At 32.8% G+C, this 141768-nt stretch overlaps 7 protein-coding genes and 2 long non-coding RNA genes across 12 annotated transcripts; 5 read left to right on the top strand and 4 right to left on the bottom strand.

Annotated features, from left to right (window-relative positions):
- Positions 1–1208: 1208 nt before the first annotated feature.
- LOC111422792 (piggyBac transposable element-derived protein 4-like) lies at positions 1209–8044 on the bottom strand. Of its 2 annotated transcripts, none has more exons than XM_023056031.2 (2): positions 7959–8044; positions 1209–3083 (listed from the first exon to the last, which is right to left on the bottom strand). In XM_023056031.2, the coding sequence occupies exons 1-2, from the start codon at positions 7982–7984 to the stop codon at positions 1298–1300; spliced, it is 1812 nt and encodes a 603-aa protein (XP_022911799.2). In that variant the 5' UTR covers positions 7985–8044; the 3' UTR covers positions 1209–1297. The 2 variants fall into 2 exon arrangements, with proteins under 2 accessions (XP_022911799.2, XP_071054104.1); XM_071198003.1 differs by having other exon boundaries at positions 7472–8011.
- A 110-nt stretch (positions 8045–8154) lies between these two features.
- LOC111422829 (deformed epidermal autoregulatory factor 1) lies at positions 8155–17098 on the top strand. Its single transcript, XM_023056076.2, has 3 exons — positions 8155–8431; positions 15573–16393; positions 16449–17098. Exons 1-3 carry the CDS (start codon positions 8155–8157, stop codon positions 16632–16634), a joined length of 1284 nt encoding a protein of 427 aa, XP_022911844.1. The 3' UTR covers positions 16635–17098.
- A 5301-nt stretch (positions 17099–22399) lies between these two features.
- LOC111422778 (chitin deacetylase 7-like) lies at positions 22400–23908 on the bottom strand. The gene is made up of 5 exons (XM_023056007.2): positions 23683–23908; positions 23250–23592; positions 22952–23186; positions 22719–22899; positions 22400–22665 (listed from the first exon to the last, which is right to left on the bottom strand). The coding sequence occupies exons 1-5, from the start codon at positions 23860–23862 to the stop codon at positions 22453–22455; spliced, it is 1152 nt and encodes a 383-aa protein (XP_022911775.2). The 5' UTR covers positions 23863–23908; the 3' UTR covers positions 22400–22452.
- Positions 23909–32803: 8895 nt separating this feature from the next.
- Positions 32804–35232, bottom strand: LOC139430754 (uncharacterized). Its single transcript, XR_011641134.1, has 2 exons — positions 33906–35232; positions 32804–33299 (listed from the first exon to the last, which is right to left on the bottom strand). It is a non-coding gene; the product is annotated as an uncharacterized lncRNA (long non-coding RNA).
- A 720-nt stretch (positions 35233–35952) lies between these two features.
- LOC139430874 (uncharacterized) lies at positions 35953–37461 on the top strand. The gene has a single exon (XM_071198324.1). It carries the CDS (start codon positions 35953–35955, stop codon positions 37459–37461), a length of 1509 nt encoding a protein of 502 aa, XP_071054425.1.
- A 3695-nt stretch (positions 37462–41156) lies between these two features.
- On the top strand, positions 41157–82704 carry LOC111422764 (ankyrin repeat domain-containing protein 11). 2 transcript variants are annotated; one of them, XM_023055987.2, is made up of 6 exons: positions 41157–41432; positions 41586–41906; positions 41973–42242; positions 72171–72946; positions 81652–81888; positions 81943–82704. In XM_023055987.2, exons 2-6 carry the CDS (start codon positions 41615–41617, stop codon positions 82576–82578), a joined length of 2211 nt encoding a protein of 736 aa, XP_022911755.2. In that variant the 5' UTR covers positions 41157–41432; positions 41586–41614; the 3' UTR covers positions 82579–82704. The 2 variants fall into 2 exon arrangements, with proteins under 2 accessions (XP_022911755.2, XP_022911764.2); XM_023055996.2 differs by having other exon boundaries at positions 41212–41361.
- A 4565-nt stretch (positions 82705–87269) lies between these two features.
- On the bottom strand, positions 87270–89485 carry LOC111423034 (heat shock protein 68-like). Its single transcript, XM_023056291.2, has one exon. The coding sequence runs from the start codon at positions 89351–89353 to the stop codon at positions 87419–87421; it is 1935 nt and encodes a 644-aa protein (XP_022912059.2). The 5' UTR covers positions 89354–89485; the 3' UTR covers positions 87270–87418.
- Positions 89486–93251: 3766 nt separating this feature from the next.
- On the top strand, positions 93252–131509 carry LOC111422851 (breast cancer type 2 susceptibility protein homolog). Of its 2 annotated transcripts, XM_023056108.2 has the most exons (11): positions 93252–93380; positions 93472–94024; positions 98706–100294; positions 109298–111186; positions 111242–111394; positions 111453–111825; positions 111886–112053; positions 112106–112313; positions 130075–130313; positions 130372–131076; positions 131130–131509. In XM_023056108.2, the coding sequence occupies exons 2-11, from the start codon at positions 93484–93486 to the stop codon at positions 131343–131345; spliced, it is 6081 nt and encodes a 2026-aa protein (XP_022911876.2). In that variant the 5' UTR covers positions 93252–93380; positions 93472–93483; the 3' UTR covers positions 131346–131509. The 2 variants fall into 2 exon arrangements, with proteins under 2 accessions (XP_022911876.2, XP_071054132.1); XM_071198031.1 differs by lacking the exons at positions 130075–130313; positions 130372–131076; positions 131130–131509 and adding an exon at positions 114884–115146.
- LOC139430760 (uncharacterized) lies at positions 117214–127382 on the top strand. Its single transcript, XR_011641143.1, has 2 exons — positions 117214–125125; positions 125185–127382. It is a non-coding gene; the product is annotated as an uncharacterized lncRNA (long non-coding RNA).
- Positions 131510–141768: the final 10259 nt, after the last annotated feature.

A 141768-nucleotide genomic window follows, 5' to 3' on the forward strand; every position in this document is an offset into this window, starting at 1 on the left:
AATGGTATTAAGTTTGCGCAAATACCTATTTCAACACGACGCGACGTGATCAATGTTTCTTTTTTGTTTTCTGCAAAATCAAGTAAATGTTGTTTACGTCGTTTTGCCTTGACAAGGTCGATACGTAATTGGACCTCCTAAATAAAACTTGCTTGTTTTTTGATATGTTGTTTTTCAAAACAAATATGTTCCTCCATGATTTCAAGGACAAAATATATTATTTTTTAACAATTTTTATGCCATATGATGCGAGAGTGTAAATTCATGTAAATTCACAGCAAAAATTAAGAAAAATGAAATGACAGTTAAATTTATGGTACCGTGGACCCAGACTACTACCCTTAATAGGAGCCGCCCGTTTATTGCCGGTGGGGTAATAAATCAACCATGGGTGGTGGGCTTAATATTGAACTTATTTTAAAATGAACATATCTTTAATTTAATATTTTCAAATTGATGGCCTTCTCCGTTAATGTTCATTTCTAACCGGTATCTAAATGAATTTTGGATATTATCTCTTTGGTACCGTCGATTAACATTTTAATAAAATCTATTTGTTAAAAAGATTAAAAGATATGTTTGTTAAAATTATTTTAAAAAATAATAAAAGTAAGAAAAGTTTTAGAATTAAATTCCACATGAAATGAAGTAGTAATGTATTAAATCCGCCAAAAGGTTAAAAAAATCTGTGAAAATTTAGGGTACCATCACCCTTAATCTACCCTTTGAAATGTCTCAATTGAGTTCAATGAGCTACCAATTAATAGCCTTGGTACACTCATAACGTATACCAAATTTCGTTTTTCTAGCTTAACGTATTACGAAGATATTGAACTTTTAAAAATTTAAGAGCCAACTTTGAAGGCCTATAACTCCTCAGGTGTAAAACTTAGCATAGAGGTAAGTTACGTTAAATCATCTTAATTTATTGTCTTCTACATGTCCCTGCTCTGTGTCGGTTCTTCTGTGAATCACCTTAACTCTAGATCGTAACATATTAGCATGCAATTATGGGTGTTTACATTTTTCGTTAAAGTTAAAATAATTCAATAGATTGAATTGTTATGATACAATTTAGAAATTTACAACTATTTCAAACAAATTTCATTATTTTTAACGTTTCGGCAGGCGCGTCTATTTTTATTACACATAGGAAAATTTCTTCTTTTCGGGGAAATTTACATCCTATTTCAGAAAAACAAAAAGAATACAGAGAATACACGACACTTTATTGTTATATTTTGTGTTTACAATAAAAAAAAATAGAGTATAAAATAATGGACAACTAATAAATCAGTTATGAGTCAGAGCCCGAATGCACTTCGCAATTCGAGCAAATTATCATTGTTTTTGAATGTTTTTTACAGATGAATTGCTTACATTTACAGCATTTTTGTGTAGTATTTGTATTTGTACACAATTTACACCTCCCTCGTTTTCTAGATTCAGTTGGTTGTGTTTCGGACGTTCCGCAATCAGTGTCCATGTACGACATTTGCAAAAACGCGCGAATATCCTTTGGCAGCGTAATTATTTGAGCTCTCATAATCAGTTGCTCTTTCATTAAAGCAATTGCTAAATTACTTAAGAAAATTCTTCGTGGACACTGATTTCCCGCAGAATGTTTCGTGAAATACAATATTTGCGAGTTTATTCCCGCTATATTTAGGAGCGTAAAAAACAGGGCTAATGGCCATCGTCTAGTGACCCTCGAAATAGAGTAGGCAGCGCACATCTTATCAACCGTATCTACTGCTCCTTTTGTTTGGTTATAACTTAAAATTATTTTGGGTTTATGTGATTCTTCGTCAACTTCCGGTAAGTCGTGCATCGTTGATAATAATATAACGGCTTTGTTTTTTCTTGGGACATAAGACACTAATATAGTGTCTTGTTGAAAGCCAAATAAAGACGATTGAGGCTGACGATTTTTATTTGGCAAAAATTCCGTAGGAATTTCACGTTTATTTTTACGTAATGTTCCGATGAATGTAATTTTTTTTTCTAGAAGATATTTAGCTAACGTTAAGCTGCTGTACCAATTGTCCGTCGTTAGATTTCTACCAGAATTTTCAATTGGCGTTATTAAACGTTTTACAATGTCGATGGGTGAATTGGAAACTTTATAAATTCCATTTGGTTGTTGCCCACAATAAACCTCAAGGTTGCTTGTATAAAAAGATTTGGCATCGCACATGGCAAAAATTTGAATACCGTATTTAGCAGGTTTGCTTGGCATATATTGCACAAAACTACATCTACCTCTAAACGAGTGCAACATTTCGTCAATGGTTACGTATTCGCTGACGTTATAGCTGTTTTTACAATTACTGACAAAGGAATCAAGGATTGATCTGATTGGAGCCAACTTATCCGTTTTCTTCCTTTCATTCCTCGTTGATTTATCATCAAACTGAAGACTTCTTAACAGAAATAAGAATCGTTTGTAACCCATTACTGCTCGCAGAATTTGAATGCCCGTGCCATCACTATTCCACAGATCCATGACGTTTACATGAGATCCTTTCTTCGTACCAATCAAGAAAAGAGTTCCAAATAAAGCTAATACTTCGCAAACTGTTGTATTTTGGCAGTCTCGTTCCCTGGAATATGAAATCATATTACGTTTGGATTCGATGTATATGTTTGTACATCGGACAATATCGTTGATCATGTTTGGAGTAATAATTGCTTGAAATGCACTTATTTCGTCGGTAATGTTTCGTGTTTTTGTTGTAAGTCCAGGTAGAACTTTTTCGATGTTTTTACCCCTACCTTTCGAAGGTCGCTTAGTAGGATTTTTATACCATTTCAATGATTCGTCATCTTGTTGATTTACCTCAGACTTACTCGCCGATCTTGTATTTTCTACTTCTTCCGGTTTTCCTCTTCCTAGAAAAAAGTCACCAGAACTTATCTGTGCTTCCTCTGTTTCATCGGCGCTCTGCTCTGAGTAACTATCATGTTCACTTTGAACAATTTTTTCTTCTTCATCGGATATATCGCTGTCGTCGATACTTGACTTAGGTTCCTCTTTCAAAAAATCTAACAACCCATCTCTCAAATTATCATTCCCTGCCATTCTGAATAAAAATAGAGAGATCATTCAGGTAAAAATTAACTAAATAAATCATCCGTGCGACGATAGCAATAAACCTCCCAGCAACAAACTTTTACTCGTAATTTCCTATCTACTTTCTTAGCTGATATCTTCCTTATTGTTAGAGATAGCGAGAAACTAAATGCACCATTTGAAAACTTGTCTTTCAAGCTACCCTCCCAACCTACGCATCGTCTGCCATTGTCACAATCTCTTCTTGATCTCATCATTACGTTCTGTTCAGATAAAATTTTAACACATGATCAATTATCTGCTGAACAGATTTCTTGTCATGATCTGATTTATTGTGCTGTTCAAGTTCGGCAGCCTGTCTCTTGTCATCGCATGTTCACTTACCGTGATTTTATGTACATCGATTATGAACACCTCAAATCTGATGCGTTGTTAATTGATTGGCAGCCATTGTATTGTATGCGTGACATTGACGCAAAAGTTAGTTACTTTAATGACAAAATGACATGTTTGTATAATAAACATGCCCCGCTTAAGCAGAGAAAAGTAAGGCATTTCCGTGCCCCCTGACTAAATGATGGGATTAGAGACCTTATGTGTGAACGAAACACAGCTAAAATGCTTCTAGTAAAAGACTTCTACTAAAAAAGAAACGAGAATCTTTCAAACAGTTCTGCGAATCACTATCCAGTGAGTCATCATTAGGAATGATATGGAGAACCATAAGGCATTACGACAGAGCCATTAATGGCTCTGAAACCCAATCATCTACAGACTTCGCATGGACCCGGAATTTTATGTCTCACCTTTGTCCGGGGTATGTGCCTAATTTGGAAGATGTTGAAACCGGTATAGTTGAAGAGTCGGACATTAATATAGGCAAACCATTCAGCAGAACGGAATTAGAGTTAGCTCTGAAATTTAAACAGACAACATCCCCCGGTTGAGACGACGTCAGTTAAACAACATGTTAAACAACATTTCAGATAGTAGCAAAGACAACCTGCTGAAAACCTTTAATAACATCTTGAATGGAGGCAATGTTCCTGATATTTGGCATGAAATACAGGTACTTCCGATTCCCAAAAGGGGTAAAGACCCTAATTCAAGAGAGGGATACAGACCTATTTCCCTAATCAATTGTTCTAGGAAATTACTCGAAAGAATGGCACTAGCGCGTCTGGAGTGGTGGATGGAATCCCATTTGATGCTTGACGAAACGATGTTTGGATTTAGAAAGGGTAGGGGAGTGGCTCATTGCATTTTCACTGTGATTGGGTCCATCCAGAAGGCGTTTTATGAGGAAATATTATGGTCGGGGTCTTTATTGACATTTTGTCAGCTTATGATAATATAAATATCACCTTATTATTGAGAATGCTTAATCGAGATGGATTCTTGTCTGGTTGCTCTTCTGCGTCAGGTTTTAACCAGAAGTATATATCAGCTCAAACATGATCCCAGCAAGATAGGAGGTAGAACTTCATACAGGGGCTTGCCCCAGGGAAGCTCTCTCAGTCCGATACTATTTAACTACTACATCAGAGGTATTAGTATTATTAATGAGGTGCGTGAAATAAAAACTGTTGTGTTTGCAGACGATGTGGTTTTGTTGAAAGAGGGGGGTTGCATTGAATTGGCAGTTGAAATCATGAACGATGCATTGAATGCGACAGCGAGTTTTCTCGAAGAGCGTAATTTAAGTCTGGCACCTAGTGAGTCGAAGGCAATGTTTTTTAGCCCCAGGAGAACACCTGAGCTCATTCCTCCAATTAGGTTAAGGGGTGAAAATATCGCAACGACTGTGAACACGGTATACCTGGGTGTACATCTGAATGTGAGGTTGTCTTGGAAGGAGCATGTGCACTATATTGTAAATAGCTGTCAGAAGGCACTTAATTTGCTGAGGTCTCTTTCATCAACTAGATGGAGATGTGGTCCGATGGTTTCTACGTTACTCTATAAAGCACTTCTTCAGTCTAGACTGGAGTTTGTTACTTGGTTGATGTTGCTTGTCCCAGTTCCGGTGGTTAAGAAGTTAGCTGGCATTCAGCTCCAGGCAGCTAGGGTTGTTACTGGTGCAATTAGATCTACACCAACCAATGCGCTATTGGTTGAAGATGCCATTGGATTTAAGGTTGCGTCTGTTAATGGATAAATTTGTTGTGAAAAACCATATGCGTAGAACTGGTTCGGTAGGAAATTTAAGGGAAAATTTGAGCCAACTACATAAAGATGGCAGAGTGGCCGATAGTAGAGTGACACTGATTATAAAGAGATATGAAACCCTGCTACCAAGAATAGTAGATATGCGACGTACTAATATGTTGGACATGTTCAGAGTAAATGTTGATGTGTATGTTCATGTCCCCAAAGTGAGAACTGATTTAGTGTGTGCTAAACTCAGACAAGCATTGCCTGCAGTTAGCTTTAATTATAATGCTGTATTTGATCGGGAAGTTCAGGCGTCGTGGCCGGATGCAAAGTTTATTTTTACGGATGCTTCGGTGACAGGAGACCCAACCAGACGACTTCATTTTGGTGTATATGCGCCCGACTTGTAGTTGTCCCATTCGGGAAAACTATCGGACCATACTAATATATTTGTGGCAGAATTGTTTGCTGTATGGTGGGCAATGGACTATGTAAAGACAAACAGGATGTCACCAGTGGTGATATTCACAGATTCGTTGAGTGTGATCCGTGCATTGGAGGTGGCCATGGGAAGAAAGACGAAGGTACAGTATTTGGTGAACAAAGTTAAAGAACTTAGCTGGCAGTGTACTGTAGAAGAACTGAAGATTGAGTTGGCTTGGATTCCTGGCCATGTGGGAATTGTTGGGAATGAGAGGGCGGCGGGGGACACTGGTCCATGGTATTAGATACGCAAAGACGTTAGTGACATTGTCTACGAACTGAAGAGGGATGTATTGGATTTATGGCAGCAGGATTGGGATGATAGTAGCAGATTCAAGGGCAGAGCCTTATGGTTGATTAAGACGGATGTCAGAGAAGGGGCATGGCCTTCAGAATCTAAACACATGATATCTACAATTAATCGCATGAGAGTGGAACATGGCATGTTTCCTGCACATCTGTATAGGATTGGCATGGCGGATTCTCCAAACGCAGTTGCGGAGAATTTTGTGCTCTTAACTACATTATTTTGGCCTGTGAAACGTATGAGTTGTATAGAAGTAGAATGTTTGTTAAGTTGAAAAGGGAGGATATTTTTCCTCCATATAATGTTAGTTTACTTTTGGCGACCAATAACGCTAGAGTTTTGAGAATGCTTTTTTATTTTTTGTGCAACAGAGGAATTTTTGTTTGATTTTATTTTTTAATGCAATATGACTGTTCGGTAGATGTTCATCCTTTCGAGGGGGTTGACCCGGGGATGTAGATCTAACGCCGTTCGGTGGGTTATAGGCATAAGTACAAGTGGTTTAGTCGGTTAAGGTAGTAAGGATGGATCATTCCCCCCTTCTGGTAGTTCTTTTTATTTGAGTTGTTTTTGATCTTTGGAACTTTATCTCCCCACAGGGCTACCTAATTTGAAGATAAACTGATACAAAAAAATTGTGACTGGTGGTAAAAGGGCTATATAAGCCCAAGGTTTATATATTAAAGGTTGTCTAAGTATATATGCTGCAATACTTTGATTTAGTTTGTGGGCGAGGGGCAAGAGCAGAAGTGTTTCGTGACGTAAGCGATCACGAATTGCGCACGCAACCTCATGGCCATGTGGTGCTCCATGCATTTATTTAATTTGAATTGCTTGGCGGTATTATTTTCCACATGTGACGTAATGCGCAGTATGGTTGCGTACGAATCTAGACAACCTCTTATATATGAACCTTGATATAAGCCCAGATACCAAGTGGTTACCCCTGGTTTTAAGAAGAAGAAGAAGAAGATAACCTTATACAGTATGTTTACTCCACGGAACTTGACGTGTTACAAAAAAAGTGTAGGCATATTTGAAATCAGCAACCCAAACTTAACTAAAAACACTCAACTCATCAACTGTACAAAAATCTTGCAGCACAGATAAAATTTGTGATAAATTTTTTTTTAAATTCGGTTTGATAACAATTGCACAAGGGCTTGAAGTTTGGCAATTTTGAGCTATTTTAAGTACCTACAGGGCGGTATTCTTCATTTTTTATTGATCTTAACATCAACTTATCGGCAAAGGATTTAGATAGAGAAAGACTCAAGCTTTCAAATGGTGTATTTAGTTTTTTACTATCTCTAATAACAAGAAAGATATCAGCTGAGAAAGGAGATAGAAGATTAAAAAGTTTGGGTAAAAGTTTGTTGCTATTGTTGCACGGGTTTAAATTTTCAGCGTTAGTTTCGTGTTTTAAAAATAAAGATTTAAAAATATTAACCTACCTTAATTAATTAAGAATAACACGAACAGGCGCGTACGTGTATTTTGTACACAAAATCACTTTAATTTTTAAGCCTCTCAAAAAATTTTCAACCGTAGTGAACCGTAGCCCTCAAAAGACAGATTTACTCTAAAGGCTCTAAAGGGATACCTGCTAAAGAAAGGATTATTTATCCGGAAATGACGTCATTCTACCCCTTAAACACAATTGTGTGTACTTTGAACACAAGCGCGCCTGCCGCAGGTTAAATAAACCGATGTCTCAACTAAAAATAGTTTTTGGACAACCTTGGAAGCAACTTATTTGAAATAAATTCATAGAAATAATTTTGAAATAGTTTTGATAAAGCTACGTTTTAATAAACAATCCGTTTTTATTAATAACTTATTTTCTAATAAATTCCGATAATAAATAAAATACTTTCAAATGAATCGCATTGAGCGCCAATAAATTTTTTGAATTTAGCGCGGCGCATGCGCACATCTTACGTTACGCCGCCCTGGGTACCGGGCATTTCTGTAACCAATAGTGTATCCGGCCGCAGAGCGTTTACTGAAAACGTTGTTAGATCGGCGATATGTAAGTGATTTTAGTGTATTTGAAAAAATCTTTACGTCGAATTATCGTCGTATCGCGTGTTTCGTTGTCCGGGGGGTCCGGGGTATCCGGCGACGTTTGACCACCATGGAGAACTCAAACTCGGAAGGTGTCGTCCTACCGGACATTTCCGAAGCCGAACATCTTGCGAGCGAGCACGATGGTGGCGAAAATGGCGAGGAGATTACGGATTCAAAACATCGTGTTTCCGTGCAAACCGTACGACATGGATCTGTTCCGGTTACATTACCCGTTGGTTCGCTCATCACCAGCACATTTAACGTTATTACGCAGGATCAATTACCCCATTTTAAGCCCATGCTATGTGTAGATAATAATGGATATATTTCCACTGATGGTTCCAGTAAGTTTTATTATTGTTACAAAAATTTGTTTCATTTTTTAACATGATTATTTCGTAGTACTCAATTTTAGCTGTGATTGCCATTTCTTAACATTAATTTTCTTTGATCAAAAACTTACCTTATCTTTTATGTCAATCCCTGTAGAGGTTAACGGTTTTAAATTGTTTTTATACTCTGTTTATTAATAAAAATAGGTTAACTTTTAATAAGCTATTATTTAGCTTATTCATATACATTAATATCTGTCTAAACTGATTCTATAAATGGAAAAACAAAATCAATCAAATTAAGGTTATGTTTTTGTTTGTTTTTTTATTCTTTTTGTTGGCAGCTTTGATTTGAAACTTTTAATTCATCCCCTAAGTTTTTCTTTCCTTAAATTTTGTATAGTTAAACCGATTATCAGGATACTTTACATATTAGTACAATATTCTCACTATTTTATAAATAACCACCCTAGAAATTATGCTTTATGACCGATCTGTATTACATTTTTCAACAAATAAGTAAGATTTCACTACTGATTGATATCTATACTGTAAATGTTGAAAACACAATGTTATTTACATAATAATCCATATAATTATATACATAATAATAATAATACAATAATACCTTGGAGATTGGAGTTACCGGAAGCATCGGCGTTTTTGGTCAGTTGACAAATCGTTGACAGTGTGCTTTGAGGAATACCGAATTCAGCAGCAATTTCTTTTTTATTTTTTTCCCTTTTTTCTACCATCTTAATTAGCGATAGTTTTTCCGTAATCGTTAAGCACTTTAATTTTCGCTTATTACTAGCCATTTTAAGTACACTAGACACCACCTAGCAGCTTTAACATTTAGCGAATGTTACGGCTTTCCGTAGTTGTAAACAAGTGAATTCAGAGAACTGGATATATACAGGGACTTTACTGGATTCTTGCTGGTTCGAACTATAAAATCATCCAAATAAAAAAAAATTATTTACAGAACGGATTCGAATATTATATTCTTTGGTAAATTCGACTTATAGAAGTAAAAGTTGAAGAAATTCCATAGTAGTTCAGTTCGAGTTACAGAGAAATTCGAGTTGTTGAAATTCGACTTAGGCCCACTTTTACCACCTCTTGATAAATTTAACCGATAGATAATTAACATGGTTACAGCGGTTTTAAGCGCTCTCATTGGCTAAGAGCGCCAATTTATCTATCAGTTAAATTTATCAAGAGGTGGTAAAAGTGGGCCTTAGAGGATAGTTCGAGTTAGGGGAATTTCACTGTATTTATTATAGTAGTAGTGATAGTTCAATTAATGGTTGTATGAAGGAAGGTGAAGAACTGAATTATCTCTAATTAATTTGTTAAGTACAGGTGTCCCAAATTCCTTTTCTCCAAAACTAAATGAGATAGACTAAAAGTAACTTATGGTTATCACCATAGCAACATTAACCTTTAAATACATACAATAATTTTAGATAGAATTTACCAGTGAGAAGTTAGCCATAGATTCCACTAATAGATTTCTCTACAAAAAATTATTAAAAAAAAAATAATATGTAATCAATATTTATTAATTTGTTTTTCTGCGCAACCGGTTTCGAAAAAATTACTTTTCGTCTTCAGGCGCAACTAAAAACTATTAACTTCCTCGATCTAAACATCTCAAGGGATTCTATTAATAAATGTCTTAATTACAAAATTTATAGAAAACCTACCTCCACAGATGCAATAATTCCGAAAGAAAATCTTTCTGTCCGTTTAAATACAAATATGCTTCCTTCAATTTCCTATTTCTCAGAGCCTTAAAAATTCCTATGAATACAAAAGATTTCAATAATGAAATTCTCACCATTATAAATATCGGTTTAAATAACGGTTTCAAATTGGACGACTTACAACGAAGCTTTTATAAAATCCATAACAATTTAATCACTTCCAAACTGTATCCTCATAGAACAGCTCCAAACAAGTTCATTTCTAAAAATTTTTTTCAACCCCCACCCCGAAAAAGGGATGTTTTCGCCTTGATGGGCCTTCGAATTAAACCAAATTCTACCACATAATAGAACACAGTTCTGAGTATTTTTATCAATTTTCACACATTTGCTATCATTCCATTTTACCAGCAATATTTTGTTTTCGCTATCAAATCTTTGATCATAGGATTCTGGAGCTAACTTTTCTAGGTCTTTAGTTGGTCGCAACAGACATTTTACATTTTCTTATTTTCGCTGATAGTACCTGTTACAAAATAAGGCATGATTGCTATAAAAATTATAAAAATATAAACAACAGCTTTTTGGACTATATCAATTAGTTAGCAAAAGAAATAGAAATCTTCACCACAGAGTGCCCAGAGTTTGTAACCAAATCGTATTGGCTTACCCTTTATGAACTTTTAGTTAGTAGTGAGTGGTGATCGTAATATCTTACAATCATTTCATTTATGGACACATTTTCTTAAGAAATACAAAAATTTTGAAAACTTGCATTTACTATGTTTAACAACGGTCTAATCTTAAACTATTCGGCATTGTTCTGAAAATGTATGTAAGACTTGAAGATAGACATTTTTGCTCATAGCATGTTTCATAATAGGTTTTCCCAAATCGTCATCGTCTGACCAATAATCGCGCTCAGATGGTAATTGTGAGTACCCGCTAAATACAAAAAAAAGCCAATACAAATTTTGTTCTCATCTTTTGTGAACTGTGGTATAACCGGAAGTGCTAGAAATCTGAAAATATTTTAACCGAAAAGACCGCAATTGATAATAGTTAAGTTGAATTCTCAAGTTTTTATTTTGGCCAGAAACGTCTAATGACCGGTCTCGCTAAGACACCTGTATACGTACACAGTTTAACAACAAATTTTTTTTCTCGAAAACCGTGAAGGGTTACGATGTTTTGATGGTCGATTTAAATCGCTAAAGGCATCCTCTAAATTATCCTAAAATTTCATCCATTTCAGAAGTGCCCATCGGGATCAAATTCACCCCCAAAGTCCGCGCCGCGCTATATACGTATGGAATCTAACAACAAATTTCTTTTCTCGAAAACCGTTAAGGGTTACGGTGTTTTGATGGTCGATTTAAATCGCTAAAGGCATCCTCTAAATCATCCGAAAATTTTATCAATTTCAGAAGTGCCCATCAGCGTCAATTCACCCCTAAAGTCCCATCCGCGGTTTATAAGAATGATTTTTTTCTCGAAAACCGTTAGGGATTACGGTGTTTTGAAAATTGATAAAAATACTTAGACTGTGTTGTATTTGGTAGAATTTGGCTTAATTCGAAGGTGCCCATCAGGTTCCACTCTGATGGGCACATCCCTTCATCTACGTATCTGAAATTTAATTTATATTCGAGTGGTTTAGTTTGTATTGTAGATTCACACCGATCTTTCGATCTAAAGTATTTTCAAGATGGTTTTCGAGTTACTTTGATTTTAACTTTTTTTGGCAAATTTCACCATGCTCCTTAAAACCCCATTTTTCAACCAATAGTCATTCAAAAAAGCACTTCAGATGATATCAAATAGATCGTTATTTGTTGTATCAGAGTATCTTATGGCTGGTCAAAAATTGTATTATCGTTTCTCCATATTCAATGGCAGGAATGTCGAAAATTTTAAATGGAATGAGTCATATTTTTTTAACCTAGCAAAGAGAGAATTTAATTCTCTACAAATCATCTATAAACATGCCTATTCACACTATACCTATTCATTGTAGTTTCCCTGATGTTGGGAAATTTGTCAAAACATCGACGGAATGATAGAAATTGTTTGGTTTTTTTATTAGAACGCCATGGAATTTTGACAGTTTTTCGTTTATGTTTGTATTATTGTTGTCATTATATTAATATTTTACCGCATTTTACTGCATTTCCAAATGAAATTTAATTAAATAATTATATTTTAAAGTTGTATTTTTATTCAAACCTAATTTTTGTCATTAATTTTTGTTTTCATTGCTTCATTTATTTGTTCTTCTGTTTGTTATTTTTGGCAAATAAAAGATAATAATCTAAAAGATTATCAATCGTAGTTAATTATAAAAATAAATTAAACAAAAAACTGTCAAAATATTATGGCCTTCTAATAAAAATATAATCGATTTCCGGCATTTCCTGCATGTTTTGATAAATTTCTCACTATGATGAAAACTATAATAAATAGGTATAGGAATGTTTATAGATTATTTGCAAAATAAAGTATGGGGCGTACCATTTAAAATTTTCGACTTTCTTGCAATTGAATGCGAAAAAACAAAAAATATGCCAAAAAAAAATTAAAATCAAAATAATTCGAAAACGAAAAATGCTAGGTAACTTTTATCAAAGTCAACATTTTTTTTCACATATAATTAAAAGGTGCAATAAAAACTATAACATTCCATTTAAAATAACGAAAACTGTTTTGATAAATTTCCCAATATGAGGGAAACTACAATAAATAGGTATGGGAACGTTTATAGATAATTTGTAAAGAATTACATTACCTTTCTGATAGGCAAAAAAAATATGGGACGTTCCAGTTTCTTACTACCCTGTATATATTATATACAACAAATGTCAATCTATTGACAGCATCTCAAGAATAATCGTGACAATTTAGAGTTTTTTTGAATGAACGTTAGCTGACATTAGGCTTTTTTAGAGCACGGTGAAATTTGCCAAAAAAGCTTAAAAATAAAATAACTCGAAAACGAAAAACGCTAGGTACCAATAACTTTTATTGAAGTCAACATATTTTTTTTACGTACAATAAAGGTGCAATAAAAACTATAGCATTCCATTTAAAATACCGGTAGACATGTAGATATTTTTTTAAATGTCAAATAGACTTCTAAAGAAATTGATTTTTTAGTAATTTTTAGCAATCGTAGATAAAATGCTGTATATCACACGTGGGCTAGAGCATAATTACAGTACTCATGTGATTACACGACTCGGTCTATGACCTCGTCGTGCAATTCTCCACACTCGTACTGTAATTATGTTTCTAGCCCACTTGTAATATAAATAACTATTAGATCGAAAGTTTCGAATGAAGCCATGCAACCATAATTTCAAACCTCTACAGATAGTGGAACCTGAAACAGTTCTAACGTATCAGTTACGTGAGACACCGAGTATAATAAGGTTATAACATTTTGTAATAGAGCTAAAAAATACAGCATATTATCATTTTATTTTGAATGATAATTTCTCGGTATTAATACTAAATATTTTCGAAACTACTAAATTCTTCAAATCAATATTGATGGGGAAAATTGCACAGTTTTCGATGTTCTATCACATGCATGTAATAAAAAGTTTGCGATGAAGAGAAGGTTACTTTAGACTGCAGTGTCACCTTTATTTTTATACAATGAATAATAATATTTAAGAACTGAAGTTATTTATGTATTCAACATATCCATTTTCGAAACGATCGAAAAATACTCAAATATGTGTATTTTATGCACTTCTCATCGTTTAGGTCAAGGTCCTACCTTTCTATATATTAACTTCCATTCACTATATTCCTCTGTGAGCTTTTTCATTATGTATTCCATATCTTCATGGTCCTGTGCGGTTACTATTTATTCGCCGGCGATACATTATCTGTAGATGATGTTGTAGATTAGCGGAATACCCTTATTTTTGCATTTCATTTTCCACGACATTAGTGCTTTCTTTACATATATTTTGAACAAGATCGTTAATAGGCATTTGGATATTGTTTTCCATAACATGCTGCCATACGCTGTATTTAGGTCTATGAACACTAGGTTCTTGCTTATACGCTGCTTTCTTTCATTAGCTAGAAGACATTAAAGATGTGGTCTCTTGTTGATGTTTCAGCACAGAAGTTACTTTCGTTCGATATTGGTTTACTGTTAAGGCAGTTCTAAAATAGTGTCTCAAATTGTCGGTATAGTTTTATTGTTCCATATTTTATCAGGTCTGCTGGTTTGTTACCAGATCTCGGTGCTTTCGAAATTTCATGTATTTATATGCTTTCGATCTACGTTCTGTTAGGAACTGCTTAAAGTAGTCGAGTGTTATTTTTTTTGTCCCCCTATATATGTCTTTATTCTGCTGCATGTCTTCTCCCATGTTGGTGCCGTGCTTTATGCTCGTTTGATATTGATGCCAAGTATATTTTCTGTTTTTCTCTCTTGTGTCTTATTACATCTTCTATTTCTTCCTTCCACCCATATGGTTCTCTAATTTGTCGGGTTTCCTTGTATTCCAGAGCTCTTTATAAAGCGGTAGTGTTCTTCGTTCTTTTTATATTCTATTTTTTTCAATTTTTCATTTAATCTAACTTCATGCGGTTTTTATGTGGTTTCATCAATTAAGCTGTAGAAGTTAAATGTTCCTCTGGTCTCTCTCCCTTTTTTCCGTGCCTGTCCCTTTTAAATATTTTTTCGAAAATACTATATAGCTCTTTCTAATTGTAAGACGTTGTGACTCGAAAACAAATTTTTGTTATCGAAGTTCTTGATGTCTTTTTCTGAGGTTTTTATCTTCTTCATAATAGATACTCATCCTGAACATAAATAAACAATTATATCGACAAAATTATTTATTTTTTGCAACTAAGCTAATATATTAGAACTAAAAAATATTTTGTATGAAGAATGGCAAACTGACATTACATAAAGGAAAATTTGTTTTAATAAATGTTGAACAGAAACCTTTTATTAAAAATTATTCAAATTTTATAAAAGGTAATTAAAATATTTCAATAAGTCTCAAAATATCTCTTTTAATCAAAAATAATTGTAATAAAATACTAAAATGAACTTGTATTTTCAACTCAACAAGTTCTTAAAATTTTTCCTTAAATTTTTTCCTAAAAACGGCATTTTTCATACCATGATAGCAATCCATTGTGTTAACAATGTTGCTGAATTATCCAACCGATAAGAATATTTTTAAACAACGTTTTCAACCTTGACTTCTTTATCAAAAATTTGTTCAATAATTTTAATCTTAAAACCTCTAACAATAAATACAAAACGTTTCTACACATTGCCAATTATACGTCCTTTATTTAAACACACCATCATGTTACTGCCAAATCGTTAAATAAATAACTTAGTTGGTTATATTTAAAAACATATCCTCAAAAACCTCCTTACTTATTTCATTTTTTTCTATTTATAGGTGGTGAATTAAAAACTATTGTTATCCAACAAGAAGACGTTTCGGCAGCCACGTCTGTTTCAAATCCCGTTTCAGTTTCCGGTTCGGTCAGTTCATGGATTGAAGCGGCAAATCTTCCTGTTTTGCCGGTGAGATGTAAAAATACTTCTGCCGAATTACATAAAAGTAGATTTGGTTCTGGTGGTCGAGGAAGATGTATTAAATTAGGAAATACTTGGTATACTCCAAGTGAATTTGAAGCTCTCTGCGGAAGAGCATCAAGTAAAGATTGGAAACGAAGTATACGATTTGGAGGAAGAAGTCTTCAAACTTTAATAGACGAAGGTGTTATTCTTCCACACGCCACAAGTTGCACGTGTTCAGCGTGTTGTGATGACGAAACTGCAACAGGACCGGTACGGTTATTTACTCCATATAAAAGAAAAAGGAGGAAAGAAGGTGATGGTACGTATAAAAGAAGAGAACATAGCGGGGACGAAAGTGATGAAGGTGGTCAAGAAAGATCAAAACAAGAAGCTTGGCAAAATTTGGCAGAAGGATTAGATTCAAACGAGTACCCAATAGAAGAAAATTCAGATCCTGTGGTAACTTTAAAACGATTGGAAAATATTGCATTAAGTGTTTGTCGAATGATGAGCGAATTGAAGAAAGGAATTGAAGATGTTAAGGAAAATGTTAACAGGCAGAAGGAACGATTTCAACGTGAAAAAGATGTTGCAGTTGTTGCTGCTCGAGTTGAAGCTCAAGTTGCTGCTTTACAACCTGATAATAATGCAGATTCTACATTACAACCGTCCTTGGATAATGACCATGTTAAAAAAGTATTTTTCGTTTGCAAGAATTATAAATTTCTTTATTAATTTGATGTATTTTTAGTGCGCAAATTGTAATAGAGAGGCATTAGCTGAATGTTCTCTATGTAGAAGAACTCCATACTGTTCGACATTCTGCCAAAGAAAAGACTGGGGAGCGCACCAAGTTGAATGTGTTAGAAGTGTTCAACCAGAAAATAATAATCAACAATCAATAATGTTGATTGTTGAAAGCGCGGACCAACAGTGAAAACGTGTTAAAGGCGTAATTTAAAGGTAAAATTAAGAACGATAATATTTAATAAGATACAAACTCACTGTTAATTTTTTTTTACTTTTTCAATGACATAAAATTAATTTTTTAATACATAAAAGAAGGCAGCAAAGACATTAATTGGAATTTAAAAAGTAATTAAGTGACTACTTTACATTTTTCTTTTTATTATTTTATTCTTTTTATTTTAACAAAGTTATAACTCTCTTAGCATAATTTAGTATAGGATTGTTAAGCTTAAAAAAAATTATGATAATTATAAAGGTACTGTTTCTTTGGTATTGTCCTTGCTGGGATTTGTGATAAATTTTGTACCATCTGTACTTTCATATCTTTAAAAAATATTACTGAAACAATCGTTTTATTAATTAAATCCTCTTTTGTAAGCGTACTGTACAAAGTTACTCGATGTTTATTTAAATAAATATTTTCTGAAAAATGTTTATTGTTTACATAAACATTAATGAATCACCTTCCAAATTACATCATCTTCACATCATACCTCTTTTATATATTAAATTTGACATAAAATCATTTAATTACTTTAAATCCCAATACTATAAAGTTGAAATGTTTTTTACTTACTGCACATTTAGAATGAATTCAAGAAACCTTCACACTAGAATAAGGATGATACATTAAAGTATGAGAGGTTTCTTATCCTTTTTCATATATCAGTATGGGTTATGAATAAAGAAAATAAAAGTATTTGCCAAAAACAATGTAAATAAATGGAATTAAACTTTTAAAAATCGAGAGATCACCTAACAGTAATGTAAATGAAAGATAAAATATGTGGAAACCTAACCATTTGATTCGAGGCGATAAAAACATTGGACATTGGACAAGACAATAAAACAAAGAAAACTGTAAGTAGAAAATTTATAGGAAACTTATTGAGATGAATTAAATCAAACAACTTCAAGAATACCATGAAAGCCGCTGATTAGCTGAATAATCAAATGATTTGAAGAATTTAATTTTTTGATTAGAATTATTAAACGAAGTAGGTATGATTTGATAAGATACCTAATCATGAAGAACATGAAAAAAGTGATTCGTCAAAGGTATGTGTATTTTATATCCTTTATTACCTTGCCTAGGCTTGTATTTTTTGAGACCTTGCAATGAATCTATTTGGTTGTAGAATGTTACACCCAGAATTTAGTGTTCTCTATATCTACACTGATATTTTCGTGATATACAAATACTTTAATTACACTTTTTCACTTTTGAGGTGTTCTATTTGGTCCTTAAAATGTTATACCTTTCAGAAATACATACAGTCGCCTCAAATAACTTAACTTTTGTAGGCTATCGTTCTTTGATCTATGTAAAAGGTCCTAACCCACACATAAACGATATTTACTTAATGCATAAAGTAATCTCTGGCAGTTTTAAACTATACAAGTGAAAAAAGCACAGATATTTAAAGACTTACATCTAGAATTCAGGCTCATTTACAAAATATATAATTCAATGATAGAGTTCTTTTACTCATTTAAACCCAAATGCTTCTTCTTCGCCAAACCCTAAAATATCTAAAATATTGTTATAATATTTTAAATATTATAGAGATTCATGTTTAACTAAATGTAAGTATAAGTGGGATGTTATTACGCTAAGTATAATACAAAAGATGGCCTGAAAATAGGTTCACAAAGAGAAAGAACTCAAATGAATTAAAAAGTTATAAATTATACTTACTTATATTTTTGATTAAACGCTTTAAGCTTTTGCTACTCATATTGAATAGCACATAAAAAGAAACAAAAATTGATGAGATTTGATACTAAATACACAATATTAATATTTTTTAGAGTACTGTTCATAAAATACATAGATGGTAGTCTTAGGCCCGTTTTTACCACCTTTTGAAAAATTTATCCGATAGATAGATTGGCGCTCCTGGCCAATGAGAGCGCTTAAAACCGCTGTAACCATGGTAATTATCCCTAAGATAGTTTATCAGGAGGATGGTAAAAGTGGACCTAAGGCTCGTTACTACCATCTTCTGGTTAAGCTATCTAAGGGATTATTACCACGGTTACGGCTATTTCACACGCTCTGATTGGCTAGTAAATGGGTTTATCTATAAGATAAATTTAACTAAAAGATGGTAGTAATGGACCTTAGTGTAGTATTTTTCAATAATTGTAAATTTTCGAACTTTTTTTCAAGTTTAAAGTTCGTTAAATATAGAGAAAAGTGGAATAATGACATATACTAGGTCAGGCAGAGTCGTGGGTGAGACGGAGGATGACAGTGGAGCAATGAAGTTGGTCAACAAACCTTCTGACCAACTGACCAACAACCTTACTATGCAATACCTTATATAATCATATCTAAAGATCTATAGAAACATAGAGTTATCACTGTGAAGCCTGGTCTTCGAGAGGAAGATCCTGAGGAGGATTTAGATCCAATATATACACTCCGCGGCATAAAAAACGCATCACCTAAAATGATGACCAGTTTCAAATTGCAATAACTTTTGAACGTATTGCTCGATTTGAATTTTATTTGAATAGTCTACCCTTTGCCAATATTCTCTTCGCCTTCCCCATTTTGGCGCTCTTCAATTTCAGCAATGGTGAATAACGTTAATGCGTGTTTGCTTCCTACACTTTGAAACTTGCTATGGGGTGCGCCGACAAAAGAAATTAATTAACATAAAGAGCTTGTAGTCTCGTCTTCTGATCACTTCTGTTTTTTGTTCAAGTTTCTATTGTTGTTAACACCAAAGTTACAAGCTCTAAAAGATAATGCAGCTTGTTCGGCAGCGCCATCAGTAATTAAAATAAGTCATGGATGTCGATGAAATTTAATTAAACTGTGACAAGTAAATCAAACAAAATGTTAATAACGGATATTTTCTCCCCTCCCTTGAATGGTATAACTATCCTTCGAGGCATACCTCGAATCAGGTTTTGAATTTCACTTTGGGGAATCTGGTTACATTTTTCTTCTAGCGCTATTCGGAGATCATCTAGCGTTTGTATAGCACCACAACGGGCTCTAACTCGTCTCCCTAGCATGTCCCAAATGTGTTCACAAATATTTTATTCCGCTGATATGTTGGACTATGTTAGACAACCCTTTATTATATAGTCACCCTTTATTATTTGTTGCAGCTTATCATCTGCCACGGCTCATATGATATAATTCTGATAATTCTGAATTACAATAAGTGATAAATTTTTCTTTGTGCAGTTAACATCTGCAGATTACTAGGGTGTAGTCCACTACACCTGTATTCACGCAGAGTCTTGAGAGTTGAAGCTGTACACATTAAATATGCAAGATTTTGCAAAGTTGTACAGAGCTTTGGTTTCAAGTAACCACATAAGTGTATTTTGATTTAGATTCCTGTAGTTGCAAAGTTGACAATATGTCTTAGTGTCATGAATTTAAGAGAATACAGGTCATAATTCTGCAGACCATTATATCCTAATTTATGAAGAGTCCACAAGCTCTTCATAAATTAGAATATTGCACACTCCCAAAATGCTATAGATTCAAGCTTTTGCAGAGTTAAAGGTTAAAAGAGAGTGGCGAGAATGGTTAGAACACAATGGTAAACATAGATATTTTACAGAATTTATTACTTATTTATTCCTTGGATACCTACAATGATTTAAATAGTTTTGTATAAAATTACTTTTTATGACACAGGTGATAGTAGATGTTAGAGACCACGAGAACTTGTTTCAAGGAGTTTTCCGAAATATGTCATAAAACATATTATAATGCTTGTTCATGTAACAATGCAACTTAATTGATAATAATTGGCATCTCTGATATGCTCTGGTAGTTGTGGCTGTTCATAGGTACATATGTAATGATTTCCATAAATGCAATAACAGTCTCTTGACACTTTGAAACGTTGGAATGCCAGGTTGAATATCTATATATAGCAATAAATAAGTTTAATATGTAGGATTAGGATGAAGTAGTAATGAAGTAATAATTTTGGGAAACGGAGAATAAAAGTTTCATTCGAGACGGGACACATAAATTAAAAAAATCGAATTATTTGAACGTTAAATATACATATAATAAGAAGGAAATCTTCAAATCTGTGATCATTGACAAATTTGACGTTTCAGTAACATCAAACTTTGGGTTACTCTAACACGGATGCCAAAAGAAAACATTATGAAATGGCAGGAGCGTAAGAGCATCAGAGAGAGCATCTTTTGACAAAAATAATGCAACCAGGAGTTGTATTATATCTGTATTATCATCTGAGATTGGTACGATGTTCAATGGATGTTACAAACTATATAAAAAGACTTGCAAAATTATTTCATATTCATCTAATTTTACCTTTTTTGTGTATAGATGATTGTACACGATGATTGCATCGGTGTTAGAACACTAACAATAAGTCTAGGTAAACATTAATATGAAAAAAGCATTCCATGAAGACACATAAAAAAATGGGTGCAATATCTTCTGATTAAATTTTAAGTTTTTCGAAATTTTGGCCGTTGTTATGATCCAAACTATAACCTTTATCCCTTAAAGACTGATCAGATGAGTGTTCTTTATCGTAATTTCTCCACTTTTTTTTCAATTTCTCATAAAGCCATTTTCAGTAAACTTGTTTATTTAGCGTATGACATATATAACACACACAATAGAATAGTAGGTAAAAGTTACAAACAATATATAAAACTCTCAATAGGAAGTACAATCAAAATCTAAAATGTTATACCTAATTCGGCTAGCAAAGAGTTTCGGGTTTAGCATCAAAGAAGTCCCTTACAGCGTTAGGATAAGGATACCATATCACAATATGGTATCGCACTCCCTATTTGTAGAAGCTATTCTGTACGTATTCTGCAAATCCTTTTGGTTCTTGTTTAGGGAGGACTTATTGGTTTATTTTGATGGTGCTTTGGCGTTCCAGTCTTTTTCTCATTCAGAGTTGATGTAGTTGATGTCGGAATCTGAGACGATTCATATCATGATACGGTAGGTCCTCATGAATTAGCAGCAGTGAGTTGTCAGTTATTTTCTTGAACTCTGTTACGGGAGCATTCTTTCTTTGTAGGTTTGTGGCAGAATGCTGCTCGTACACCTTGGGTAACACTAAATAAACTAAAACAGTTGGCACTCAGATTAATGTTAGGATCTTCGGACTAAAGACACATGGAACCCATTCAAATACCAAACGGTCCTGATCAGGACCATATGTCAAAAAATCTAAGAAACACTCTCTGCATTTGCTAACTTAATATAAAAGCAATTAGCTATGCTAACTGTGAATATCTTTCAAAATTCCTTCGACAGAACGATATAGACGTGGCTGTCATTCAAGAGACCCACACAGATAGCAAGTAATAGCTCGGAGTTAGAGGTAAGATACCAGGATATGATATCTTAGGGACAACATATCATCGTTATTATGGCTGCGATACTTACATGCGCAACTTCATAAAGAATGCCCATTTAGTGTTGACTACTATACGTCATAATATACACACTATCAATAAATGGATTATTATTCTCTAAATAATCCATTTATGTAGGGATAGCTAGCGGGTTAAGTAAGTTTACTTACTGCCAATAGGTCAAATAGTCTCAAAGCATTTTATTGTAATGTTCTTATATTTGTGTTCTTATAAATGTTGAATGTTTTGTCCACGTTCCACTGTAAGTGTTGATCACTATTTCTACTTTCAATTAATTCTAATTTGTAAATTTTGATATTATTGTTTAATAAAACAAAAAAATAATTCTCCAAAATACTTTATTACATCCGAAACATCTTTTATCTAATAAACATCTATAAAATTCCTAATGGATTACCCAACCATGGATAAACATCAGGACAATCGCTACATTGCGTCATATATCTTACTTCTTCACCCTTATTTAAAGTGCATACGGTTGCCTCACAAGTCGGTTCGTATGTATTTGGGCAACTAGGCCATAAGTTTTTCAAGTCTTTGGTTGTTGTTGGATTTTGAACCCATTCAATACCTCTTTGAACGGTTACCTAAATATTTCAAATTAATCATCGTCAATTAATCGTGTGGTTAGTATGCTTACAATATAGACATCATTGAGAGTTCCTAAGTAATCCAAAAACTGTTTATACGCTTCAAAATTAACGGGATTTTTATCGAACCATGCAGCATGTATATAAAAACCGAATGGGGCTTTATTGGAGGTATAATGACGTTGGAAATTTGATTTCATTAATTCAAGAAGTTCTGGAGCATTATCAGGACTAAAAAAAATATTAAGAACTTCTTTTATAAAGCAAGTGGATGTTATCTTACGTAGCACAAGAATCGACCATAGCACAAACATTGCCATCACTTCCGGTCCAATCAACCATTGGTTGAACCCAAACACCTGGAAGTGAAACTGTTGGACATTTTCCAACTGGACAATCTTGATTTGAAAGATAATCCAAAGTGTAAGGGAATAAAGGTGGGTCTTGATATCGTAAAGTTGGCCAAGATGAATCGTATTTCAAGCCAAGATCTTTGATAGCTTGAAAACTAGTATCACCTACAAGTGCAAAAGAATAATTTAAATCTGACTTATTGTTAGCTGATTTACAAAAAGTCGTACCTGGTAATTGAAGGAACGGTACTCTCAATCCTTTAATATCTTCTTCAGGAATATCAGCAAATTTAGCTATAAGAGTCCTTTCACCACCAAATTCATCCTTGTAACCATCTAAAGACAAATCGTCCCAATAAGTAGTCATGGTTTCGTGACTAATAGAATGAAGAGCAATTTCGTGTCCGCGAGCATGTAATTCCTGGACTTTTGAGTAGTCAGTGTATTCATGTGAAATATAATAAGTTGCTCCAATGGAACAACCATCCGGATTTTTTCTATTGAAGAAAGCTTCTTCGTAATATTTAAAATTAACCGTATTCACAGCATCATCAAAAGTTAGAAGAACCAACTACAAAGAAAAAAAAAACAAAAATAACTATATGATAGCGTAATAAAATCACACTTTAGAATCGCAACATATAAAAAATATATTAAATACCTGGGGTATACTGTTAACATCTAAACCATTAGGGATTTCTGTTGATAGACACCTACAATTTGGTAAAACACAACTCTCAGCTTTACACGCTTGTGCAGTTTCGAAAGTAGTAAAATTTCTAACTGTACCGGCACAAACTGCGGCGATTAAAATAGTAAAAATTATAAATTGTCCGAACATTTTTTTACAATTTCTTTTACTTCATAACGATGATATCGACGATGTAGTAAGCCATTTTTAGATTTTCGTCTTATATATCGCCCTTAGACCGGAAAGATAAGGAATAATAAAAATTTCAAGTGATTGATGATTAAATGAAACACCTTGTTTTTTGATATTGATAGGATAGAACACATTGATAAATTGTATAAGTGTTTGATTAAATTCTATATTTTTCTAACTACTTTCCAAGGGTTAGTTACTTTAATGATGTAATCAATCTAGAAAAATAAACAACTTTTTATTATATATAAGATATATTTAATCTCAAATACTACAGTGAAAATGATGACGATTCGTGTAAACAGTTTTGATCTAAACCCATAAATGACTAAGATGATCATTTCTTGCATTTCAACCATTTTGTTTTGTAACTTTTCATTGTAACGTCATAATTATAATTTATTTTATTTTAACATGTTAAATTGTAATTTTTACATTTTTAAACTTAAGCTTTACATTTACTTTTGTGGTTTACAGTAACAATTTATATTTGATGTGCCAAAACATTTACGCTTCTGAAGATGACCTGTAAGATCGAAACAGGTAAAGCGGATTTGTATTAACAATAAAACCAGTACAAAATAAAATTTTAATCATTGATATATTTAAATCAAATTTAAATTTTCCAACTGATTCTAAAAACCTGATTCAGAAGAAATTTTTGATTAGACTATTAGACGCATCGTTTTCGAGATATTTCCAAAAAGATACAACCTCCATTGTTTTCATTAGTCGTAGATGCCTATGGAAACAAATTGTAAGTAAAGACAACCTGATGGAAAAAACATTTCTAAATATCGAAACACATTTACGTGAAACAGGAAATTGAAGACAGAAGTATGTAAATAACGGGAATCAGACCCAAGTAGAAGAAAACATTTTGGATTTTGTGGCAGACCGAAGTACTGCTAGTACTGTTGACAGCAACAGTTTCAACATTTCAGAATATCCAAAGGTACATTTTGGCATGTTCTACATGAACAGCAATTGTATTCATACCATTTGTCGACAGTACAAGAATTAAAAAATGCCACACTATGATGGAAAAATGTATTATTGATGCAGCGTTTTTAGAAGAAAGTACTTTTTACAGATAACTATTATCTATACACTCTTTACCAAATTTTATCTTTCGAAGACAAATCATATTGAAAATATTTAAGAAAATGCTTAAAATTTTTTAAACTTTGATGGCCTGTATCGAACCATTTATGGGTTTAGACCAAAAATGTTTACACGAATCGTCATCATTTTAACTCATTAATATTTGTGATTAACATTATGCCACGACTTACAGAAACACCAGGTATATAGTTGTAATAACTAAATTCTGGGCATAAAATCTACGACTTTTCTTAGATTCGTATTTAACGTTTTTTTTAAATATTTCTATTAAAACAAAAACGAAATTTAACATTTAATTCATTACTAAATATGTTCCAATATTATCGCAAAAAAAATTAAGTTCATTAATAATCTATCAAAAAAATTATTGTCATTGAACAAGATCTTGTTTGGAATATATTTAAAAAAAGTGTACACGTTCTTTCTACGTTGTTTTAAGAAAAATTCAGAACGAGACAACAACAGATTAGATAATGCAATTATCAACAGTATTGTTCTAATGTAAATTTAATCATTCCAATCAATTAATTGGAATAATACAATTGATACAAGGAAGTAGATCCTTATATCAGTATTATTAAGCTATTAATTAAGTTTTGATTTGTTCCTTTTAAATATTCCATGCAATAAGAAAAGTTAAAAATAAGTCGATGGTTCGACTTATTTTTGGCAATTATGATTTATTGTCTGTCATAAATCAAAAACATAAGAAAAAAATAAGAAAACAACTTTGTTTCCTCCAATAAGATAAGAGATAGCTAAAAGGAAATCAGTCATATATTTATATTATTATGTTTATTTGTAAAATGTTATCTTTTGCAATTATTGTATCAGTATTTAAAAATTGTTATCGAGATTTTTACACAATGTTGAACAAATTTTGATAGTTTGAACAATCTTTTTGTTTTAATCAATTGTCTAAATTTTAAAATTTGACGTTTTTAAAGGCAGAAAGAAAAATTTATATGATACATATTTTTAACATGAATCTCAACGTCAATAACTAAAAATGTCGAATGGACTATTGCCAACAATATTATTGAGTATTTTGCATAATTGTAAAACAAGGAATTGCTGCTGTATAGCTGTTGCAAACCCGAACCTTTCTAGTTCTAGTGTTAGTTCTAGTTTTACATTAGCAATATCATTAAAACTAACATAAAACCTAGAACTAGAATCATTTAGGTTTAGCTGTCTTGAGATACGCACGGCTAAACCCGAATGTTTCTAGGTCTAGTACTAATTCTAGTTTTAATTGTTATTCAGCGTTAGATTGTGTTATGTATTTATTGAACAAAAAGTAGAACTAACACTAGACCAAGAACCAGATCCATTCGGGTTTAGCTATGTGCCTCTTAAGACAGCTAAACCTAAATGTTTCTAGTTCTAGGTCAAATGTTAGTTCTAGTGACAGTACTAAGTAGCGCTAGTTAGCATTAGATATCACTGTGGTACATATTTTTATTGAATTAAAGCGAGTACTAACACTAGACCTAGAACTAGAAAATTTTGTGTTTAGCCATGCGTGTGAAGACAAATGTTTCTAGTTTAGTTTCTAGTGTTAGTTTTGCACTAGCACTATCACTAGAACTAACACAAGACCTAGAATCATTCGGATTTAGCCGCACGTCTCTCAACACGGTTTGTGATATATTTTTATTGAACGAAAAGTGGAACTAACATTAGACCGAGAATTAGAAACATTCGGGGTTAGCCGTGCGTCTCTTAAGAGCGCCGAAAACTCAGAACTGTCATAAGGACGTCACCTTTTTCCAAGCAAAACTACCCAATGCCTGCACTATTAAGGTGAGTTTAGACATGCATGGATTAAGTGGCGCCAGTAGTTGCGCCAGTTCTATTTGCACGCCAGTAAAGGTTTACACTACATGTGCGAAAACAAAAATAAGTGACACGCCAGTTTCATTTTTAAAGTGTATTGCACAGTGCGTAATATGTCGAGTGAACTTTCCGAAGCATGCAAAGTAGTCGCAAAACTTTTAGTGCAAACAAATGATAAAAGAAATACAGAAAAAGAAACGACGACCTACTTTGGGTGCTTCTACAAAACTTCTACGAGAACTCGCAACCGAAGATTCTGCAAGCTATAAAAATCATCTACGAATGACAAAGCAAAATTTTGATACTCTTCAGGATTGTGTTCTGATAAGCACTACATACATCCCATAAACACGGAAAAGATTCATAACCTTCAAGAAATTTGATGGTCAGTTCTGCCAAATTAAACACAAATTAGGATCTCAACCGAAACGAAAATCTAACTAAAAACTGTCGAACCAATGTGCAAGCATTTGTTTACACACGCAAATTTTGTTTCGCTGTACGTATTTGTTATCACTGGCGCCAGTGATTTCAGAAGGGTGCAGACTTTTCCGATCAATTTAATTTTACTGGCGCGCTAGTTTTTATTGGCGCCACTAAATCTATGCATGTCTAAACTCACCTTTAAGCTATGTTACATTTTATGTGTAAGTGCATAGTAGTTTCGTAACTATGGTTGCGGCACAGAGCTGTGCCGCGTATTGAGAAAACGTACTCGAGTACTGGGTACCGGGTATATGTCATAATTGAGGTACCCGGAGTACAAGTACCGGAACTTTTCGGGTATTTTTAAAAAGTACAATTGGCTAAAATTTATGTTTGGGTTATGCAAAATAAATAAAATATTCTACAAAAATAGTTTTTAATGTTAAATAATAACTTGAAAAAGAAAACAAAAAAATGGAATCCTAAAAATACCACCTGATAAGTGTTATATTATTGCGTTACTTAATAAAGGCCAATAGGCCTTCATTATAACCAATTTTTCGAAACTCGAATCGCTGAGAGCATTTCACTATTGACGCAAAAGAAAATAATCGCTCCACTGGTGCAGACGAAGGTAAACAAGTATTATACCTCAAAAATATTTTTTTTGTTATTGGGTAATCGTTCAAGCTATTTATTCCGCTCCTTTTGTCATCAAGATATTTGTATAGCTCTAACTCAATTTTTGATGTTTTCACTGCTTCCTTTTCAGTGGCAGGTTGAGAGGTATTCATAACGTGTTTAGATGTTTCGGGTTCATTAAAATCAAAGAAGTCATTAGATATTCTATCGCTAGAACCTCCATGTTTACCATGATTACCAACTATTTAAAAAAACATTAAACCATCGCAACTTAAATTTGGGATGAACAATTGCGGAAATAATTGCTCTGACGTCAAATTAAGTATGTCACAAAACCTTCTATTTAAGCTATCCATACATGTTTTTAATAGTAATTCACCATTGGGACTCATATACTGGAGCTGTAATTTTTCCTATTTATTTCTCAGAGAAAGAAGACTCGGCAGTACGTATCCATAATAAACACAATCGTGTCCTTGCAAAACGTGGAGTGTTAAAGCAAGAGGTTTCAATACTATACAGTACTCTTCGAGCAACTGCAACTCGGTTTCCTTAAAATTTTTAATGTTAAGCCGCTGGCAAAGAGACGGAAGTTTTGATTTTACATTCAAGATCTGGGAAACCGAATCAAAATAGGAATTCCATCTTGATATTCCTGGATAACTTAGAGTATGTCCTAAAACCCCTTTGATTATTTCAACAGTTTTGGGTCTACCTGCTTTTGGCCATAAGATATTACATTTTGAAAAAACTTGTGTATGTCTCGTTCTTAGTGTAACATTTAAATTGCATTTTTGCAATCGGTTGTGGCAATTAAATTTAACGTATGGTTGGCACATAGAATATACGCTGGTAGCATCATTATTCTATTGTCAGATGTATTTGAAACTTCGATTTCACAGAACGTGACTTCTTCATCATATTCGATTTCATTCATCTGATCTTCTTCATGATCTTCATCTAGTGCATGTCTGTGTCTGGTTTTGTAACCTTTAATTCTTGAGATTCTTCTGTAACCGAGAATTCACGGAATGTTTTAACAAAATTCGAACCATTAAAATTCAAATTGATGTTTTCAAGCATTTCTCCAATGTAGTTGTAGTTATGTGTGCCAGAGAATCTTTTGCAAGCTAAAGCTACTGACTTTCACTCCAAGTTTGCGTCTATCTAGTGCAATGTAACACCCATGAAACTTCTTGTTTTGGTGGACCATATATCAGCGGTGCTACAAACATAGTCCTGTTTTTGAATATCTTTTTAGGATTTTAAGATTTTCTATATAATAATTATACATCTCATTAATAAGTCTCATTGTAGCTTTTCTTCGGGGACATTAACATTCATCCATCGAACAACCTTAGAAAACTTGACAATGAAATACACTATTCTTTTTTCAAACTTCTTCTGCATGACCACACTTTTTGGATTCATGATACTCAATTTTGCTTGTTTGGATTTTGTACCTGCTAGACCAATTCTCGAAGTAGTACCCTTTAACTTGGGTACTACTTCGTCTTTTAATTTCTCTTTCTGTTTGACATAGTCATCGTAGGATTTGTTTCCATGCACTCTTTTTATGTGCTTAACAAAATTTGTCGTACTTTCGGCAGAGCCCTTAATAATCTTTTTTGAAGAAAGACATAACTGGCACAGAGCTTCGACATGCGAATTCTTGTCACACGTTTCAACCAAGAAAAATGTTCCGTCCAGCATTGGGGTGCTCTTGCACTTTTCAACATTACTTACTACAGTTGTAGTTGATAAAGATGTGGATGTAGATGCAAAAATGGGGCTAGCAACTCCCCTTTCAGTGTCCCTAGAAGTCGAAGTCGATGGCGGAATATTTTTAAAATAGTGTGATATTTTGATATAGTCTTCATCACTTTCTGATGAATTATGGAAAGGATCTGGTTCTGCATCACTTGAAATCTCCATAGTCCCATCAATAAGTAAAGAAATACAATATTAAAATATTGCCAAAAAAATGAGACTAATAACGATTTCCATTAGTAAGAAAAGAAACATGCACTAGATGAGGATCATAAAGAAGATCAGATGAATGAAATACAAAAATGCAATTCAATCAAATGTTTCAATTTGTTTAAAAAAAGTATTCAGACAAGCTCGCTCAAACTTGTTCAAGTACCCGAAAATAATGTACTCGAATATGCGATGCGGGTATCAGGTACTAATAGAGAGTATTTGACGAACCGGGTACCAAGTACATTTGATTCGAATGTACTGGGTACCGGGTATCGAGTACTCCAAAATGTACTCCGACATTTTTGAGTATTTTTACTCGGGTACTGCCCAGCTCTGTTACTGCATTCATATATTGCGACTTAATCGAAATTCCCGGTATAGATATCTATGAAGTTTTAAGAATTTCTAATGAAGTCCAGGAATTTAGATATAATAATCAGCTTCTTGAATATTTTTAAGTTTATCTAATCTCACGGATTTTCAAGCGATTTTAAAACATTTCTAAGAATGAACAAAGATATTCAATGACATCCAAAGATATTTTAGGATTTAAGGACATTATTCAAGGAAAGAAAGATATCAAACTATTTCATGTGATTGATTTCAATCAATATTAAAATGTGTTAAAATAGTAGGGAAATAAAACTATGAATGAAGTATTAGGATCGTAAAGAAATGGACATTATAAGGTTTTTATTAACGAAAATTTGCATTGACCAATTCCAAAAGTATAATGAAACAAATCATAATAATTAGCCATCGGGTACATTAATTGTATCAATGTACATTGATTTAACACAAAAAAAAATTAGGGTAAATCAACTCTTATTTATTATGAACTTTTATTCAATCATGGACTTATTGATTTGCCTTAATTTGTTTTAAAATCTTCATTATTGTTACTATCATTAAACAAAGTGAAATTTGTTGTAAGTGAAGTAAATTTTTTCAAATTTCCAGTAACTAATACAGGGTGATTTAAAAAACCGCTGATAGACTTCTACAGTAGATAATACATGAAAAATTAAGATGAATAGTCTTAATATACATGGGGTCGCAAATGCCTCGTTGGTGAGATATAGCGGATCAAAGTTTCTTTAAAATTAAAGATTATCTGCTATAAAAAGCACTTTTTTAAAAATATTGTCTACGCCATTGCTCTCTACGCGTGTAAAGTGATCAATTATCTATCGATTGGTCTTTTACAAAACTTTCATCAAAGCAATAGTTTTTAAGAAAAACACGTTTGTAGAAAATTTGTTAATTCAATTGATAACCAATTTGAGAGACCAATTTGATTGATCGGTGTCATGCAGTTGGTCAACCTACGAAACACGGTACGCAAACTATCCTCGCTAAATTTGTGAGCTATCGAGAACGAAGAATGGTCATGCACAACAGGAAACTGCTTAAAGGTAAAAATAACTCAATTGTGGCGGATTTGACGAGGGTGCGCCACCGGTTGTATCAAGAAGCGGTCAAAATATTTAATTACAGAGCTGTTTGGTCCTTGGATGGGAACATCTTTGTGAACAAGAATGGCATTAAATTTAAAATTAAGTCGCTCGCTGATCTGGATAAATTAGGGTGCTCTGAATTGATTAAAGAAAGGAAAAAAAAAAAATAAAATAAAGGTTTTTTTTTTTTTAAAAAAAGACCACTTTTCCTCCGTAATTGTTATAAATTAATCAATCTGAGACGTTTCGGGAACACCTCCCATCTTCAGTCTACAAATAGTCACTCGTAATATTATCTACAAAAAATACACAACAAAGACCATAAAAATCTCAAATCACACAAAAATACAAAAATTAATCGGTGTCGAATGTTAAAAAAAGTTTACCTCTAATCTTGATATAATGATTTAAAAAACAATATTTTAAAATTACTTTGCATATATGTATGTGCGTCGCATTGTACAACTGTTTTGAAATACCATTGTACGAAGTTTCAAGGATAATTTTACTACCCAAAAACTGGAATTCGTTCTTCCTTTCTACCACTCCCAAACGTCTTCTATCTATCTCGCTTTATATATTTAATCTATCTAAGATATTCGCGTAATGCGCTCCAATCTTCCCAACATCGGTTTTGAAATTGACTGCGTGATTGATATTTTTTGTTATATAAATTGATTCTAAATTTTTCCTTATTAAGGTATTATTATTTGTATTGAGAATCCTGGGATTTTCAAAGTCAAATTTGTGGTTTAATAGTACAGAATGTTGACACAATGCTGTTTTATTATTTATTTTGATCTGTTTTGAGTCATATTGATGTTGTTGAATTCGTTTTTTCAGGTGTTGTTTTGATTCTCCAATATAAACTTTATCACAATTCATACAATTTAATTTGTAAACGGTATCGACTTTGTCTATCATAAAATAATCGGTATCATTTTATTATCATTGTATTTTGCAAATTTAATTTCTTTAAGAGGCTACTTTACCATACAGCTCGGCAAATTACAAAAAACATACATTATTTATGAAAATATTTGGATGAAATTTTGTACATAGCTTCTTCTAACAATTCTACATAACGCATGGTGAAAATTTTTAAAGTTTTCCAAAAAAAGGGGTTTTTTTCCTCAATATTATACAATTTGGTCGTTCTTTTTTAGCTTGCATGATAGTATACTTGAAAATAGTAATATTTTTCAAATAAATTTTTTCAAAATTTTTAGTTATAAAGGAATAGTTTGTAATTTGCTAAAATTGCAAAAAGGTAGCGTAAAAATGAATATTTTCCGTCAAGATTCCCACGAAGTATTACCACCGCGTTAGTCCCGCCTCTTGCCGACTGAGCGGCGCTGACATCGACTCTCTTCATCGAAGCTCCTTGTTTTATCTATTACTTTTTAATGTGGTAGAGAAAATAATCATTTCCAAAAGTACGTTTTGAACTTTATTTTCCGTGATTTTCTACTAATGATTGTGTAATTTAACAAAATTTTTGAATTTATAGTCAATAGTTGTTATTTTATTGTGTACTATAGTGTTAGTTTAATTTAGTTTGTGTAAAGTTTTTATAAACAATGGGTAAGTATGTTCATCTAAAAAACTACCCCTCAGCATTTGAAGATGTTCTCGAAAAAGGAGTAATAGACGGTAATAATTTACGATATAAATTTTTATAAAATCTAAAATTTCATATTTTATAGTCCGAGATTCAATTGAAAAATGTATTCATTCCGAAAGGTAAGTTAAATTTTATTAATTTTATTGTATAAACTGTGATACACATAAAAAGGACTTATTTAAAAAGAATAAACCATCACAGTAAAAATTAAAACGATACATTATTTGAAGCGATACCATAAGTTAAATAATACAAATGATGCAGAACCAAATACTGATGGTGGAGAATAATCCATTCAACTGCAACAAAACTCGCATTAAATTTATTAATGAGTCAAAAGAAGGGCTTAGCAGCTCATTTCTTTTATGTTTTATGTGCGGGATAAAAAAGAAGCTTTACACTGAAGAAAGCAAAGAGTCTATTGAGATAAACTCTGCTGTTGTTTCTGTTATCTGTCGGTACCGGATATACACAGGCTGAAGAATTATTGTTATGTGTGGATATACTATTTATGTTAACAAAAACATTCCAAAAATATCAAGAACCCGTAAGTGACATGGCATAGCAGTCTATGAAGAACGCAGGTAAAGAAGAATTAATTTAGTTACAGCTTCAGGAGAAGTAAATAAAGACTGAATAAAGACTGTAAACGCTAAACGCTCGAACAACATCAATTACGATGCATCATCCGGAGTGGTACTGCTATAAAATAATTGTATACAATAAAATAAAATACTCGTGTATACAGGGTAATTCAGGTAGGTAGCGAAAGCCGATCAGGGTAATGATAGCAATTCGGTTATAATTTATGAGTGACATTTCACACGAAGAATATAAAAGAAAGAAGAATTTATTGGAAACTTGCAAGATGGATGCATTAACAGAAATAAAATACAAATTCTTACCAGAAGCTAAAGTACCAATCAGATATGGATCCAAGAAAGGTATCTGTGCCTAACTGCATCGAGATTTGGTGATGTATGTAGGATGAGAAATGACACGTCTTGCTTAAATAAAGTTAAATCAATCTTGTACTCGAAATTTGCTAGAAATAATAACACTAAACATGGCCAAGACTATGAATGACTTGCATTAAAAAAATTTGAAAGTAAATATAACTTGCCAGCAAACTCTTGAGTTCTATTCATCCGTAGGATGTATGGATTCTTAGTTGCAAGTCCAAATGAAACAATAAAAAACGAAAATGCCATCGTCGAGGTGAAGTGTTCAGCGAATTTCAAGAGCTTACATCTATTCAACGATGGCAAATTAAAATTTCCTAAAGATTTTTCTAGTCAGGGCTGTTTTATTTATTACACTATTAGCCATATTTTGTATACTTCAATCATTATTTAATATTATTATTAATTAGGTATTACATATTATTTCATTTACTTATACAAGGTGATGCAGACCATGCAGTCCATTTTTTTAAACAGAAATATTAAAAAAGTTCGAATGAAAAGTAATAATATTCATAAAGGAACCACATTTATTCAGCTATTTTTTCTTTAATTTTTGTAACTACCTGTGTTTTCAAATAAAATTACTTACACGGTTACTCTGAGACACCTGTATATCAAACGAACGCATAATAATACAACAAAGATATAATTTATAAATGTTGTACCGAACTTTTCACATTCCTGTATTGCAAATATATCTATTTTAATATAAAATGAAGTTATAAATGTTATTTTCGTTTCAAAATGATATAAATGTTTTATGCGTCGCAAAATTATTTATTGCATTTGAAATTGATTTTTGCCTTACATTCAATTGAATTATAAACCCATAATCTTAGATGTTCTCAACTTCTTTCTCTAATTTCTCTATTAAAAAATTAATATTCTATTCATATCGAAAAAAAGCATTAAAAAACTGATATTTGCGTAATGTAAATTGTTGTGAACCAAAATACTTAAAAAAAACAAACGTAGTAAAAAAGTGGGCTAAATAACTAAAATAATAAATAAATTGGAAAGTCAATAAAAAGATTGATTGTGATTCGTAATTAAGAAAAAGTGTTAATAAACAATAATATTTAGAAGAAGTCGTTTAATTTCTTCATTAACAACATCGACGAGAAAAAGAATCGTAATAAAATAAACACGATGTTTTTTTTATCTATAAAGGGTCGGGCCTAGTAGAAAATAAACTCCGCCTCGTTGCTTCCGAACGTCCGTCGTCTGCGCCCCTCAGAAACTGACCGACCTGGTAAAGTGGGCTCTTAAAATCATGATCTCTGAATACTGAAGTTATTTTATTCGTTAATGACGGTATGTATTTAATCTTACAAAACTTGTTCAAATTTGTTATTTTATTAGTTTCGTCATTTATATTTCTATTATCTTGTTCACTATCATTCTTCTGATTATGTTTATCGAAATATTGTGTAATTAATGATTGGCCTTCTGTTTTTTCTTTTGTTTTACTTCTTAAAAAATATTCTTTTTTATATTGTTCTGTAGGTCTCGATATGTGAGAAGTTGTATTGTTATCTTGATTAACATTATCAATAGAATTTTTAATTCTATACCAAGCATCATTGACTAATCTTTTAGGGTAGAAATTTTCTAATAAAATGTTATATAATTGTTTTCTTATTTCTTTTAAGAAGGCATTGTCTGTAACTGAGATAGCTCTTTTTATGTAATTGTTCATGGTATTAATGATTTGGGACTTAGGGTGATTGCTATGAAAATTTAACAATCTATTGCTAGCAATTTCTTTTTTATACCATTTCGTTGCAATTGAGTTGTTGTTTCGATTCATTACCAGAACTATATCCAAAAAGGGTAATTTATCATTATCGGGCGTTTCTACTGTAAATTTCAATCGATCATTGTAACTAATTTGCTAAATGATAATAAAACGTATAGAACGAATAGGTCAGATCCAGGACCTCCGTTGGTTGATAAAATTAACGATTACCTAAGAAGACTTGAAAAAATGAATTACATAGATAAACCCCTGAAATTAAAATTGGCACCAACACATTTCATAACACCGAGAATTCATGGATTAATTAAAATTCATAAACAAGACAAGCCATTGAGACCAATTGTTAATAATATTAATGGACCCACATACGCATTATCAAAATTTCTCAATAGTTCTTTGAATAACCTAAACTCAATGAATGATTACGACATCAAAAATTCATTAGAGTTAAAAGAAAAGTTAAAATCATTACATCTGGATAATCACATTAAATATGATATTGTAAGCTTTGATGTACAGTCCTTATTCACAAACATACCTTTACAAAAAATGATAGAATTAGTAGAAACAAACTGGGAACATATAGAAGATCACACTGTAATTAAAAATAAAAAATTGTTTATTGAAGGAATTAAACTTTGCACGTTTAATAGCTATTTCAAACAGGATAATAACTATTACAGACAAATTTACGGTCTTCCAATGGGGTCCAGTTTGAGCGTGAATTTGAGTGGTATAGTGTTGAACGATTTAATAACAACACAATTAAAAACAACCAAAATAAAACCGATACTAATTGCTAAGTACATAGACGATCTGTTACTAATCTTACCCAAGAATGAATATCCAAAACTATTGGACACATTCAACAGTTACAATGATCGATTGAAATTTACAGTAGAAATGCCCGATAATGATAAATTACCCTTTTTGGATATAGTTCTGGTAATGAATCGAAACAACAGCTCAATTGCAACGAAATGGTATAAAAAGGAAATTGCTAGCAATAGATTGTTAAATTTTCATAGCAATCACCCTAAGTCCCAAATCATTAATACCATGAACAATTACATAAAAAGAGCTATCTCAGTTACAGACAATGCCTTCTTAAAAGAAATAAGAAAACAATTATATAACATTTTATTAGAAAATTTCTACCCTAAAAGATTAGTCAATGATGCTTGGTATAGAATTAAAAATTCTATTGATAATGTTAATCAAGATAACAATACAACTTCTCACATATCGAGACCTACAGAACAATATAAAAAAGAATATTTTTTAAGAAGTAAAACAAAAGAAAAAACAGAAGGCCAATCATTAATTACACAATATTTCGATAAACATAATCAGAAGAATGATAGTGAACAAGATAATAGAAATATAAATGACGAAACTAATAAAATAACAAATTTGAACAAGTTTTGTAAGATTAAATACATACCGTCATTAACGAATAAAATAACTTCAGTATTCAGAGATCATGATTTTAAAGAAATTAAATTTGCAAAATACAATGATAATAAAATAAACACATTGATTTCAAATATGAAGGATAAAATTAAGATGATAGACAAAGTCGATACCGTTTACAAATTAAATTGTATGAATTGTGATAAAGTTTATATTGGAGAATCAAAACAACACCTGAAAAAACGAATTCAACAACATCAATATGACTCAAAACAGATCAAAATAAATAATAAAACAGCATTGTGTCAACATTCTGTACTATAAAACCACAAATTTGACTTTGAAAACCCCAGGATTCTCAATACAAATAATAATACCTTAATAAGGAAAAATTTAGAATCAATTTATATAACAAAAAATATCAATCACGCAGTCAATTTCAAAACCGATGTTGGGAAGATTGGAGCGCATTACGCGAATATCTTAGATAGATTAAATATATAAAGCGAGATAGATAGAAGACGATTGGGAGTGGTAGAAAGGAAGAACGAATTCCAGTTTTTGGGTAGTAAAATTATCCTTGAAACTTCGTACAATGGTATTTCAAAACAGTTGTACAATGTGACGCACATACATATATGCAAAAATTTTAAAATATTGTTTTTTAAATCATCATATCAAGATTAGAGGTAAACTTTTTTTAACATTCGACACCGATTAATTTTTGTATTTTTGTGTGATTTGAGATTTTTATGGTCTTTTGTTGTGGTTTTTTTGTAGATAATATTACGAGTGACTATTTGTAGACTGAAGATGGGAGGTGTTCCCGAAACGTCTCAGATTGATTAATTTATAACAATTACGGAGGAAAAGTAACACCTCTAGTTCAATTTATCGTTTAAAATAAAATAAAATAAATTAAAATAAATAAATGAATAAACTTCTTAAATGTAGCTGTATGTGGTTACGGCGGAGTGGAGACTAGGTATTTCGTGCCTCTCTTTGTTCTTTATTTTGTTTTTTTCTTTTTGTTGATTTTGTCTGTATATAGAATAACTTTAGTTTATTATTTGTATGCATTTGATACGCCTTGCACATCTGAATGTCAGATCGCTTTTGCCTAAATTAGTAGATGTTAAAAGTATATTATGTGATAATCATTTTGATGTTTTGGTTTTGACCGAAACGTGGTTGAATCCAAATACTGAGTACGATTTTGGATTTGATGGTTATAGAATTGTCAGATTTGATAGGACTGATCGTGGTGGGGGTGTTGCGATATTCTTCCGTGATTACTTTGACTATAAACCTATTGCGGTTGGTGGTGATATTGAGCAGGTCTGGCTTCAATTTTTCTTTCCTAAGACCTCTATTTTTGTCGGTGGGATATACAGACCGCCTCACATTAATTGTAGAAACTTTTTGAGTAGTGTTGAGGAAGTATACACTACTTGTGTTGCTGAAACCGAAAACATTTTTTGTTTGGGTGACCTGAACATCGATCTTCTGAACGTGGATGGTCCATTTATTAATCTGTTTCATGAATTCTCTGCTCACTTGATTGATTCAGTCCCTTCTTTGAACCTTGCAACGCGTTTCAGTTTTAACGACTTACCGCCTTTAAATTTGATTCAAACTAATTTTAAGTTTGTCTTTGTATCCGAAACTGATGTAATAAAAGCTATTTCCTCAATTTCTTCTAGAGCTGCCGGTGCTGATAATATCAGTATGAGTATGTTGAATATGTGTCTTCCATTTATATTACCCTACTTGACACATTTACTCAATGTTTGCATTGAAACTTCGGAAGTACCTGACTGTTGGAAGTTGTCAATTGTGGTTCCTATCCCAAAAAAACGTGACCCATCTGAGCCTAAAGATCTGCGGCCGATTAGCATACTGCCAATTTTATCTAAAGTTCTGGAAAGAATTATGTTTAATCAGTTGCATCAATTTGTTCAACTTAATAATATTTTACCGAAGCATCAGTCTGGTTTTCGTAGAAACCATAGCTGCGGTACTGCTCTTCTCAAGGTAACTAATGATATTTTACAAGCTCGAGATAAAGGATTATGTACGTTGGTAGTCTTGTTGGATTTTAGTAGAGCTTTTGATAGTGTTTGTCATGACTTGCTTGTGGAATTGTTAAAGTATATTGGCTTCAGTGAATCCGCTTTAAACTTAATTAAAAATTATTTAAGTAATAGGCATCAGTCGGTTAGAATCGGTGATGCTTTGTCTGAATTTCGCTGTTTGAGCAAGGGTGTACCACAAGGTACTATTTTAGGGCCTATTCTATTTTCTTTATATACATCTCAAATCGTTAGGGGGTTAAATCATTGTGAGTACCATATGTATGCGGATGACTAGCAGATGTATGTTTCCTTTGATCCACGCGACTTCGCGTTGGGTATTACGACTATGCAAAAAGACCTTGATTACATTCATAAAGTGGCTCGGGAATACGGTCTACATCTTAATCCGAGTAAATCCAATGCTATACTTTTTAGAAATTCCGCTATATGTAATGGTTTTCGGGAAAGTATTGATTTGCAAATTGATGGTTGTAACATTCCTTTGGTTAGTGAGGTAAAGAATTTGGGTATGATTATGGACAACAGTTTTCGCTATAAGAAGCATGTCTCCAACTGTATATCCAGGGCTTATTATCATCTGAGGATGTTGTTTCCTTATCGACACTACCTTGGTATTCATCTGAAAAAGATGTTGTGCGAAGCCTCTGTTTTGGCTCAATTCACTTATTGTGCTGAGGTCTACCATCCATGCATTGACGTTAGCGATGTAACACGTATTCAAAGAGTGCAAAATTGGTGTCTTCGGTATAAATATGGAATTAGAAAATATAACAGAATATCTTATAAACTGAAGAATGCGGGATGGCTAAATATGTATCATCGTAGGAAAGTGCAGTGTTTGTTCCTATACTATAAAATTATAAACTATAAGGAACCACAGTATCTCTACCAACTGATAACTTTCCGAAATGATGTCCACCGAATAAATACGCGATTTCGCGGAAGACTGTCGCCACCCTTCTATCGTTTGTCTTTATTTCAGAGGTTATACATATTTCAAATAACTTCGAAATATAATGAGGTGGACGATAATTGCAAGGGGTTCTCGCTAGGAAGGTTTAAATTTACACCGAAAAATTCTTGTTTTCTTGAACAATGTCTACATGGGGGCAAACGCTGATCTGATATGTTTTGCAATCTTGTTGTTGTATCTAGCTGTTGCTTTGTAATTTTTGGCCGAGTCATGGTTTTCTTTTTTTGTTTCTTAGGTTAGTTAGAGTAGCTGTACTAGCTAGTACAAGCTGGAACTCGCCTATTTTCTTTTGTATGTTTTTTTTATACAATTAAGCTTTTCTAATAAAGGCATTTATTATTATTATTATTATAATAAATAATCGATCACTTTACACGAAAATACTATTCCGTTTGATAAAATTAGCAGTGGAGTTGAAAATATTTTTAAGAAAGGGCTTTTTATTGCAGATAATATTTAATTTTAAAGAAACTTTGACTCGCTATATCTCGTTAAGGAGGCATTTGCGACCCCATGTATATTAAGACTGTTCATCTTAATTTTTGATGTATTACCTGCCCTAGAAGTCTGTCAGCGGTTTTTTGAATCACTGTATATCTCAATCTGAACAAGTAGTACATTAATTCCAATAACCTTAATGCCACACCTATCTATACACAGAGGCATTTTAATCTTAGGTTACCTCTCGATTTAGTCTTTATGATTAAGGAATACTAAATACTTGAGTTATAAGAAATATTATTCTTTTTGTATAACTTTGTACAAAGTCATTAGAGTTGATTTGGAAGAAATCTTTACTTTTTTGTTTGAGAGTTTAAACAAAATTAATTTGTCTTGATTCTGTATTAATGAATACCTGTAATTAAATTATTAACTTAAAAGAAATAAATTAAATGGTTTAAAAATCGTAATTCTACATAACCTCAATTTTATGTGTCAAGATGACGTAATGTCATTTTTTAGGTTAGTTTATTAAAACATAATTATAATTTTAAACAAACAGTAATTCAGTTTAATAAAAATAATATGAAATTGTTAAACCTTTCTAAAAAATTCTTAAATAAGAATTAATTCTTTGAACCATCCTGCCATCTCTGTTTTAATTCAGACACAATACGTGCACGTAATAGAATGGATACGCATCAGATAAAACAGGTAGTCAATGTTCGTGTGTAAATACTTTTGAATTAAACTTGAAATATTTTTATACACACATATTTTTCGAGGTAAGATCCCTCATAATTACATACTTATACAACTTTACTTTAACAATTACCTATTACCCGTCAAATTCAAACAATTTAAAAGCGCGCATTCACCATTTTAAAGTTTTTGAGGTTATATCACTATTTATTGGGGCCTGTTGCTTCTATTTCCAGATACGTACATAGCTTTAATATTTCACGAGATGCCTTCATCAGTGCGTCCTAAAAGTTACACTGGTGGAAGCAGGACTTTGCCAGTTACACCCATGTCCGAACGTCAACAAATGGCCTTATTAATGCAAATGACTTCATCAAGTAATGAAGCTAGTCGAAGCCCTAGTAATAGCACTAATAGTAGCAGTAATAATAATAGAAATAAAGATAGAAACGAACGTGGCGAGACACCTTTACATTTAGCAGCTATTAAAGGAGACGTTGAACAAGTGTCAAAACTTTTGGCTCATCGAGCAGATCCTAATATAGCTGATTATGCAGGTAAGCATAAAACTTGTCTAAAATATTAATTGTAAATACATAAAAATTAATAATTTTTTTATTTAGGTTGGACACCTTTACATGAAGCATGTAACCATGGCTGGTACGAGGTTGCATATAAATTGGTTCAAGCTGGGGCCAATGTTAATGCTAAAGGTTTAGATAATGAGACGCCTCTTCATGATGCTGCTGTAAATGGTCACTTAAAACTGGTGAAATTATTAGTGGAAAAAGGGGCTGATATTCATGCAAAAAATTGCAAGGGAAAGACCCCTTTAAGTATTGCTTCCCCTGGAGTAGCTCAAATAATGTTGGATCCTACTTTACCAATTTCAGGTAGGTGGTGTTTTTCTGACTTTATATAAATGGGTTTTCTTAATTGTAATAAGTTTAATGTTTAAATAGGTTTGTATTATTGTGGAAGTTTTATTATTATTAAATATACTGTATATCTTATCTTTTTGGTAAGATAGTCTATTAATTAATGAATAGTTTTTTAAGGATTAGTGGTTTATTAAGTAAAATCATGGGTGAACATATAACTTAATACTAATTAATATAAATTAATTAAAAAAAATGGATAACATTAGAGTATTTACATTATTGATGATAAGAGTATCATATCCACTTTATTACAATTTTTATTTAATTCTTAACATATTTAATTATCTCTATAATTTAATATAATATACAAAAAATTAAATATCTGAAATCTCTAGATAAATATCTAGATGGATAGATAGATAGGGAGATTCCGTCCTATTCATTGGAAATTTACTCAAGTTCAGCATGTACTTTCACCTTTATACTGAAAGGGAAATTATTAATGATAATATATTTATGAAAATTTTATATTTTAGAACAACAAACATAAATAAATGAAACATTTATTTAAGAAATTAAAAAATTATAAATTGAAATGAATAAAATTGAAATTGATTCCTCAGAAAACCGTGTGTGAAATAGAAACAGCGCATTTTGGTCTATGTAAATCATGTAAATCGAAAACAGTCTAAAATGTGCATCATTCAGATATTTGCTTTAACGTAAATTAATATTGGAATGCAAGTAAATAGTACATGTATTTTCTAATAGATAAAAGTGGCAGTTTGTTAATAAAATATGTAACAAACTAACATATATATGTAATTAACTAACTAGAAGATATTGCAAACTGTTATCTCTCTTGTAGACTACATATTAATCTTTTCTTCTTAACTGGAATGATATCACTTTCATCACTACATACTTCTACTTGCTTTTACATACGATTCAATGTTGGATTTACTAAGGATTTCAGTTTGATCAGATTTTACAGTGATATCTATAATTAACCAATGTGTTTGAAAATTTAAAACCAACCATAGCTCGCGAAAAAGGATTGCTTCTTTTCAGCTGAAGAAGTAGTGACTGATTCTCAAAGTTTTCATAAAGCTTCAAAGCCTTATTTCTAATTGTATTGGCAATTATAAGTACTTTTAATATATAATAAGTACTTTTAAAGATTTTTTTAGTTCCCTTAGGGAATTTTCTAAAAGAGAAACTGCTTCAAATAAATTGGTATTTATCATCTGAAGTAATTTTGACAATGGTAAAATAATAATAATAACCATAATCTAAGAGACAATATAAATTCCGGAGAACTTGTGATTATTAATCCTTTCTGGCAGTAGGGTATATTTTGAGTTGTATCTCATTGCATTGATCACAGCGCATCGGTACTTATTGTATCTTCTGCGGCCCAAGAAAATATTGAAACGAAAAGCTTAGACAAACTGCCTGTATCTAGAGATGATCTTTCTAGTCACCTTCTCAATATGCAAATTCAAAAGAAGTATACCCAGTAGAAATTCCATTATTACAGATGAAATGGTACTTATTTAATTAGTTTACGTCAATCTGGATATTGGTTGAATTTGAAAATTTACTGGGAATTGAGACCTGTTGGAGTTTCCTGCAGCTCCTTATGCTATTATAGATCTAACCATAGTCATGTAGAATCAGTAAAATCTTCTTAAGGATTAACTTCTAATTCTTCCTTTGTGGAGGAGACTTTTTAAATACGCGTTCCATGATAGGATTTATTCCCCTTGAATTGTTGGACTGGTTGTTTTCTCAAGTTGTTTTATTCGCTGAAAGGCACAATGATGACCTTTGTGGATTAATAGAGAGGATTTCTGACATCACAAGTAAATTGCGTTTATGATTTCCTGAGAAATAAAAAACCTTATAAAACTTTAGATATCTTTAACATCCTCGACAATCGCTATCAAGTAATTAACTAGAAGACACCAATGAATTGGGGGTATGTAGTACTCCTATGTAGCATACTAAATAGAATTCAATTATTAAGTTCAATTCTATATCCAGAAAAACACAAATCAAAATCTCCGTTTCTTCATTAATCTTGAAGCTTGATTCAGCTTGATTAACTGAATAGGCGATTCAGTGTACCATATACTAATGACATTGTGCCGACATGGCCTTTCAGAATCTTCTATTTTTAAGTTGAATAGCCAAAAAAAAAACAACATTAAAAAACATTACATGGAATAGCAATATGTGGTAATGGTAAAAGAATATATTCATGACAGTTGAAGCAACACTTGCTCTGGACATTTTTACCCAAACACATAACAAGTGCAAAATTTTTGTTACAATAAAATATTTCTTCTTATCTAGTTTTGTCTAATAATCTGTTTCTTATCTAATATGTTTCATAGTTTTGCTACACACTCAGAAGGTATCAAAGAAGAAATCGATGAATACATAATTTCTGAAGCACAATTTAGGTACCGTCCTTGTCATGTTTCTACTATCCAGAGTTGTATCGAAATCATTACACTGCTGTAGGATTCTAAGCTGTTTTTATTAATATTCTCATATTGCCACTTACATTAAAAAAAATAAAATATCTCATTCAAATACAGATGTGCGCAAATGACGTGTACAACGGAAGACCACAAGTATGTTGACCAAAAATTTGATGATTTAACTCAACTTATCTATATACAAAATTGTTTAGATTAGCCGCTAGAGGGCTTTAGAAATAATATTTCTTTTTAAATTTTTTTAAATAAGTCGAAGAGTCCTCGATGGATTTTATTTCATGCGTTTGTAGTGGACTACAGCTATTTGTGGAATAAACTCTAACTTCGAAAATTATAGGGTGTTTAAAAACTTTGTCACAATAAATTAAGCATCCATATTTCTTTAACCCCTGTATAGACACTACCATTTTTCTTCTGAATACTTACTTTAATTTAGAAACTATTTTCTTACAAAATTTCAGTTGGGTAAACGGTTTAGCCATAAAAAATATTTTCTAAATCCCCAAGCGCGAATGAGTGATGTAAACATGTAAGGTAACACTAATAACGTTTTTTTAAATAGTTGGCCAGGTATAATTAATTTAAAAAAACAAAATCAGTTTATGTCACTTAAACTTGACAGCGTTATTCGTATTTTTCATTTTGCGTTTTATCTTCGATTCATCATGAATTTTCAAAGCCATCTAGCGGCTAAACTACGCAATTTTGTATATAGATAAGTTGAGTTAAATCATCATATTTTTGATCAAGGTACTTGAGGTCTCATCCGTTGTACACGTCATTTCCGGACACCTGTACAATTCATTTATGAGCCAATTAAATAACACAAAAGCAAAATAAGCTGTCTTAATCACAATGGAGACTACAAAGGAGTTTGTGTCATGTTGGATTCCAAGAGCAAGGATTAATTTGTGGATAATCATCTTAAAGATCACCTACGATACGTTGTGGATTTTGAATCTACAGAGTGTTTCGGTGACTAGGGGAATAAACGTAACCACGTATCGAGTCCTCAAATTGCAAAGATACAGGCCATCAAACTTAAGAAATTATAACACATTTTTCTAAATATCTTAAACACTATTTATGGTAAAACGTTGAAATTTGGTACAGTGTAAACTAATATCACGTAAAATCATTAGGCAATTTTTGAGTTGGATCAGTCCGCGGGAATAATGCTATACAGCTGTTCCTAAAATTTGTTTGCTACGAACTTTTTTATTCTATCATAACCCTACATTTATTTTGCAGTGTTTAATAGTAAATTTAGTTTAGAAACTTTTATCACTCTTAGAGAATATTAATAAAAACCACCGTTTTCGTATTAAATGCAGTTATTCAATAATAAAACTAAAAAAAAATAATAATCTGAATTGGCAATGACAAGTGAAAATCGATTTGAGCCGGTCATAACTATTATGTATGCAACATTTCCAAATGTAGATTTAGTTAAATCCATTTTTAATTTGTTTTAGTTGCTTTAATAAAATCCAAAAACAATAAATTAAAAATCAACAAAAAATAAACAAAAAACCGACAACGCTAACAGGAATAATAAAAAAAGTACATAAAATAACAAGACAAGTAATAAAAAATACTAAAGGAAATGTTCAAAAACTTAAATTTCTTTTTTTTTAGTGCTAATATTGAAATCGGAATCCAACACTTTTGCATTTAACACGAAAACGGTGATTTTTATCAATATTATTTAAGAGTGATAAAAGTTTCTAAACTAAATCTACGATAAACTGGATTCTAATGTATAATGTAGATTGCAAATTCAAGCTTCTACATACAGGCTGTTTCATGAGGAATGGTACATACGTTAATATGTTATAGATTTGTTCATTTTAAGCAGAAAAGTTCCTAAAAACATGTGCTCAATTCTCAAAGGTAACTGAGATAGAGCGAGTTAATGCATAAACTGATTTATTTAAATGTGTACAGGGTGTCCAAATTTCGATGGATTTGCAGGGTATCTCAGTTATTATGAAAGATAGAAAGTTGCGGCTTTCGCGAACCTGAGCTACTTTTTTGTGAAACTTACGATGGCGCAAAGCAAATTTTCATAACCCTCTTCGTTTTTGATATACCGGGAGTGTTTCAAAATTTACGATTTTCAGACACCTCCTGTACCTCGGCTATCCGGAAACGTAAAAACGGGTTCTAATAGATTTTTTCATGTAGAATCCAATGGTGCACGTAGAATTTTTCTAGTCATCACGATTTTTGAGTTATAAAGAGTTAAGTATTTTAGAAGTTGAGTATTCAGTATTTGAGTTGTGTTTATAACTCAAAAACCGTGATGACTAGAAAAATTCTACGTGCACCATTGGATTCCACGTGAAAAAATCTATTAGAACCCGTTTTTACTATTTTACTACGTTTCAAACTAAGTTGCTCAAATACTGAATACTCAACTTCTAAAATACTTAACTCTTTATAACTCAAAAACCGTGATGACTAGAAAAATTCTACGTGCAGCATTGGATTCCACGTGAAGAAATCTATTAGAACCCGCTTTTACTATTTTACTAAGTTTCCGGATAGCCGAGATACAGGAATGTCTGAAAATCGTAAATTTCAAACACTCCCTGTATATCAAAAACGAAGGGGGCTATGAAAATTTGGTTTGCGCCATTGTAATTTTCACAAAAAAGTAGCTCAGGTTCGCGACAGCCGCAACTTTCTATCTTTCATAATAACTGAGATACCCTGCAAACCCATCGAAATTTAGACACCCTGTACATAAAATATAGAAATTCGGACTTTAAGGGGGGAAATTCATTTAGAACCGTCAAAAAACTCAAAATTTTTTTTTTCCATAAAAAGTTGCCTGAACATCTTAAGAATGTGATAGCAAAATTTTAAAGCGAAATTCTAAGTACTTCCGTTAAAATAGCGTATTTTCCCGGTGCGTGTTCTTCGTGAAAATCATACATATAAACTATGTGACTCACTCGTGATTCACGTGACTCACGCATGATCACGTGAAATGACATGAAAATGAAAAATTGGACATGTTGAAAAGAGGATGGGCTCCCGACTACGAAACATAAAAGAAACATACAAACTTGGCGGAAAAGGAAAATTAACAGATACTTTAATCAGAAAACTTACGACTTGCTATCCGTAGAAATAGAAACAGTGCAGAGGACATGAAAAAAGCGATAATGGCTACTTATTACCACATGTGCTCTACAGATGAACATCCAAATCACCAATATTGTCCGTCAGGATCCGAGAGCTGGTGCAAGTGGCAAAAAGCTAAATCAAATAGGTCGGATTCCTTGATGAAGTATCCAGTGCCATTGCATCCAGATATTCAGAAACACATATATTCAATTTATGAAGATTTTTCCCAAGAAAATTTATTAATAAGATGTTTGGGGGGGCACACTCAAAATGCCAATGAAAGTTTCAACTCTACTATTTGGCGATTGGCTCCAAAGCACCTGAATTCTGGCTTAAAAATAGTGGAAATTAGTACATATATTGCGGCTAGTTTATTTAATGAAGAACGCAGTAGCATATTGGAAATAATGAGTAAATTAGATCTAATTATTGGAAGGCAAGCCAAAATATACGCTGAACAAATGGACGAACATCGAATTACTCGACAGGAACGACGTAACGAATCTGTGTTTAAAGAAGCTCGAAAAGCACAAAAAGACAAGTTGGCGATCGAAAGTGAATTTTATGAAGAAGCTGAAGGTCTGTTAAATGGTCCGGGTACTAGCCAACAAGTTATTGGTGATTGAAAAAAATTTGGTTTTACGATTTGAAACTTTAACGCGCTTTTTCTCAAATCAATGTATTTACACCTTATAAGCACGATAACTAATAAACTACTTGACCGATTTTCATTAAATTTGTTACACATATAAATAGTAATATCCCCTTCTATTTGAACCTCTAAGTATACATAAGTTATTTTAAAAAATTACTTTTTTATTAATTTATATATCAATATTTTCTTAAAAAGTTATAACATTATTTTAAAACACCTGTATTTTTTAAATGTTTAGCTTTTTTAAACTTTTTTTTGGTTCACATAGAAGATATGAATGTTGGAAACAATTTAAATGCATTCGCAAGTAATTCTAACCACTGTAGCGAATGCTAGAATGTTTGAAACGGAACCGCTCACTCCGTAACGTTCCCCTATCTGATCACTATTTGCCGTTCGCCTATAAAAGTATTAGAATATGTGAATACATATTTTTATAGTACAAAGCATCACTAAATAGTAGTGGGTATCAAAAAGGTTTGAAACTAATTTCAACTTCATGAAAAAATAACTTGAAAATACGCTTATTTTAGCTCGTCTAAATGTACTTCCCCCCTTAAAGGAAGGGTTCGAATATCACACCGCCTAACTCGATGCACTTGGCTGATCTCTTGAAGATATCACGCTCTGTGCTGCGTAATTTATTCTGATGTGCCTTGATTCGTACAGCACTGGGCGTAATACGAGTGATTAGCTCATCACGCGCAATATTACCCATCCACAAAATTTCAATCTCCTGGCAAAGTCTGTTGGTTCAAGGTGTTGTATGAGTACGCAATGTTCTCCATACTTTTACATGAGGAACACCTAGACGAGCATAAAGTCTTCTTGTATTGGTAGATGGACTGTGTTCGACCGACTGAAGAATTTGTTCAACTTCATTCACAGTTTGCACACCTGCACGTTGAGAATGAATACTTGTTCTTAGAACAGAACCGGTTTTATGCAATCTGTTGAATGTTCGAGTAAATCCTCTTGAATCTGGTAGCACTCGGTTAGAAAACTCAGGTTTCCATTGCAGAAACCGTAACAAAACACCATATCAGCAAAGTCCGAATTTCTATATTTTATGTACATTTAAATAAATCAGTTTATGCATTAACTGGCTGTATCTCGGATACCTTTGAGAATTGAGCACATGTTTTTCGGAACTCATGAAAAAACCTGTATAATGATATTAATAATATCCCAAAATAAATACTTAAATGGTGCCTTTTTTATCACGAGAATATCGAAAGATGTAGGACCGTCTGTTGATCTTCAGGGTTACGAAGAAGAACCCCTTTAAGGTAGATCAAATTGCTGGTAAAGATCCAATTCATGAGGAGGCTAACATCATAATAAAGAACATTCAGGCCAATTCCAAAACTTCAACTGCAACGGAGATATTGTTTGAAACTTGGACACCACTATACACAACAAGGATTGGCAAGGAATTAAGAGCCATTCCGTGCAACCTGTATCACAGAAAGGCAGAAAGAAAAAATTCAATGGCTACGAACCTCTCGAGTTAACCGGTTGTATTTTCAGCTGCTCTAGTGACAAAAAGGCACAAACAGTGCAAATTCAAACCTTACTATGGTCTAGTACTAGAGTTTATTTCCTCAAAATTGATCCATGACATTGTGTTACGTTTGAGTTGCAAATGGTATACTTTGGAAACTGTAGAATTCCTTTCCAAAACGATCATATCTTAGACGTCCTGCTTTATCTTCTTGGCCATACATCAATCTTTTTGTGAAATTTATCTCGCATATAATAATCTTGGGCTTCAGATACAGCGTATCTGCATGAAAAGCTTTAACGAGGCTAATTAACTTGAATTGAAAATAAACTTCTACGCAGTTTTGATAAGTTACTTTTGTGTATCTTCAAACATGGCAATAATGCAAACTACAGTATCTTTGTTAATGCGATTGTTTACCATTCTATGGTGATATTATATCTGATCATTATTCTGATAATGTTTGGCTGTATTTTTTTTTAGATTTGTTAACACTATTATTTATTCCCAAAATACCTTAAGATTGTTTTCTTTCAAACTGTACTTTTTGACCATATTATACAAAGAGACTTTCCTTCACCAGATCATTAAATATAGATAAATCTTTATAACGTTACTCTCTTTCGAGCTTTTGACTTTATGCTTACTTCGTTTATAAGGAATAAAGAAAGTATAGTAAAGTAGTATAGATTAGATATGTTAAATCGACGTATTTTGGCCCCTTATACAGGTGTATCAAAAATGTACTCACATTTCGAATGACGAGAAAAACATTATTTATGAATATAGAATAAAATGGAATGGCTTCGAATACAGAAGGCAAATGTGATTGAAGAATCATGTTTGCAAATATTCAAATTGATGCCCATTATTGTTCAGACAACGCTGATAATGCGCACCAAGGGATTTGCAAACGTTACGAAACAGGTTATTAGGAATATCGCGACATTGTCTTTCAATTTACAATTTTAATGCATCGATTGTTCTTGGTTTGGTGCGATAAACTTTGTTTTTGAGATATTCCCACAAAAAGAAGTCCATGGGCGTGAGGTCTGGGGAACGCGCAGGGTATTCAATGGTACCCCTTCGTCCAAGTGTCTGGAAAAGCTGCATCGATGTGAGTTCGTACATATGCGATGGTTAGTGGAGAGGTGCTCCATCTTACTGAACGTAAATCTCGTCGACATCACCAAACATCCTTGAAATTTGTGGACCGACTAACTTCTGAATGAAGCAAGTTGAAGTATCTCTCACCAGTGACAGTTCCATTAAAAAAAATGGTCTTTTGATGCCCAATCCGGATATCCCACACCACACTGTTACTCTTGGTAAGTTTACATGATGTTCAAGTGTTACATGAGGATTTACAGGGCTTCAGTACGTGCAATTATGGCGATTAATGGAAACATTTAATTTAAAGGATGTTCTTCATCTTTTGCACAATTTGCCAGGTACCACAGAATTGCACTCTCCGGTCAGGATTATCTTCGTTGAGAGTATGGATTACCTACATTTCCAGTGTAGAAGCTTCATGATACGATAGACGCTATATTTTGAGATGTGTGTTCCTCGAAGAAATTTCTGTGGTGATCGAAGGAGTGTTTCCTGCACCTGCTCTTCTTTTCCAGGGCTAGTAGATGTCCGTGGAAAAAAAGGTTTCTTGTTGACTGTTCCATCTGCTTCAAATTTGTCTCTTATGCGAACAATGGTCCGTCGCTTGGTGGCGGTTTGCGAATTCCCTTCTGCATCGTCTTTGCACTTCAATGGCGTTTTCGGTCTTTCAATAACAATTCAGGATAAATTTCCTCTCTTCCAAACTAAGTTGATTTCCTGTCATGCTGTGATTAATTAATTACACCTGCAATACAAACAGCATGTTAGCGACAGTTAAAGTGTGAGTACATTTTTTTGAGACACCCGTATATGTGATATATTCTCATAAATAATCTGGCAGATAGGAGATGGCATTCAATTGATGAAGATAATTACAATTACAACATATATAATTTAAACGCATATAATGTTTGGAACAGTATTGGCTAAACTTTTTAAGAGTAACTTTCTAACAAGATTATCGTATTTCTATTAATAAAATTGTTTAAATAACCTTAACAACAAAAAAAACTTCTAATTATAGCCATCAAAACTATTCTTATTAATTTCATATACAATTTTTTAATCGAATTACTTTTTGCCCTAGAAATAGATTATGAGTAAATCATGCCACGCCCAATTAAAATCGCTTTTTACAAACGCCTATTCTAATTATACACCATACCATCGTTACACACCATTACTCTTCTAATTTAAACCTTTTTACTATTCTTTCTTTTCAACCAAACCAGCCAAACGATATAAACAAGTTATTTCTAAGGTGTGTAACATCTCGATTATTCCTTAACGAGAAAGATGTCTCGTCTTTAAACTAGAAATTGTGTATCACAAAGACTTGTAAGGGGAATTCAAGTCTGTTTAAATTGCCCGCTTTTTGTGTTAAACGCCATCTGGTGTGTTTTGAAAGTCTTACCAATTCGATAAAGTCGTGGCGTTTCTGTTTTGTTAGGTTAAGAAAAGAAATTTATATTTTTTAATACATTTTAGTTTCTTATTGAGATGATTATTGATATATGTTTAAGTATGTGAAGGTTCAATTTGATATCGTGAAATATTAAGTTTCATTTTTTCTGTTTTTATCGTTTCGGTGTTGAAATTTTTTGAGGTTATGTTACTATCAAAATGGTTGTAGATTGCGACTTTATCGAACCGGTCGGACCGCAATCCTTAGAACAGATTTGATTATAGTGTTTGCAAGGATTGGATTGGTTTAATATTCTTTGTGACCAATAGCCGATAGTGTTGGTGGTGTTGGTCTGGGGCAAGTGCATTGTAAGTACTCTACGATTAGAGCAAGACCGGCGGCTTGCTCTTACTTCCGACCTGTGAGATGCGTCGAGCATCGCAGATTCACAAAGGTACGTTTCGACTTTTTTTACTCTTCATCTATGTCTCTCTATGAAATCTGTACGAAGCAGTTTCTAATAGTATAGTTTCTTGTTTGGGTTGTGTTTTTTTTTGTACGATACCGATCTCTTTTTGGAGGTATACGTTGCATACACAACCATTTTGTACCCGTCTTTGTACTTGGTAGTGCGAATCATGAATGCAAATTACCATAAATTATCGTACATTGCCCTTTTTTAAATATTTTATGGATTTAAAATACAATTTAATATCCCTTCTAACAAGATTATGAAATGTTTCTGTTTCAATTCTTTTATAATTCATATAGGTATACATATTTCAAAATTTAATATAATTATTATGTTTTATTTATTTAATTTTATCATATCTTTATTTCTATGATATTTTATTGATATGAATACAAATTATATACAGGGTGTTTAATAAAAGCGGATACACGTAGTGACATTCTTCGTTCGATACGTCTTCATGAGGTTTTCAAAGTTCGGATAATCTATTGATAAATAAGCTGTAATTTAGAATAAAAAGGATTTTGAAAACTAGTTTTTTTGTTAAAGTTATTTTCTTTAGCTTTAAAGTTCGTTTTTAAAATTTTTTCATTATCATATCTTCATGAAAAACACATTTGGCAATATAGTAGACAGTTTGAGTAGTTAGTAATTTTAAAAAATTAATTGTGTGTTGTTATTTTTCAATATGCATTATTTCGACAATAATAAATATTTCGTAGAAGTTTTATTGTTTTCGTAGATTGAAATTCAAAAAATATTACGGTACCTACTACAAGTATACAATGTTGCCACATACAGTGTGTTAATTAATTATCGTAACCTTATGTTCTATAGACCTTGCATATTGCAATACGAATACTGTGATATTGGTTGCATACTTGCAATGATGACTTCGGGTGCGATAATTAACTGACACAGTGTACTTACGTTTCTTTTAAATGTTTCCTGAAACCATACGAAGCATGATACAACATTTTAACATTAAGATTTTCGATTCAGAGTTGGTCGAAGAATGTCGCTACGTATATATTATTCGCCAATTGCTAAACATACTGTATACCGGGTGTCCCTGAGAAGTGGCTCACCCCCATATTTTTTTTATTATTAGTGATATAAGAAAACCATTTGGAATGCATAATTAGGCCGTTAAATCGGATTATTACGACATGAAATCATTCTCTTTGTACTTCCGGTTATACCGGATGTGAGTACTAGTTTCGCTATTTTTTTAAATCTATAATTTTTTTTTCTTCAGTTGGGTAGACAGCATAATTTCACATAACTTTTACTTGAACAAATTTTCACGATCGCTTATAATTTATGAAAAAAAAAATTATTTTCGTTATTTTTTAACGTTTTAGTACCTTCGGAATATGTATTACAACTTTTGACGCATTGTAGCTAGGTTAATAGTATAAACTACGCTATGTCCCTCTTGATTTGCTATTTCTCGAGCAGTGATCACTGCTATGCTGTAGTAAGTGGTTCTTTTTTAATAATGGTGTAAATTAATAGTTATATTAAATTAGTTTTAAAAGAAAAACGTTATCAAACAATTAAGTTTAATTCAATTATTTTAGATTTTTTATTTTGTTTCTTTATTTTTTGTTCTTTTACACTAAATGTTCTGTAGCTGATAGTAACTTACAATGTACAATGTCCATTGTACATTATAATTTGGATTGTTTACTTTATTTTGGTTAAAACCTTCCAGGTCACCTGACCTCACACAAATTCTATCTGTATAATACACCAGTAAGGTTTCGTGAGGCAGTAGAAAATAAATCGAGTTAGAAATTGTATTACCTAAATATCTCCGCTGGAATAACGTCGAATCGTTAGACCGACAATACGCAAGATACAATTATGTCAAAATCGAGGCGGGAGCATTTTGAAAATCTAGAAAATTAGTTTTTTTGAACTTATAATTGAATTAAATTTAATTGTTTGATCACGTTTTTCTTTTAAAACTAATTTAATACAACTGTTAATTTACACCATTATTAAAAAAGAACCACTGACTACAGCGTATCAGATATAGAGAGCATATCACTGCTCAAGAAATAGCAAATCAAGAGGGAAATAGCGTAGTTTATACTATTAACCTAGCTACAATGCGATAAAAGTTGTAATACATTTTCCGAAGGTACTAAAACGTAAAAAAATAACGAAAATAATTTTTTCTTCAAAAATTATAAGCGATCGTGAAATTTTTTTCAAGTAAAAGTTATGTGAAATTATGCTGTCTACCCAAATGAAGAAAAAATAGCGAAATTAGTACTCACATCCGGTATAACCGGAAGTACAAAGAGAATGATTTCATGTCGTAATAATCCGTTTTAACGGCCTAACTATGCATTCCAAATGGTTTTCTTATATCACTAATAATAAAAAAATATATGGGGGTGAGCCACTTCTGAGGGACACCCGGTATAGGTATCCCGGAACTCAACGTCAAGCGGGTACTGGGCGAGAGGCCAACCCATACCTGTTCTGGTAAAAATAAGAAAAATATTTCATGTCTCTTAGTTACGTGGTATTTTTAAAAATGTTAAAAATCGTGCGCGTACATCATATCTTTAGGTACTAAGGTCAGAAATGTTCGTGATTGAATCGTGATTTTTTTAATAATGGAATCCTTATTAACTATGCTACTATAGAAGTCACAAATCAAACAACAAAAGTTGTTGGTTTTCCGAGAAAAAATATTAATTTGATTGAGTTAAGGTTAAAAGAATTTATAGAAGTAAAGATAATTTAGCACTTTTACAATGGAAATAGTAATTTATTTATCTGCCTTTACCGGTTTCGCCTTTTTGGCATCATCAGAAAGCAACGTCAATAAACAAATACATGCACACGTTTAAGTTGTTCCATATGACAGGTTAAAAACCCTTTAAGTGGTGTATAAAACAATGTAACAATGAAATTATTTTAAAGAGTGCTGCTTTTATGTCTCACGTGGACTCAAAATGTTTTGCAGCAAGGGTTTTTAACCTGTCATATGGAACAACTTAAAAGCGTAAAAGTGCTAAATTATCTTTAATTCTATCTAATAGAATGGTAAGCAAGAAGAATCCAAATATAAAAGAATTTATGTCTATTAAGTTTGACACACGATTTCTAAAAAAAAAGAGTAGTACAACCTTGGCAAGTAATTGTTTAGTCAAGTTCAAGTCCAAAATGGTACAGAACATGCCTTTTTTTTTCATGAAAAATATCGCCTGTTTTTCAGTGGCACATCATCTGATAAAGTTAAGAGGAAATAAAAACTAAATACAAATAGCATGCGAAAGTATGATTTTTTAAAGAACGTGTTTTTTTCAGAAAAACAGGCAATAATATTTTTTATGTAAAGAAATGTGGCAAGTGTTGTACCATTTTGGAATCTTGACTAAACAGGCCATCTTTTAAAATTACTTGCCAAGGGTGTTGTCGTTGTTGGTTACTATTAAATTGCGACCATTTATGACCGTAGTACCTAAAGATATGATCTACAGGAACGTTTACCATTTTAAAAAATATGTCTATTACCACTTAATTAAGAGACATAGAACGTTGTTCTTATTGTTACAAAAATATATAATTTGGTATTAGTTTTGATTTAATTTCAGATGACACTGCCTGCCTTAAAAACTCCTTTAAAGTAGACATCTTCTTCATCGTTAAAATTTTTACAACTCGCACAACTTAAAATAGTTTGTCTGACATTTTTATATAAATTTGGTATGCCTACCAATCTTCTCTAAAGTTCTCCGTTTCCAAGATAATCACTGTTTAAGGGCACTTTGCAAAATTAAATTATGCTCAGTAAACATTAGTTGGCGTTAAAAATGACTTTATTTGGTCAAACACTAGACTAACACCGTCAATTGGCATTAATACTAGAGTATTGGCATTAATACGAGAGTATTAATGCTAATTGACAGTGAAAATTATTAAAGAAAAACGAAAATAGACTATAAACTTTACCCATCTGTATCTTCCTTATTATTAACAAATGGACTAAGATAAATTGGGTTAAATGGTAATAATTTAATGTAAGGAATTCACTGTTGCTCTGTGTCCCATTAGTAACGGACCATTCTGTATAACACTTATGGTTAATAATTTTCAAGGAAAAATCTTGCAAATAATAAATTGAATTGACACAATAACAACTTATAATATTTTACCGAAAACTCAGTGTGTCAATTCAATTTTTTAATTTCTTTCTAGAAAATTATTAACTTTAGAACGCTAACATCTCATACTAAAATTAGTGTTTCAGAAAATAAATTGCAATTTTGGTTAGAAACCTTTTTGTGGACAGCCTATATTATCAATTTAATGGTGAAAAAGTGCCCCTTTATGTTTATTTTCTAACTGCAAATGCGCTCTGCAAACCAACAGCACATAGCAGAATTATGATTTTTTTCCGATCTTTATACACACTAATAAAAATTTATTTTAAGGTGAAACCGCAAGAATTTCTAGCAAAATCTACAATAGTAGGCCTTATACTACAACACGTATACAATATTACTTTTGAACAATATTAAACAATTTATTTTTTGCCCATAAATATCGTAAAATAAATTATTTTCTCAATTTAAACATATGATGTAATCAAACAATATTACAAAAAAACTAATAACCGAATTGTTACTTTCTGTATATTATACAATTCTACTTACCACCAGCAATAGGTTCTATGATAAATTTTCGAAATATATAAAAGAAGTGTAAAGGAAAAAATCAATTAAAAACCACACTTTTTACCGACGTTTTATCTAGGTGATAACTGTTTACTAAACAATCAATTGACGACTAAAATATTTTGGCGGCGATTGTTAGAATAATTATAAAGAAAGTGTTTCAAGGCACCTTGGGGTTTACTTAATCAAATAGCAATGCAGTAAAACCTCGACTTACGAGACCCCGTCTTACGCGTCCCTGTACTTACGCGGTTTTTTTAACGATAGCGCTTTTAGGTTTTCGACATTGGAATTTATTTAAAAAAAGAAATCTATAAAGAGATTTTCGATTTACGCGGCTACTGTCAGTCCCACCTATCGCGTAACTACGGGGTATTACTGTAATTGCATTTTCAATTTTGGCCAAGATTTTTAAAAAATTCGCCTGTGCGATGCCTAAATTCTCTAAAGCTGTTCTGAATTTCTGCGATGCGTATTTGTCGTATAGCATTTGTTATCCGTTCTTTTAGTATTTCTCGGTTGTTCGGTATTGATTGAGCGAAAACTAGTTCTTTAAGGCGACCCCATACAAAAATATATTGTAAGGTCGTAACAAAATCAGCATCATTAACCATTCAGCTACGTGTGCTGTATAATTTGCAGGGCATCCATCTTGTTGGAAGTAAATTGCCTGTCTTTCTATCAGCGGCATGTCGTCTAAGTATTCTTCCCTGAACCTTTGAAGTAGTTGCAGATAAGAATACTAATTTAACGGCCCCTTTAGGAAGAAAGACCCAATAATACCTAAACGGTATGAAATGGCACCACACATTCACTTTTTAGTAATACTGTCTTTTACAGTTGATGTGAAAATTTGGATTTTCCATGGACCAGTAACGACAATTTTGAGAAGAAATAACACCATTTGTACTAAAAGATGTTTCGTCCGAAAACACAATCCTTTTATAAAAATTTCGTTCTTCAATACATTTCTCTCCGATGGTAAAACAAAATAATAATCTACGGCCTTCATCGCCTTCTTCAAGGGTGTACACAAATTTTGGTTTGAATGACAGTCATACGTGTAAAGTTGGTATTAGGAAATCTCTCGTTAAATTGCTGCACCACTGCTCTTAGTGTACTTTGCCCAAGCCCATAACACTGCACGACGTAAATTTTCTGTTCTAAGGTTAACGTAATGCAGGAGGAAATGTGAACTAAAACTGAGGGATAATACAATTTATTTGTCAATATTTGCAACTACATACTTAAGTATTTTTTTTTTCATGACATTTTTCATTGTTTTTATTCTTCACTCTGATCTAATCTAAAAGATGGTGGTTTAATCAATGTAGGTATATCTTTTTTGAAATTTTGCGTAGTGTCATAATTTCTCATTCTCAATAACTTTTCTTAATGATATTTTGCCATATCATGAACAAAAAGCTTACTTTAGCTGAACTAAAAATAGTTTTCGCGTCACTATCAAGGCCGAGTTGATTTTCAAAATATGAAAATATATTTAAAAGGGGGCGTGATGGCTCAGCGTGTTAGCTCTCGGGTTAACACGCAGACGTCCCGGGTTCGAACCCCGGTGAATTCACGTTGAGTCGCCCCCCGTCCTTCGGAGGGGACGTTAAGCCGTCGGTCCCGGCAACCAGTCTAACATCTCTGGTTGTCGTTAGCACGCATGTGTGTGAGGCTCGACTTATAGGGACGAATGCGCGTGAGCGCCCTCTGACCCCTCGGGGTCGGGGCGGCGGTAACTCGTCATTGGAAACGAGTAAGCGGTATCGTCACCTAACGAGATCTTCTCTACCATCTCGAGCCTCCAAGGGAGTATGCACAAGGGGCCCACTGGGGCCTAAGTGCGCGTAAAAATTACGCACCCCTCTCTCTACATACATACATATTTAAAATTCTCTCCACACCAAGCAGAGCTTAATTCCTTAGCCTCTTGTAACATCTATCCTGGGACACACTGTATGCATATGGAAAAATCCCTGAAACGGGTCTAAAGATTTAAATCTTTTGCAATTTTTTGTTGTAGATTTTAAAATTTTTCCACCATTTTTAAACGAGTTATGACGTTATTGATATTTTTTTCAAATGGCCATCCCCCATTTTTAGTACGGACTATGAAAGAGGTTTTTTTCGGAATCTAGTACAGTCAGTATTAATATTGGTTACATAAGAAAATTTTGAGAAAAATTACTTCGAAATTTAACTACTTCAAATTTGCTTGATATGATAAAAATGGTAGTAGCCATGAGTAACTATGGTAACCAATTATTTTAACAATTTCCTTAGTGTCAAAAAGTGATTTAATAAAGCTTGTTGAAGTGTGGTGGCGCGACATCTTGTTGGAATTACTGCCATTGGAATTAAGTTATGTCAACATTATGATATCGTTTTGAAAAACTCTAAACGTCTCTCTCCAGTTAAGGTTTCCTCAAAAAAGTAATGAGTTAGCTATCAGGATATGTTCCATTAAAGAGGTCAACTTCTTACTAAATCAGTTTTTGACACTTAGGAAATTGTTTAAAATAATTGATTCCCATGATTACTCATAAATTAAGTAGCTGTTTATTTGAAAGCTATTTTTATAATGTCCACTCTTTCATATTCCGTAATTAATATGGGGGGATTGCTACTTGAAAAAAATATGATGACGTAATAACTCGTTTAAAAATGACGGAGAAAATTTAAAATCTACACCAAAAAATTTAAATCCTTAATCCGTTTCAGGGATTCTTCCATAAACCGTTCATAATGATTTTATCGCCTATATCCGCTACTTTACGGACACACTGTATATGTAGGCCATTTAGAATGGAATTTCTGAGTAAAATTTTTTAAGACGTGATAAACACTGTTCGTGTGGTAGTTAAAGCGATAACAAGTTATTTCTGAGTCATTGTTGAAGTACGAAATGAAAATTCCTTTCAAAGAATTTCAATCGATTATTAACCATGGTTGAAATAAACGTTCTTTGTTTATGTGCTAATATTGTTTACTTAATTAAATCCTTAAAAGAAAATAATTAAGCGGACGTCAACTGAAATATATGCAATGAAGATTTATTGCATTTAATGTTTGTTTAGATACACAATTTGTTATCTTCAACATTTTAATTATTATTAACCAACTTGTGTGCTTTGACGTTGTTAATTTAAGAGGATAACCTATTAGCAAAAACAACGAATACCATTTTATTCAGCCATCGTTTAAAATTTTTGTATGTTTGTTACATCAAAATTTCTATTCTTTTATATAGTTTTTAGTGATGCATTTAGTTTTTTCAAAAAATGTCGCGTAACGTTTCTAAAATCACGTTTTAAAAAATTTTTAAAAACGGAATGCATCACGAGGTAGTGGAATGTAAAGTAAATCATATTTAAAGAGTTCAATTTTTTTATTAAATGCAGCAAATTTAAATAAAATGGGTTTAAAACGTGTAGTCCGTTTTGATTGCTTGTGGAGTATAAATACGGCAACATCGCAAATATTGCTCCGTCCCAAACATTGCCCGAGACATAGTGGAGCTCGGTATTCTCAGTAACCGAGACGTCGGCGTAGTGTCTCCCAAGAAAAACAAACCTGAAGCGATTAATATTTTCGGATAGATCAAAAAATTTTTATATCATTAATTTAAATTTAAACATTTAATTTACGTAGAATGCAAAACAATGTCTAAATGTGGCAAAACATTTTTAATAATGAGAATATTTGCACAATTATCTGATCATCTACTATTAGATTAATTATTAAAATAAATACAAAATAAAAATATAAAGCAGCACCAAAGGTATATTTTAAAATAAATAATACAATATAAATAATAAAAAAATATATTAACTCATAAAAAACTAAAAATTTTCTTAATAACAATTTTTAAATTTTTTCAAACATTTTCTGATATAAGGGTACTAAAATTTTACATCGTCGTAAAGAGAAAAACAATCTCTATCAAATGAGCCTAACGAAAGGGTATATTGCCATTTAAAAAAATTCAAGTGTTATTCATTGCTCATTTGTTTTCTGAAATATAAACAATTGAATGCTGTCTTATTATGGCAAATAAAATATTAAACAACTTTTGTATAAAATGTTTTTTTATAAAGTCAACATTTATCGAGATATATACTATATTCCATAAATAATGGGCACCCTATATATGGTGTTTATATATGGGTCACAAAATATATGGTGTTTCTGTAAGTGGTGGCATAATTTCAACCACATATACTGCTAGAGCAAAAATTATGACAGCTAGTCTAAACATTTTTAATCTTTAAATACAGGTTGATTTATTAGCTCACCATCAAACTTTGACATATGATAGCTAATCCAATTACCAAAAAAAAAAATGTTAATGAACATATATCCTATTTCAATTATTTACGAAATTATAACACTTTAAAGTTTTCTGCAGCGAATTTATTAATAGTCAGTAAAATCAAACATTCAACAAAAACAAAGTTGTCATTGTAATATATCAGTTTGCTGTAAGGTTTAATTATTACATACAAGAAGAAACTTAAAATGTACGCTTATAGCACTGAAGAGTATGCTGATATAATTTTCGTGTATTTTTTTTTGCAATTGAAACGGTCGACAATCAGTATCAGAATATCAAGAAAGATTTCCACAGCGTCATTTGCCATATTATTCAGTTTTTAGCGATTCTTTCAGAAGACTTTGAGAAACAGGTAATCCTATTCGACCGCATGTAGTTAATGTAGCGGACGAAGAAGCTGTAATTAATGCTGTCATTGATAATCCTTCCATTAGCACTCGAAGAATAGCACACAACATACATGTACGTCAACATTTTGCATGGCGCGTATTGAATCGACAAGTCCTTCATCCGTATCGTAAACAGAACGTTCAAGCTCTACAGCCAGGAGATAATCAGCAACGGTTAGCATTTTGTGAATGGTTATTGTAGTAACATGCCCAAAATAATGACTTCATTTCAAATGATCGCTGGACAGATGAATCATGTTTTACAAGAGATGGTATAAATAATTACCACAATGAACATATCTGGGCATTACAAAATCTGCATGCGATTAGACCAAGGAAATTTCAACAACGTTTCAGCATCAACGTTTGGGGTGGATTATTTAACAACAATTTACTAGGTTTGCATGTACTTGATGGACGTTTGAACGCTGTAAACTACAGATTTTTTTGAACAACACACTTTTTGATTTACTTGAAGATATACCTCTTAATGTATGTAATTCAAAATATGTGGTACCAGTACGATGATGCCCCCCTCATCGCGGAAGAGTAGTTGTCGAGTGGTTAAATAAATATTTTCCAAACAAGTGGATTGGTAATGGTCCATTTGCTTGGCCACCTAGATCCCTCGACCTTAATCTATTGGATTTCTACTTATTCTGTCATATGATACAAATTGTGTATTAAGTGGAAATTAACACACGAAAACAGTCATTAAACAGAATACAAATGGCTGCTACTGGAACAAGAAATCAACCAGACATTTTAATTCGGCTGAAGAACTCTTTAATTCGTCATTGTGAAGCATGTATTCCTTCTTCAGAAGGAGTCTATTTTGAACAATATTTGTAATATTTATGTGTTTTAAAAATAATGTAGCAGTTAATTATGATATAAAAATGAAAACTTTAAAGTGTTATAATTTTGTAATTAATTAAAATAGGACATATGTTCATTAACATTTTTTTTTGTAATTGGATTAGCTATCATATGTCAAAGTTTGATGGTGAGCTGATAAATCACCCTGTATAAATCAATAAATGGTTAAGGTATAGATTATCTGTAATAATTTCAATGATTTGTCATATACAGATAAAATTTGGTATACTGTGCAATTTTATAATGAGGAATCTGATAAGATCGGCATCCACCAACATCCCTTTTCGTGAAAATATATAATTTTAACTAACAATTGATAATAATGAAATACTAGCAATAACAGCTATGTTCCAAAAAGCGGCCCCGACTCGTATTCAAATGCATTCAACTAAGAATAAAATCAACGTCGCTGATTGTCGGGGAATTACCCGACAATCGGACAGTCCTGGTCGCCATCGGCCTGGCGCGCCAGCCCGATCGAGTACACGTGGAGCGGTGTTGCCGCATTAAGCGTGTTCACGAGGGAATCTCGTTTCGAATTTTTCGCCAGCTAGGTAGGCCTCTTAATCTTATAATTTTTTTTAAGGTTTGTGAATAAAGTTTTTGAAGGTTTTGTTTTCACGAAAAGAATTTATAACATGATTCATTTATTGACCTTGAAATAGAAAGATGTATATGAATGTTGATTAAGGAACCATCTGAGTTTGCTTAAAATAAATGAAATTGTAAATAGTACTAATTTAATTCATTCAAACTACTTTCTAAGATTTAATTCTCATAAGTCTTCTAAATTACAATGTAACCTAATACATATTAGTCAATGCTTGTCTTTTGCATTTCTGGATTCCTTGAGTAGAGAGGCCAAAATAATTTTTTCTGTTTATCGATATACATATTTTTTAACTTTATTTCGGTTTATGAAAGAGATAGCTGATTAGTTGAGTGAATATTTTTTTGAGCAATTATGGCCATAACTGTTTTTTCTCGAATTGCTTTAAGGTGATGATTTTACTTATATTTATGGTATTTTAATTTGGCCATTCTAGTAATTAGGTATTTTAATTAAAGAAAAATTTCGGTTCCACGCTTTTCTTTGTATTGCTTTTTGTCGCAACTTTGCGATATTTTTATTTATTTCTTAAAAACTATCTGACGAAAAAATTTCAATTTTAACCAGGCGATAACCTTGTATTTTTAATTAGGAATATATTTTATTTTTTCGATATTACATATAGTTTTGCGGTTTAGTAGGATGCGGTTATGTCAAAAACAGCTGGGTGAATTTCAACGCGGTTTTTACCAAAGTATGCATTTGATAACAACAAACTTTACCACAATTTTTGTCATGTCTAAACTGAGGGGCCTTGACTTTTGGTACGAATGGTAGGGGTTTCAGCTTATGTAAACCTGAAGCATTTATACAACCCATAAACCGTCAGTCGTTGCTTTGAAATTTTTAATCCAGGAGCAGTTATTTCAGGTTTTGAGACTTCAGGTTTGTTCGGCAATAAGCACTAATACAATCCTGTCGCATTATAAATATGATGCCTTTTTAGGTCATGCTTTTGAATGATACGTTTTAGATTCTTTTTAAAAGGGTCTACTACGTCTGTGTTGGCTGATAATTTCTCCCCTGTGATTTTCAAAAACCTAAAGCTACGACGGCGTTAAATATTTGCAGCCAACCATGACTGGCTGTGAAAGTATTAATATTCAATTGTTTTGATAGTAACAATGCCTTTTGTTTCAGCATATTCCCTGAAATTCGTGAATTCTTTTGTCTTTGTTTAAGAAACTAATTGTACAATTTCTCTTCTAAAAGCGGAAATGCTGACTTTATCAAGCTGCATTTGTTGATGGTTTTAGCTTGCGTGTTACCGTATCGATTTTTTTTATACCACAACTTCACAAAAACATTCCCGTTTTACATTTTTCGATTATATTGGCTTTTTCCTTAACCTCAATAATTTCATGTTCACACCACCGACAGACTTCTATTCACGAGTGTACTGTACTTCAAATTTGCTTCCACTGATAAAAGTACAGTATCCATGAGCGGGAAAGAATAGAAATTCTGTCTATGGTTGGAGTTGATAGAACTCGAACTCTTCACAAGGCATGGGGTCGCGCGTTATCCATAAGGAGAATTGCTTTCGGAGGTAACTCCTGAGCACGTAGAAAACATCTCACCTACAAACATCTACCAACATATCCTGATACCAATCCATTAGCTAAAGTATGGAAAACCGAGTTGTGCCTAAATTTAAAAATCATGGGCATGTTCGAGATCTCTCGAAATCTGGCCGATCAAATGTTTCAGGGATAAATTATTTATAATTTTATCGATTATATCCCGTACTTTACGGACGCACTGTATAAACAAGCCTTCTTTCCATAATGATGTTTATTATTTTCATTCAGTAATCTTGTTTTTTTGTAAAATTTGTTACCCTACTTTTACATATCATTATTTGTGGTTTTCAATCTCGTACGATTTGTGGGCAGGTTTCCGATAATCAGATATCCATAAATATTATTTTAATTTAACCCATATGTCGATATAATACTTCTAGAAGAATGAAATATGTTAACTTCTAATGTTATACTCTATGTAAATACTATTTGAAACATACCATGTATAACTTTTATAGTTGGTGTGAACTTGTATCGTATTTAGTTACCACCAGGAAATGATCTGAGTCAACGTCAGCTAAAACATCATGCTTGGTGTTTACTGTTCATATCGCCAATTATTATTGTTAGTTCTTTGACTTTAAATAATTCTTCTCCATCGCTTTCTAAAATCATTTTCTTTGGTTGTTTATACACCGCCGCGATTTTAAACATTGCGTTATTTGTCGTATCGATTTTGATTCATATTATTTCGCTGTTTTTGCAATTGTATAGTTGCGTTTCATAATGTTTCAGGTATTTTCTAACCAGTACGGCTACCCCTTCAAATGCAATTCTAATGTAACCACTTTATTATCACTCCATTTGCAAAATATAATTTATAGTATGTTCTATTCTAAACAATACAACATGTTATACCTATACTTGTTCTAAATATGTTCTAAACCTATTCTAAACATGTTATCATTGGAGTAAAAAAGTAATGGATTGGGTATTTTGATTAAAGGAAAGAAATTATTATGAACGATTGCTTTGTTTTTGCTTTGAGTGACGTCGTTGAAATTTGTTTATTGAGTTATAAAACAACAACAACTTCCGATGTATTTGTACTCCCTACTGCCCGTTTCAAGTAAACTGATTAAAAACGTAATAGTAATGTGAGCACGTGTCATCACACGTGCTCACATTACATTTGACAATAATCTGTTTCCATCTTTAAAGAACACAGATAAAAGTCTTGTAAAATATTTAAATTTTTTGTGATGTTTTTATTAAACGATTAAGTTTACAATACGTCTGTGGAAGTAGTTAATTTTCTATCATTATATTTTTTTGGTCTAATACGGAAAAAAGCATGAATTTGTTATAATTCGTGCAGTCACTTGTCCTAATGTATATGATAAAATTGCCGTTGGTTTATTCTCAGCCAAACACGAATTTTTATTGCCTAATGATTGGTAGTTTTTGGGGTACTACATATCCACAAAACCGCAGAGATTAGATGAAAACGCTAGGACAAGCTATTACCATGATTTTGTTACACAGTGTTGATTATATAAGTTCAAATGTAAATATTATTATATATCTCGGAGGTAAAATGTTGCTAATTTGATCTTTAAAAGAGATAATTATTTAAATACACAACTAATTAAATTAATTTATTTCTGATTTCACGAAAATTATATCTATGTTGCAAAATGTATTTATGCGTTTTAAACTTGAAGTAGTTATCGATTTAAAATAAATTGAATCGCTGTAAGATTTTAATTAATATCTTCTTCATTTACGAAATAATGAAAAGAGATATCAAAAATTACTCAAACCTGTTTCAATAATTGACTAAAGTAAAATATACAATTATTATTATTGATTAAATATCGTGTTCGTATTTTATTCAACATAAAATTCTATATATATTATTCTATCTGAATTGTCCTAACATTGTTATGTTTGATGTCGAATAAATAAAGTTGGACATTAAAAAAAATCTTATATAAGATGATAAAATGTCAATATCTGTTATTACCACATTAAAGTCTCCTAGTTTTAAAGGGAGAGAGATTATCCTCAGGCAGCCAAATTTTGCAGAAGCGTATAATGTCTTATTTGTTTGTTTAACGGTTTTCAGTTTTTTTTGTTTGAGTTAGTATATAATTTACAGTTGTTAAATCTGAATGAAATGAATTAAATCCTACCTTGTTATACTGAGTTTTGTCGTTAATTGCAGTAACTATTTGAGTGAAGATGTCCAAACACTACATGTAGCCTACACAAGAGTACTGTGTGTAAAATGTGTACTGTTTCGTGTTTTATTTTTAAAGTGACACAATTACAAGGCTTTAAAGCAACTAAAAAGTAATAAAGAGATTCAAAAATACAACAAGAAATTCATTACGATGTGATTGATAGAATTTAAATAGCTCCACTATTTGGGCAAAAGTACATTTTTATGTGTCATTCTCTCATGACTTTGTTGCCTGAAGCCAGCCTTGGTCTCTTTCAACCTTTGCCTTCAATTTTCCCTGTCTTTGGCTTTTCTCTTCTGCTTTCTGCCCCCGATCATCTCCTTAGCGTCCAGGTCAATTGTATCCTCTCATCACGTTCCTGGACGCTCTCTTGGTCTTGATCCTTGTTAAACAAGGTGGGTGCCTCTCCTTGTTTCAGGCCGTGTGAAATCTGAAAGAGATCTGTTAGTTGGCCTCTATATAACCGTAGCAGTTTTGCTGAGATTTCATAGTATTTCAGGATCTTGTAGAGTTGTTGTCTATTGATAGAATCATACACCTGTCTAAAATCTACAAATATACAGGGTGATTCACATAAGAACCGACATAGAGCAGGGACATGTAGAGGACAATAAATTAAGATGATTTAACGTAACTTACCTCTATACTTCTATTTTTCTAGCTTAATGTATTACGAAGATATTGAATGTTTTAAAAATTTAAGACCCAACTTTGAACGCCTATAACTCCTCATTGGTACAACTTAGTATAGAGATAAAGCCGGGTTTATACAGACGATTTAGGTGTTAATTTAAATTTAAAAATTTAGCTGTAAGAGTTAAATGTATTGAAATCCCATGTATCGTTTATACAAAGCTGTAAGATTTAGCTGTAAACATAAAGTTGGTTAACTTTTCTAAATTTACAGCGTCACACATGCGCAAGACGACCTCAATCAGCTGTATCCAATAATCGGCCGGCGTAAATAGCGCGTTCTAACCTAACCTCAACTGTTGTTTATTTCTGTGCCAACAAAATGAGTGAATTCGATGGAAAATTAATTAAAATTGTTGAGAATTGCCGATATATTTACGATAAAAAATGTTCTGAACATAAAGATAAGATATTGGTAGAAAATGACTACACAAAAACCAGTAATATTTTGTTTCTTGAGGTTGCGATTCTGTAAATCTTAAATTCTGTATAAATCAATTTTTTTCTTAAAGCTAAATAAAATCCTTAAATCTAAATCTTTAAATTTAAATTTACAGTTAAATTCTGTATAAACCCGGCATAAGTTGCGTTAAATCATCTTAATTTATTGTCCTCTACATGTCCCTCCTCGGTGTCGGTTCTTATGTGAATCACCCTGTATTATAGACGTCGTATTATAGACGTCCCAGGCATTATTTAATATTTGTTTAACGGTAATTATTTGGTGGATGGCAGACTTTCATTTTCTAAAACCCGCCTGGTATAGAATACCTATGATGTTCTCAGCAAAGGGTTGTAGTCTTTGGTTCAAAATATTCGTGCACAGAAACGAAATACCGCGGTAGTTCTGACTCCCGTTTCCTTCGTCTGTATATTTTGTACCTTTCTCTTCTTGCTTCCTTGAACAATTTCTCGCGTTGGCCTAGCCATAAATTTTTTATGTTTTTCATTTCTTCTTGCAATACTCAGCACAGTCGTTATCAAACCAGGGCTCCCTTTTTGGAACTTCAACTATTTTTAATACTTCCGCACTATGTGTCTTCCATATCTGTCTTAATATTATTCCTCTGGTCATCAATCATCTGACCTATTACCGCGAGAACGTTTCTTTATCTTTACTTCTATTTCCACCTTCTATATAATCTGCATTATATTTCCGATGTTTTCAGTTTTTTAAGATCCAGCTTTCTATCTTAGTGTCTTTTTTGTAGGGTTTTGCTGTTCATTTTACACCTCAACTTTGTCTACGTCTAGAGATGGTCCGCTCCGCAGCAGACTCCTCCTTCACGTCTACGATATTTGATGCAAATCTTTTATTATTAACACATGGTCTACTTGGTTTTTGGCGATACCACAGAATAACCAGAAATGACACTGACGTCGATTCGTTTTATGACCTAGATTTAAAATCCGTTATCTTATCGCGAGGAACCATAGGCGCGATGAACGCAAAATGAATAAGAGAGACAACTTAATTTGTCCAATAACAGCAATACCTTGCTTCCTCGCAATAATATGGCGTCAGATTTGGCGGGATATCTCCAGTGTGACTTCTGGTTATTCTATAGTAATACCGTCTGGTAAGATCCATGTCACTTTATGTATATTCCGGTGTGAGAAGCATGTTGAGCTGATAACCATGTTCCTTCATACTACAAATTTAATCATAAATTCACCGTTTTCGTTAGTCTCATCATGTAAGCTGTATTTTCATATGTTGCCCAAATATTTGACCTCTTTGCCAGTGTTCGTATTCATGTCCCAAGTACTATTTTAATGTCAGCTCTAGGTATTGTATCGTACACCTGTTCTACTTGTTGATAAAATAACTCTTTATTTCCTGCTCTTCCATTGGCTGGGTACATTTATAATTGTTACATTGCAAAACTTTGTATGTACTCTTAATTTGCAGTCTTTCGCTTATAGGTTGAAAGTCCTGATAGTGAGCATGTTCGATTTAATTTTTTTATCCACTATAAACGCTACTCCTAGTTCCCTTGGTTTTTGTATCCTTTCTACCTTCGCCCAGCCATCTGGTTTCTTGCGGGGTTGTGATTGCTAGGTTATATTTCTTTATTTCATTAAGCAGGCCTATTTAAGCTGCTGGCTTGTTCAGTGTCCTCACGTTCCATGTTTTATCTCAGTCATCGTTCATAAGACCGTCCAATGGCCATTCGTTTTACATGGCCATATCATATAAGTTGGTTTCTCTCAATATCGTTCACTATTGTCTCTTGTAACCCCATTTGTTCTATCACTTCATTTCATACTCTTTTCATACGTGATAGTCTGGCAGACCTTCTCAGAGCATCCATTTCAGTTGCCTCTATGCGATTCTTATTTCAGGTTGTTGTCTCAATGTGTTATAGATGTTAAATTTCCTTTTTTGTTATCTCCGTATTTCACACAATTCCGTTTCAGGACTTTATAATGCTTTTTGATTGTATGATCCGATACCCAAATATTTGCATTCGTTACATAATTCATTTTCATTCTGTCTGCAAATTGAAGTGTATACACTGTTATGTTGTCTATTGGGATCCTCATTTCTTGGCATTTCTTCTTCCAGATATGCAACGCTCTTTTATGTAAATTTTTAACATAGGGAACGAAATACAGCAGCCCTGGCACAATCATTTGTTGATCGGGAACGATTCCGATAATTTGTTACAAATTTTTACTTTAGATGTTGATTGGAAGTATAAGTTTTGTAAGGCCCTTATTAGAGTATGGCTTTTATTTGAGCACCTACTGTAGTATAATTTGAGCAGATCTTCTTATGCCCTTTCTAGTGGATTGACAATCTATAGACTCCTTTCCATTGTTCTGGAACTTCTTCTCCGTTGAAGCACTGATCAAATAATTTTATTATAATTTCAAATAATTTTTCAATTTTAATAAATTTTGTTATTACATGCTAAAGCTCCAGAAACGACATTTACTTGGTTTTTCAGAAAACAAATAAGTTTTTATATTGAAATAGGCATTACTTTAAACCAATATTGTAGCGATTGTAGGTTATGTGGGGATATGTCGTTTTAACTGTTGGATGCAAATTTTAAAATCCTGTTCAACGGTATAAAAAGCCAAGTAAAAAGTAACTATTTTGGCGGTTATGCTGTTTTGACTTGTCAGCAACGACATACTTTATTAATACACTTTTGTTCGATGACAAACTTGAATTGGTACAATCTTTTTGATAAAACAACTTGATTTACTGATAAAGAAGTGTTTGCACAATTCATTCACTTCCTATCATAAAACACGAAATCCTTAATTCAATATTGAAAGTTTGTTTTGAACTATATTGGTAGTAGAAAAATAGTTAAAAAAAGTCAGGACTGAACGTTTGTTGTAATTTTCGATAAATGTTTTGAATTAAATTTGAGTTGTTTTTCTTTTCAATTTATTTCAAGGTAACATGAAAATTGTCCATCAATTTATTTCCAATACTAATTTATGATTCTCCTAACTGGAAAATAATGTAAAAATGTCAAAGCAAAGAAAAAATTACTTTATTTAAAACGAACACATACTTCTCATATCTACAAATAGAAAATAATCATTTCATTCTTACTCAATATTGAATAATGAGTCTAGTTTCTGTATAATTACTAAATTAGTAGGCGTTTTTACAGTTGTTCATTTTCAATTGCACTATAAAAATTACAAACACGTTCATTTCTGGGTTTATTCCATTATCACAACGCTTGTTAGATACTACTACATAAAAGAGAAACATAATAACCGGTTTAATTATTTTATTATAGAGTCCAACGTTACAAGAGCACAACCGCGTTCGAGGGATGATAAAAAAGTCACCGAAAGCAATAAGCAAAAAACAACGAGCGGATCAGAAGAAAATATGGATACGTCGAAGGGTTCTGAAGATGTTTACGAATTTAAATCCGTAAAAGAAACTGAATCTTCGCCCGACAGAAAAAGTAACGAACCCGCTGATATGGAAAATGACGATGCGGAAACCGCTAATCAATCCACAACACAATCGGAGGACAATAAAAGATCGTTTTCGGAAGTTTCTGAAAACCAAGATGAATCTACAAACGATGAAGAGTTTCGTAGAAAGAAACGTAAAGACGAATCAGGAAAAGAACAGAAAACGTCTACACCTCAACGGTCTGGTGGTCAGGGGAAATCGGCTTCCGGAAAACAAACAGGTGGGGCACAAGGGAAATCGAGTGCTTTAACGGCGGTGAAAAATGCGGTTGAAAAGAAAAGTCCTTGTCCAAGTCCGAAACCGACGAGTACAAGTGATGCGGAGGTGGAGGATGGAAAGTCTGAAGGGAATCTTAAAGTTCCACCTTTAAAAATTGTTATTCCCCAAAGTTCTACGGCTGAACAAGAAACCGGGCAAAGTAGAAATGGTAAAAATAGTTCTCAACGTTCCCAAGCTTTACCATATGTTGTCCCAAGTTCGAATAATAGCGATAATGACAAAGAAAATTCTGGTAATTCAAGTCCTTCCGATGGTAATGGTAAAAATGACGAGAAAAAAGAGGCTTCAGGAAGTAATGGTGATGAGCAGGTAAAACTCTTAATTTTTTATCGATTTAAAAAACGTTAGATATTTTTTGAGTATGTTTAGCAATGTATTATTTTTTAATGTGTTATCATAGTCCAATATTAGATTACAATTTTTTGATAAGAATATCAATTAACACCACTTACATGATTGTGGTTTAAAAAAGCGTTGAGGCGATGGGAACACGTGATGATGTTTAAAAACACTTTAGGAGAAAATAAATTTTATTTTTAGATATTACTGCTCAATTTAAAATTAAACCAGTATGACAAATAGTGGTGTAGACATATGAATTTATACTTTAAAATTACAATTATTTATTTTATTTACACAAACTTTACGATTTTATGTAATATAAAGTAATAATTTAATTTTTTTTTAATCTAACTTATTTTGTTTAATCATTAATAATTAACAAAAAATAATAAATGCCATAAAAGCCTTCCTACTTATAAATAATAAATACACTTTAATTTCAACATGTGGCGGTCTTAGAGGATGGCGAACAGGACAATCGAGCTTTTCTTAGATTGTTTCTTAAAAAATAGTAATATAATGGAAACGCAAATTGCGTTTCTTATTGTTCTTCCGCACGTTGTGCACGAATGTAGTTACGTATATGATTTCGTAGAAAATACTGAAAGCATCAATTACATTTTTATTATTTATTGCAAAAAAATACAGTTATTGGACATTTATTATAGTCATTGGAAGGCAATGTTATGTATTGGACATATGACATATAAGAGTTATCTTTTTATGATTTCATCAGGTTTATGAAGCTTAATTACACATTTCATGCCTGGTATAAGAGGATTCATGGCAAAGGAATTAAAATTAGTGATGTTAAATTTATTTAAATGAATAGAGTTTGATTTTATGAATTTCTTAAATTTATTGTTATATTTAACCCTACAGTGAATACGTTGGGCCTGACAGGCCTATGGCGTATGTGTTTTTCTGTGATGTTTTAATCACGTATTCTTTGTAGGGTTAACAGTTGGATTATTGTGAATCTCTGTAATGTTATTATTGGCAAAGAAATTAAGGTTTTTTTTAATATAATCTGCCTTGTTCAACATAACAATGCCATAATTATTAAATTGTTATCAGTGACTTTTTTATTAAATTTAGAAATCTTATTAATAATACTTTTGTGAGCAAGTGTGTGTTTAACATTTGACTTATTATTATAGTAAAAATGATTTTTAGGAGTTCTGTCATATTCCTTAATTAGGGATTGATTATCAAAAAATATTTGTTTGATGGAGTGATTGTGATATAATTGTGATTCCATTTTTATAGCAAAATCGACTGCTTTAAGGTTATGGTGAAGAGAAAATTTAGTTCCGAAATTAAGGACATCGACATGTTATCTGTCTAATATGATAATATATATTCCGAAACATTTATATGCAAAATGCGGTTCTCAACGTTGAATCTCTTGATAACAAAATTATGTTGTGCATTATTGTTATTGCATTCAATCAGGGATGCGTCGCCCTCTATCTCTTCACACCATTTCCTTAAACACGCAACTGTTTGCAGCGGTTACTCCTTCAGAGGTCCTAAATGTAATATCCAGCTAACGTTTCAAAAATCTTTTAAACCAACCGATTCCTGATTTGTTAATTCTAAAGGGATTTTTTTTGAGTTTTATTTCAGAAAGTTTTGAGCGCTCATTAATATATTATCTTTTTCCTAGGAAAACCTCTATTAGCTATCTCCTTTATCCAATATACTAAACAAGTTTCCTCGTTTTTGGTTAAAACGGTACAAGGCGCAAAACTCTCATTATGTCCTGGATGTTTGACTTTGAAATCAAGGGTTTATTTGGGCATATTAAATTCGTTGGCAATATCTCTTAGAGAAGATTTACTTTTTTGCATTTCTTGAATGGCCAACAACACGTGTCTGATATCATATGAGGAGGTTTTTTACAAAACCCAACAAGTCGCACGAAGTGTTTTTTGACAAAACCAGAACAGTTTGTGACGATGTTATCCCAAATGTAATGATAGTGTTTTCTTTTTTATGTGTTAGTTATTGCATTAGTCTTTTCAGACACAAATAATTCCTCATGTAATATGCTTTATTGCTGAGAATTTCCAAAATGACGCTTAGATATGTTGCATTTTGAAACAAAAAAGTTGTAACTTTTTGCATTTTGAAAGCAAAATTTTGTTTAGCTATTTTTTTTAGAAACCAAAAATTATCTTATGCTGTAAAGAAAAAAAGCATTATTTTAAAATGACAACAACGGTACGTAACAAAACGTATATTCGAGGTGGAAAATGCAAACTCTTACATAGATTAAGACAAGAGTTAATGTTTTGGTTCACAATCTTCTAAGCAATGATATAAGTGATCGTCGTCATCATGTTGTTCAGTAAAGGTAACATGATCCTCGAGAACATCAAAATAAAAATTTCAGTCTTCTCTAAAACGTTTCTTTAGTAGAGCAGCCACAGCCTCCCCTTTATCTTGTAAAATTCTTCTTACAGAATTCAATAATGGGAAATCGACAGCGTTTAACTCTTAAAGGCGTTTTACTAGTGTTACAAAAGTTTTTGAAGGATCTTCGAATCTGTAGTGCATCTCACATTTAAATTTAACTTGACTTGTATTGGACTTATGGTTCGTAAATTTCTTGAATAACATCTTTTTTTGTTCGCTTAGTCCTTCAACCTTTTTAACAGTATCCAGCAATGATTACATATCTTAAGCTCGCCAATCTATTCCAAATATGTGCACTTTTCCATTTTTTTTTGTAAATTTTGTGGTAATATTCAGGTAAAAGAATTTTGCCATGTTTGCCTTCTTAACTCTTATTTAACACTTCCAAGGACCCTATCTGCTGGGAGATAGGAATGGCCAGTCACTGGAAAAACTACTTCAATATCTTTAAGTTTCTTCAGTGCAATAGATTGATTATATGGTTAATTTTATTTTGGCCACCACAGCCATCAGCAAAGAATCTAATTTTTCGTACACCAGCCCAATCATTACTGTTTAAAAAATGTAAAATTACCGAACTAGTTGAATTCGAGCTTCTGCCGCATTGATGCTCAACCCACTTGTAAAAGTTAGGTGACGAGCTTTTCGAATTAACAATACAAATTGCATACATTCCAATCTGTAGTAAGTAGAAACATCCTTGAATGCGATTTGTTTCGGGAGTTGCTGAACCTGTTATAGATCAAACAAAATTATGCAGCACTTTCTTCTTCTTCCTTCATCATTAAGTGAAACTGCCTAGCTCTTACTCTATGTACTTTGAGATCGCTCAATGATTTATTTAACACTTTGCTGATAATGCTTTGTGTTTGAGACGTTCGCAATAACTGCAAATGTCGGTTGCTGGTGAACCAAACCCTAAATTGAATTTAGTTGAAAATATTTTGTCCACACTTTCATTATACATGTTCAACATTTTATTTACGTTGAGCATAGAACTCAAGTATAACCCTTGTAACCTCTTGGACTTTGTCCTATTGTAATAGCTTTCAACCCTTTTAAACTTTCTTATAAACTGTATAACCTCTTCTCTTTGCTTCAGCATTTTATTTTCCACCGATCTCCACCTCTATTTGCTCTGAACACCCTGACAGCATTAATATTTTTTGCAATCCATAAGATTCTTCGATAGGGCATCTCTAGAAGTTTTTCAAAAAAAGTTCTACAGACCGAGAACGCTGTTTGGTTTGTGCAGATCTACCAGATTAGAAACGTTAAACAAACTAGTCGATAAGCATAACAAGATAATTTCTTACGTTGTGTCATATTTGAAAGTAGTGAGGTTTCTTGGTAATGGAGTTTTTGCGTTCACGATGTCTCTTTGTGTAATGCACTTCTAGTAAATGAGATAATCGTACATCCTGCTGTAGTTTATCGTTGTCGTTGTAAACTGTCTTTTTGGTGTTTATTAATATTTGTTTTGGAATATCATTGCATTGAAATCCTTTATTGGATGTACACACTTTTTGTCAATCCACCTTTCTAAGTGTAGGTCTGTTGGCTTAAATGAAATCCACAATCGAAACGTACAAAAAGGGGTTAGCAGTAAGATTTACGTTTCTTTTTTCTTTTCTTACCTTGCTTTTCTTTTAAGGTGACCGTTCAATTTACTTGGGTTCTAAAAACTGATAAAAAAATTTGTATGGTTCCTCCTCTGATTTGTAGAGGTCGCACAGTGTTTGGTTTAGCTTAGGTTTAACATCTTTAAAATACAAATATTTAGCTTCTACTGAAAAGTGAGACAGAAACACATCTACTATTGTATAGACGTGTTTTTATACCGCTACGACCGGCCGATTATTTGTCATCGTACTATGGAAAGAGTAGGTATAGAAAACTATATGTATTAAGGCTGTAATTTCTGGGCTGAAAATTTAATTCCAACAGAACGCGTTTACCGTTTGATATAGCCAAAAAACTTTCAAATAAAAAATGCATAGAAAGACGTACTCTACGGCCGCACGGTAAGATATTTAGATAATTGTTGATAATAACGGAGATAAAGAAGAGATTTAAGAAAAGTTTCGAAACCCAGTCCTTGGTGCCGTGGATAATAATTTTCTGGTTACTTTTTACTTTTTATGTATACATTTTTTTGATTTTTTGGTATAAATAAATATCGGAATTTCCCACGGTAAGAATATTCTAATTTTTTCGCTTATTTCGATTTAGCCGCGAACCCAAAGGGCGTATGGTGTGGCAAAACAGTTTGTGCGAGCGGTCTGTTTATTTACATTGCATCTTTTACGATCTTATCATATTTTTCGACCATTTCGTATGAATAGCATTTTTTCAACTGCTTTGAAATAAAACTATATAAGTAGGTGAAGCTGAATACTAAATAAATGTATAATTACTAAATTAGACCCGCTATTGAACTACTAGTAGGTAACTAAGTAGGTAACTTCAATGTCTAGAACACTAGACCTAGAACAAGAAACTTTCGAATTTAGGTCTAGTGTTAGTTCTAGTGATAGTGCTAGTGTTAGTTCTAGTTTTAGTTTAATTACCACCGGCCGTGAAAGCCTTCGTACTTATAATTAAAAGTCCTAAAAAATTATTTGGGAAGCATGTGTCTAGATGTAAAGTTTTCCGACAGAGACGTATAGTAGCAGTGCAAGCAGCTGATGAAAATTACGGTCTAGATGAATTGATACCTGATATGTCACCCGCTAAATACACCTAAAAGTATTTATAAACCGGAAGACGTCGCAATTAGTGTTATTTTGTTGTATGGATACCACGTTGTATCGAGATAGAAATGGGATAAAGAAGATACAATAATTCTTTTTAGATTTGTTTGGAACAAGAAAATGAAAGAAAAATTGAAAAAAATTTATTTTGATAATATGTTGCCTGAATTGGTGGATTAAAGCCACACTAGGACTTTAGCCATTAAAAACAAAACACCTTTGATATAATAATAAAAGTAAAGATTCAGCCGTTTCTTGATCTTGCTCTATTAAAATTGTTGTTTCTATAACATCACATTGAAAGAATAGGGACCTTTTTGGTATTTCTGTTTTTGACCATCTGTACTCACAATTATCTATTAATAAATTAATTTTGTCTATTATTTTGTACATTTTGTCTGAATTTTAACTATGTACAATTTATGGGTAAATTTGTTATCAATATTTGTTATAAATAACAAATTTTAATTGCAGTACAATACCGCGTTTTACATACAATTTTTGATTTGTGTTCATCTGCATAATCCACAAAATTACCAAAATCCTTGTTCTATTAGATATTTACTGATAAAGACTCCACTTACTGTTCACCTCTTTTTAAACGTTTTATAAAAAAATGTGTAATATAAACATATTCAATTCAAATGGATTGCTTGGGCAGAAGACAAATAAACAGATTGAGAACAGCAAAAAATCTATTGTTCGTTATCTGTAAGAAGCGGGGAATATCCAGAAATAAGTCCCGTCTTCTTGCTTCCGAACGTCCATCTCCTCGGCCCCTCAGAAACTCTGTGACCGTGAGACTACACACATTTATTTACAAAGGGCATCTATATTTAATATTTTATTCGAAAGGATTAATTGTCCAAAATTGTTAACTGTTATACACTGATAAAAATGGTATTAAAATTCCTTATAGGATGTTGTAAAAAATGTGTAATAATTTAAAAATGTACCTTCTATGAGACGATTGCTAAAGTTTTAAAATGTTTTAATTTATCGATTTTAGGTAGATTCCTTTATACAATCTAGTGAAGCTTAAGTATATTGAGGAAATCGTACATTTTCACTTGGTGCAGTTTCCCGTGATAATGACAAATTTTCTGCGCTTGCACTAGCGTGGAATCTATTCCTATGATATATGTGCAAAAAATGACACCTTTGTTCTCCCGTTTAAGTGTATAATATTCACATAAATCGCATTTATACGAAGTCGTTTTTATGGCAAAGTTTAGCAATTTTTTGTGATTAACATTCTAATTATTTTACAACAAAAAATACGTCATTTTGTACAGAAATATGTTAACAATGTATTTAACTTTGAATAAAGATATGAGAGAAAGCCGGGAAGCTGCACCGAGTGCACCTGTGTCGGTTCATATAAAAATCGCCATTGAACGGCGGTCTTAATACGTTGCCATTTTCTACTCTCACTAATATTCCGTTCATTATTGTAATACAGATCGATGTTCCTTATGAACCAATTCGTCGTCTTATCACTGGTTTGATTAAAAACAAGACAAAAATTGTCAACAAGAGCGTGGCAAGCACATGGACTTTGCTGTAACTTTAGCCGTAACTCATATTATATGGACAAGGTGTAGTTTCATTCAGTAAACACTGGACATGTTACGTTTTGAAACTAACATTTGCTAACATTAATTTGACGTATACAATAACGAGAGTTGTATCGCTTTGACCAGAATTGACGATGTATCATATTCTACTGCCGACATAGCTCGTAATACCATCTATAAGCCATTTTTTTAAAATGCGGACAGGTTGCGTTTTGTAAAAAAGCTCCATGATCGCTATTTTAAAACGTTTATAGGTTAACGTTTGTAGGTGTTCGATTGTTGTCCAATAACTATTTCAACTTACAATTTTATAATTATAGGTATTGGACACAGTGTCCAATGATTAAAATCCACACTGATTATAATATAGTTAGTGGACATTGGAACAGCTTACTATTTTAGATTAAAAACGTTATACTAACTACGTTACGTCATTCTACGGACCATCATAACTTACCTTAGTTTGTTCGTTGGGACTGCACTACTCTGCACGACATGGTACTAGTATGACGTCATAGTGCAATTAAGTGTCAGTCAGTGCAAGGTTATGTCAACAGTAAGTGCAGGTTAGAAAAGTGTGTAAAGCGTGGTCGCAACGAATAGATTTTTATCACAAAAAGTGTATAACATGTTGAGATTATGTTAATGTCAAAAAAATATAACTTTGTAATACTTTTTTCTTTTTATAATAACTTTATTACAACTTAAGCTGTTAATATACAAGCTCCACCAATAGTTTTAATTTTATTTTCGGCTGATTTCGAGAAGAATTTGGCCTTAACAATGACGGGCTGATTTGGAATTCTTCCTTTGCCTAATAATTTATAATAACCCTAAAAAAAGAAACAAATTAATATCTGTTGTCTAGTCTGTTGTCCATTTATCTATCTACTATCTTGTCCATTTTCTATTTTTTGTAGAGGCATTTACTGCCTCTACTGGGATTGAGCGTACTGTGTTCTATAACACAACAAATATTAGTTATTATAAGATTTTATTTCTTAATATTTAATATTAATTATTACAAAACACGCTTTCAAATATTCCGCCATTTTAGTTTCACTGAATTACACTGCACTTATTGAACTTAATCGAAAGCAGGTGCAACAAAATCTGCACTAACTTGCACCGGCTGCACGAAATTGCACTGCGCATGGCCCAACGAACAATATGAGTGCAACTGCACTAAACTACACTATCCCCAACGAACACACAACATCTACACTAAACTGCTTAGTGCAAGTAGTGCAGTACCAACGAACAAAGCTAATGTTTCACAATCAACCTCGCAAAATAAGACAAGCCTTGTCAAAACCTTTAGCAAATGACTGGTAGTGGCACTGACGATGTTCAGAATAACTAAACATATCAACTTTATGTCATATTTCGGCAATACCACCGCCATCTCATAGTCTAGATATCAATCTACCACCAACAACCGACTGTGATGCATAAACCTGCGCAAAGTTTTTGTTTTAAAAAAATAAATCTGTGCTGTCCAATAATCGGCTTTCAGCCCTTGCTATTCTTTTCATTAAAAATGACGTAGCTCATCGTTAGATTATTGTGCAATAAAGATATTATATGATAAATATTATTTATTATAAAGATTCTAGTATTAGGAAAAGCTGCAAACATCATTTTTGAATCCTTGATGTACCTTAATTTATCATTATTCATAATTTTTATAAATGTTCTAATATAATATTTCAAAACTGTTAATTTATTTATTAATAACTTTTGCATTTCTCGTTAATTATTGAAACTACTTATTTTTAATTCATGTATTTTACACAAAGGGCAAGGGCCTTGTAAAGATTTACCACCCAGAGACTCGCAATGGTTTCGCCACTGATTTCAACCCCTAAAAATGTTTAATATCAACTTAATTAGAATTATTTTTTTATTATTGATTTTATAGACCACGACCACAAATGAATTGGCAGAGGCAGCAACAACTTCAACATCAAATTCCAACTCGACCACTCCAGCTCCAACAGACATGCATCCAAGAAAGCGAAAAATGAAACCGAAAGAAGTTGCCGCTCCTGCTCAAGACACAGCAGATACACCCGCAGTTTCAGAGGCTCACGAAAGGCATCCTCACGAACAACCAATAACAAATTGTTACCAACTATTCTTAAATATTCGAAAGCAAGTATGTATTTATTTTAGATTTGTTTATTATATATTTATTTTTCTTTAATTTTAGATTGAAAAACGTCGTAAAGGTCTATTTCCAGTCCAACCAAAACCACCTCAAGGTTTCAAAGATTATTTAATGAACAGATGCACTTATGTTTTAAACGGTAATTCACCCACAACTCCCAATATAAATTACCCAGCCACATTACAAGCTCAAATGAAAGAGTTATACACGACTCAAGAAAAAGAAAGATACAAATTAAAAATGCAACACGTCATCGAAAAAGAGAAGCTAGTACTTTCTGTGGAACAAGAAATTTTAAGAGTGCATGGAAAAGCAGCAAGAGCTTTAGCAAATCAATCACTTCCATTTTCCGTGTGTACTATTCTCAGAGACCAAGAAGTTTATAATTTAATTACTCCCGAACAAGAAGAAAAAGATCGGAATGCGCGATCGAGGTATAATGGGCGATTATTTTTAAGTTGGTTACAAGACGTTGATGATAAATGGGAAAAAATTAAAGAACATATGTTGTTGAGGCATCATAATGAAGCTGAATCATTGCATGCAGTTCAAAAAATGGATTGGGAATGGAAATTGAAAGAGTTAAGTTTATGTGACGCTAAAAGTACACCCACAATTGAGGAGTTACATGTGCCTATGGTTCATGTTAGTGACGATTTTGATTTATTACCAGCGTGAAATTTTTTATGCTTTAAAAAAATGGATGGTTGCTTTATGTGCAATTTGTAAGATCTATTTCTTTATGTACTATGTACATATTGAGCTTTAAGATTTAAATTATTAATTAATAAATTTTCAAATTTTCATTTTTCATTTCTTACCCTCTTCGAACGATTTAAATGTCTCATTTTTCACATTCGGAATTTGAAACATTATTTTGTTTGATGTGATGACTTACGTCAGTATTTTGTGATGACATAAATTTTAGTATTTGGATAAGTCTTTTAACAGACTATTCTTACAAAATCTTTAGTATTTGTAGAATGGTTAAGATTGATTTGGAGTCCTTTTTATGTTTTACTATGATGATAACTTTTAACCAATTGGTGTGATTCGATTGAATTGATTTTGGTTGTGATATATGAAACTTAACTCTTGAAAGTATTTTTATGACTTTTATATTTGCTTTCAAATTATTACACAGTTATTCAATAGTATGTGCAATATTGATTTTTCTTTTTGGTATTGACGATTATACAATGAATTAAAAATTTCAAGACTATAAATCCATGTTTAATGATTATTTGGTGTTATAAAAGCTTTTGAGTGTTCATTCTTTTGAGTCGTGGATGCAGCTGACCTTTATTGTTCAGAGCTGGACTTATTAATGGAAGTTTTAATTCTGCTTTTTTGTGCTAGCAAAAAATCCATCGTTTTTGACAAAGCAAAAAGGTTCCTCTCAAACGTTATTACTTATTACAAACGTAAACACAAAAGTTATTACTAACAAGAACCTGATTCATCTCGCATATGATTTAAGGGGGCGCTGTCTAGTCTAGTCTGTGGATTATCGATAATGTAAAATTGATGATGTCGTTGCGTGACAAAGCTTTAAATAAATTCAAACACACTAAACATGTAGCTCACTGGGACTATTATAAGCAATTGAGGAATTATACGACTAATGCAATTAAGTGTGAAAAGAAACTTTACTTAACTGAGAAAATCAGAATTGGGAGCACTCAAAAACCCAAAATAAAAAAAACCCCGCATACCGACGAGTCTAAGAGATGTTGAAGCTTTGCATGAGTACTTTTCTTCGATTTCGGGACGGTCTGCGGAGGTCGGCCCGGACGTGCACAACTTTTATGCTAATAATGTTAGAGCTGGTGTGAAAAATTTCTTTTTCCAAAAAGTAAATAAATCTAAGATCAATATTATCTTGACGAGGATGTCGAGTCAGGTGACAGGGATTGATGGTATAAGCCTTAGGATGCTGGGTTTCTGTTGTAATAATAATCTCTTTATTGGCTTTATGATTTATACAATTTACTATAATATATATATTGCTAAACTTAATTAATCCTTGACCAATTGGAACCGCCATCAGGTTACAATTATATGCTCCCTGTTCTTCCTGGCGGTCCGGTAAAAATTATGAGCTAATCGAACAAAAAGCAAGAAAAAAAAACAAAGACAAAATTCACTAAGCAGAAAATAAAAAAAAATAAAAAGAGGAAAGAACGACAAACCACTTACTTTAGTACTTTTAATCAAATAAAACTAAAATATCAATAAAAAGTAACAAAAACTCTGCACACACGTCCCTATCACACAGCGCTCTCTCTTTTGTGATAGCCTTCTCATCTCTGACCCGAGTCTTGTTGCTTGTAAAGCACATCACGCAACTTGCGCTTGAAGGAGCAACACGATAACGCTTTAAGTTCAGACGGACATTCATTGTACAATTTTGAAACATTGTAGGAAAAGCATCGTTTGAATATTGCACATCTGTGCACCGGGATTGTGATAGTATTCTTATGTCTGATATTTATGTTATGAACATCCGTCCGAAATCGTATTTTTTCGTAAAGATATGGTGGGGTTCTGTTCAGAATTATTTTATGACATAAGCACAGGAAATGGAGTTTGCGCCGGTTCATCATATTAAGCCAACCACACATTCCCAGAGTGTGAGAAATTCGGTCATACTTACGCATTCCGTATATGAACCTTAAACAATTATTTTGCATTCGTTGAATTCTATATTTATCTACTTCCAACAGGTTGAGCCCATATACAACATCAGCATGCGTAAATATTGAGAGTATCAAACTATCGCACAAATTTACTTTAATATCTATTGGAAGGGTGTGGCGATGGGGATAAAGCGTTCTCAATATGCCATATGATTTTTGTAAACACGACGACACGTGTCTCTTAAATCTAAGCTGCCTGTCCAAGATGAGACCTAAATTCTTTGCTTCATCGCATACCAGCAATCTTTTCCCGTTCAGCACGACATTGCAATCATTAAGATTCATAGGTCCGAAATTAATAATTTTTGATTTTGATGGGTTGAGAGTTAAAGACATCTTGTTAGAGTAGTTATAAATTGCTTTTAGATCGTTATTGAGTTTGAAACAAGCGGCGTCTATATCATTTTTCTCGAACGTTATATAGAGCTGTGTATCATTCGCGTACATGTGCAGGGAACAATGTTTGAGTTGTTTGGGTAACTGTGAGGTATATAAGGAAAAAAGTAAAGCAGCCAAAATTGATCCCTGAGGCACGCCAGTTGTGATTGGTAACAGTTGCGAGTGGTGATCATCTACTTTAACCAACTGCTGACGATCAGATAAAAAGCTAGCGAATAGCTTGACGGCACATAACTCCCTACTTCCTGCATGTAATTAACTTTTGTTTAGACTTTGTGTCTTTCCTGAGAAATGGAAATCTGCCAAAGTTGTTCCTATACCTAAATCATCAACTGCTTCTTCCTTCTCGGATGTGAGGCCAATTAGTATTTTGAGTACTTTGTCGGGAATTTTGGAAAGGGTCGTGGCAACCCAACCCAACCGCACTTTCGACAATTATTGGTGATATTATGTCTGCAATGGACAATGGCGCGACTATTGTTTTGGTTTTACTTGACTTGTCTAAAGCGTTTGACACTATCAATCATCAACTTGTCTTAGCAATTCTTCATTATATTGGGTTCAATAATACATACTTAATTTTTTTTAATAATTATCTGTGCGGGAGAAGTCAGTATGTAGTTATTGATAATGACGTGCCGAATCCAGCCGTATTGAGGTCTGGTGTGCCGCAGGGCTCTACATTGGGTCCCCTTTTGTTCACTATCTATACGTCTCAAATGTTGATCTTTGATCGCTTCTGCTCAAAATTTCATATCTATGCGAATGACACACAACTTTACCACAAATAATTCTCTCTCGCTTTAACTCAAATAATGTGCTAGAGTCTATTGCAGATGTAAACAGTGATTTAGATAAATTTTTAAATATTACTAAAAAACATGGTCTTTTGTTAAAGGGGAATAAATCGGTCTACATGGTATTTGGGGGAAGGGAATCCAAAGCGTTTGTCAGCAATATGGCCCATATCTTTATAGATAGAATTGAATTGGAGAGGAAGGCCTGTGTCAAAAATCTTGGACTTTATATTGTCGGCAGCTTAAGGTTTACCCGTAACACAAGTGAAACTGACCAGGCGTGCTTACGCAAAATTGAAAATTCTTAAATTAAAAAAAATCTTTGTGAGCCTGTAATTTTATCCAATTTTACATACTGTGACACAATTTACGGCCACTGCCTATTGACTGCTGATGCGCGACGTATTCAGGTAGTTCAGAATTCTTGTATTCGTTTTATATTTGGTATACGCCGACGTCAGAGAGTATCATATAAGCTGGAGGAGTTGAAGTGGCTGGATATGTCAAGTCGTCGTCAGTTACATTTTGGTTGTTTTCTTTATAAAGTTATGTCAAGTAAGCTACCAATTTTTTAAGAGGTCTTTTAGTTATAACGCAGCTTGTGTTTTGAATAAGTACAGTCTGCTTTTTGCTCAACCATCGTTTCGTACTTTTAAAAGGTCCCTGTGTCTTAAATTGCTATCATCAACTCGATGTAGTGTATATCTATATATATATATATTTTTTTTTTTTTCTTTTTAGCTCGTTAGGGACATTTATTAATTTTTATTTGTTTAGGGCTTTCATTTTTTATATTTTTTCGTTTTTACTTATCGGCCACGATAATTGTTACAGTTTGAATTTAATTTTGATTTGTTATTACTTTATTTTGTTTTTTTTATACATTTCCTTTTTTTCGTGTATGGGATTTCCAGGAAGACCAGGACGTCATAAATTGGCTCACCTTTAACTTCGTAGTTGCCAAATCTAAAATTTTTGAAAAGTTTATTTATCACACTGTGATGAATTTGCATCACCGCTTACATTCAGCTAAATTCAGTTTTCGTGTGCTAACAGGTAGACTAGGTTTTTTAGGAGCTTTTAAGTCTATTTGCATTTCAACCGACTTGCTTAGATTCATATTAAGGTTTCATATTTTTATACTGAATACAATCAATTACCACTAAATAGCCGTGAAATTGTATAATGCGCTACCACATGAAATGAAAAGTATGGAAACCAAAGAATTTCGAACTTCTGCCAAGAATATGCTCCTGGAAAAGGAGTTTTATTCAGTCCAAGAATACTGCGATTGTTTATAATTTTTACCGACTCATTTTCTAAATGCAAGTTATTGTAATGTCTTTTGACGTAATATTGTATCGTTTTTGTACTTTATTTAAATAAATATGAAGCGGAAGATCCTAGTAAATAAATGAGCATATAAAAATAGTTGAGCAAAGGTGCAGTTATACAAACATTTCTTTTATGGAAAATTATTTTTTATTTAAAAATAAAAAAAGTAATAAATATTATTTATACAATTTAAAATTATTGATAAAGTACTATTTACATAAGCAAAATAATAATATAATAAATAATATAATAATAAATAATTTATAAATTTCTAAAATAAATCACATTTTAATCCACTTCCTCAACAGTAGGCCCTCTATTTTGAAAGTTTCCAAAACCACCAGCTTGACTACCACAATTACCAGAAGGCATTTGACCACCTCCATTTCCACCATGCATTTTTGTCATAATTGGATTGCAAAGCGAAGACAATTTCCTCTGCTTCTCTTCGTATTCCTCAACTTCAGCTAAAGTGTTACTATCCAACCATCTCAAACACTCTTCACATTCTCTTCGAACGGCATTCTTATCAGATTCGTCTAATTTATCCCCAGCTTCATCAACGGCTTGTTTTAATCCGAACACATAACCTTCTAATTGATTTCGCGCTGATATTCTTTTCCTTTGCTTCTCGTCTTCTTCGCGGTATTTCTCAGCTTCGGATAACATTCTATCGATGTCTTGCTGCGATAATCTACCTTTATCGTTCTTGATGGTAATGTTACGACTCTTTCCGGAAGCGGTATCTTTAGCGTCGACGTTCAAAATGCCGTTGGCATCTAAATTGAACGTAACCTCAATTTTTGGAATTCCTCTAGGTGCCGGAGGGATACCGGTCAAGTCGAAGGTTCCCAAAAGATTGTTGTCTTTAGTCATAGCACGTTCGCCTTCAAATACTTGGATCGTTACTGCTGGTTGATTATCGGAATATGTAGTAAACGTTTGAGATTGTTTACAAGGAATTCTGCTGTTGCGCTCGATAATTTTGGTCATAACACCACCGGCTGTTTCAATTCCCAATGACAATGGAGTTACATCAACGAGAAGCACATCTTGAATTTTACTATCGGTTTCACCGCTGAGAACGGCTGCTTGGACAGCTGCGCCATAAGCAACCGCTTCATCAGGGTTAATTGATAAATTCAAAGCTTTGCCGCAAAAATAATTTTGTAGGAGAGATTGAATTTTTGGGATACGCGTTGAACCTCCCACTAATACAATATCGTGAATGGAACCTTTATCCATTTTGGCATCTTGCAAAGCTTTCTCGACCGGATGCAAAGTTCCTCGGAATAAATCGGAACACAATTCTTCAAATCTAGCTCGGGATATTTTGGTATAAAAATCAACACCTTCGTAAAGGGCATCTATCTCAACGGATGCTTCAGTGCTCGAAGAAAGTGTTCTTTTAGCTCGTTCAGCTGCCGTTCTTAAACGTCGAAGTGCGCGAGGATTACTTCTAAGATCCTTCTTGTATTTTCGTTTAAACTCCTCGGCTAAATGATTAACCAGCCTATTATCGAAGTCTTCTCCACCAAGATGAGTGTCACCGGCCGTTGCTCTTACTTCAAAGAGGGAGCCTTCATCTATTGTTAAAATTGAAACGTCGAAAGTACCTCCGCCAAGATCGAAAATTAAAACGTTTCTTTCTCCCTTCAGATTTTTATCTAAACCGTAAGCTAGAGCAGCGGCTGTTGGTTCATTAATAATTCTTAATACATTTAATCCAGCTATTGCGCCCGCATCTTTAGTGGCTTGACGTTGGGAGTCATTAAAGTATGCTGGAACAGTGATGACGGCATCTTTCACGGAACAACCCAAATACGCTTCGGCCGTTTCTTTCATTTTCGTTAAAACCATCGAACTAACTTCTTCCGGCGCAAATCTTTTCGATTCGCCCTTAAATTCAACTTGCATTTTTGGTTTTCCCCCATCATTAACAACTTTGAAAGGCCAATGTTTGATATCGTCTTGTATTTTTTGATCATCGTATTTTCTTCCTATTAATCTCTTCGCATCGAAAATTGTGTTGATGGGATTTATCGCAACCTGATTCTTAGCCGCATCTCCAATTAAACGTTCTGTGTCTGTGAACGCCACATAACTTGGTGTTGTGCGATTACCTTGATCGTTTGCAATAATTTCCACTTTTCCTTGTTGCCAAACTCCGACGCAGGAGTAGGTGGTTCCTAAGTCGATACCGATTGCAGGTGCTTTTACCATTTTAATTGTTTTTCTTGTACTTATAAATTAAATAAATTCGAATAATTTAATATTGTAGTTGAACTGTTTTTGGTATTCTGTCGTAAGTTCGCTTTGATTTGCTCGCTATCGTATTTGAAATACAACTGAATTGGCGCCGGGACAGTTGGCTTTTATACTCGTCCGATTGAGTTCGCGATGTTTCTCGAATATTCTCGAACGTTTCCAGAAAAATAATACTAGTCGGAGTTGCGAGAATCGAGAGTATTCTCGTTGTATTCTAGATTCTCGCTTATGTAATGGAAAGAAGTGGGAATTTTCTATAAATTTTTCCGATTTTACTTCAAAATTATTTTTAATTAGAAATTTATAATTTAAAATAATACGTTATCTGAACCACCGCTACCAGTCCATCGATTTCTCATTAATTATTGTTAAGCAATTCATTTTGGAAAGATGTGGATGTGCGGATTTTAATTGGTAATAACGAAGAATAAAATATCCCAAAGGTATAACGAAAATGTGCGTTTTTTCCAATATCCCAATAACATTATGGAAATTATTTCTGATATCGCGAATGAAAATCGTTTCATCCACATCACTGGACACAAATCTTTTAACAGATGAGAATAGTGTGAATAAAGGATTTACAAGGATTTTTTAAATTGACAGTTTATTGAGCGACACTACAATGACAACAATGTTTGTTCAAATCACTAACAGTTGAACATAAATGAAACATTAATTTTGAAATCATTGTTTAATTAAACTTAATAAAATCGAAATGATTTTTTGGAATAATTTCCATTTCTTATCATTTTTACCATTACATGAGCAAAAATCTAGAATATACCGCGCGAATAGTCTCGATCCACACAAACCTTTGTTGAAAGCGTTCGAGAACGATCGAGAAACATCGTGAACTCAATCGGGTTTCATTTCAAATACGATAGTGAGCAAATCAAAGCGAACTACTAATTAAATTAAACAAACAATAGACAAATGGAAAAGTATTAGAAATACGTTTTTATCATAAAATTGACTTTACAATTAATTTGGCAACAGCAATACCCCAAAATTTCTCCTCAAATTTTATTTCTTCTACAAATAGGCCACAAGGTGTCCACACAATAAAATGACACAATTTTGCCCTCGTTATGGCAAGTTGACCTTGAACTTGCTAGTAATAATTGTGATTTCTATCCTTCATTTTGTTCTGTTATACTGTGGTTTGTGGTGTCAATTTGGTTGCTGTGTAAGGACATTTTACCTCAATTATTTCTTTACTATTTATTATGCCATCTGGTGAGGCACCTAAATACGGATGATCCTGGTAAATAAAAATACGTCAGCAACAAGTTGGTCATTTTAGAATTTGTAAATTGTGGATACAATAGATTATTTATAAATTTATTGGGATTTGTTGATTTAGGCATTTTGCAAACACGTCCAAAATTTGAAGCAGTTTTCTTCGAATTTGAATCCAAAATTCATTTCTATACTGCTCTCCAGTTTGCTTTTCAGTTATTTCTGCTGTTGTTCTAACAAGTGACTGTAAATATGTTGTCTTTTCTTCTTCAGTGCACTCTATCAGTTCTTCTTCATCTTCAATAAAACTATAATATTTTTTCTCCGCTTTTTTTTGACAATGTCTCGTAGCTGCCACCAATTTTCTTTTGCGCACTCGTTCAGCATTACACTTCACCTCGTATGAATTTTTCAATGCAAAATTGATACGTTTCCACCCCCATTTTTTAGTACAAGGCTGCTGGCATGTTGAATAAGCCAGCTACTTCTATGTCGTCTAATATTCCACACTCCTTCATTTTGTCTACATACATGAATTCATTTTCCTTCGAACCGTGACAAAAATAAGAATCATTTGTCCAAAACATGATGTGGGTTGTTCCTAATATCAAACGTGAGTGAATCTATTTGATCTTGTAGGGAGAGATCTTGTTTTCTATGATAATTTATCGCTGATTTAATGAGCTATCTATTCTGACTCATTCAATATATTTTTTTTAATATGTTGCATATGCCTGGGCTAGCCACCTTGTCTTTGGATCTCATTCTTTTATTAGCTATGTCTTCAATTTGGTCCAATAATTCCTTAGCAAATGGTGAGTGCATTCAATTTTTTTTATAACGACATTAACACCCTAAGGTTTGCTTCTCATCTTTATGTATACATTGCTATCTCCATCACCGATTATGGTTACACATTTTAGTTTGTGCATTTCTATACTTATTTTAAATTCTTCCAATGTGATGTCGGACTCCATTGGACTGGATGTTCCTGTTCAATTTTTAGCATTTAAACCTTTATTAGAACACCTTGCGCATATGGGACAATATTTATTTCTGCAAGGAATGAATAAAATCTTGCCTGTTCTTGCTCCAATTATACAGCTGTAAAATTATCAAAAAATTGGATGTTAGTTTAAACCTTCTTTTAAACCACGATGTGAGATAAGGTGAGATTTGAGGCTTTGAGGTGTAACAGAATAATACTTAGTACTCCAGATAATGCATCATATCGGCTTTTATACGATGTTTTAGACCAGGCACCATTAACAACCACGCTAATAAAAGCATTTCCATCAGAGTCTACATCACCCAATTCTAAAGCCAATTTATTTTCAACTTTCCAACTTCTTGCATTGTATGCAACATTTGTTTATAAATACAGTCTGATATAAGGTCGTTATACTGTACGTATTGTCAATATGATTTGACTAATATAATAAACACAAAAACATTTCACACAATTTTCGTTATGAGAACATTACACATTGATACGAGTTGCGCGTAAACTCGTTCATCCACTCGGGATTCATCAACCTCCTATTATATAGAGTTGTTCTAGTGAAAATATTAGCTGTTCCAGATTGCTTAGGTATAATAAGTATATATTTGTGATATGGAACTGAAAATAGAAAAACTATGGTCACAGCAATCAACTAGACATTTTGGCAGCCCAACCTATTTTTAGTTATAACTTCGTAATGCTGTATTCCATAATTTTGATTTTCTAGAACAATAACTAGAACAACCCAGAACAACAAAGAAAATCTGATTTTTCCAAAAATGGGGGGTTAGTAAAAAACCGCTTTGGAACAATGTAGAACAACTCTAGAACAATCTAGAACAATAAAAAATTAAAAATCAAAAAATGGGGGGTTAACTTCCCGCACTGCATAAAAACATTAAATAGTAGAGGGACCAGAACCCTGAGAAAAAAATGGAAATCTAATAAAATATCCGAAACAATCAGCTTATAAATAAAATAATTACATCTTCTTATTTAAAATACATATACATAAGAGACATTACAGTAGCTAATTCATGTAAATTACATCCACAAGTTTCACATTTACAGATATGTCCTTCAGGTATAACACTTTCAATTTTTTCATAATCCAAACCATTCGATTCAACACCAACATTTTCATCGATTCTATTACTTTTATCTTCTTTACATTGCATAGATTTCGAGCAAGTTTTCGATTTAATAAGCGATGAACGACTCATTCTTCCCGTAAGCCTATTAGGTTGATGGACAGGAACAACCTTTTGATACCAAAACTTTCCACATTTTTTCGATGACGTCGACGGACTGCTATGAAAAGAACTTTGCGTTTTCGTAGATGATTTTGATGGAGATACAGAAATTATTTTTCTACTCGAAGTGGGGGAATGTATTTTAGGCGATCTTGGAGAATGTTTCGATTTCATTGTTTAAATAATCTTTTAATCACTTAAATTTTATTTCTAATAAAAAGTCTCTTGTAAATCTAAATTTACACAGTTTAAAAATGAAATAAAAAACCAATTTGATTGACTTATTTTTTTTTATGTCACATTTAAATTTGGCGCTTTTTCCTGTCAAAATATATATATGCGATTTTAATTTGTTATTTTGCGCATGCGTAATGGAAACGTCAGATTTGAAATGTTTTGTATTAGTATGTAGTAAGTTTTTTTCGTATTATTCACATTTGGTTTACGTAAATTTCTAAACAGGTTTATTTTTTATGTATTTGATGTAAGTGTTTTGAATCGATGATGATTCTGTTTCGATTAAATAACGATATGTAAAGAAAATGTAATCTAACCTCAAATTATTTTTATTTAAGATTATAAATATTATGGATACGTGCAGTTCGAACGCGTCTTCAGTAACTTCTTTAGATTTAGAATCGGAACATGAAGATGTGCCTGAAAAACCGTTATCGCCCGTTTTAAGTAAAAGTAAAACTAAAAACAGACGGTTTGTTCGTAAACAATCAAGTAAACAGCCGTTTAAGACGAATCTAGATGTGAAATTTAGGGATGGAGGTGATACACCAAATCCAAATGCTTCAATTAAACAATTTAGAATAGAGGAAATGAACGAACAACAAAGGAAACAATATTACAATATGTTGTGTGATAAAAATGTTTACCGAGAAAATGTAAATGAAATAAGGGACGAGGATACTTGTAGACAAATATTTCCTGTGAGAGAAAAGATCGTTAAGCAAACGCATAATGAAAGTAGGGAAACGGTGATTAATTACAGAGAAAATTCTAAAAGTGTTAAATTTTGTACTGCTAGTGGAAGAGGAATTAATATTTCAGATGAATCTTTACAAAAAGGGAGTGAAATTTTCGAGGATATTTTAGGTGCAGAAAATGAAGGTTATCATGGTAAGTCATTTTCAATCAAATTCGTTTACTAAAAATGTGGAAAAATTCAAGAATCATCATGTGGCTTATAAATCGACGATTTTTTTTTAATAAATGCGAAGAAACATTCGGATTTAGCCCCACATCTCTCAAGATGGCTAAACCCGAATGATTCTAGAGTTACAAGGTTTATACCTGTTAATTAGTTTTAATTGAATTTAACTTTATTTAATTAAAACACTAAATTATTACAATGTCAAATAATAACTTATTGTAAAAGATCCATAATATTAGAGGTTTAATTAAAGTTAGGAGATAAGTAATATAAAATAGACCTCTTGACCTCTAAAGTTTTTTAATAATTAGCTTTATTTAGGGGAGACCGTTTGTTTCTTTGAATTATGTGTCCGATATTATCCAATCTGGAGGTTGAAGGTACAGAAATTATAGAACCGCGTCCTGTGGTGTGTCTTGAGCCAGTTTTGTTGACGCTAATGAGGCTTCGTACAAGTTCTAATCTAAAATCCAACTGAGAAATTGGCTTGTCATTATACAGGGTGATTCACATAAGAACCGACACAGAGCAGGGACATGTAAAGGACAATAAATTAAGATGATTTAACGCAACTTATCTCTATACTAAGTTGTACCCCTGAGGAGTTATAGGCCTTCAAAGTTGGATCTTAAATTTTTAAAACATTGAATATCTTCATAATACATTAAGCTAGAAAAACCAAATTTGGTATACGTTATGAGTGTACCGAAGGCAATTTGAGACCAATTGAGACATTTCAAAGGGTTGATTAAATTTGGTGGATTTAATACATTATTATCTCATTTCATGTGGAATTTAATTCTAAAACTTTTTTTACTCTTATTATTTTTTAAAAAACATTGTCGTTTTCATAAAAAACTCAAATAACTAAAGACACGTATTTCGTTAATGCTACTTAAAATCATCGAAAATTACGCGTGTGAAGTTGGCCATAGATTTCAGCCATAGATTTTAAACTGAAAAAAATGCGTGATCGGGGTATTCAATCGATCTAATTTCAACGGCTTCGTATTCATGGTCTCCTCTTGTTTCAGATTCGAAAAGAAAATTTTCCTAACCATTTCCTATATTCCGGAAAAATTGATTTTCTTCAAACATAAGCAAATGTCGGGCTGTTCGAGGTTTCTAATCGATCCCATTTCAACGGCATTACATTCCTGGTCGCTTCTTGCTACAGCTTCGAAAAGAACATTTTCTAACCATTCCTTATATGCCGAGAAAATCGATTTTCTTCAAACATTCGCAAATTTCGGCCGATTCGGTTCGGGGTTTCTAATCGATCTCATTTCAACGGCATCGTATTCCAGGTCGCCTCTTGCTTTAAATTGGAACAGAAAATGTTTCTAATCATTTCCTATTTTCCGAAAAAACCGATATTCTTCAAACATTCGCAAATTTTGGCTTGTTCGGGGTTTCTAATTGATCTAATTTCAACGGCATTATATTCCTGGTCGCTTCTTGCATCAGAATGAAAAAGAAAATTTTCCTAATCATTTCTTATATTCCGGGAAAATAGTTTTTCTTCAAACAATCGCAAATTTCGGCCTGTTCGGGGTGTCTAATCGATCTAATTTCAACGGTATCGTATTCCTGGTGCCCTTTTACTTCAGATTCAAAAAGAAAATTTTCCTAACCAGTTCTTATATTCCTGGAAAATCGTTTTTCTTCAAACAATTGCAAATTTTGGCATGTTTGGGGTTTCTAATCGATCTAATTTCAACGGTATCGTATTCCTGGTGCCCTTTTACTTCAGATTCAAAAAGAAAATTTTCCTAACCAGTTCTTATATTCCTGGAAAATCGTTTTTCTTCAAACAATTGCAAATTTTGGCCTGTTCGGGGTGTCTAATCGATTCCATTTCAACGGTATCGTATTTCTGGTCGCCTCTTGCTTCAGATTCGAAAATAAAATTTTTCCAACCATTTCTAACCCAATTGTTTGAAGAAAAACGATTTTCCAAGAATATAAGAAATGGTTAGGAAAATTTTCTTTTCGAATCTGAAGCAAGAGGCCACCAGGAATACGACGCCGTTGAAATTAGATCGATTAAAAACCCTGAACGAGCCGAATTTGCGAAAGATTGAAGAAAATCGATTTTCCCGGAAAATAAGAAATGGTTAGGAAAATTTTCTTTGTCCACGACTACCTTATAATATATACCTTATGAATGAGTTTTATAGTTAAAACAAAATGGTAGTCATTTTTCACGGAGTGAATAATAGCGGTGAATAATAATCATTATTCACGGGTAGCCATCTTGACCAGACTAATAATAATTATTTAAAACGTTAAAAGTTCAAAAAACGACAATTTAATTCAATTTTTTAGGAGTTTCTAAATGTTTGACATTAAAAAAACCTAAACAAATTCCTTTTTTCGTATAATTTAAGCATAAATTAATTAATTTTCCTAAAGAAAACGACGTTTTATAAAACTGACATTTAATTTTGACAAATTGTTGTGAAGTTGGTTACAGTTAGTAACATTGCATTTGTGTCACATTGACGTTTAACCTTTATTCAAAAATTTATTTAAAAAATAAATTTATGGAATCAATTTCAATAGTCGTGGACCAAGTATAGTATTCTACTCTCATATAATGAGCTATTATTCACTGAGGTTAATTATGCCACTCGCTACGCTCGTGACATAAACTTAACCTTCGTGAATAATAGCCCTCATTATATGCTCATATAATAATATACTATTTCGAATCTAAAACAAGAGGCGACCATGAAGACGATGCCGTTAAAATTAGATCGATTGAATACCCCGATCACGCATTTTTTTCAGTTTAAAATCTATGGCTGAAATCTATGGCCAACTTCACACACGTAAATTGTAAACAGGTTATTGTAAACAATAATAGTATATTATTATATGAGCATATAATGAGGGCTATTATTCACGAAGGTTAAGTTTTTTTAACACGCGATGTTCACAACTTTGGGATTTTTTTACGCCCTTAAATGCCCCTCCGTAATTATGTCCCTATACTTTTCATTGTACCTTCCCTCTTTTATTTGAGCCCTTCTTTCCTGTCTCTGCACATCTCGGTCCCTATCTCTCAACTCCCTCCACATCTTCCTACCCACCCTTCATCTACTATTTATCTCAGTTACCGAATAGCCCGCTCTTCTATAATAGTTGTCTCTGTCTCCTTTCCCATATCTGACCTCTCACTTCTAAAGTAAAAGTAAACATTGTTTTTTAATTATTTTACCAATTGATAAGATAACTGTCATTCGTGCAATACATAATGGAGCGTGCTAGATGAAATTTAAATCGTGATGAATGTGTTCAAATTGTAACTTTGTCTGATGAAGGACTAACAAATCGCAAACTTGGTAGAGGGTTTGGCGTGGCTCATACAACGGTCGGTAGGGTTCTGCAGAGATTTGTGGAGACCAACGATTATGCTAGACGACGTGGCCAAGGCAGTTTACGAGCTACAAATGCGGTGGAGGATTGATTTTTGATGCTTCGAGCACTTCGGGAACGGTTCACTACTGCACGAAGCCTCCAAATACAACTAAGCGAGGTTCATGGCACTGCTGTTAGTCAAGATACCATAAGAAGAAGACTTCGTACTCAAAATTTACGACCTCGGGCAGCAGCTACTGGTCCCAGATTATCTGCAAACCACCGAAGAAACAGATTGGCTTTTGGAAGAAGTCACGTGGATTGGGAAATCCATCATTGGGAACAGGTGTTATTTACGGATGAGTCACTGTTTTGCCTTGTAAGTTCTGATCGTTGTCCAAGAGGGTACAGAAGGCCAAATGAAAGATATTCCACATGTTACATTCGAGAAACCACATTATACGGAGGCGGTTCAGTGATGGTATGTGGTGGAATATCTTTAACAGCTCGCATGGAACTTTTTATCGTTGATGGTGGACGTCTAAATTCCGAACGATACATAACAGACATTTTAGAACCTTTTGTGATACCTTTTGCACCTTACATTGGCGATGGGTTCATTCTTATGCAGGATAATGCGATAGGCCACATGCGGTACATATTGTTACTGAATATTTAAATTATGTTAATATTCAAGTCCTCGAGTAGCCAGCCTGTAGTCTAGACCTGAACCCAATCGAGCATCTTTGGGACATAATGGGACTGAAGATTAGAAGCCAGCATCCACCACCTAACAGCTTAGACGAGCTGCGACAAAGTCTTATTCGCGTATGGGAAGATATCCCTCAAGAAACCATCAGATCTCTAATAGAAAGTATGCCACGACGATGTCAGGCGACAATAACAGCCAGAGGTGGTAACACTGATAACCTAAATACGATTCAAAAGAAGTTCTTTGTATTCGTAACAATAATATCATTTTACATGATTTTGTTTATTTTCAGTTTTCGTTTAAGTATTCTATTCTTAATATGTTTTTCAAAATGTATGATAATTTTAACTTTAATTATAATAAATCGAAATATATAAGTGGTGCGTTAATTTTGCAGTTAAGTGTACCATATACACTTAATGAAATATACACTCGATGACGTCACGTCGAAAAGTGATTTTTCGATAAGTTTTACATAGTGATTTTCCGAAGATTAAAAAAAATGTGGATTTTTAAGCGACATAATGATTCTTGAATTATACCAAAAATATTTTTTTTAATTTATCCTTTAGTATTAAAAAATCCTACATCTACTAAAAACAATCTTTCAAAAATTCCAATACTAAATCAACAACAAACCAAGAATGTTATAAAAATGAAAACAACGAGAAGTACCTTCGAGGAAATTCACGTCGATTGTTACGAAGATATTCCAAACGAGAGTGATAATTATTCAACAATATCTGAAAGTGAGGACACAACTTCATCGGAAATACACACAGATCAAGATTTAAATAAAATCTTTAGTAATAAAATGTTTGGTAAACAATCGACTTCTTCAAGCCCAGATGACGAGTTTATCAAATTCGATTCTAATGAAGAAAAACTTATTAAAAAACTTTCAAGCTTTTCATCGAAAAAATCACAACTAAAACAAGAAGATACAATACCTGTATCACTTGGTCCCGGTGATAAAGTCAATATCGATGCCGCAACATCAAAAAATTGTGTAATCGTTACAATGAAACCAACGAGTATTGTTGAGTTACATCGGAACACAAATTTTAATCCTTCAAATGACTCAGTTGATAGTTATGTTGCATCGAGGAAAAATTCAAAAAGTAAAAAACATTCAGATAACTTTTTGGGCTTTAATCAAAACGATCAAGAAGAATCTAATAAAGCTTACATAAAACTAACGGAAGCTATTCAAAAAGCTGAAGAACAACTTAAAGTAGATAAAAAGAGAAATGAAAAAAAATTAAAGAATATTAATGAAGTTAAATACGATGACTTTGTAAGATCACAAAAAAAGGACAACAAACTTAAAAATGACAAATTAAAAAATGATTCTACTTCGAATCAAAAAGAAACTGAATCTAAGCCAAAAAATATGAACCTACATCTTTCACCAAACAGAAAAGATAACGATGATAAAAAATCTGTGAGTTCGGGAAGTAATAAAAAAAGAAAAGGAACAAATGAATCCATACCCGTTAAAAATGAACTAAAAAATGGCAATCAAACCATAGAATTAGCACCAAATCAAAAGAAATTTAAAATTGAAATCGATTGCAACAGCAAATTCCGTATTAATATAAGTTGTAACGGCGATTCCGAAACGCCCCCAAACACAAATGATTCATCCAAACCTAATTCCCCTAAAAGTATCTCTCAAGAGCATGAACCCAAAGGAAAATTAATTAAAAAGTTTATAAATAAGGCACAAAAACTGTATAGGGATATTCGAAAATCCGATATGAATTTAGCCGAAAAAAAAGATGATGCGGAAGTGTTTAAATGTCCTCTACCTCCTAGTAGGGGGAAAAGTAAAAAATATGGTGATGATGTACATTATGAGAATCAAGAGGGTTTTCATTTTTCCATGGAGCCAATACAATTTGGTGGGTTTAAAACTGCTGGAGGGAAAGATATAAAATGTTCTGAAAAGGCATTAAATAATGCTAAAGAAATGTATGAGAAAACGTATCAAGATTCGAATGTTGTTGAGAATAAAATAAATAATAATCAAGAATCTACGAATTTTGGTGGATTTAAAACGGCCGGGGGAAAACTGATACATTTTTCTGAAAAAGCTTTGAAGAAAGCTAAACAAATGTATGAAGGAACACATGATACACATCTGGAAAATAAAACAAATGTAAGTATTTATTTTTTAGTTAACAATAAAAGTAGTGGAATTAAAATTAGAACTAAAATTAGAACTAACACTAGAAAGTTTCGGGTGCGTCTTTTAAGAAAAGGTTTAACGTTTCGGATTCCATGTTGCAACCTTCTTCAGAAACTGGTTCGAATGGCACTTCGAACGCCCATTATTTCTGTACTTGAGAGCTAAAGGGACATAAGTCCAAAATGACTTAATCGTAGAATAACCGAAAATGTCTGATTTTTAACTTAACTCATACATTCATCTATTAATTTATTAATCGTTAGGAAATTTTGAGGCCTGTTTAGCGTAAGATAAATTCCTAAAGTAATCATGATATTCTTCAGGAACCCACTTAAGAAGGGTTAAAAGATTTTCATATTTGGCTTTACTTATAGGTTTTCTAGAATGTCTTAATTGGGGCAAATTTTTTGGTATGTTTGAAGGTTTTCAAAGGTTTCTATACAGGTCATCCACGACGACCGTCCATTAGAACTTTACAGGGTTCTGGCCAAAATACAAATTTGAAAATTCAGATTTAAGTATTATCAATTGCGTTCTCTTCGACTAAAATATTTTCAAATATCTAACACTTCCGGTTATACCGGAAGTCGCCACCTACTTTATTTTTTTTAATGGAACACCCTGTATATTTTTACATATTTGGATTTGCCTGTTTTCAAGGGTTATGAATGACTTTACTTTTTGCAATTTGATTCGGCCGTTCTCGAGTTATTCGAATTTTTCTAGAAAAATCTGCTCCAACAGACATTTGATCAAACAATCAGAGAACACTCGATTTTTGGGATATCAATTTAGGATTCAGAACATGCTTAAGCAACATGATGGAGTATGTTTTGGTGCCGAGTATGGCTGTCTAGAACGTTTGGTCACTTTACTTAATTAATAATACTTAAATCTGAACTTTCAAATTTTTGTATTGGCCAGAACCCTGTAAAGTTCTAATGGACGGTCGTCGTGGATGACCTGTATAAATTAATGGAGCGAAAGTCTTCATTAAATGATGTTTTAAAAAACAAAGTACCTAATCTTTCTCGTAGAATGATGAATAAAATGTACTAAAATCTTCTAGATTCTAGACCCATAGAGAATACATTAAATGGGGGTTGTGTACAATAAATTACGAATAAAAATAATGTAAGTAAAAATTGTAAATCGTTTAGTTTTCTTTTTTACACGTTCCATAATGCTATGCTGACAATTAGTGATGGAACGAATATCCGGCAACTATCCGTTATCCGGCCATCCGGCTGGATACCGGATAGTTACCAAATATCCGGCTGAATACCGGATAGTTACCAAATATTTGATCCGGCTTTGGCCGGATATTTATTTATTTATTTTGGGGAGCAACAACAGGACAAACCCAATAAAGTTGCTCCATATAATTATTATATACAAAACCTTAAAGTAATATTTAATGTGATATTAAAAACCTATTAGTACTCCATCATTCCCAGGATTAGTATCTTTTAAAATCTCTTGTTGCAGTTTCTTCTAGTTTTCTTCTCTTCGCTTGTAATTCATCATCCCATTCATTACTAACAGAACTGTCGCTGGTGTCACTTTCAGTTGATACGTTTGTTAAATCTGCATCAAAAAAGTTCATTTTGTATTTTGGATCCACATAAGTTGACATATCTTATCAGCTTTCTTATTCATTTCATTTTTGTTCACATATCGCAATAATGTGGCAATGTATCACTTCAGAAATGCACCAGAAATTATAACCATAATGGCCGGATATACAGCATATCCGGTTATCCAGCAAAATTTATGATTTATAACCTCAATTCTGGGAAATACTTGCATTGCATACATGTACACTACAATCATCATCATATTTCGGTTTTGTCTGGCACAGTTGACAGTCCAAAGTGTTAATGTTTCCATTTTTTGATTCCTTGGGATTTCTACAAGTAGACATTTAAAAAAACAAGAAGCCATTTCATTACCACCTCTTCCAGCTTTAATTTCATCCCACATCATACACCAAGTGTTTTTTTAGTACAAGAATTACGTGTTGTGTAATTTAGGGTCCACAACTTTCGAAGATAAAAGCTCTCCGCCGAATTGGCCAAAAAGAGAGTAGGAAGGCATTTTTGAAGATCGGCCATTACCACTTGTAAATTTTCATTTCTTTCTAAAGCACATTTCTTGTCTTCATTTTTCATTAGATATCTATTATTTGCATCATCTAAATGTAAATCTCGATCTTTAGAAATTTTTTGTGATCCTTCTACGCTACGATCAGCCTTAAGCTTTACATTAAAATAATCGCACATATCACATGTGTTGTTGTCTGGTAAATGGAACGACAAATTAAACATTTCGTTGAAGATTTTTCTAAAAAGCCAGTTCTTAGCTGGTTCTTCACCTTCCTTGCTAAGTTCTTCACAATATAACCCATACGTATTTTTAAATATTTAAGCTATCTCCAAGATACTTCTTGGTAGACTTTTCTCGAGGATAATGGCTTTCATACGTAGGATTGCTGTCAATGTGCTTAGTGATTTTTTCATTAACTTCATCAGAAATTTTATTGATAGGTACTTTTCTACCTCTTTGATCAGGTACTGACATATTAAATGTAGAATTCTTTTTTAGAGCGTTATAAAGAAATTTTCGCTGATCGAGAAAGTGTTTATAAAAAATAAGTTACAGATTCTGATGTTTTTGCTTTCAATGAAGAAGTTACATAGATTTTGTTGTGTACGCACTTTTGTAGATAGAGGTCTATCTATGTCTCTTGGTCAACGTCGTTTTACATCTTTAGTAAACATGCAAGAATTAATGAACTGCCTCTTGTACTTCCAAGACAGATTTTTTTTCCAAAAATCATTATGAATCTGCTGGCGTTGATGTTCAGATATTAACGAACGGCACTTATAAGGGCAAGGGGGTCAATCATGCGCCACTTGCAGGGGGCGCCAAATAATCTCCAACACATACAAAATATTTCGGATAATTTTTATATCTTTTCTGGAGGGGGCGCCAATACAATGTCGTGCCCCGGGCGCCAGTTATGTTCGCTACGCCACTGCCCAGGATAACATGTCTTAATATCTATATGTATAGTGTGGACCGTGTGGACGAATAAATTGTTTTTTTAACTAACTATAAAATTTTTAATTTTTTTTTATTATAAAAATTAAAAACAAATAAGTGCTATATTAACATGTTTATTCATTTTTACATGGTTTACTGTTATGGCATTTAGAATTACACTTAAGCAATTGTTTTAAATACGAACACGATTTATTTCTACAAGCATTCAAAAAAATAAATATACTTCCTTGTTATAGATTACTGAACCCAAACTGTTCGAAAACTTAAAAATTGTTCCAATTAATGAATGTAACGGAACTAATTAAGTATCATGTAATACTTCCAAGGCTGTTTTTGATAAATTGACACTTTTGCCCCTTTCAGGCTTTTAATAAGAAAATAAGCAACTGGTACTTTCCAGCCGCCGTTCTATAAAAACCAAAGCATTCTTTGCCAATGAAATGTGGTCACTATCATTACTTATAAGGTTCACTCCTTCATAAAATCTACTTTCATCAAAAATTCATGTTTTTCATAACCATTTCATTAATAATAAGATTTACTAAAATATTTTCTGTAGAAGCTTTTGCAGCGATGCAACTTTTCTTTGTAACCTTCTTATTTTGACTTGTGGAGCTAACTTTTCAAGGAGTAGCCTCACCAGAACATTTAAAATTTTCTTTTCTTGGAGAAATAAAAATTTGGCATATCGCTATAATTTAATAAGAGATCATTTTATCTTAATAAACTTTTGTTGTACTTCGGTTAGAAAGACCACTTTGCCTACGATGGTTTACAAATTGAGTAAACATTGAATAGCCACAACGTGTTGTGGGCAACCGTGAAATACTCACATCGCGTTGTAGATACTTTTTGGTCTGAAAACAACTAAAACTATACAGGATGAGTTATTAGTTATTAGTATCCCAGCGGTTGATAGTCACTAAACCGTTTGAAAAAGAAAAAGATGTTTTATACAAAAGTTCTTTGACTCATCACTTTCTATTACGTAAAATTATTTTCACAGTGTTTCATTTAAGCGTAACGGAGAGTACGAAATTTTTTTTTAATGGAACATCCCGTATATTTTATCATATTATAAATATAACTGAATTTGTTTATACAACCGTATATGTTATTATTTCACAGCGTTCATAATTCCTGAGATGTTCAGTTGTTCTTCCAAAATGTACCCATTGCAGGATCTTTTTAAAAACAATGTAAAAACGACATTTTTTCCGATTTTCCCTTGAAACTATGTCACATAATAGTCAAAGCCCGTAGGTAGATGATAGTATCCAAATATATTAGATACACTACACAGAGTATTTATAAAGCTTAGTTATTTTTGATGTTTTTCATGTGGAACATTCTGTATATTGTGTGCTGGTTGAATTACGTATCAAGTTCCCTTTAATTAATGATAAGTATGTCATATGTCTCACTTTAATAGTTTTTCTGATATTTAGAATTTGAAAAAAATGTGTAATGAAATATGTCATTATTGTTCTTAATAGTTCTACATTTTGTCTTTTTTTGTTTTTCTGTTTTTGTCTGTCATTTGTAAATCAGTAATATTATATTAAAGTACAATAGTAAAAAGTAAAATACAATTAAAAAAAAACTTTAATAAATAAATAATCAAAATGTGATAAAAATACAATTAAATGGCAGAACAATAAATTCCTTTTTTAATTAGTAAATTATTTGAAGGAAATGCAGCAACAAACTATAAACAATTACTAAACGTTGCTCAAAAAGTAGGTATTAATTTAATTAGTATTTAGAAGTTGTTCAAAATGCCGCCCATTTTCTCTTCAACAAGCATTAATGCGCTGTATAAAAGATCTTGAGGTCTATCTGTTAACATGTACTTCTTATTTTCTCTAAGGTCGTTAAAAACATTAGTTATACGAAGCTTCAAATCTTCTGATGCAGTGGGTGCCGTTTGGTATACCAGCTCCTTCACATATCCCCAGAAAAAGACATCTAATTTGTTGTGGTCTGAAGACCTTGGTGGCCATAATAAGGACCTCCTCTTCCAATCCATCTGTTGTGATATTGTGTATCTAAATACCGTCTCACATTTCGTTGTGCTGGGGCACACCCAACTAAATTTGACCAATATTCAACGGTACATTGTCCAAATATTCGTGTATTTGGTTAGTGAAAAAATGTAAGTATGTTTCTCCATTGACCAAATATTCACAAAAATACAGCCCTAGTAAATGCGTATCTACTATTCCTCCATACACATTTATAGACCATCTGTGTTTATGATCTAAGGGTCTAATAATACTATAATATTTTTCGTTGTATAATAATGGAAATTGTGATGAAATTGTGAACACAATCATTTTTATGAAATGTTGCCTCATCCGTAAAAAGCACAATCGAAATAATTTGCATCTTGTTGAATTTGTGCAAAGGCCCAATTACAAAAACGTAATCTCGCCTGAAAATCATTTTTGCTTATTTCCTGAACAAGATGCACATGATACGGATGATATCTGTCTTTTTATTATTTTAGACATTATTTTGATAATTGGCTTAGTCCCAGATTATTTTTAATTTTTCTAGTACTAGTGCACGGGTCCTCTATAATGCTTGCTAATACAGAAATTCGTTTTCTTCGTTGGTTGCCGTTTTAGTTCTACTTTTGTGCTGATAATTAATATTACCTGTTTCTTCAAATTGCAGCCGAACCCTGTTTGTAATACTTGGTTGAGGATGCCGTCTATCCGGATATCGTTGAGCATATATTCTGGAGGCTAGTAGTGCATTTCTGTCGTCTTCGCGATAGATGTAGATCATATTAATTAATTCTTCTTTGCTGTAATTATAACTCATGGTCGAGAGCTAGATAAATATTGCTACTAATTTTGACGATAATAACTTGTTGATTATAGAACTTATTAAAGGGAACTTGATGGACAATTCAACCAGCTCAAAATATACCCTGTATTCCATTTAAAAAACTTATGAAAAAGCCATTTGAAAAAGATACTGATGTGTACCTAATATCTTTGGATACTATCAACTATCTGCACTACGCTTTGACTATTATCTGACATAGTTTCAAGGCAAAATTGGAAAAAATGTCGTTTTTACATAGTTTTTAAAAAGATCCTGCAATGGGTACATTTTGGAAGAACAACTGAATACCTCAGGAACTATGAACGCTATGAGTTAGTAACATGTACGGTTTTATAAACAAATATGTATTCATAATATGATTAAATAAACAAGGTATTCCATTTAAAAAAATTTACATACTCTCCGTTACGCCTACATGGAACACCCTGTGTCTTAGGGCCGATCTTACAAGTGTTGGTATAATCAGAATAATTAATTAGTCCCAGAATAATTTATTCTCGGCATTTATTTAACGAATGCGTCTTATAAAGGCTTTCTTATGCCAGAATAGTTATACCAATGGTTGGTAATACTGTGGGTATAACGCGCATGTGGTTTGTTTATGTTGTTTACGTTTAGCGACTATCAAATTGATCAGCGGTGTTTACCATTACTCTGTTTTTATTTTCATTTTACGTCCTTACGAATATGAATGTGAACAAAATATTTTTAAGTTGTGGTGTTAATAGTTCTACATAGTAACAGTGCTAGTGTAAAACTAGAACTAACACTAGATCTAGAACTAGAAACATTTGGGTTAGCTGTACGTCTCTTAAGACGGGTAAATCCGAATGTTTCTAGTTCTAGGTCTAGTGTTAGTTCTAGTTTTATAGTTATTAATGTAGAACTAATACTAGAACTAGAACCATTAGAGTTTAGACGTCTTAAGAGACATATGGCTAAATCCGAATGTTTCTAGTTCTAAGTGTAGTATTAGTTCTAGTTTTAATTACTCAGGCCTGCGATCAAAAACCTTTTTTGAAACTGAAAGGCGATCTTCATTGATTTTTGGGTGCTGAATCCGGAAAAAATAATGAAAAATTTTCATCACCCTTAGTTTTTTTCGTAAATTTAACTTATTTTTGGATGTCTCACAAATTTTAAGTTGAAAATCAGCATTACGTGTTATTCATACAATAAGTATTACGTCTGATTCATTATAATCAATGTCAAACAGTCTCTGACTTATTCCTAGTATAAGCTATGCGCGTTGAATTATACGGTATAGCTATCCTGCACCGTATACCGTTACTTATGCTATACGCCGTTATTGTAAGACGTTTATTCTAGTGTTTATACCAACATTTAGTTATTCTTGGTATACGGAGCGGTATAAACTGTTTTGTAAGATCGGGCCAAACGGTTTGGTAACTATCGTCCGCCGGGATACTAATAACTCCACCCTGTATATCCCATTTTATGCTTTTTAATCCCCAAATACTAACAGAAAATTAAATAATCTTTTTTGATTAACCATTTTTTCTACATCATTACCTAACATAATGCTAACACAAGTAAGTTATAAAGAATGAAAATACTAACACCTTTATTTAATTTTCAATCTCGGTTTAATTTCTTTGAATATTCTCGAGTTTATCTATGTGGTACTGATATGCATTACGATGCTGAGTAGATATGCAGGATGCTTAGTACAAATCCCAACATATCGTAACCCCTACTTATTACCCTGACTGTATACACTATACAGTAAACTAATATTTCTGGTTTAGTATATCACCTAAATCTTTTTGTTCAGTCACTTTTCTTATCGATTCAATACATTGTCTTTTTAGTAAATGTTATTACTTATTACGTTAAACTTATCCAAATTTAGTGTTAGGCTGCTATGAATACAATAAATATTATGATCGAGCTGGATGCAATTATAAAAATTATCAACTTGTAGAAACATTTTTTAATTCGTTAGCATTTTAGAATACATTGTAAAAAGTGAAAGCAGGAAATTGTGTTATTATAAAAATGTGTATAAAAGAGGCTTAAACAGGTTGAGGGACTTTAACCTTTCCAACGGTCAAGATCTAAGTTCTTCTTATTATATATGACTGTATGCACTCTAACAGTCCAGTGTCTATTTTCATTTCTCGTAGTTTAGACAAAAGTATTCCGTGATCCACTCTGTCAAAGGCTTCATTAAAATCCGTATACAGTCAGCGCTCGTTTAACGTACTTTTCCAGATACGTACCAGATATTTTAAAACGCCTCCGCATTAACATAGATTACCAGAACTAGAAAGGATCACAGTTTAGTAACTTGTTGATTGGAATAAAAGAAATGGAAAGCAGGTTCAAATAAAACTACAAACTTATATTTCATTTTAATATGTAAACAAACAATTTATAAAATCATGGTGTGTAATATTTAATTATTTTTCAAAAGGCTTTTGTTAAAAATGAATGTATTGTTACCTGAATAAGACTAGACTGCTTTTCTTCTTGGTATAAAGTTTTGTAACAGGCAAAGGTATTACACATAATCATTAGAACTTCGTTCCATGTTTGGGTCAAGGTTTTTTATAAAATCTGCAAGGTTCTCTATTTTATTTAATGTTTCTGGTGGCGGCGTAGTAGGCTGGTGAGCCTTATTTTTATTTAGCAATTTATCCATAATACTTAAACGGCATACTAGGCTGGTATGCGTGGTGTTGCCGCCTTGTGCATTATCTCTAACATTATTTACATGTTAATTGATTGCCAAATTGATATTATTTAGCCAAAAAGCATTCATATTTTTCTGGACTTTATTCTGGATTATATAAACTATATTAAATTTGTTGTTCAAGTTGACTTTATTATATCTCATATTTTTACTGTTCGAGTAATATTATATTGACACTAATTACTAATTATTGATACTAATTTAAATAGTTATGGAAGAATAGATGAAAAAAAAATTTTATTAAAAAACCTGATATATATATACGAAATATTTTTGTATTTAATACTAGGAAACTTTTTGTTATAATTTAAATTCTTTTTTTCCTACTTTTCAAGGAATCTTTACAACCTCCTAAAGATTTTGTTGATTTTGGTGGATTCAAAAGTGCTGGAGAGAAAGATATAAAATTTTCTGAGAAAGTTTTAAAAAGAGGTAAAGAAATACATGATGAAACATATGAAAATATAAATGTTGCTGAAAATAAAGTTTGTAATCAAGAATCTTTCCAAAAAGAATCGATAAATATGGGTGGATTTAAAACAGCTGGAGGGAAAGCAATGAATATATCTGAAAAAGCGATGAAGAAAGCTAAGGAAATGTATGACGGAGCCGCTCAAGACCTTAAAAATAAAACGGATAGACAGGAATCGTTTCAATATCCAAACGAATCTGTAAATTGTGGCGAATTTAAAAATCCACAATCTATTACCTTTGCTGGATTTCAAACAGCTGGTGGGAGAAATATTAAGTTTTCAGAAAAAGCCTTGAAAAAAGCTAAACAAATATATGATAGTACAGACCAAGAAACCGAAGAGAACGTTAAATGTTTTGGGAAAGTAAAAAATAAAAAGCAGAATGAATCAGAAAATATTCAAACTCCAAAACATTCCGGTGGATTTAAAACTGCTGGCGGAAAAGATATCAAATTCTCTGAGAAAGCATTACAAAAAGCAAAAGGAATGTATAATGATACATTTGAAGGCGATGATATTGCTGAGGTGCCACAAAAAGAAATAGATTTAAGATCTAAAACTGTAAATGGTAAACAAACACAAATTTCCGAAAAAACTTTGAATACATCTAAAAAATGTTTTGAAAACATTGATAATTTATATTCAAATAATATAAATAATAACCACTTAGAGAAAGATGTAAATTCATCAAAAAATACAGTAAATAAATCTCAACAATTATATGACATACTAGTTATAGAAAAAACAAATATTGAAGATGTACAAGATAGACCCATATTTGATATGAGAAATTGTGGATTCTTATGCGCTTCAGGTAAAGTTATTAATGTATCAGAAAAAGCTATGGGTAACGCTAAAAAACTGTTTGAAAGCATAGAAACCGACCAAAATGAGTCGATTGTATCAAAACAAGAATGTGGCCAACAATTACAACCAAAAGTTAATGTTTCCACAAACTCCTTAAATCCTCAAAATTCTCCAAAAACAACAACAATGTTTGGCGATTTATCTTTTCAAGCTGGTGATTTTGTTAAAAACGAGACAATTCAAGAAACAGAAAGTTTAACCGCTGCTCAAATATGTCATCGTAATTCTGATAATCATAATTTTTGTATGGGCGATTTCGTCCCAAGTTCAGAAAATACAACAATCGATAAAATACATCCATCAGAAGAAATCGACGTGATAAAACGTAATTCTAGCTCGAACGTTTCTACAACACACTCGACTCAATCAAAAAAGACTTTTCAATTATTAGAGGATGTTTACGCAACTGTAAATAATGCCATACAAACGATTGATAATAAAAATAAAAAACCTCGCTTTTCCGTTTCTCGAAAACGATTTGGGATGTCTCGATTTAATCAAATAAATATTCCCAATGAAAAAATAGAACGCGCGAAGTTATTGTTCCAAGACGATTTAAAGATGAGCGTTAAAGATTTAAAAGAAAGTATAAGGGAAGCTAAATCATCACAACGTACTTCTTTGATGTCGCCATCGTCACAGTCGCCTACAATTTCAAATCATCATATTTCATCATTTTCGATGAAACCACAAAATTCTTCGGAAAATGTAACACCATCTGTTTTACTTTGCGAAGAAATGAAAGGTGGGATTGAGGATTGGTTTAGTTTAATTGATAATAAAATTGAATGGATGAAAATTCAACTTAATGAGTTGGAAGAAAAGAAGACTTATTTAAATTTTCAGAAAGAATCGTTGGAAAAGCATAGCAAGGAAAATATTAGGTAAGTTTATACAATAAATTAATAAACTGTTATTGAATTTGTTGTATTTTCTTAGCCCACAACCTGGAATATTAATCAGAAACAAAGAACATATAAAACTCCAACTAAAAGATCTAAAACCAAATTCGTCATCCCCCAACAACATTCCTGAATTAATCTTAGCAATAACACCACAGAACGCAGGAAGTATTCATTTTACATTTACAAGGTAATTTTTATAATAAACTTTTTATTCATAAACTAAATAAAACATAAAATATTTTAAGATCTTCTGAAAATTCTGCAATGAACGTTTATACAACGTTAGACGCCGCATTAATTGTACCAAACGTCCATAACATCATCGGTTTTCCAGAAATTGAAATAGCTTTTAAAACTATGAGTGGTGTTGATCCTAAATTAATTCCAAACGGTTGGATTGCAAATCATTACAAATGGATAATTTGGAAATTAGCAAGTTACGAAAGATTTTTAAGCACTCATTTGGGTGGGAGCTTAAATGTTGAAAATGTTGTACAACAATTGAAGTATAGATATGATAGGGAAATTGACAAAGCTGAAAGACCTGCTTTAAGAAGGATTTTAGAAAAAGATGATGTGTCCCAAAAAAGAATCGTTTGGTGTGTATCAAGTGTAGAAGTAAGTATTACGTGTTTTAATAGATTTTTTGAAGTCGATTATAATATAATTAAATTTAAGAATATTAATAATAATGAAATTGAATTAACCGATGGTTGGTATAGTATACCCGCCTTAATCGATAGAGCGTTAAATTTTGAAGTTGGAAAGGGAAAAATTAAGGTTGGTACAAAAATTGTTACGACTGGGGTTACGTTATTAAATTGCGAGGGATGTCATCCACTTGAGGTATATTACAACAAACTCAATATAAAATGGGGAGTAACACTTCTTTTTTTAGGTGCCAGCGAATGTGAAATTAAGGATTTGTTACAACTCGACAAGAAAAGCACCTTGGTATTCAAAATTAGGATATCAGAAATGTCCAAAACCATTTTTGATACCATTGCAATCAATTAAACCGGATGGTGGGATGATTGGTGGTGTTAAAATTCAAATCATCAGGATTTATCCTTTGAGATTTATGGAAAAGATTAATGATTCTAAAAGTAAGTAGATTTAAATTATCAGAGGGTTATTTTTATGAGAAGATTAGCTAAACCATAACTCAATGGTTACCCTGTCATCAACAAGAGGATCTAAGAGCATAGAGCCTATTAAATACAATCTAACAATGTCGGCATTGAACCCAGTTTTGATAAAAATGGACACTAGAAAAATATCAAATATTCTTTACCACAACGCGATTAACAATAACAGGCAAGCGGCAATAGATAGCGCGTTATTCACAACTGAAACAACAAATGTTCCTTCTTTAATATTTTAAATGGTAATATATTCAACAATTATATAGCATCTGTGGTATAGAAGTCAGACAATCAAAATAGGTAGAATTTTATCTGATTGAACCCAACTCATCATATTTGGTGTTTCTCAGGGCAGTCATCTTGGAGTATTTATAGTGTTTATAAGAATTTGCAAGTCTATACCTGTACCAAATTCTACCTAAACTATAACTGTGATCGAAAAAATAGTATATTCCAAGGACAGTAGATTCTACTGTCCTTAGTATATTCACTTGAAAACATTATTATCTTAATTTTCACTACAACTTTAATGCCCGGTTTCTCGTACATTATAATATCGAATAGATATCGGAGCAATAGTTATCGGATCGATATCTTTTAACGGCTTGGCCGGTTTCTCGTACGAAAATGCATGTAGATATCGAACCGATATTGCGCTGTTGATCGATAACTATGGCGATATCGGTCATTTGGGTTTCTGAAAGGGTCGATAGGAGATATCGGACCGATATCGGATCGATAACTATATCGCATGCAACAAGCACCGATATCAACTCGATAAGTGTGATTAATGACAGTGATGTGTGTTAAAAGATTGCAAATTTTGATTAAACTGTTCATCCAATGCTTGTTTCTTTACCATATTTGTAGATATTTTATTTCGTTTGATTTTCTATTACTGATTTTCGTTCCATAACTAATTCCACTAACAATTTTTTATCGAAAGAAGTAAAATTCTTCGTTCGTTTCGACATAGCGCGCGTATTATCAAACTAATCGTTTTCGAAAAAAGGGATAGCCCAAATTTTAACAGATATCTTTTATTGTACGTTAGTATAGTCCTTTGTAAATTATTTACTTATTTAAAAAAGGAAATAATTTAACTTAAATAATTAAGTTTTTAGTTTCTCTTTTTTGTTAATTGTTTTTTTTTACTAATCATTTTTGTTATTATTTGATGATTTTTGTTTGTTAATTTTTATTATTATTATCAATTCGTTATCAACTCCTTGTCTTAGCAACTTTTTATTTTTGTTTATGTACTGTGTGTTTTATTAGTGGATGCTTCGCTGGGCTTGTCCCGTTTGAATCCCAAGTGTAATAAACAAATAAATAAATTATTTTACGAACTATTTGTTCAAAATTTTCACCGCCACCTATCTACGGGAATAAACAAGTAACCGATTTTTTGACAAAATCGTTCGATAACTATTGTATGCAATATCTGTCGATCAGTTCGTACCAGAACACCAACAGCCGATATCGACCTGTCAAAAGATATCGATCCGATAACTATTGTTCCGGTATCCATGGTTATCGAACGATTTTGTAAAAAAATCGGTTACTTGTTTATTTCCGCCGATAGGAGCCGGTAAAAATTTTGAACAAACAGTTCGTAAAATTATTTATTTATTTAGTTATTACACTTGGGATGCAAACGGGACAAGCCCAGCGAAGCATCCACTACATTGTTTTGGTAATCCAAAAAAGAGAAACTAAAATTTTAATTATTTAAGTTAAATTATTTCTTTTTTTTAATAATTAAATAATTTAGAAAAGAAAAATAACGTTACTAACGTATAATAAAAGACATCTGTTGAAATTTGGGCTCTTCCTTTTCTCGAAAACGGTTAGTTTGATAATACGTGCGCTATGGAGAAACGATCGAAGAATTTTATTTCTTGCGATAAAAAATTGTTAGTGGAATTAGTTATGGAACGAAAATCAGTAATAGAAAATCAAACGAAATAAAATATCCACAAACATGGTAAAGAAACAAGCATGGGATGAACAGTTTAATCAAAATTCGCAATCTTTTAACACACATCACTGTCATTAATCACACTTATCGAGTCGATATCGGCTTGTTGCATGCGATATAGTTATCGATCCGATATCTCCTATCGATCCTTTCAGAAACCCAAATGACCGATATCGCCATAGTTATCGATCAACAGCGCGATATCGGTTCGATATCGACATGCATTTTCGTACGAGAAACCGGCCATAAGGGTGTTGCTATCGAAACTACAGAAAAAATAAAATACTTTGGCATTATATTAGATGTCAAATTATAAGTTTCATCTTCACTACTATGATTATGATATACCTATGTTATGCTTCCTCAACATATTATCTATGCTGTACAGTCGGCACGTCGACCTCCTACTTGAATTAACTCTTAATGTATGATAACAATTTACACGTAATACCACATTTCCCATTAATATGTTTAGCACTAACCTTTATTAACCCTAGAAAGACAGTCTGCGTAAAATTAAAGCATTTAATGTTTATTTTTATTATACAAGTGTCCCGAAACTCAACGTCAAGCGGGTACCGCGTGAGAGGTCAACCCATACCTGTTCTGCTAAAAGCAAGAAAAAAAATCCATCTTTCTCGCTGAAGTGATAATAGACATATTTTTGAAAATGTTAAAAATCGTTCCCGTAGATCATATCTTTAGGCACTACGGTCAGAAATGTTCGAAATTTAATAGCCATTTTTTTAATGATGTAATCCTTATTAACCATGCTACTCTAGGAGTCACAAATAAAACATCAATAAAATTTTATTGATATTTAAAATTTTAAATTTTAAATAACCTGTCTTTTTGCAAAAAACCGGTTATTTAAAAAATTCATACTTTCCTATGCCATTTGTATTTCCTCCTAAATAATTTACCAACTTTGGAAGATGTGCCACTCAATATCTACGGAGAAATGTGGTTTCTACAAGATGATTGCCTAGCTCATTATGCTCGTCATGTACGGGATTACTTGAATACAAATATCCCGAAAGATGGATTGGGTGGGCGCCGTGGTTCGATTACGAGGCCTCCTTGTTCTTCCGACCTAAATCCTCTCGATTTTTTTTATTGGGGTTACATCAAAGAAAAAGTGTATTCAAAACCGATTGAAAATCTTGCCGAACTGCAATACAAATATTTATACAGCAGCAGACGAAATAAATGCAAGGAGATTTACACGACTAGTAAAAAGTAACGGGTGTTTTTTTAAGACCGATAGAACTTTAAATTGAAAAAAGTAATACAAGAAATTAAATTTTAAACCAAAAAATGTTCTTGTTCGAAAGATCAATTTAGGGCATTTAACATTTAAAAATGATTTTGGGCATATGGGCACCGCGGCTGTTCTTGACGAAGCGCAATCTGGAAGTCCAATTTTGGGCCACTTTTTCGAGCATTGCTGGCCGTATGTCACGAATAACACGAACAATGTTGGTCTCCAAGGTGTCAATTGTTGTTGGTTTATCAGCATAAACCAATGACTTCGCGTGGCCCCACAGGAAATAATCGAGAGGTGTTAAATCGCACGACCTTGGAGGCCAATTGGCATGTCGTCCATTTCTCGAAATCAACTTATCGCCAAATTTTGATTTCAATAAGTCGATGGTTGCGGTCGCCGTATGGCACGTAGCGTCGTCCTGTTGAAACCACATCTCGCCCAGATCAATGTCATCCATATTTTCAAACAAAAAAACATTGATCATGGTGCGGTAACGATCTCCATTGATCGTAACGCGAGCTCCGACTTTATTTTTGAAGAAATAAGGTCCAATAATGCCACCAGCGTGCAAACCATACCAAACGGTGCATTTTTCTCGATGTAATGGAGTCTGTAGGGTCTGTTGTGGATTGGTTTCACTCCATATGGGGCCCGTTAAGCCAAAAATGAGCCTCATCGCTGAACACAATTTTGCGATAAAACATGGGATCAGTTTCCAACTGCTCTAGAGTCCAATCGGCGAAAGAACGACGCATATGATGGTCTTGTGCACCAGCTGGATCTTAAACGGGTGTAGGCCAAGATCTTTGGGCAAAATTTTCCACGTAGTGGACGGAGAGAGCCCTAATTCCTGCGACCGACGACGAATCGATAAATTTGAATCTTCTTCCACATTTTCGTTTACAGCGGCGATATTCTCTTCAACACGCACATTTTTTCGACGTGTTGATATTATTGCATCAATTAGAGAGTATGTGGTATGAAATCTATTCACAGTTCGACGAATGGCTTGTTCAGATGGACGATTATGTGCGCCATACAAATCACGAAGTCGTCTATAAGTTATGCGATGACTGATTTTTAAAGTAAATCTGGATAATTTGGTAGCGTTGTTCAAGCATCAATCTGTTCATGATGATTTGCCAGAGTATACTGATCATAAATATCAAAAAGTGAGTTTCACAGTTCGTTTCACAGTTAACCCTTTCGGAAGTTCTATCTGGCTAAAAAAAACGCCCTCTATTAGTGCCGACGGCAAACAATTTGGACATTTAAACTAAAACTAGAACTAACAATTATTATCATTATCATAATATATTATATAATTATTATATAATATATTAGCATTATCATTAAAACGAGTACTAGATCTAGAACCTTTCGGGTTAAGCCTTGCGTCTTTTACAAAAGTGTTTGATGTTTCGGATGCATGTTGCAATCTTCTTCAGAAACAAATTCAAAGTGACTTCATCCGAAACGTCAAACACTTTTTCAAAAGACGCACGGCTTAACTCGAAACCTTCTAGGTCTAGTGTTAGTTCTAGTGATAGCACTACTATTATTTAATTTCAGTTTAATTAACACCGGCCGTGAAAGCCTTCGTACTTATAATTTGAGCATTTGCTTTAGTTTTAAGGAAATAATGCAATAAAATTAATAATAAATAAATTATTATTTCCTTTTGTTAAATTTTGTCTTTAGGTTATCTTTATTCGAAACAGTCCTTTTGCAAGACATAAAGGCAACCATCTTTTTGAAACTATATTTCTCCGTAGATACTCTAGAGTTTCGGGTGACTCTGAATCATTAATTGATCTGGTTTTTGTATCGGAGGGTCTTTTGGAGGCTCAGAGTGATACTGATGATCTTGGATATTCGTAATATTAATATTACGTAATATTAATATCGAGGATTTTAATAATGATTTGAACAGGATGAATTGGGAAACAGTTTTTGAGTTAATCTCTATTGATGAGAAAGTTAATTATTTTAATGAAACATTATTAGCTTTGTTTGATGTTTATGCCCCTATTGTTACTCGAGTTGTAAAGAAAAACTCTTTACCTGGGATAACCTTGAATATTAAAAAGATGATAAAAGTAAAAAATGCTGCGTTTAAGAAATATAAACGTACACGTGAACAAACACACCTTGTTTATTACTAGAATCTTCTCAACTTGGTCACGAATAGGATAAAAAAGGATAAATCCACAATGATATTTTTATTTTTCTAATTTCACACGAATGCCTTCAGCATTTCAAAAAATTTTTAACCTATCACCCGACGTTGGAGTTTTTAACCTGAATGGTAAACCCACGCCGTTTCCAAAAATTTTACTTAATCTTTAATCCTTTTTATCTTCAATCATCGGTTCGTCGTAGTTTTCGTAAGAAAAATTTTCCACATGATCGTTTTTTCACGTGCATCTCATTCTTAGTTTTTGACGTCGTACCTGAGGACACTTTTGGAAAAAGCGAAACGTTGTTGTACCGAAATTAGAAAAATAAAAATATCATCGTGGATTTATTCTTTTTTATCCTATTAATATTCACCATGGTGAACGTGGAGGTTACAATTGGTAATTGGTTACGAATGCCATCCGTACTGAGAAACGTGTTTTTCTTGAACAAAACTGTAACACAAGTGACTCGCGTAACTTATGGAAGTGCTTAAAAAGATATAATGTTGTTAATTCATCTTCTGCTGTTTTGCCGGGTAGCTTAACTGATCCTGAAATGGTCAATAAATTTTTTGTTGATTCTGCTCAAAATGTTCTGGTTCCTCCTAATCAGGATTTGTTGAGTTATTATCGTGACAATAGGATAGGTAGTGTGAATGGTGACTTGACGTTTGAGCCTGTCTCAGCTAATAAAATTGAGAATTTGTTATCATCCTTAAAATCAGGGGATATTGGTTCTGATGGGATTTCTTTAGATATGATAAGGTAAGAATGCTAGGACAGCACATTCTTGACGTTTTGTGTCACATATTTAATGGCTGTCTCCGAGAGTCTGTATTTTCATCTGCCTGGAAGTATGGTCCTGTAACCCCAGTGCCGAAGTCAAAATCTGTAGTTTAAAATATTAAACCACTTTTGTATAAAAAGTTTTTTATAAAGTCAATATTTACCTAGATATGGTATAATAGCGATTGGTTTATTCAAATCAATAAATAAAACTTGAGATTACAGCTAGTTAAAACGCATGGGTCAATTTTAATCATGATTATCTTCTACGTACATCATAATATGATTATCTTTTTAGGGTTAAAACTCGTCATTAGTTCGAACTAGAACTTCATCATACATCTCTTTGACACTTTGATACTCATTTGCAGGATGTATGCTGAATAACGTATAGTTGTATTAACCTTTGTGTTAGTAATGTTAGTCTGCAGCTATCGGCTCACAATTTGTATATTAATTTCTATTATTATGAGATTGCTGAGATTGTTCTTTCTGCTTGGATCCCACATATGTGGTAATAATAGTATATAAAAATAAATCGTGAACGATAAGGGTTAAAATACATAACAAAATGATGTAAAATGAAGCGGTATTGACCACTTAAAATGCAGAAAATGTACCAAAACTCACCATAAATGAAAGTAGACATAGGAAAATTTCTGAATGTCGTAAATCTTGATCAATGAGTTTCGCATACAAACGGTAACGAAGAAACTAGGAAAGACCTCCGTCCCTGGTGTTGGATTCTGACATGATTGTATTTATTATCATCGCATTTCCAATAACTGTAAGGGATAGACAATTTGTAGAAGAACATGTCTGCAAAATCCTCCTGCCACATGGAATGCTTAAAGTCTTGGAAAATGTTGTTCTTAACATCTTTTTGGTTATGTACAACACTTGCCAAGCAGGATAAGGTGTCCATTAAATATGGAAGAAAAAGAACTTACTTATGAATTTTTTTGGTACTATTTTATTACTATTTTTGGTACTATTTTTTTTTTATTAATGGTGATCAGGTTTCTTTGATCGAGAATACGTTTGAGGCGCTTCAAGATCACTTTCTCAAATAACTTTGACATAATTGGCAATAGTGGAATGATTAGGTTCTTGCCGGGTTTTGGAATCATTATGAGTTCGACCGTTTTTCATACATCTGGAACATAATTTACGCGTATGCAAGCATTGTTCAAAGTACTTAGTTTGACCAGCATTTTTCTATGGAATCTTTTTAAAATGTAACTCTTTATTAGATACTTTTTTCGCATTATTTTAATTTCCTCAACTACGTCCTTAGGAGTACTGGGGAAACTCGGAAATTCATCAGCTCTTTTATTGAGATGGAATCTTGTTTCAAGATGTTCTGCAAAACTATTTGCTTTTCTTAAATTGTTGCGAGCCCAGTCACCATCGAATTTTCTAACAGGCGACATATGTGTTACTAGTCGCATAATATATTTAATAGTTTTCTAAAGAGAAGAGCGACGAACATCTGATTGATGCTTGCCTGATATTTTTTATTTTGATGGTTAGATGTAGGGTGGCTCTATTGAGCTCAGCTTTATTCTGGGGGTTTCTCGATTGATGTCATCTTCTTCTAAGTTTACGCTTTTCAGCTATTAGCTCTTTAGTTTTTTTTTTTGAAATTTAGGCTTTTCAGTCTACCCCTAATAACGGGTGTATTTTTCCATGCAGCCTTCTGGGCGGTACTGGTAAAAGTTTTTAGTTATTTCAATTGCTTCGTTGTTTTTAAGGTAATTGAAATAGTCCCATTTTGTATGTTTGTTGATCAACTTTGGATTTTGATCTTTCATAGTGATTTTATCGCTATTTGTTAGATGTATTGGAGAATGGCCCGAATTAATTTTAAAGCCACTTTCAATTTTAATTTTATTTGGTGATATATTCTTGAAGACAACAAAGCAGTCTATCAAGTAGAGAGCCTTATTATAGCTAGGCCACGTCGACTTGCCAGTAGACACGAATTCGCACCCACATCCAATGTCCGTTGAGTAAACATACTGTGTAAGGTTATCCAACTCCCTATGAACGCTGTTGTTATGAACGTATCCCCTCCGCAAATGCCTTGTAGTGACGTCATTGGAAGAATTGTCATTTCTATGTTTTCATTTATATACGTAAACCCAAAGTCCGTTGAGTAAACATATTGTATAAGGTTATCCAACTCCCTATGAACGCTGTTGTTATGAACGTATCCCATCCGCAAAGGTCTTGTTGTGACGTCATTGAAAGAATTGTCATTTCTGTTTTCATTTATATACGTAAACCAACACAAAGTCTTTTTTCTTGAGTTTAATAACACTTATTTAATTTTTAAATAATTATTAATATAAATATTATTAAATTTATACTTCTATTATGATATACCATGTTATATTTTTCCTCCAATGACGTCATGTTTCCCACCTCACCCCATCAACGTCAATTTGTTCGAGTTAAATAACCTTATACCCAATACTCAATGGACCCAGACCTAGCTTTTTATAATTCACGTCTCTTAGTGGTAATCAATCTTGCGTCAGAATAGGTATGTTTAGCGTTCTCCTCCAACAATTAAACGGTTACTTAATTTATTATAGAATGTAATATACTCATCATCGTATTTATTTAATAATACGCGATTTGCGTATTGCAATACCAATACTGTGATATTGGTTGCATACTTGCAATGATGACGTCAGGTACGATAATTAATTAACACACACACTGTACTTTGAGCTTTTGTCTGAATGTCTATTGTTACAATTGCAGTACTGCATCAGTAACTCATAGTTTAAGATAAATTATTGGCTGCAGCTTGACTGTATGTTTTTCCAGGTTTTCTAAGGGTTGTAGATTCATTCTGAGTAACATGTCTTGCTATTTTATTTGTTTTAGCTTGTTGTTTAGCTTTATATTTATTATCTCTCATGTTTTAGAGTTCATTAATCACTTCGCATCCCCTGTAATTCGCAGGATGATTTTTTTTCTACAGAAACAGCATGTTGGCTGAGCGTTTTGCGACTTATTACAGGTCTTACTTATCAATACGATAAAAACAATAGCCTCTTATGGCCTGGACTCACTTTCCATTGAATATGATCGATATTATAGGCAAGCTTTCTAAGCAGCTATTGTCTACACTACATGATTGTAGGTGAACATTGAAACAGTTGGTAACCGCACTTTTTACACTGTCCGATCAACCCTGGAGCTCATTTTCTACACCGTAATGCCGAATAACTGTCCTAAGCAACTAAAATATTTTTTAAACCGCGTACTACATATATAAATACTTTTGTCCTGGTGCTCGTATTATAAATTAAAGTTAATAGAGTGATGATACTCGGTGATCCCGATTCTTTTAAGATCGCCGATACTAGGATTATTATCGGAACGACCACCATGTATTAAGTAGTAGTCAACCACATTAAAGGCACAATGTTAAGTGAAGTAGATTTAAACGAGGTACGACAATTTCACACTATTCAAAGTATGTTAGTCATGCGTAATGTCAAACACCAAGAAGCTGATGGTATCCAAACGAAAATTATCTTTAGAGGTTGTACCCGTATTATTATTACAGGGTTGCGAGATCTTTCCGAACGGTTTTTGGTACGACAGCAGATGTGGTGTTTGATAACGTCTCAATTGAGTAACGGGTTAGAGCGGAAACAAATCTGGGAAGATCTATAGCGTCGGAACCAATAATCACTTTTATGATCAGTAGTAAAGAAAAGTGGTGTACGATGATCACTGCACGGGCTAAATAGTACATCATCTGGAGTTTGCACATAAATGGAATAAGAAAGAATAAATAAAAGAAATTTTGGCCGTATATGGATAATAACGCAAATGTTGGTTGACAAGTGGTCTAAAGTGCTTCTTTTTACTAGGGACGGATTTTACGTACTTCCAAACAAATGAATTCATCTAGTGTGATATTACACGATTGTGGAATTGAACACCCCAGTGCAAGAACCGGACATCTCCACCTTTTGGCAAACTTGAGATATGTCTGGTTCTGAATAAGTAAATATCACTCCTATCGTTCGGGGCAAGAATCAGACTTGTGTCTTGATTTGGCGGGAGTTATACGTTATAATATGTTCAGTGTCTTGTTATTGCGCAGTATGCCGTATAGTTTGTCGTTCGGTGTAAGAACAAGACATGTGGCTTGCCCAGTAGGTTGCGATTGTAAACATGAACATGTCACAGTTAAGTGATGCTACTAAATCCGATCCATACGTGACTGATGCCGATAGTAATTATGATCCAAATGATAGTGAACGTGTGGAAGAAAGTGCTTCTTCAAGTGAGGGTGCAGGACACTTAGAAAACGAATAGCACGAAGCTGATTCTAACCTAGAAAATCGGAACGGTCGGAAACGAAAAGTGCATAGAGAATAATGGTCTCGAAACATATGGAAAGTAAAACGTGCTTTGGGGAAAGAATATTTAAATACATCAAATCGTATTGTACCAGAAAAAGTTGTGGGAGCCGCTTGTTCATGTACAAGCAAATGTTTCGAAAAGGTTGGCGTGGACATTGTACGAGAGATTTTTGATAGTTTTTACCAATTGCAAAGCAAAAATCTTCAAGATTCTTATTTGGCTGGACTTATTACAACTATACCAGTAAAACGTAAGAAAGTCAATCAGGCAGCCGTGGAAGCTGGGACTAGTAAACCAAAGAGTGCAAATTTCGCATACGTGGTTAGTTTTTAATTTGATTTAGGCAGAAATTTAATCCACTGACTTATTCATTAAACACATAGGTAAGACATGGTGGCAATACCTTCAATGTTTGTAAACGTGGTTTTATGTCCATCCATTGCATTACCAAAAGTCGTGTGGAAAGTATTGCCAATCACTTAAAAACACATTCTACTGCACCCCTGGACCAACGTGGGAAACATTCAACAAGACCTAATAAAATATCACAAGACATCAACAATAAAATTGATACCCACATTAGGAGCTTTCCAAAATACCAAAGCCATTATCGCACGGGCCATTATTTTCTGTCCCCACTTTTAAATATTTCGAAAATGTACGAACTGTATTTGGAGATATATGAACCACAACAACACAACAATTTGATCAATAAAAGAAAAATAAATCCAAATGTTAAATATGATTACTATCGAAAATATTTTGTCGAAAATTTCAATATTAGTTTTGGAAAACTCAAAACAGACACATGTCAAACTTGCGAAGAATATGTCGTAAAAATTCCTGCTGCAGACACTGCTGATATAAAAACACAGTTAGAGACAGAACAGAAACTACATCTTAAAGCTGGAACATTTTATAAAGACATAAAAGAAAAAACTGTACTTGCTATTGATGAACGGTCACATTGAAACAATTTCAATGGATTTTCAACAAAATTTTCCACTGCCCTCTCTGGCGATGTTTTCTATAAGCGACAGTTATGGGTGTATAATTTCACGCTGCCAGCTTAAATACAAGCTTTTGTTATTTGTATGACGAGTTGACTGGTTCAAAGGATCAGAATGTTGTAGTTAGTTTGCTAAATCATTTTATTGCAACTAAACTAGATGCAAAAGTCACAGAGTTGTATATTTTTTCAGACAACTGCAGCTCACAAAACAAAAACGCTGCTATGGTGCAGTTTTTGTATACAGTTTCCCCCACAGTATTCTCCTCTGTGATCGAGCTTTTGGGTGGATAACGCAAGAAAAGAAAAAACATGAGAAAATTTATTTGCCCCAAGAATATGCCAGAATCATTAACTTGGCCTCGCGTAATTACCAAACTATTACTGTCGATCAAGAAATGTTACTGGACTATAAAAGTCATTTTATTCATAAGTTTAAAAAAACTACTACATCACGCGGAGATAAATTCACAATTTCCAAATATCGCCTCTTTCGATACGATAGACAAAAGATTCCGGTGATTCAAGTGAGCGTTAGTGTCATATTTTTAGATTGTATTCTTGAAAAACCTAACCAACAAGCGACATTGCCTAATCCTGATCAGAAACTGTATAAAGAAAAACGAAAGTTATACCCGCAAAAATACGATCACGTCATGTATTTAGCCAACAAATACGTACCAGCGGCAGACAAGTTACTACAATGAAATATTTGAAATACAAAACGCCGGTGCCCCAGCCAACAACGAGAACGACTGTATTGACGACGATTCTGACTAGATTACACTTCATTAGTGATGTAAAGGGTAATATTACCGAGGAAATGTTACTGGTAATTTTGGTAATATTACGTAATATTACCGCAAGATCGCTCTAGGAGATTTTCCGCTCTATACTCTCATTTATTTGCCCAGCTGTACATGGCGTCACTGGCGCCGCGCGGCCGCACATATCGATCGGGGAATACCCGAAATCTAACTTGTGACAATTCCATGGTTCCCCGTGGCCCGTGGCAAGCGGCAAGCGATATGTTGTAAACAATCTTCATCATAATTAGTGACATTATTGTTATAAAAGGTGTTGTTTATAACTATCAGTGCGATTCCTATTAAATAACTGTAATTGTTTTGCCTTGTTATGTGTGTATTTGAACTGGTAAGTCTAGATATTTTTAAGTTGAGCTCTTCCCGAAATGCATGATGTTTATTTTGTAGTTGCGATAATATGGTTAAGCCGAAGAGTGATGTTTGGAGGTACTACGATCTTAAAGATAAAGACAACTATTTCTGTAAATATTGTAAAATCTCCTTTAAAGAAATGCTACCAGACAATTCCAACATTTGCTAAAATGTGTCAAAATACCTGAAAATGTAGTACAAATTCTTAAAAAAGGGAAATTGCCTATAATAAATGTTTCCAGTAGTAACAATAACACCACGCCAAGTTCAACCGAGGTATTAGAAGATAGTGATGCTGATGATACTGATACCACCTCTCAGCAGGGGCAGGGAGAATCTTTAGACTCAGAAATTGCTTCACTAGTCAGGCCTGTGCCTTCATCAGCTAGTTCTTCATTTTCAAGTACTACTAAAGCATCAAAGGGTACAATTTCTTCGTATTTTGATAACATGTCCTCTCAAGAAAACAATAAGATTGATGAAATACTCGCAAGGGCTATTTATGTCTCAGGGCCCCCTTAGATATGACAACAAAAAAAGTATGGTTAGATGTATTTAAAGCAATGAGATGCGCATATAAACCACCCTCTCGTTACCAGTTGTCAAATCCACTCCTCGAATCCGAGTACACTAGAGTAAAAGCTGCAGTTTCTTCAAAAATTAGTGAAGCACCTATCTTAAGCCTAAAAATGGATGGATGGTCAAATTGCTGAAATGACTCTACAGTATGTCCACGGAAAAGGTGTTGAACAGGAAAAACTTTTTTATTTTTAATTTTATCGAAAAAGGTTAATCTTGATAAAAAATTTTGCTACTTCTTAGAGTAAGATTGGGATAGAAAAATTTAACATATTTTATACGCGGTGTTCAAAAAATTGTAATAAACTTTAAATTGTACAAGAGTAAAGTGCATTTCTTTGAGAAGATATGGAAATAAGTTACTAGGAAAAGTTGTTCAAAAGTACTCTCTAATACCAATTTTAGAAAAAATCAGCGTGCTGTTATTTATTTGTGATCATTAAATTTATTTTCATATCAATTAACTAATTCTAAATTAACAATGCACAAATTGTAAGTTTATTTACTCAAACACACTATCACCCTGTTGGGCACATGTCTTTAAACGAACAAGTAATTCATCAAAACTTTTTCTAACCTCATGTAAAGATATTGAAGCAACGGTATCTCTAATCGCATCCTTTAATTGATGAGTAGTGGCATTTATTTGAGGTGTGCAATAAAAAATTTGTTTCAATCGGCCCTATAGGAAAAAATCCATTAATGTTAAATCTGGACTCCTAGGAGGCCACTGAACTGGTCCTTGTCTCCCAATCCAGTGGTCTGGAAACGTATGGTCTAACCATTGTCTAACCGTTGCCGCATAATGTGCTGGGCATCCATCTTGTTGAAAATAAAATGAACGACTGTATTTTAATGGAAGATTGTCTAATTCACCATCGAGGAAATTTCTTAACATAGCTCAATAACTATTCGCATTACAAGTAGTGTCAAAGAAGTATGGCCCTATTATTCCGTAATAAGAAATGGCGCCCCATACATTTACTTTAACACAGTACTGATTCACTCCAATATCGTGCATGTTGCGAAGCCACAACACCATTGGTCGAAAAAGTTGATTCATCAGAAAACCACCAAAACATGATTAAAAACTGGCTTGTATGGATGTATCTTGTTGTGTTTTAATATCTTCTGAATTTGCGACTTTTTAACAAATTGAAGATTTTCAGCTCTTCTTCTTAATGATAATTTCGGGTGTTCCTTTACTGAATGTAATACCAACAAAGTGCTTGCATCATTTTCATCGTATCTCTTCTTTTATATAGGTATTCGCAACAATGGCCCAGTGCTTAAAAACTTCAACATTATTTTACGGCAAATAGTCTCAGAAACATACCCATTGGAGAATTTTTCATTAAATTCCTGAATAACTCGACGATAATATTTTTCGCCTTTCCCATAACATTGCACCAAGTAAATTTTTTGCTGTAAAGTATGCATTTTAAGCTGACAATACTACGGCTAATAAAGTATAAAAGCGAAGTGTCAATAAAGCTTGTCACTATCAACGCCTACTAGTACAAAAAGATCACACATAAATAAAAGTAGGCAGATTTTTTCGAAAATTTCTATTAGAGACTATCTTTTACTTTTGAACAACTTTTCCTAGTAACTTATTTCCTTATCTTCTCAAATAAATGCACTTTACTCTTGTACCATTTAAAGTTTTTTCAATTTTCTGAACACCACGTATAAAAAATGTTAAATGTTTCTATCCCAACCTTACTCTAAGAACTAGCAAAATTTTGTATCAAGATTAACTTTTTTCGATAAAATTAAAAATAAAAAAGTTTTTCCTATTCAACACCTTTTCCGTGGACATACTATATATCTAATTTTGTTATTAATACACCTCTTCCGGTATTTTACAAATCAATACACACCGAAAATAACAGACATTTAGCAACATTTTTGGCCTCAAAAATTGAAAAAGTGTTGAAAGAATTAGGAGCTTCAAATTTTCTAGCTATTGTCACTGACAACATAGCTAACATAAAAAAGGCTCGTGAAATAGTTAGCAGCAAGTACGATTACATTACTAATTATGGTTGTATTTGCGACGGTCTAAACCTTCTGGTTAAAGACTTCTTGAAATTAGACCATTTTTCCAATTTTAAAAAGAACATAATTTCAATTGTATCTGACCTGAAAAATTCGCAGATTTTACATGCAACGTTTGAAAAAATCCAGTTGGACAAAACGGGGCGATACATCTCTTTAAAATTGCCGGTGAAAACAAGATGGGGTTCCTTTGTTTGTTGTCTAAAAAGCTTTTTGGACACTAAACATTCAATAAAAAGTTTAGTAGTTGATGATAGCCCAGATATTTCTGATGTTCTTTCATCAAATACAGTAAGACTTCTTCTTCAAAACGAATTTTGGTTACAAATAGAAGCAACTTATGACTTGTTCCAGCCAATCACTAAGTGGATAACGATTTTTGAAGCTAACGGGCTAACAATCTCAAAAGTGTTTACCTGCTTTTTTGAAATAAGATCTATATTATGTGACAAAGTATCAAATTTATCTATTACTATGTTGGAATACCAGAAAATGTGTTCAATTCTTGAAAAACGACAAAATAAATGTTTAAACCCGTTCATCTTGCTGCTTACCTATTAGAACCAAATCGACATTTTAACTGAAGATGAAAATTTAATTGCAACGGAGTTCATCTATGAAACTGCAAGGCGTCATCCAAAGTATTCTTCACAAGTAGATCTTATTATGGAAGCACTCGCACTGTACAAAATTAGAGGTAATAATTTTGCTAAGGAATTCGTTATTTCCAGCGAAAAATGTCTGTCTGGACCTGTTTGGTGGGCAGGAATTTGCTCCAGTTCTAAAATAAGTAGGTTGGCTGTAGACATTTTAAATTTACCATCGTCAACAGCCGTAACCGAAAGAACCTTTAGTACTTACGGATTTATTCATCGGCAAAGAAGAAACAGACTTACCGTGGAGAGGGCCGGAAAACTAACTTATATTGCCATAATTATAATTTACTAAATGAAGACGATCATTCAAAAATAGTAGAAGCTACTGAAGAAGAAATAGAAAAAGAAGATATCGGTTTCGAAGTTATAGACTTTACTCAATTAACGAAAGAGAAAGAAGATTCAGATGACGAGGTTAGGGATGATCCGAATGATGATGAGGATGATTTACCATTATCCACTCTATTACATAGTCCATTGTGACTCTGACTAGTTTAAAAAACGTTCTTGTTGTTTTTCGTAATGTTTTTACAGTTTTGAAATAAAAAAAAATTGTATTACTTAAAAAGAATTACGTAACATTACCGGTAATATTACCGATTTTTAAATTACCGGTAATTTTACATCACTACACTTCACTATGTTTAAATAATATGTTTTGGTGTGTTTTTTAAATTTAAACAATGAATAATGTTTAAAATCTATGGTATTTATTTTTTGTGCAAGAACGAGATACCTGAAAATTTGGTGCAAAAATCAGACATCCATATTTTGTTGAAAAACTGTTTTTTTTTTTAATACAAATCACCATCTGCCTCTTCTAAGGTTTAAAGCATTTCATTTAGAACATTTTTTATGCAGACAAAAAACAAAAAATAATTAGTAATTAAAATTTATCTAAAACTAACATCTATACGCCTATCGACTATGTAGATATCACAAAAACTGTCAAAATCATAATAAAAAAGAATAAACAGTTTTTCCTTATTTTCCAACATTTTACTTTGGCGTACTTGTCTGGTTTTTGTACTGGAGTGTTCAATTATGCTCTCATTGAACGATTTTGGGCAATTTGTGGCATGTTGTGCCTTCTTGGTGAAACAACAGCTATTCCACGTTAACTTTATTCCATTAAGAAACGAAAAATGTTGTTCCATTAAAAACGAAAATAATTATTCCAATGTTGTCACTGACATCATTTTTAAAGAAATATTACCTAATAATTCCACCAGTCCATCAAGTACACCAAAGGCTTCCAGATCATTAAACTAAATTTTGTGGTAAAATTGAGTATCATCGATAGCAATCTTGTGTTTGGCCTATTCTGTGAAGATGTGAAGAGCATAATGGCACGCGATTCAATTAATGAGGGGACTGGATTTTGTAAACTCTCAAACATTTATTTTTGTCAATCAAAATTATTCATTCGCAGTTGATTTCTACACAATATTTGTAGGCCACTCCATTATGAATTTGATTTAATAATGAATCACTTTTCATTTTTTAAACTTCTTACAACATTCTAATGTTAGAGTTCATTAACTTCAAAAATACATTCTAACTCAAAAAAATATACCTACAATTAAGTTATTCTACATATCTCTAATTTTATATATTTTTTTGACTTTAGTATGGAGAAATTTTAAAGCCGAACAGAAACGTATTCGAGAATTTGAAAACGATAGATTAACAAAAATGGAAAAAGTTCATTATGAAGTTCAGAAAACACATGAGTTTGAAAAAATGCAAGAAAGAAAAAAAAATTGTTTGCAACCTTCAAAAATAAGTAAAGGTGAATTATTAAAAATAACTTGCCCTAAAACTTTATTAGCACTTCTTGAATCAGCAAATGATCCGGATGCGTTTTTGGTATTTCTATTTATTTTAAAGTTTTTTTTAATACAATATCTAATTCAATCATTTACAGGAATATTTGTCGCCATCACAAAGAGCAAACATTTTAGATTACAGACAAACGGTTTGTATGCAAACCCAACAACAATTATCAAAGAAAATAGCAGAAGAAATGGAAAAACTAAAGTTAACAAAAAGAAATGTTGTGGCAATTTTAAAGTTATTAGTCTTAGATGCTACTTGTGGATCAAATAAACCATATCAATTTTGTTTGTGGAATCCAACCGAAGATGACTTAGGTTTATTAAAAGAATGCAGAGTCTATTATGTTTACAATATTTTGCCGAGATATAATGGCGAATTATTTTCTACAAAAACCACGTTTTTTAAATTAGATAAAGAAGTTTCGCGTAACAAATTCAAACGACAAGCATATCCAATTGAGTTGCTATTGGATAAGCATTGTAAACCACCGCTGGAAGAATTTGATACGGTTGGCGTGGTTGTTTATTTAATTGTAACAGATTCGGATCAAAGTTTTTGGTTGGCGGATTTTTTGGGAAATATAATGTTTGTTAGAGTAAGAGATGGACCAAAATTATGCCGTTTACTAGACGATATTTCAAAAGGAGATGTTGTTTCTGTACAAAATCTTCTTTACAATCCACCGCAGGGTGATTTTGCATTCGCCATTGCAAATCAATTTACTATTGTTAATAAAAATACTCACAATTATTTACAGGAATATATGGATAAATTTAAATTCCAATTACCAGATGTAATAAGTTCAATACATTTGTGGTACTATCTTTTTACTAATTATTTTTGTAGAATTTGAACAAATTTCTTGGTGAATGTACTGCAAAAATTGAGAAAAGTTCTATGAAAGTAACCAAGTTACCAAAAGAAACAAGCGACGTTCCAGTTTTACAATGCGGTTTAACGAACGTGGTGGATGATAGTTCTGAAGAAAGTTTTTTAATATCTCAGGGACCAACACCTACAGATATCGCTATGGCTCATGTAAATATGGATCAATTCATTTAACTTTCTCTTAAAAAATTGAGTTTTATGTTACTGTGATATATGAATAAAAATTTTTAATTTAGCGAATATTAATTCATTTAAATTTCAATTAATAGTTGTAATAATGTGGTTTAAGAATGTATAAATTATTTATGATTAATTTAAGAATAAATTGTTTCATTATTTTTTTTTTCAATTATTTTCCTTTGGTTCATTATTTTACATTGCAAGTTAATTAGTTCCTAGAGCGTGATGTTCTAAGTAGCAAATTTACATAATAGGGTGAAAAATTAAACAGTAAATATGTTTACTAAATTTCTTAATGAGTTTGTTTTGACACTGAATGAACAATATTTTCTTAGAAAAATGTATTAATAGTATTTTGGCAAATACATCTTTAGTTATAGAACTTTAAAAGTTGTCCTTATTTTGTTTTTTTCATCATTTTACAACTAAAATGAACAACTTTAAAACGTAAAGTATTGTATTGCTTTGTTAAGACAACAATATAATTTGAAATGCTTCAAAAAATCGACAAAATTGTCTATTACTCTAACAAAAGTATAATCAAATTAATTAAATAAAATGTTCCCTTAAAATTGTATATTGACAGCATTTATTTAATTTGTAGTGAACATTTTATAAATGTTTCATGGTGTCATAAATCCACATCATTTACATGATTTTTTTACAGTGTAAGATGTTTTGTGATATTCCGGACATTTCATACATAATGTTGATATTTATTAATAATTACAAAACTTCAGCAACTCCTAAGCTTCCATTTCACTTCTTCGCGGGTAATGTGTTCAAGTAGGGTTTATGTTAAAAGTGAGTTTAGACATGCATGGATTTAGTGGCGCCAATCAAAATTGGCGCGCCAGTAAAATTAAATTACATGTGTAAACATCAACTGGCATGCAAGTTGAAATCATGCATGCATGGATCGGAAAAGTCTGCACCCTTTTGAAATCACTGGCGCCAATGATTAGTCTAAAAAGATGTAACCATGATAACATAGATGAGTATCCACAAAAACACAATCTTTTTTAATGTCAAATTTAGGTTATCTTTCATTACATTCAATATATCTATTTTCGTTTCGATTTAGGTTCTAATTTGTGTATATGTTATGACTAAAGGTCGAATTCCAGCTAAACCTAAGTTTAACCGGTTAAAGTTGGGAATTACCCGGGTCTTACGGTTAAAGTCCGAAGAGTTTTCAGCGCTTCGAACTTTAACCGGCTAAACCTAGGTGTAACCAATGGCAGTCGGTTAAAGAGCGAAGTTACTTTAAGTAAGCTTGTAGAACAATAAATTTTTAGGTAATAAATAAATGAAATCCATAATTAAGAACATTAATTTCTTATTTATTTAAAAATAACCATTAACTAATATATTTCATATTAAACTAACGTAAAGAAATAGACATTTTGAAATAGATGCACACTTTCATTTTAAAGAAAAAAAATTACTGTTTTTTTATTTGTTATTGCAAGATAAACTGGAATGGCACTTAGAGTTGCATAAAACATTTGCAGCTTTGCAAAGGAATTTATTGTTCCGCATTTTGTTTTACAATGGCATTTCTTAAATCCTTGACCACCAGAGGTTGACTGTAAATTTGCAAGTTGTCGTAAGGACTTTTTGTCAGCTGAAACATTTTCAATATTTACAATTTTTGATTCACATACGGTATATTGATTCCTTCAAAACATTTCAGAAATGGTCCCTTTCTCATTACCTAACTTGTAGAGTCCATCCTCAGTACGTTGGAGAACGGTTAAAATAATGTTTCTAAAGTTACCCTTACCTCTATCTACGTTAGGAATTTTAACTCTAACGTTGTCACCAACACGGTGGATACTTGACATTTGACAAAGATTTCATTTTTTCAGCCTGTTCTGCCAGGTTTGCCTTTGCTTCGATTCTATTATTAGTAATGTCATTTTTCTTTGAGCACAAATCACATAAATCATTTTTGTTTGTACACATTTCGCACATATTACTAAGTGCCATTTCCTCTCCACTTTGAGTATCGTCATCGATACTTTGTTCGCATTCTTCCTGTTTTCTCAGTAGCCCCTCTAATTCCTCTTCTGTAGAAATATTACCAATTACTTCGGAGGGAAATAGAGATGACTTTAAACCAACTTTCACCTCACAGCCGAACATAGCTTTATATGGTGAACGCTTTATACCGGCGTGATGGGCTCTATTTTTCATCAATTGGACAAATCTAAGTCCTTCAGACCATTTATTACAATTTTCGTCTTTCATCCACTTCATAAGTATGTTCTGAATATCTTGATTTGCCCTTTCAACTACCTTGAGATTGGCTGTGACGTGGTTTTCCATGTATTATTTTTAGTCCTGTCCACATGGATATTAAATTTTCAACTATTTTGTTTGCAAACTCCCTTCCATTATCGGACTGTAAATAGACGGGGCTCCAAATATGCAAAATAGTATATTAAAAAACAAGTTTCGTAAGACACGCTTGAAATGCATGAATTCAAGTTGAAAAACGAGTGGCGAAGCCTCGAGTTTTTTAATGAATGAGTGCTTTAAGTCTTATGAAACGTGTTTTTTATGCTATTTTTTGTAATTCGCGTTTTTATACTTTTTTTTTAACAAAAATAAAATAAATTTTGACAATGTAGGGAAATAGGTATGCAGCAGTTGGTAACACCGTAACACTTGAAAATAGAAATTTGAATTGACAATTAGAAACTGTCAAAACACAAAATGTATTCACCTGAAAAAAATGTTTCATGTACACCTTCCAAAATAAGAGAAATTGCTCAGTGTTCAATGTCCTCATCATTGTGGACCTTGTATTCGATGTTAAGAACGTGTTTAAACATCCATAGACAAAAATTGTCACATTGACAACTAAAAAAATTAATGATCCAATGTCACCAACTTGAACTGGTTCCATAAAATGTTACTAAAATCTCATTACAGCATCGGATGCTGTAAGGAGTCTCATTACAGCACTCGTTTGAGTACTGTTATAGCTTCCATTACCGTAGCGAGTTACAAAAAATATCTAACAACACTTTAGCAACCTCTTCAGCAGTTTTACTCTGCAATGGTCGTAGTTGCACAAACTTTGTAAGGTGATCTTGATAAACAAGAATAAATTTGAAATTACCATCAGGATTGGTTTGCATGTCGATTAAATCGACTTGGCAGCGGCTATTCATTCTTTAGATACAATCGGTTTGACCACAATGCCTTTTTTGGCCGATTTTAATTTCATTTGGCACGATTTGCATAATCGAAGAAATATCATTATAACTTCCTGAGTGATATTTTTATATTTTTTTTAGCTTTCTGAACCATCCTGTTGCGACCACCATGTCCAATGGACACATGTATTTCATGAAGTATATCAAATAACTCTTCATTTTTCACATAATGTTTAATTACAGGATCGGTTTTACAAACAGGAGCAATTAATTTATCGGTACCAGATATATGACTATATCAAATCGTTTCAAACAACGATAATGCAACGCTGATTTTTTGCTAGACTGCTTAGCTTTTTTCACTTCTTCAATAAACTTATTATATTGTGCATTATTCATGTAAAAGTTATTCTTAGGATCCTTAACGGACAAAACGTTTTTGAATTCTTCATAAAAACTTGACTTAAACACATTATAACCTTCCATTTTTGAGGTTAATTCGTCAAAGTAATGATAACGAACTAACCAAATGTACAACGAACGAGATCGATTTGCTCTCCTATTTAATAAATACTCACAGGGATGGCGCAATAATGATGCAATACTAACCGAATGCACAACGAATACGATCGCCTTGTTTTAATGCCGGTTAAAGTTGGAAGCGTTGAAAACTATTTGGACTTTAGCCGTAAGACCCGGGTAATTCTCAACATTAACCGGTTAAACTTAGGTTTACCCGGAATTCGAGCTTAACATATATATATATATTATATAGCCATAACATATATAGTTGTAGTTTATATTAAGAATACTCGGTTAAAGTTGCGCATAACCCAGTCTTCTTTTTCTCTTATTGATCTAATCTTAGTGAGTAATGACGATATAATAATCGACTCCGGAATTGTACATACACCTGATATTTCTGACCACGGACTAATTTTCTGCATTTTAGTACTACAGAAAACTAAACCGGCGGCAATCCTTAAATCTTATCGAGATTTCTCAGATTTTAATCATGTAGCATTTTACCATAGATTACACTCAATTCCCTGGCGAAATATTTACCACCTGAGATCTATAGATGATAAAGTTATGTTCTTTAATTCAAACATGACCGCTCAAAATACAGACCGCGGTTAACTCCGGTTATCAAGCACTTGATGAAGAAGCGTGATTCTAGTCTGTGTAAATTCAAACGGACCCGCGATTCCACTGACTGGAATACTTACAAAACTATACGTAATTCGATTACATCCCAAATCAAATATCTTAAAAAGAATTACATTGACGCAGAACTAAACAAGGGTGATTCGACTGCTGCATGGAGAGCGTTTCGTACTATTGGCTTGTGTCGTAATAAGGAGTGTGAAATTCCAGAATCATTGTGTCGAGCTGAAAATTTGAAACATCACTTCATTAACTCAATTTCGCAACCACACACCAATGATCTTGATGGCGCGAAGGATTTCTTGGATCCGTTCTTGAATTCGAATACCTCTTTTAAATTTAACATAGTTACGGAATCCGTGGTGATAACCACTTTAAATGAATTAAAATCTAGTGCTGTGGGCTTCGATGGAATACCCTTACAAATTCTGAAAATTTCATGTCCATTTCTGTCAAAATTTATTGCACATTTGATTAATACCTCAATTGAGTCATCAACCTTTCCATCTTGCTATAAAATTGCGGCGGTACACCCTATTTCTAAAGTTAAAGATCCTAAATCCTTTAATGATCTTCGACCAATTAGCATCTTATCGCCCATGTCCAAATTATTCAAAAAGATATTATGGTCCCAACTAAAACTACATGTGCAGGATAACAATATTCTACCAGCGGTGCAATCGGGGTTTCGGCAGGGGTATGGATGTGTGACCGCCCTTTCGGCAATTACGGATGATATCCTGAGAGCTACTGACGATGGGTTCCTTACAGTGTTAATCCTATTAGATTTCAGTAAGGCTTTCGACACTGTTTGTCATTCATTACTACTATCTATACTGCAACGATCCGGTTTGGCGGAATCTGCAATTGACTTGCTTCGAAGCTACTTATTGGATCGCAAACAATATGTACGATTGCATAATGAATCGTCCTCATTGATGACACTAGGATCAGGAGTTGCCCAGGGATCAATATTATCACCACTCCTGTTTTCTATTTGTACAGCTCATCTTATTAATGTTTTTCACATGTGTAACATTCATTTATATACAGACGACACGCAAGTGTATCTTTCATTTCCTCCAGATAATTTTGATGATACCCTAGTTGTGATCAACAGGGAATTGGATGCTTTTTCTCAGCTTGCAGAAAGGTTTAACCTTAGATTGAATCCCGGTAAGTCAAAGGTTATGGTCTTCGGTCGAAGGGGAGACGTTCAAAAATACTCCGACTTCGTTAATATAAATGGACAACTTCTCCCGGTGGTTTCTGAGGTTCGTAACCTTGGACTCCACCTTGAAACTGATTTAAGATTTCACAAACATATTTCTTATGTTCTCCAAGCGGCTTATGCTAAATTAAAAGGTTTTTACCCCTGTCGACACATACTGGGCTTTCACACCAAACCAACGTTATGCCAATCGCTGGTTTTACCCCGATTTAATTTTGCAGATGTGGTGTATGGGCCTTGTTTGTTCATCAGCTTCGTGTTCAGCAACTACAAAATGCTTGCTTGCGATTCATTTTTGGTATTAGGAAGTATGATCATATATCTCACAAATTGGCCACATTAGGGTGGTTGAACATGGATAGACGTAGGCAGCTTCATTGTGCCGTTTTTGATCATAGAGTTTTAACCTCAAAAACACCTGAGTATTTGTTGGACAGAGTATGCTATCGAACTGATGTACATCATCTGATCTTAAGATTTAAAGGTCTTCTTACCCCTCCGGCGCATAAAACGGAAGTTTTCAAGAGATGTTTCAGTTATCAGATAGCAAGCGTGTACAATAGTATCCCTGACGATATCAAGTTGCTTCCGCTGTCCCGGTTTCGGAGGTCGATGTTCTTATCTCTACGCTCGCAGCAGAACCAACAGTGATTTAACTCATCCTCTCCAGCACGTTTCAATTCAATTCAGTTTTTATAAAAAAAAATCATATTGTTCTATTGGACTCTATTCTTATATTTCTATATGGTATTGGTCTACACGGGCGACATTGGATGCTTTCACTTGGATCGTGATGATGGAGGGTTAAATTTTTATTTTTTTAAGTATTATGCAATAGAGTAGTTTTTTGCTTCACCGCTTTCTTGCGTTGGTTTTTTCATATGGTATTATTGTTAATTTAGGTTAAGTTTGAGCAGAACCCGTGCGTTCTGAACTTCGCCTTTTCACCTAGATGTTTTTTAATTTCTCTAATGTTGGATTAATATTTTTGTATACATTACTGTCTCCGTAATTCTTTATTTAGAAATGTAAATGGTTGGGTGAAATAAAGTCATTATTATTGTTATTATTATTATTATTATATAGTTTATTATGGCTAAAAAAAAGTGGTCGGCAAAACTGACAACAAATTTCTTGAAAGCTATGAATCTTATCCGTGTTTATGGGATGTACATAGCAGTGCTTATAAAAGCAAAGATGGTCGAGAAAACGCTTATCAAAAACTTTGCGAATTAATGGATATTGAAGGCTTTGAAATTGCTGAAGTGAAAGCAAAAATACGTTCTATTAGAATGCGTATGCTTTAGAATTAGCGAAAATTAAGAAAAGCCAACATTCCGGAGCAGGCACGGATGAATTATACAAACCAAAAGTGCCACGGTTTGTGGTAGCGGACAGAATTTTGAAGCATGTTGTACAAATAAGAGAAACACAGGCATCACAAATTGTAAGTTTATTTACATTTTATGGATTATTTAGCATTTTCATTTGCCAAGGGACAGCTCCGTCACCTATAAACCAATCAGCTAACTTATTTCTGAGCTCTGCAGCTTTTTTAGAATAATTACGGCTCTCGGCGGCTGATCTTAAATCTGTGAATTCTTGACTTTGAATTTCGTGTCTCCACACTAGTCTACCATTTTCAAAATCTTCAACGTCTACACTGTTTCCGGTTATACAGGGTGTTCATTTCAAAACTTTCCACCTCAATTTCTGTAAATCCGGAAGTTTAAAAAGAAAATCGCTGAAATAGGTAAAGAATAAAACCAAGGGGGACAACTTTTTATGCAAAAATTGACTCACTCACTTCAACCCCCCGCCGCCAGAAACCAACCCTTTAAAAATCTTAAGTGGAAAGGGGTTTCAAGTGATACCTCATTTTAAAGGTCTTTTAAGGTACTACATGTTAGTATTTATTTTTTTTAAATTGATCGATTCGTTTTCAAAATTTTTCCGAAAATCTTTGTTTTGTATTTCCCGCTTTAATTAATATTAAAAACTTTAATCACCTTCTTAAAAGCAAGAATAAGTAATCTTTTATTATTAATTTATAGAATTAAATTACCATGTTCGTTTTTACAACGACCATTAAACCTTTATTATTTCGGAGCAATCCGAAATCTTTGATATTTAGGTTATTTTGACAATGATATACCTACGTTGGCTAGCTTGCCTGGCGTCTGTCAGAGATATTTAGAAAAAACGATTTCTGTTTCATTTTTCTTTTCTTTTAGGTTTATTTGGTTATTACTTAAACAACTTTTAACTGCTTGAAACGTTCTATTTTATTTTCAGTTATTTAATTATGTACAAAAACTTTTTGCAGAGAAAAACAACTTAATAATTGTTCAAAGTGTTGTCCGTTATTAGCTAAACAATGGTACAACCGTTGTTCAAAACTACGACGCACATTTTCAAAAACTTCCCTTTGAATTCCACGGCAAGCTGCAGTAATTCTCTGACGAAGTTCTTCTAAATTTTGAGGTTGAGGGGTAAATACAACAGACTTTAAATGACCCCATAAAAAAAGTCTAATGGCGTCAAATCTGGGATCTGGCTGGCCATTCTATAGGACCTCTTCGTCCTATCCATCTGTTTGGAAACGTATTATCTAACCACTGTTGTACTGGGAGAACATAGTGAGGAGGAGCTCCGTCTTGTTGAAAATGTAATTCATTCTCATCAAGTAAGGCATTTTCTTCTCTATCCAACTGATTCTCGAGAGCTTCCGTAATTAGTGGATTGATAGTATTTTCTAACATATCCAAGTACACTTCGCCGTTTAAATTTCCATCGATAAACACTGGACCAATCACTTGGTCTCCCAAAATGCCGGCCCATACATTAACTTTTTCAGGATATTGTGTATGCCCTTCTACAGTCAGATGAGGGTTTTCATTACTCCAATATCTGTAGTTATGTTTATTTACAAATCCATTTAAAGAAAAAGTGCATTCATCACTAAAGCAGGTATTTTTCACAAAAACGTTGTTATTATTAATAATAGTGGTCACTTCTTCACAAAACTGTATTCTCCTGTCAAAATCGTCTTCAGTTAGCTCTTGATGTATTTTCAATTTATAAGGATGGAATTTGTGAAGTTTTACAACTTTATGAACAGAACCCAAGGATATACCAGTTGCACGAGATACCTGACGCAATGAAGTATTGGGGTTGATACCGAAATGACCCAACACTTCCAGTTGAGCGGTTTCATTCAAAACTCTCGACTCATTATGTTTTATGTTGGCAACGGACCCAGTCTGAGTGAATTTCTTCATGAGATTCAGGACGTTTGTATGAGATACGTTCTTATCTGGATGCCTTTCATTAAAAACTGCGGCAGTTCGTCGAGCACATTCATTTTGGGATCCATACATTAATACAATTTCAATCCTTTCCTGCAAACTGTAAACCATTATTGCTGTTTTATTTAAATAACTTTGTTAAGTGGATAACACAAAGTTGTTTAAGTAATAACCAAATAAACTTATGTTTAGAATTGCACTTTTATTTTATTCTTTTCTCGCACTGTGAGCCTGCCTATAACTCGTTTATAGAAAGAGAAAAATTTCGTCTCTTTTTTTCCTTTTTTAGGCCATTCGAGTCAATAGTAATTTTCATACAGGTTTAATGTAAAATACTTTCAATAAAATTTAGTTTAATTCATAATTATACGTGTTTAGTTTTCTTAAATATTTCCGATTGCTCCGAAATAATAAAGGTTTAATGGTCGTTGTAAAAACGCACATGGTAATTTAATTTTATAAATTAATAATAAAAGATTACTTATTCTTGCTTTTAAGAAGGTGATTAAAGTTTTTAACATTAAAGCGGGAAATACAAAACAAAGATTTTCGCCAAAATTTCGAAAACGAATCGATCAAAAAAGAAATAAATACTAACATGTGGTACCTTAAAAGACCTTTAAAATGAGGTATCACTTGACACCCCTTTCCATTTAAGATTTTTAAGGGGTTGGTTTCTAGCGGCGGGGGGTTGAAGTGAGTGAGTCAATTTTTGCATAAAAAGTTGTCCCCCTTGGTTTTATTCTTTACCTATTTCAGCGATTTTCTTTTTAAACTTCCGGATTTACAGAAATTGAGGTGGAAAGTTTTGAAATGAACACCCTGTATGTATAGACAAGAATGTTAAATTGCTTCACCATCGAAATAAGGGTTACAAGCTGAATTTACACGAAAATTATGTAATCGACAGATTTAAGAATAATATAAATAACGTCGAATGTTTGAATGATCAGATTTACTATTCCAATATTCCTATTTATAAATCCTTATCAGGGTGTTTTAAAACAACGTTTAAATATTTATAGGGGTAGTACTACAGTCGAAAACAAGTTGAAAAGTCCTAATGAACATGGGTCCGCAAATCAACCGTTTTCGAGATACAGGATGTTCAAATTTTTTGGGACTCTACCTTTTTTCTTTTAATCTATAATTATTACAGATTCGATATTTGGCAAATCGGTACAGTATGAAACTGTCTCTTTATGAGAGTAGTATGATGTTTCCATTGCTTCCAGTTAGACCGGAAGTGAAAATAAATACCACTATTTTTCAGAAAATTCAAAAATTTTATTTAACAATTGGATAGATAGCTTAATTCTAAACAACATTAATTCGAAAAAAAAATTTGTATTCCTTGAGGTTTCTGAAAAAAAAACATTTTTTAAAATAAATTATTAGAAAAGTTGAATTTACACAATATAATATTAATGCTTTCGCTTTTTATTAGTTTCACAAAATTTACAAGTTTATAAGCATCATCAAAACGAAGCTTTTTTCTGAAGATGTTCAAAATGTCGTCCTGCAACATCAATACAGTTTCTAAT

The sequence above is a fragment of the Onthophagus taurus genome, chromosome 1 (genome assembly GCF_036711975.1).
Source record: "Onthophagus taurus isolate NC chromosome 1, IU_Otau_3.0, whole genome shotgun sequence".
NCBI classification, from domain to species: domain Eukaryota; kingdom Metazoa; phylum Arthropoda; class Insecta; order Coleoptera; family Scarabaeidae; genus Onthophagus; species Onthophagus taurus.

What these genes read in the sequence shown, in the direction of transcription:
- LOC111422764 (XM_023055987.2), top strand. Translation starts at nt 41,615, where the DNA reads ATGCCTTCATCAGTGCGTCCTAAAAGTTACACTGGTGGAAGCAGGACT. An exon ending in TAATATAGCTGATTATGCAG is followed by an intron (nt 41,907 to 41,972) that starts GTAAGCATAAAA and finishes TTTTTTATTTAG; the next exon opens with GTTGGACACCTTTACATGAA. An exon ending in GAAGTAATGGTGATGAGCAG is followed by an intron (nt 72,947 to 81,651) that starts GTAAAACTCTTA and finishes TTGATTTTATAG; the next exon opens with ACCACGACCACAAATGAATT.
- LOC111422778 (XM_023056007.2), bottom strand. Translation starts at nt 23,862, where the DNA reads ATGTTCGGACAATTTATAATTTTTACTATTTTAATCGCCGCAGTTTGT. An exon ending in ATGTTAACAGTATACCCCAG is followed by an intron (nt 23,593 to 23,682) that starts GTATTTAATATA and finishes TTTTCTTTGTAG; the next exon opens with TTGGTTCTTCTAACTTTTGA. An exon ending in CTCTCAATGATGTCTATATT is followed by an intron (nt 22,666 to 22,718) that starts GTAAGCATACTA and finishes TGAAATATTTAG; the next exon opens with GTAACCGTTCAAAGAGGTAT.
- LOC111422829 (XM_023056076.2), top strand. Translation starts at nt 8,155, where the DNA reads ATGGAGAACTCAAACTCGGAAGGTGTCGTCCTACCGGACATTTCCGAA. An exon ending in TATTTCCACTGATGGTTCCA is followed by an intron (nt 8,432 to 15,572) that starts GTAAGTTTTATT and finishes TTCTATTTATAG; the next exon opens with GTGGTGAATTAAAAACTATT. An exon ending in ATAATGACCATGTTAAAAAA is followed by an intron (nt 16,394 to 16,448) that starts GTATTTTTCGTT and finishes ATGTATTTTTAG; the next exon opens with TGCGCAAATTGTAATAGAGA.
- LOC111422792 (XM_023056031.2), bottom strand. Translation starts at nt 7,984, where the DNA reads ATGCCCGGTACCCAGGGCGGCGTAAC. An exon ending in GGTACCCAGGGCGGCGTAAC is followed by an intron (nt 3,084 to 7,958) that starts GTAAGATGTGCG and finishes ATTTTTATTCAG; the next exon opens with AATGGCAGGGAATGATAATT.
- LOC111422851 (XM_023056108.2), top strand. Translation starts at nt 93,484, where the DNA reads ATGGATACGTGCAGTTCGAACGCGTCTTCAGTAACTTCTTTAGATTTA. An exon ending in AGGGATGTCATCCACTTGAG is followed by an intron (nt 112,054 to 112,105) that starts GTATATTACAAC and finishes TTCTTTTTTTAG; the next exon opens with GTGCCAGCGAATGTGAAATT. An exon ending in TTAAATTCCAATTACCAGAT is followed by an intron (nt 131,077 to 131,129) that starts GTAATAAGTTCA and finishes TTATTTTTGTAG; the next exon opens with AATTTGAACAAATTTCTTGG.
- LOC111423034 (XM_023056291.2), bottom strand. Translation starts at nt 89,353, where the DNA reads ATGGTAAAAGCACCTGCAATCGGTATCGACTTAGGAACCACCTACTCC.
- LOC139430874 (XM_071198324.1), top strand. Translation starts at nt 35,953, where the DNA reads ATGAATTACATAGATAAACCCCTGAAATTAAAATTGGCACCAACACAT.